Below are 144,179 nucleotides of genomic sequence, written 5' to 3' on the forward strand. Positions count from 1 at the left end.
CAGCAGCTTCAATCATTTGTGACGTGGGGATGTGGAGTAGGAAATTGGCAAGAATGACTCTGGTATCGATCCTTAATTAATACTCATTCCCAACAAAAAGTTACAACTCTGCAACAAACCCTCAGGGTTACTCTCCGTCGTCTTTTATGAGCAGCACAAACAAATGATAAGTCAGGTTTTGAATATAGTTGAATGCAATAAGAATGGGAGGTCACTACTCTGGAGTTAAATAATAATGACAGTAGCTAAGGAATAGAAAATTCATTATTCAGAATACCAATTACAAAAAAGGTAGCCAGATAAAAAAAAATACAAACGATTTATATCACTACTAATAATGTGAGTACGTGATTTGTACATCCATATTTCATTTATCAATAGCCTATTTAGATAATTTAGGTAATATATTGTTTAAATTTAGCAAGTAATCGATTTTTTTCCTTACAAGATTCAGTACTCAAACTGATTGAATTAATCTTTGGAAATCAGATTAGTATTCTCCATGCATTGCCGGGTTAATCGTTAAAAGTTTTTAGCACTTATAGACTAGAATTACTCCGATGTCGATCCTCAATTCTACTGTGAGTCCAATGAGGATTATAACTAGTGATGTCTATCTGTAGCATTTTTGGCATGATCAAAAAATCAACTAGGTAATACTGACAACTTGATTTTTTTTTAGAACAGAGCAGCTTAGCTATTATTACGTATCATTAGATTTTATACAAACAGCTGTGGTGGTGAGGGGGGAGAAGGAAATAAACAGGATGATAAGCAATAATTCATCCAATATCGATCTTCAATTCTAATCTGAATACAACAAGGGCTTACAATTTCAACTCTTCAAGAAATTATAAGGGTTACTCTCCGTCGTTTATGAGCACACGCAAATGTTCAATTTGGTTTTGTATATATTAATGATAGCTTGTATTAGGTAGAAAGGGAAATTTACTCAGCAAGAATTAAATAATAATGGTTGCAGCTTACGAAAGAAAAAAAATTCACACCGTAGGTTGTCAACTCAAAAATAAAACGGGGTGAGTTAAAAAATCCGGCCGATTAGCATCACAGATTATGACTCCTCAACAAATCCTCAGCTTTACTTTACGTCTTGTATGAGCATACGCACTAGTGATTAGTATATACTAAGATGTTCTCTCTTCAAAAATTAAATAATGTTAATAACAACTTTGGAAAATAAAAAATGTTTTTCAGATTGCCAACTGGAAAAATATATAACACAAGTTATGTTTATATTTTATACAACTCTAGGTATTGTTGAATTTAAAACTATATTATACCTAATTGGACAAAAGGTGGCACATGCAAAGCAGTAACTTTGTTAAAAATTGTCACTCTGATGACATAAGACGAGTCTTTTAAAAATCGAAAAATATAATCAAAAACTTTTCATTACTCAACAATTAAAAACCAAACAGTCTTTTGGAAAGTTTTTTAATATTTATTAATGTTTTTGACCCTGACAATCAATGTAAATTAAGGTATGTGATTTTCAACTGTAATAATTTCCATAATTTTTTGAAAATTAATTCTAATAATTAGTCAAAAAATCTAGTTTAAGTTGTTTTAAATCATATTTATGGGTATATCTGACATTAATGTGGATAAAAAGGAATCCATAATAATTTAAAATTATATAATATGATTTGACAAAATCTTCTTTGTAGATCTTCTTGGTAACAGTGGTGAAGAAAATTATTACCGAAATAGGGATGCTTGGGGATTAATTTCATTCATTTTAATAAGATTTAAAAGGTTAGTTTGAGACTTGGCTACTTATGTATTGCAGAAATAAGTGTCATAACAAAACCAACGGATTTTGAGCCTTCCCTCCTCCCCAATTTTTAAGAAGTCATACAGTCATTATTTCAATTAATGTCTCACGAATAAAGATTTTGAAAAAGAATCATCAATAAATAACGATTTTTTGCCTGTTCTACGTGATGGTGACCGGAAGTTTTACCCTGGGAACTTTTGCCCTCATACGTATATAATAGCATAAATGTATCTTGGCGCCTAAAATGGATATCCCTTCACTTGAAGTTCTTAATTCCATAACTCCATAAACCTGTTAGGGAGACAAATGCCACCTCCCTTTTGAAGCTCGTTTGGCTTGTTCAAGGATGTTCCCGTGGTGCAGAACCTGTTCCCATTTCTGTCATGGCCCGCAGCATCATCTCCCCCTCTATTCCTTCTCTCAGAGTCTCAATGTGAATGTGGAGATCTACCAGGAGTTCTACAGGGACGTCATGAATCTCTGTAAAAGGTGGCAAAATATCCTAGAACCCTAACTAAATGATGTAATTTTATCATCTTTAATAACTTTTTTTTTTTGGGAGGGAGGTGGGTATGACATAATCTGACCCTAATATCGAATTTAACTGCCCATGACTTAAATAATTTTTAATTGTCAAGCAAATCTATAATTTCAGTATGAAACTAAAAGTTATTTCAATTATATTTCAGTATCATGTTATAATTTTTTTCCGCTAATTTTGGAACATGTTCATGGAAAAGTTTGTTGCAAGATTTACATTTCCTTTATTATAGAGTTTCTTTACAGAATCCATAATCTGTTCTACTCACACAACCTCTGGTTTTTATATAAAGAATATTTTATATCCTTAGATAGTATCAAAATTTACGACTCAACACTTAAATAGGTGGAAACGACTCTGGTGGATATAAACGTCGCCCTTTATTTTTATAATATCTAAGAAATAACTTCCTTGTTCTTTAAGGCTCAATTATGTTAATAATGAAAATGTGAATAAATTTTTATCATAATAGGTATATAAAGACTTCATCTCGGTTATGGTTTACAATTTTGTCTGTACATTATGTTAAAAATATATTACAAATATATTAAAAATAACAATTCCGATATAGAACTAATAAAAAGAGGTAAGTACCAAGGTTGTGCCCTTATTGCTCTATCGGTTCTAGCAATTTCTGTTCTTCAACTGCTAGAACTAAGACCGTAATATATAGCTTATTGGTCTCGGTTCTTGTGTTTTTGTTCATATTTAGAATATATAAAGAAAATATAATATATATTATAAAGAATAAATTAGCTTTAATAAATAAGTCAATTTTCTGAGTTTTTTTTTTTTTTTCCATACGCTGTAAATAAAAGAGGGAAGGGTTAGGGTAGATTCTGAAAACTATTATCTTAAGCAACCTAAGTTTTCGGGGGCCCTTTTGGAACTTGGGGGCACTACGTATGAGGTAACTGCAGCCCTGTTTATGTCTAATATAATTTCCCGGGCACAAATTTTCTAGTGAAACCCTTGTTTTAAATGCCGGTTACCAAACTGAGCCTGCATATAAAATAAGCGAGGCCGAAGACCAGAACCAAGGCCAAAACCGTTGGAATGAAAGAACCGGAACTGATAGAACAGGGTGAACCTGAACGAGGCACAACCTTCGTATGTACTCTTAGAATTCGGATTCGAACCTAATGGCGTTATTAAAAGAAGAATAATGTTTATATGATCCATGGTTTACAAGCGAATATTATTATTTTCAGGAACCTTGTACAGGAAACTTATCCTGCAAATCCGTTTATCTCAGTCATCAATAATTCGTGTCGCTTCGCCTATTAAAGTGATTTCTTTATTATTTAAAGGTTATTGGTTATTGAATTTCAATATTCTGCTTGCGTTGTCTCCAGTTTCAAGATCGAAAGAGAAATATGACGTAGGGAGGGGGGTGAACTGTTTAACATAACCCTCAGATCTTCCGATTGACTATGGCATTCCCAAATGGAACTTAAATATGGCAAATAATGTTTTCATTTCACAAATTTGGATTTGTTTAACATTTTTTTTACTAATTGGATTTAAATCATTAAATTAAGGTGATTTTTTGAAAGGTTTATATATAAAGAATTTCCTGTTGAAAGAAGGGTCCTTTTTGTCTACTTTTTCTCGTGTTCTACTTCCCCCCTCTGTGATTAATGACTGTCATTTGTTATTTTTTTAACCTACATAGAAGAAAGTGCAATTTTTATTTTATTTTTTGATACAGTAGCTAAATCATTTGTCTATAAAAACTATATTTTATGTATGAAAAATTGTTAAAAGAAAACGAATTTCTGAAAGCTTTTGTGTAGTACAAACATATACAGTATGTCAAGAAATTGATGTCCTCTTTTTTAATTTTGTTCTTCTCTAAAAAGAAATTCAAAAATGAAATAGAGAAAAAATAAAAACAAAAGCACATGTGCTTAAAGACTCTTAAAAGTATGTATCGACCCGAATCTAAGCTAAGGAAGTAACATAATTTACATATGACTATAAAACATATGATGTCACAGAATGATGAAGAAGTACTCCTTAAGCACCCGAAGCAGGTTCGTAGGCCAACTTGAGGTCGGGAAAAGGTAGATTGAGGTTGAAAGGTACCTTGGCATTTTGTCCCGAACCATTCGGAGGTGGTGGAACTGTCACCTTTCCGGGGAGAGCCTCAAAAACAAGAGTGGACGTGGAAGGAACCAAAAAATTTCGAGGGTTGCAAAAATAACAATTGGCGAAAAACTGATGAAAAAAAGTCCAATCCTTAAGAAAATTAGCTACCAGATTGAGGTTTAATGGTCATCTAGTGTCACACAAGACTGTCTGCAAATACATAAAGAAATATCTCAATGTTTCGCCGTACATGCCTCATATGCAACCGAAACTCACAGAGATTCAAAAGAAAAACCAACTTATTTTTTGTCGTGAGACGAAAAATTGGTCTAGAGAAAAGTTTTATTTCTCTTACGAGTCCACCTTTGAACTGTTTCACCATCCCAATCGTCAAACCGATCTCATTTTGGGCTTGCAAAAGGAAAAGGTTGTGGCTACTCCGAAAATGAAGTTTCCCTTGAAATTTCATTCCTGGAGTCTTATGAGCTACCGGGCTCTTAGTGAGCTTCACTTATACCTCTAGGACAAACTGTGACGTCTTCATACTATGTGGAGACCAAACTCAAGAAGTGTCTCAGCACTGCGCAGCCAAGGGAGCCGAGAAAACGGATCGTTTCTGACGGGGACAATGTTACCAGACATGGCGAGAGACATTTTCCAGCAAGACTGCGGTCCTGCTCATTCCTCTCAAGTGGTTCAAGTATGGTTTCAGGTTAACTTGGACTCATTTTGGGAAAGGGATATATGGAATAGTAATAGTCTGGACTTGTCTACGATAAAAAATATATTAACCACTGTCCAAAATAAGATCAATAAATTACCGCCTGTAATCAATGAAGAAACTCTCGTTCAAAATGTAAAATTGGTCGGGTGCAAATTTCAGATGAGATTTTCAATAGTTAAATTCCTTGGATGCTCGAACGGATTAAAGAATGTATAAAACTTAAAGGGGAACATATTGGGAAATAAAATTATACCATAATGCTAAACTTACTTTCATTTATGTGTGTTTGAAAAAGAGGACATCAAATTCTTGATACTTACTTTATATATACAGAGTGAGAAACCAAAACTTGCAATGACGTGACTTAATTATGAAAAACATTATTTTTATGGAATCAAGCAAAGAGAACTGAAAACTAATTTGGGACATGTTTAAACACTATATATAGCTAGTTTTATTCACTACAGTGTGCTATTTAAAATCGTGGGCTTGAATTTAAATCAATCTGGATTACTTTAGGGTGAATATTTTAAAATACTAGGTTTCGTTATTAAAAGAAGGGACTATTTCAGCATATAAACAATAATAATAAAAACATTCAAAAATCAACGGCTGCCAGCATGGTGAAATGAAATCGTTTTGAAAAATAGGAAGGATTATTAACAAAGAAGTCTGTGGTAAAGCCTTATTTTTGTACTCATTTCCGTTCTTGCAAAAGTTTACTCTATTTCTTCCTTATCAAAAAGTCCACAATTTTACCTTACACACTCTAGGTCCTCCTTTACAAGTAGTAATAGCCTACACACGCTGGCAAACAGATTGTCAGCTCATGAATTCTGTGTCCACGGCTTACCACGCTGTCAGGATGGCAGCTTGGAGTGATTCCAAATTTAAATAACAGGTGCGGCAAACATTATTCTCGCCTCAAACAGCAAAGTCCAGGGGATTGAGGTCAGGATTGGAGTAGGGGCACGTGGATGCAGGTCAGAAGTCAGCCATATTGTTGTTGCAAAAGCTTCTATTTTTCTTGGCTCTATGAGGCTCAAATTTACTTTTTTTAATGTTGTAGGCAGTCAAGATAGAAATGCCATCGGTCTCAACAGCCTTCTCAATACTAGCGACGAAGAAATTGCACACACTATTTATTAAAAATAACGGGGATAAAATTGTAATTAAATGCCACTGCAAGTTTTGTGTCCCCATTATATATATTATATTTTATAAATATAAGAGAAATGTATTAGATGATTACAACCTAGAACTTAGGGATTTTGGTTCCTTAAAATACGAGTAATAATAATTCAACCAATTAATAATTGAAAAAGAAATTGGCAAAAAGGAGTTTGGTTGTTATACTTAGTTGTATAAACTATATATATATACATTTATATTTTGGTAATTGATTTATTTCACAACCATAAATAATATACAAATGACACGCCATTTGCTTTTAGAAAGAAGAAGAGAAGGGGGGAGAAGTAATATATGGGTTATTATCACAAAAGAAACCCATCAATTAGGTTATTTTTTTTTTTTTTTTTACTTTTTGGTGTTGTCGTGTAGATATGTACGTAAGATGAGAAAACTGCAAAAAAAAAAAAAAAAAAAAAAGATCTACTCTAGCTACGCCATTTGATCCCTAAATGCTGTTTAAAAACTTAAATATAAAATAAATCTGCCAATCTACAACTATTTTAAATCTAAATAACAAAAACAAACCAAGGGTCCTAGGTACAATTAATTACTAATTAAATTTGTCAAAAAAAAGAAAGATTTCCTATGAGTTAAAAACTATAAATTAAGCTTGTAGTATATGTATGTATAAATAGACTTTGATTTGTAGATAAGGCCTTTTTCTGCAGGAGGAGAAGGAGGAATATACCTACCTTGGTACATACATAGTGCAAAGTGAGTGGTTCTCCTTACCTGTTTGTAATTTTACGGTTGATTTAAGTCAATGGTGGATGGTATCTTTGTATCTTATAAGTAGGTATAAGTAGTATTTTTGTGTAAGGCCGAGTTGGTTGTCATTAATTATATGCCTAGTCCCTAGTACATATACAGGGTCTGCCATAATTCCGATTCCACAACTATTTTCTTTTGTGCTGGAAGTATTGAATATTGAATCATGAAACCTCGCACATAATCAATTAGACAAAAATACTTTACAAAAACAAATTTTGTAACACTACAACATAACATTACTGAGCTAGGGCAGATCAAATTCGACAATCAGGTGTGCTCCTTGGTGAACTTTCGTTACAAAAAAGACGATCTTTTGCAAACATAATTAATTAATTGATCAATAATTAGTTTTCAAGTAAATTCTATTAAGTCTTTACATGACCAAAATTATCGGCGTGGCAAGCATTTTAGTGATTTGGGTAATTTTTAATATGGCACCTGTGACCCTCCAAGAGCAATGAGACTAAAAATATAGACCAACACGTCGATTTCATACGTGAGGCTATTAATGCGACCACCACATATTTCTGTAAAATACTGATATAAATTTTGGCATAATATTAGCCAGCAGAACCAGTCCTCCTCCTAATTGTGTGTGACGTCCCTTCAGGGCATTAATGTAACTATAATCAAACAACAGCTTCTACAATATTTCCTCTTCCCTTAACACTTTTTCAGCCATAGAAGGGACTTTTGAGACTGGGAGTTTAACTTTTGCCAATTGGAGAGGGCAAGGCCGTTGCTCTCCACTCAGTTGTCAAGATTTTTACTTTATTTAAAACTTTGCATTCAACAACCTTCTCATAAGGCCAAGGAAACCATTGACCTATATGGAGAATAGAAGTTTTTCAAGATTAATTTTAAGTCTTGAAATACTTGAGAATTTATCAAAATAGAACAAAAGTATTTCAATTCTTCTTGACAATTGTTTTTCATAATTCTTTTCAACCATTAAATAAACGTCATCCGCCTATAAATTAATTAAGTGTCTTATTTTACCTAGAACGTTTCCAAAGCCTTCATAATTGCGTTTCAAGGAGTAATTGAAATACTCCATCAAAACTTTTTTTGCTGGGAACAATCAAAAAACTGATTTTGGGAAAGTTTGAATCAGGGGGGGGGGGAGGTTTAATATGTGCCAGATATTTTGTGATTTCTCTGTTTAATCAAACATAACAAAATTAAGCACCAGTTGAAGGAAAAGTTGTCGAACAGAAGGAAAGAAATAAAACTTTTTAAAATGTACAAAACTGGTCTGTGAAGCCTCAAACTTTCACAAATTTAGTTTTTTTATTGTCCTCACTAAAAAATGTCTTGGTGTGTGTGAAGGGAGGGATATTGACCAGGCACATTTAGGTCCATTATAACCAATTACTTATTATGTATAATTGTTATCAAACATAGGAAATCCAAATTAGTTGTTTTTTTTAACGGATCGACGTAAACTTTCTCTTCTATTAAAATTAAGATATTGTTTCAGAGACCCATAGGGTTTTTTAAGAAGGAATTTTTGGAAAACTAGTCTCTCAAAAATTTGCAAAAAAGGATCACGCAATGGGTAATTAAGGAGAAAAAAACCTAGTATATAAAATGCAGAAAATTTCACCATGCGAAATTATCTTTTTTTTTTAAGAGGGTTTGAGTAAAAATAAAAATAATCAGTTGTTCGTTATGAACACACATATTTTTGAGCAACAGTTGGGATTTTTTTCTTCGCTGTTCTTCCCTGTAGCCCTCTCATTATCTATTATTTGTGATTTGAAATGGTATTTTTCAGGTCATTTTTAAAAAAAATAATAATGATGCCATGGTAGCTTTAAATCCTTCTCACTAGATGGCGTCTCGTATCATCATCAGCATCTGCATTGCTGTAGGTCTTCATCATCTGATATGAACAAACATTTTCTTTATTTTTATTTTTTTATTATTCCTTTAAAGCATCACCGACATTCACAAAAAAAAAATATAAAAAATTATAATAAACTGATATTTATATTATAACAATAAATAAATAAATTCAAAAATTGTCAAAACATTAATCCGACAGGTTCGATGTTTATTAAAATTCAATATTACTGTATATATATGTATGCATGTGCGTAGTGAGTGATTTACTTTAGGCATGGATTTTTAAGTCACAAGGTAGTACAAAAAAAAAATAACACACCAAAAAAAAGGTGAGAATTATATCTATATTATGTATCTTGTGGTCAAGTTACGATGCCTGTACAAATTGCAAATTGTATAAACAAATTGTACAAGTTGAAATTTATTCATCTTAAAATCTATTATTTTATTACATACTTAGATGGGTAATTCTAATTACCAAGGCGCTCAGTAGAGCACAAAATCTATACTAGATGTTTTGTTATATAAAGCATCTCAAGGGCATCTGCAGGCTTAGGGGCTTGGTTTTTGGATATTTTTTTTCCATAAAAATCCAAAAATTAAAATTTTTGTAAAAAAAATTTGAAAAATATTTTTTTTTTATAATCAAATTTCAAATATTAAAATATTTTCAACAAAATCCACGGCTTTTGACAAAAATTTTCAAAAATTACACTCCAAATAATAATTTTTCCCAAACAAAAATTCCCAAACTTCAATTCACAAAAAATTAAATTTTTTTTTAATTTCAAAAATTAAATTCAAATATTTGATTTTGTAAAAAAAAAAATCAAATATTAAATTTTCTTGTTGAAAATTCTCAAAATTTAATGGCCTCTTACTTTGCCATATATAATCTTACCATACTTGATCAAAAATCGACCAGTAACTTTTCACGTAATCCTGGTGACTAAGAGACAAACTAACTAGAATGGGCACTGGCTAGAGTACAAAATCTCCTTGGGAAATCAAATTGATTTATGTACCTCAATTATGAGTGATAATGACCACTCAAAATTTTGTGACCTGAAACCATATTTAATCTTTGTACAAAGTTTGATCAAAATCAATAAGTTACATTTGCCATAATCCTGGGGATTATCAAACATACAAACAGAGGCAAAAAAACATAACCTCAGTTCAACTTTGTTGAAAAATGTTCATTTTGACAAATTTAAATTACAGGGTTATTATGTATTTATAAGATTGTGGGTATTTGAACTTTATAATGTGCCCCAAAATACTTTTATTTTTGTATGTTTGTGTTCAAATAATGAAAATTGATATATCAATCACCCATGGAATATTCAATCATTGTATTATTCTCATCCAAAACAATGTAAATCCATCATTTAAAAGGATTCATCTCATTTTTTATTTGTAACTTGTACCATTTTCTTATAAACAAGTTACAACTTGTACAAAATCGAAACTTGTACACAACATATATATATATATATATATACAAAGAGATGATCTGTACAAGCTTGAAGCTATCCCTATTTTATTTGTATTCTTCTTTTGAAAAGACGTCGTCATTCTGTGTCATGAAGAAAGACCACACAATGAGAGTGATGGTAAAGTCAGTCAAGTAAGTTATTTCGTAAGACTTTTCTTTAGAAATAATAATAAAAAATAAAAATCCGAATAACAAAAAATAAAAACATTTTTCTTTGAGGATTTTATGTAAGTATGTATGTTATTTAACAAGTCAATCATCAGCACTAGATTGTTGTTATATATGAAGGGAGTGAAAGTAAAATAGAAAACAAGACAAATGAACATTTCCTCAGGTTTCTGTTGCTCCTGTTTGCAGAACAGCGCCCCCTTGTAATGCAAGAAAACGCCCTACTACTACCACACTTTGGGTGTGGTATATGTAACCATGCTGCTCTATACAACCATACTCTCATCAAAAGAAGGATCCAACGTCATCATTATCACGATCCGGTGCTGCGTCTAGCAGAAAGGAAATTTGTTTGGTAAATTTATTATATAGTTGTTATTTACATCAAGTCGAATCCCCGCAGAGAAGGAAGGCTAACAACCTATGTTGTATGTGACAACTCACTATTTATGGAACTATTTTTATTCACATTTCCTTAAAATCATAATTAATTCCCTGACTTACATACATTAAATAATACTCCTAATTAAATTATACACAAACACAAAAATTCAAAAAAAGAATTTCTTTCCGCCAATAAATATACTAAATTAAATTATCATTATTATTTGTTAAAAAAATGTTATTTCGTTTGGGGGAAGAAATAAAAAGACTTACATATTCTTATTATATTGCTGGCTGAGTGAATATATATATGTTTCAAATATGTAAATTTTCCCTTTATCTCATTTAATGTCTGTCTTAAAAGGAAAAGCGTAATCATTTCGTAAAATAATATTAATATACAATAAATAGAAAAGTTTATTCGGTAGTTGTTTTTTTCTGCTACAAATTTCTAATCAATTTATTAAATATCTATGTATGTCGTTGTTTTTATTGTATCACGCAACCGTTCATACAAAAAGAAATAGAGAACAGGTCTAAAATATGTTGTTAGTTAGCAAATTCTTGGCCAGTTATTTTCATCTATAGAATATTATTTTGAAAAGTGTTCACAACTTAAAAGAACTAATTTTAATTTAGCTAATCAACGACCAAAACACTTATTAGGGTGAGGGAAAGTGGAAATATCGACAGCTGATAAAAAAAGTAAACTTTATATTTTTGTGTTTGTGACGTAACACCGTGCATGATGTTCTTAGGCGATTAATTCAGAGTAAAATATAACAAAATTATCCAAAAAGTCACTTTTAAATAATGAAAAACGTAATTTTAGGTACTTATTGGGTAACTATTGCAAACTTGACCTAATGTTCTTGTAAGTATTTTTGTATAAGGCAAAATAAATTAAGAATCCTGTTTCTTTTAATCAGGAAAGATATGAGGAGCTGTTTGATGATTTACGAATAGGGTAAATTAGTGTTGTCCCGATACCAATATTTCTGATCCGTTGACTAAAAATATACTTAAAAAATGGAATTCAAATACGGCCCTGTATTTTAGTTTAGGGTTGGAGGTGAAAGGCTAGCTCAGACAAGTTTCATTCTTTTTTGGTTGTTTGTCTAGGAGGAGGTTACATTATCGGCAGCCCATTTTTTTCTAAGGTGTAATGATGAAGTATGTTCTAATATTCTATCGTACCCGTTTAAATGCACCAGTATCCGGATATACTTATATGTTTATACTCAATTATTGTACCAAATCAAAACTGTCATAATACCGTCAATTAAATATAGAGAGTTTTAGAATGTTTCTATATGTAGTCAGATAAGATATGGTGTCGTCATCAGAATTCCTAATAACTGCTAAAAACTCGATTGTATCTCACTTTCACAAATGTTTATTTTATCCATGAACATTAAGTATTATATTTTTAATTGACAGTATACGTGTCCTTACCTGTATTGTATCACACAACCTTTCCACTGAAAAGAAACAAAAAAAAAGAATGGAACGAAGTGGCCCAATGGGAATGCGCTCCGGTAAAGTGATTCACTTAAACTCAATGTGAGTAGGTACTCGTCTAGATCGCTCCTATAGAAGGAAATATACTCAATGTATATAGACTTCAAAGACAATTACTAGGTCAGATGGATTAATTCTAATATTATAATGTTTACATATATTTAATAAGTGCAATTCCATCTGACCAATGAAAGGAAGACCAAAAACAAGTCCCATATCAGTTGGTGCTAAGCCAATTCCTCCCAGCTATGGAATTATTGGTCAACCTTCCGTAAAAATTATTATTTTCTTCAAATATATATATTCATTCTAAATAATACATTTATAAAACAGCGTAAACATAATTATCATGCTCTGGTTTTAAAGCAACACTTGCATGTTTAATTAAAGGGATAAAAACAAAAAATGAAAACTGGCAAATCCAGAGACCTGATATGTAAATCTATCATGAAGACCTAATTCTGACAAATGATTATAAATAAACATTTTATATTGTGTATTAGTATTCTGTATTTCCCATCGATTGAGAGGGAGATAAAGATTATAATTGCTAGAAAGACGTAATCATGGAGCCACAAAGGGAGATCTCGGTTCTTGTGCTTCACTGCCTATATTACTCAATCTTCTACCAACCCTTATATCGAGAGGACAATACAATAAGCTAATCCAAGGGACTCAGTCTCGTGGCAAAGATCTCTTCTTCTACCATATGAAGGATCGAGAAAAAACATTTCCAATTCTTTATGGCAAAAATAAAAATTTAGTATATTCCCGTGGCTTGTTTTTAAAAATACAGGAAGTTCCTAATCTATACCTCAACCATATTTGACGTGCATCGGCGAATGGATTCTTCAAAATAACGTTTGACTCTCTATGTTCCATGTCATCGCTAATACCAAGCCATTCGAACCTTCGCCTTACAATAAATGAAGGGCCCTTCTCTTCACAACTAATTCGAAGCTTTCTTTATCATATTGTTAGGAATTACTTCTAAGGCAATTAATGCAGGCATTGGAGGACCGAGATAATTACTTTTGACATATTGTCTAGAGAACACCCGCTGTTATATATTGACCTGCAGAAGTAATCCCTACATAACTAAGAAACTAATTCCTATTGTTTAGTCGAGGATTATAATTCAGTGTTTTGTTTGAACCTAGTAAAAGCAGGACATTCTCAATGCTAGAGCTCCATACTCTATACATCTTTGTCCAATGATGACCCGACCTTTTTAGCACTCCAAATATTTCAGGTGGACCCATAGAGATCCCTTCATCAAATTGAGAACCAATCCTTTGTAAGATTTTTTTAATTGCTCAAAAAATCAATAGAGCTTCTGAGTTGTTTTAACTACGAGAGATTCAGCACCTTCCACATACATTCTTTGTGCGTAGAACAAAGACTCCAGGGTTTCGTTGGGGCATTAATCCTCAACCTTGAAGCGTATACTCTTGCATACCCCACACTAAATCTTTCCTTAATTTATATATATATTGATATTCCAGGCCTTCAGTGTTTCATATAAGGTAAGTGTGGTATTACTGACACCCTTCTGTATAGTTGAAATGTGTTTTACCTCATTTCGTCTCTCAACATCGACAATGCAGCTAGAAACTTCAATTCCTAGAAGTGAAAAAAAAAAAACTTAACAAAATCTAATTCGCTAAGACAATCACATGTTTTAAGATAGTCAAAATAGTTTGATAAGATATGAGTCTTCTCGATGTTGATTGAGAGACCCGAATTTTTTTGGAAATCCTTGAATGATTCTTGGGAATTGTTCATAGGTTACAAAGAGCTAATTATAATTCAACCAATCAACAATGAGAAAGCTGATTAGGAGAAAAGAAGCAGAAACCTTGACCGTTAACAACAAAATACACCGTATATTGTATTGTTAGCGAGGTAACGCCGAGTATAAATATTTTGATTGTTTTTGAAAAGTAATGGTTATTGAGTATTTATTGTAATATCTATACAATTTTAGTTGTAAAATATGATATAATATGTATATATGTAGAATTGGTAAATGAATTATTGGATCACTCATATTAAGCTAATTTTTGGAAGAGTTCATTATTTCATAAACTGTTATAAATAAAATACAAATTTGTGTTAACTTTAGACAAAATTTGGCGTACAAATAAATTAATCTTCATCCGACTTTTATAAATACAAGTTTCTATCGTCATGAGGATCTAAAAAGGGAAAAGAGAGGGGTCTCACTCCATCTTCAATTTTCTTCGTGGTTTTTTTACGTTCTCTTCATGTTCCTCTTTTCCCAAAACGATTAAAGAAGTTGATATTTAAATATCACCCGAAGCGTTCAATTTAAAGAAAAATTGGATGTTGCTAATTACTTTCAAAAATAAAAATAAAGGATTACAGAGTGGTTCTTTGCATGGTTACTTTTGTAATCTATTGGATGACGTAGTATGAGATGCTCCTGAATTGTAAGTAAACACATAGAAAGAATAACTTATTAAGAAATGTGTAGGAAAATCTTTTCTTCAACATAAATACATACACAAATATAGCGGAGAAGGGAGATGTACAAAGGTGTTTAATGTATGTCCCAGAAAGCGAGGGTTGCTTTTTTAGTTGGCAATATGAAGAGGGTTTTTCCGAATCTGCTATCAGTATTATTTAATTCTTGAAGACAGAACACCTAAGTATAAGGTGATCAACCTAAAGTACTTTTAGCAATGACGTTTTTCTAAGGAGTTATAATGCTAAGTCCTTGTAGGAATCGAATTAGAGTTGAGGATCAACATCAGAGTAATTTTTGCAGTTGTCATTGGGAAATACGGGTGGGATTTGTGTTTATTTTGTTCCTCCCACGAGTGCTTGCAAATGGTATAATACAACGTCATGACAGTTAAGCTGCTCTCTTTACAACCATTTTTGAAATAGTCAGGATTGCCAGGTTCATTTTAGGTTTCTTGTATTTTTACATACCGGCAGGGCATATGATATGTATTCATCACAGGGGATATACGGTACAGTGTGTCTTACGAAACCAATTTTGACTAATCCAAAATCCGTTTCCACCATGAGTTGAGGTTTAGTATGGGTAAGAATGTCCTGGAATATTTTTTTTCCTGCAGCAAAAATTCGAAGGGCTACTTCCGGTTAGTTCTAAAACTTCTCCAAAAATGATGTTACATGCACAATAATTTTTTTAGTAATGTAATACGAGTGTAAAAAACATTTTTTATTTTATAAAACAAATCGCTTTGTTAATTAAAAAACGAGGTTTTTCACTACACTTGTGGACTTTATCAAAGAAATATAGTGTAGAGTAATTTAAAGCGCGTTGCAATTATTCGTCCTTCGTTTACTTATTTTCAACTAATGATAGTAAACTAAACTATGTACAATACACATATAAGAACATTTGATATATTAGTTATATTCTTATTCTAAGCTTTTAAAAAATAACAAAAACATATAAGATAATATTATTTTTAATGTGTATAAAAATATCGAAAAAGGATAGCAAGAGTAACATTGATAATTAGTTATCACTATCTAAAGCTATAAAATCTGACTTTTGAAAGTTCTTTGATATTTTTGATCTTGAATGATGAATTGTTAATAATCTATGATGTCTATTTCTTTCATCCAGTTTTATTTTAGCTTCTTTAGTAGTTGATGCGACACATCTTTCCCCATTTTGGGAATGGCACGGGATGTCTGGTAAATCCAAAAGTTCTCCTTCAATGCACTTTAGAAATTCTTCTTTTTTAATATCAAAAGTTAATGGAGGTTCCGTTAAAAAACTATTTGGAATCGATGATAAATCAACTAACTCCATGTAACTTTTTGCATTGAAGTTTAAGTAATCAGTTGGGCGAATATATTGCCTAACTGATCCAGTTTTTCTTTTTTTCTCTGTCTTTCATGATTATATTGACTGTTGTCATTCTGGTATTTTTGTCCGAGTCAAATAAAGCGCCTAAATGTATAGCTTCAAGGTGTGCACCAAATGAGTTAACTTTGGATGAATTTGCAACTACATTTCGTTCCTCTTTTGTAAGATGCTGACGTCTTTGATGAAATGCAAAGAAATAGTGCTGAGAAGCATTTCTAACGTGAATATTCTTTTTAATGTTTACGAATGTTGGTCCATAAATATTAAAAATGATCACTACCATTCTTTTAAGTTCTTCTGATGGATTTCTGGTTTGGATATAGAGTCTCAGAAGAGTGGATGCTGTAGTCATCCATCTGGCATTGTAGACAGTTCCTGGATGTTTTTTAGGAAAGGCTTTGTGATTGAATGTGGTCCATTTTGAACATTTGTCCAAATTTCTAAAAAGTACTTTTGATTCCTACTGAGTTTGTTTTTAAAAGAATCATCGACGTTTGGAACACATCTTTTGATGGCTTCATATTTTATTGGATCCGTTAGGCATGAAAAGTTTGATATAAGCATTCCCAATTCTCCTCTAAATGTTTTGGGTCCTGTTGATCTTCCATAATAAAATTCAAATAGTTTTTTAAGGGTAATTCATTAAAATGGAGCATGCAAATAATCTATTGTAAAGGAGTGTCTAATTTTTGCTCAAGAAGCCTAATGATGCCACCCCCTGTGCCCTGTATTTACTGCAGTTCCATCGCATCCAATGGCTCTGATAGAATGAAGACTTTCAGATTCAGAAATTGAAGAAAATAATTATCTTGCAATGTGTTCTGCTTTCCCAGAAATAGGGGGGAAAATGGCTAATATATTTACCTTCTGGTTCTACAATTACTGTGATATGCTCCTCAAATATTTCATCTTTTCTTTCTTGCCTTCGAACAGATTTTGTATAATTATCACCATAGGACTGACTTGCTGCCTTCTCAATGGATGAAGTGATCATGAGTTTCTTAAAAAAGTTTTGATGCATGTAGAAATAAAATTCATTCTATGGTATTTTTTTGAAGGAGTCACATATGTAATTTTTCACTTTAAAATACCTAATTTTCTTATTCTTATAGCAAGAACATAAAGCAATATCGAAAAAGATCTGACATCTTTTTCAAAAACTCACCAATAACTTCATCACTAGATCGGTTTGTACATTCATCTTCTTTACTTGTTCCTTGATGAGAACCAAGAATTTGTCAATTTTTTGCTTAAGGTTTTTGATGTCGTAGGAAGCGATGCTAGCCATCTCCCAAATACTTTTAACATTCATTGACATTGGGATGTTTATTTTTAAGGTAGAGGTAATATCTCATTAAGTCTAGCTTACTTGGTAGAGCATTCAAGGGGAGATCGTGGGGACTTCCAAATAAAAAGTGCTCCTGTGTGCTCCTTGTTCCTGAAGCCATGATAAGTGCAAATAAATAATAGTTGTTTGTAGTTCGATAACTTATAGAATGAAGAGATTGATTTTATAAAACAAAGGATATAATCATAACTATCCAATGCGTAGTTATGTTTTTTGTTTTTCGAAGAACTCAGTAATTAATAATGACACTGGTAAGACTAAACAACCCTACGGCAATACTGTTACTTTCTTTAAAAGTAAAATTGCAATGATTTTATAGGCAATACACATTTTACTACACCAATCCCCATTTCAGGTGCCTAAGAAACGCGAATTCTGTTGTGTTTTGACTAATGTCAAGGTCTCAACCACAAACGCAATTTGATATTTGTTAAAAAAGCCAATAGCTTCTAAATTTTCACAAATAAGATATAAGATTAGATATAAGTCAGGGCTGTGGACATTTAACGGAAAGAAATAAGCCAAATTTCTTGAACACCATTCTTGTTCATTTTTTGAGTGTTGAGCTGGAGCAACACATTGGTGGAAAATTACCTCACATGTGTCAAACACATTTCCACTCATCCAATTTCCAATGTTAACATTCACGGCAGCTTTCCATTGATCTTCCGAAAGTTTGTAATTTTGACACGGATTGTACAGTGAAAAAAACATTGAAAGTTTGTCTCGAAAATAAGTGTGCACAAATGACCTGGATACTGGATGATCCTTTGCAGTCATACTTGCAGCAAATTTCTTTTTGAATTGCTTATGTCTCGTCAAAGATTTTGCAATCATCAGTTTGGCAACTTTGATAAAAACAAAATTCCTACCTCGACCATCTTCATTAACAATTTTCAATGGTGTTGGGATATATCTTTGCACTATCTGCAACGTATCTCTCTTGATCCACCTTCTATCATGCCAACAGCCTTAGACCTTGTCTCTAAGTAATGTTCCTTCACCATGTATGATATTTAATTTCAACTGATGATAATAATTACTTTCTCAACCATTTTATAGTTTAGTATAATGCACACAGAAATTATTTAACATTACCTAATCTCTAAATCAGAAAAAATTCATTATTATATTATATTAATATACGGATATTTTAATCAATATATAGTCCAAAATCTTTAAAGTCCGTGTATAAATCAAAAATTCACATACAGCCCAATGTTAAATTATTAATATTTATGTACATAAATCAAAGGCTGGGATAAATTTGAACTTCAAAGCCTCATTGTGGATATGGAGTATTTTGGTGACCTAAAAAATCAAATTTTATATCAATGAAAAACGTTTTTTTCATTAATATTAAGAAAAATAGTGAACTATTTGATGTCAAAATGGGACCAACAAATAAAAGGATTTAAAACTTACTGTGGTATTAAAATTTTATCTTTCTATAGTTTATGTATAATAGTTTTTTTTATATTCTTAAAGCCATTTGATGAAGTTTCATTAAAATTTATTGGGAATTTGTACATATTATGTCGTAAAAATGTCAGTTTTGAACCCCAAGAATGACATCTCCTTTATTATAATGCAATTTATGATGTCAGTCAAAGTGTTCTTTATGAAGGAATCTATAATTAAAAAAATATTTTATAAAAGAAATTGTCATTAATTATATATTCTCAAAATAATGGTACTAATTTTGATACCAGAACCGCTATACGAATATTAGTGACGTGACAGTATGGATTACCTATGGAATTTAGCTTCTTCAAGCGCCTTCAACAGTTAAGGGTAGTAGTATGACGTGACGAGGAAGAGTGGCCCAGCATATTTGAAAACCAAGTCAGACCCAGAAAGAGGCAAGTAAAAGCGGGGAGGAGACATCAAATTAGTTTTAAATATTTATTTATACCTATAGACATTCTATCCGGCTGTTACTCGCCTGCTAAGATATTTACATGCCACAGTATTACACAGTACACTTTATATATATTACACATTTAAAACGGCAAAAAATACTAGAGGGATTGAGAGGGAGGGACTCACCGACCTGTATATAATAACTGAATGCACAACTTATACAATAAAAAGGAGATTCGCCCTTCAGCTGTCGGCAGCCAGATTATGTATTCCTAAGTTATTCATAGCTAAGCTTTAAATGAAATTGCAAATCATATTTTGTGTTGCGTTTGGGTGCAAGAACAAATGTGTTGCTAAGAGGGAATTTTCATTTCTTCGATTTCCTAAGGATTCAAAGAGGGGCCGGAAATGGGCAAGGACCCTCAAGTTGAAGAACTTACCTCCAAAGGAGCATTCATGGATTTGTTCCCAACATTTTGATCCTGAGTGTTTTAATAGAACTTTGGATGTTATAAGGTTAAGAGAAAACGCTGAACCTACGATATTTAAAGCATTTCCGCCTCATCTTCAAGAAGATATAGCTAGAACTAATTTAAAACGCAAGTCCCCACAAGGAGAGACATTCCTCATCTCCCAAAGTAATCAAAACGTCTCCTGAGCCAGCGCTAGATATAAGGTATAAGCACAAAATAATGTAGAATTGGATTATACCTACTGTCTTTTATCAGCTCAAAACATCAATGGCAAGGAGATATGATTTCCTACCTTTCATCGAGATCTCAAAAGTCCAGATGATGGAAAAAAAAAGTTAGGTAAGATGTTATCAACCAGAGTTGATCCTTCAATCTAAGGCCAATAAAGCCCATGAATCTGGAGAATAAATTCTTGTTCATTTGACCTTAGATGAAATGTCAATATTCAAAAAAAATCAATGGAATGCGAGGAAGAAATTTGTGAAACTATGCCGGCAGCTGAGGTTTTTGTATTTTTGCTTGTTTCTTTAAGCTTGAATTGGAAAGTTCCGGTGGCTCATTTTTTCATTCATAGTTTGACTAGGTCCAAAAAAGCCAATCTTGTAAAAGAATTGTATTAATACATATATAAGGGACTTCATTAACATTCGATTGGCCTAAAAGTCACCAAGCTATGTTGAAAGAATTAGGAGGTAATTTTCAACCAGGAAAGAGATTTCAAACCTATTTCTTTCACACCAGTGATCGCCGCCAAAAAGTATTTATGCTACTAGGCACACGTCGTTGTAGAAAGTTAGTTAAGAATACATTTGCATCGCTCAAAGTTATGGTGGATAAAGACGGTAGAAGAGTTGATTGGAAGTACCTACAAAAATTGGAATAACTTCAAACGTCAGAAGGACTACTAGAAAAAAATAGACTAAGGAAAAAGCAAATTAACTTCCATAATATGAAAATGAAGGTATGTGAAAAATGTTACAATTTTTTAAATGAAAAAAATGGTTACTAATTAATTCGTTTATTTCAACAGGTAAACTTGGCTACTCAACTCATTAGTTCATCTGTAGCAGATCGGATCGAGTTCAGTAAAAGGATCTTCAACTAGCGAAGGTTAGAAACTCTGAAGGAACAGTCAAGTTTCTTAGAAGATTTGATAGACTTTTTCATTTCACCAACAGCAGAAATCCATTGGTAAAGGATTCAAATCTCCTCTGAGAATTGGAAATGAAGACTATTCGAAACCAATCGTTCAAGATATGTTTTATATATTTCTGAATTGAAGGATGAATTTGGTAAACCTTTGGTAAAAACGCGTAAAAGAACTGCTTTTGTTGGATTCATGGCATCAATTACTTCAATTTGCGGCATATTTGACTCTCTAGTTAAATCTGAAAGAATGAAGTATCTTCGATGTGCCTCTTTTCGTCACAAGCCTTTCTCAATTTAAAGAATGTGTTGCTGCTTATATTGGTGGATATGTTATCAAATCAGTGTCCAAGTATCTAGTATGTCATGAGTGCTTGGAATCCCTTTACAGCTATGTAACGGACAGCCATAATAATTCTTTGATAGTAAGAAAATCTAATGGTGGTCTTTTGTATCCATCAAAAAACGTAATAGAAATATGCAAAGAAACAGAGAAATGCCTTTGGAGACTAAAAATGCAAGGAGTTCTAAAAACCATGGCAATATTAATTCATAACGCTATTACAAGCTACGTATTACAAAAATGTAATGACAAGTCATAGATATTTAAGAATTTTGAGCCGCACACTTTCGAATTCACCTTTAAATTACCACGTTCTAAAATTACAAAATAAAATTACATTCATTTACTCTAAAATTCGATTGCATCATGAAGCAAACAACATCTCGAATCAATTCAAAACAGGTCTTATCCGGAGGTCCCTTTCAAAGAAAATCCTATTTAAGAATAAGTGATTCAAAAGCTTTAAATATCCTCTATAAAAGTCATTAAAACAAAATTATAATTATACTTAATAAAAACACTTATGGTCAAAATGACGTTTATATATAATCTTTTTCTAGGTAGATATATTAATATACATAGGTATAGATGTATATATAAAATGGTTGCCGACAGCTGAAGGGCGAGTCTCCGTTTCATTATATCCAGTTATTATATAGGTCGTCGGTGGAGGGACTGTACTTAATCGCAATACACAACAATATGATAGTGTAGCGTTGGTCCTTATTTATTCGGTCCAGTCCAGTCTTAGGATCGGTCTTATTAGTCCTTAGGACTTTTAATCTTTGGGATCGCTCCCTAACTGTCGGTCCTTGGAATTTGGTTCGATAGTTTATCAAGCCAAATAAAAATTAATTAAATAAATTGAATTAAAGCTCGAATACCTTTTAAAAATATAGGAAAACTTCGTTTATATATATGTAAGGATCTAAATTAGTAACAATTATGTCTAGACTTAAACTAGGGTTCTCCCTAGGGGTTTCTTTTGAAGAAAACATTCATATTTTCCTTAGAATACAATATAATACAAACAGATTTTATGTATTTTTACTTAGTTGTATATATTACATACAAAGGTGAAAATCCAATTTGAAATGCGCATGTTAAAATAAGAAGAAATCGAAAATAACCCTAACAATTTGAAGAATGTCATGGAGGAGATAAAAAATAATGATCAAGGCGTTTCATTAGATCAGGTACAATCACTTGGGACAAAAAAGGAAGGAATAAATAATATAAACATTGATATTTGCTAGTATTACTCCGATGTCGATCCATATTCTACTCTGAGTCCAACAAGGACTTACAATTATATCTCCTCAAGAAATCCTCAAAGATATGTTCCGTCCCTTTTATAACTTAATCTATTTAGGAAAGGATGTTTACTACTCAGAAATTAAATAATATTGAAAAATGCTAAGGAAAATAAAATTCGTTCTTTATACTACCTATTACAAATTAACAGGCCAGCTGAAAAACACACCGGATTTACATGTATGCTTATATAGCAAAATAATTAAAAAAGGAACAAACCTGATATAACGTCACGAGGAATCGATTTTACCTTCTTTAAGGACCGACAAATGGGACTGGATATATCCTTGAAATGTAAAATTTATTATACAACTTAACCCGGATAGAAGAGTTTAACGCTGAATTTAAGATTTTTTTTTCCTCCAAAAATGTAATATGTACTAGTAAATGCATTTTATAAATTTGGTATTTATAACAGGTAATAATAATTTCAAAAACTGGCAATCTAGTGACTAGATGATGCTAATGATTATAGGAAAGTTTGAATATCCAGGTTTTAATATTGGGTAAGATATAGGCATCCAAATATTGAAAGTGAAATATCTCAGCTCAAGCTTTTGTGAAGATTGCTTGTTTTCCCTCTGGATCAACAGAACGACAAATTTTGATATTTTGTATGAGGGATTAAAATGTTTAACTCAATGAGGAAACGTTTTCATATAATTTATTTGCATTTTTGTTTCTTGCAGAGGAGAAAAGAGGAAGAAGGCCTCTTTTTGGCAGTCTTGAAAAAACAAAAATTATATATACATACATATAAATAAAAAATTAGAAGGGAGGGGAAGATTCCCCCTATTTTTTTAAGCCCTTTTTACTGCGGCATCATTTTTAGAATACAAATGGCCGAATTAACTTCCTTTCTAACCTTTAATACTCCGTAATATAACTCCCCCCCACCTCCCTTTATTCTTTTCCTTGTAACTTCATTGTTGGTTCAATTTATTTATAAGAAGTATGAAATCATGTGCTATTAGCTCTTTGTATCTATTTTCGCACACCCTGTAATGGTTATTTACTTAAAAGGAAATATTGATGAAAAGCAGTCTCATAACAATAATAGATGTTATATGATCTGTCTCTTCATACCCGGTTGGTTTATACATATACAAGAAATATGCCTGATTAACATATGCACTGGGAGAAGGTTCCGCTCCAACTTTTATACGTCTTCATTATCGAAAAAAGCCATCCAATGCAAAGAAGCAAAGTTTGTACAACAAACATATATGTAACTTATACTCGACCTACCATTATTTTTTTTTTAATAATGCACTAACTCACTCTCAAAATTGAATTGAAAAGTTATAATGAAACAACTTTTTGACAGAATTAATTTAAGTAGTGGAATATATTTTATGTATTAATATCATATTTACATACCAAATAGTGTATGTGCGTCTCGTATGGAGATAGATAACAAACGAAGCAAGGAGAAAGACGTTTATTCTTGAGGGTGATGGGCTTATAAATAAATAAATATTATAAGAAAACTGGGGGGGATGTTGATATGGGTGCTGAGAAATGAAAGCGAGAATGGGAGAAAAGGTAGGCATCTTGGGAGAAGATAACAAAAGGAATCACAAATATTTGATCAACCATTTTGATATTCATTAATTAATTTAATATATTCAAAAAAACAACACAAGTATAAAAAAAATTATCTTAATTAATTTTAAATTTCTTATTGTATCCTTATTTTCCTTTTAAACTTGTTTTGAAATACATATATATATTGAATCATAACATTATATTTAAATGATTTTTTTAAAGATAAGTGCTCGAAGATTTGTGAAAGAAAATGCGTATTCCAAATAATTTCATAATTTATATGGTTAATTCGTCAGGTTGTAAATGAACAAATTTAAGACACAGGTGGTCATACGACTCACTTCTCTTATGATTAATAAGATCGAATTGAAAATTAACTGATAGTAGAGTAATTATGTAATTAATCATTGATTTTGCACTATTTTTTATTTTTTTGATATAGACATTATATTGACTGTTTAGCAAAAAGATTTTAATGGAATAAATTAACCTTAAAAACACTTCTAAGAGACGAAAATAGACATATTAACAGCTGAAAAAAAGGAACACCGCCAACAACTGTTTCCTATAAAATGTATTGCGATGCTTTGGAATTTAATCATTATATTTAGGGATGTGAAAATTATCGAAATCCACATGAGTACATTTTTATTAAAGAATATCTTGTTAACTTTAAGATATTAATCCTCTTATTCTTCCCCAGTTTGAAAATTCAAGCAGATTTGGAAATAAGGTGCACTATAGTTTATAGATGTTGTTGTCTCAGTTATCAAATATGGCGTCTCTCATATTCACCAACAATTTTTTTTTTTTTACTCTAACAAATATTTTGACACTTTTCACATAGATATTCCCTTAATAGGTATTTAGAGTTGTTTAAAATTTGAGCTTTACGAGTACGAGATTTTTATCTAGTTGGCAATCTGAAGAGGTTTTTTTTGTTTGTTTTGTTTCCACAAATGTTATATTTTATAAGACGTCTCAACTTATATTCATGCATATCATAGTATCTCTCAGCCTCGCCCCCCACCGTTTTACAAATCAACATTCCAAAAACTAACTAAGAAAAAGAATTGACTGAAAAAATACAGTTGTATGATAGTGGATTGACCCTAGCTGAAATAATAATTTAAAAAATTGTCAACTAAGTTAATAAATTAGAAGCAAAACAATAGAAAACCCCTTAAAAAAGCGAAGGAGAAATTCATGGAAAAAATATATATGATGGTATTTCTATATTTTTAAATAAAGAAAAAAAAACACTTTTGACAGTTTTATTTAAATATTAAATTTCATGTTCAGTGTGAATTGAGCATTAGGAATCTTTTATTTATTTATTTTCCGGGGGGGATGGGATCATCAAATGTAAGAAGCTGAGACGTCAAATGAGAAGACTGTTTGGACATAAGAAGTAGTGTTGGCTTTCGGTCTGAAAATCCTAGACCGATCTGAGACCGTTATGATTTTTAGTCCTTGAATAAGAATGACGGGTTGGACCGGTTCCAAAGATGAAATCAATTTAGATTGCTCTCAAAGGAAAAATCATAGATGAATAGCTGATGACGTCATGTGTGTTTCAAAAGGGTCAACATACACAAACTATAACGTCAAGTAAACTTAAATATGTTACATAAATCATATTTCTATAACTCAGGCTAGGGAACAAAATCGTTCCACAATTTGAAATTTCGATCTAAGATTACTGTCTGGATTGAAGTATTGGTCCAAATTGTAATTTTTATGTATTATATTGTCAGACCTTTCATAGAAACGGTTATGATCCAAGGAATAGGTATAATATGTCAAACTAGATTATGTTATTTGGTCTTATACGTTAATAGCCCAATGAATAAAGTAGCCATTTTTTTGTGTGAGGGGGAAGGGTACTCGGATAAAACGGAGTATTTACAACTGCAGGTAATTTGTGGCTCTGTAGTTATATTACAAAGAACTTTCAGAAGTGCAGGATGCAACTAAGTAACTGATGACTCATAGGCCCCACAACAGCCGAAGAGGTCTCATTTTTTGAAAGACAAAAACAGTAAAAAATCGACTGATTATTTTGTCATCAATCATTATATTTTTCTAGCCCTGCTAGTGTTGAGTAATTATAATTTGTTATGGATAGATTGAGACTGCAAAATTTCGATCTTTAAAGCATGTTTAACAACGAACTTTGAGTTCATGTTCAGGTAGGATGTTGTTTGTAGCTTTAGTGACTGGCCAGAAGTGTTTGGTCTCAGTTTAAAAAAATGACATCGATGAACAAAGTATTTATTCCACAATCGTGGAAAAGGCAGAGTGTGTTTGTTGCAATCCACAACAGATGAAACAATGTTGAGATTGCAAACTTTTTAAACCTGGACAGGTATTTTGTCTGGAGAGTCAGAAATGATTAAAAGAGTCTGGAGGTGACAGCAAGACTCTACTCTACAGTCTGAGATTACGGTCTGGGCCGAAATTTTGGTTTGAATCCATCTAACAAAATAACATTAGACGGAACATAGGAAAAAAATCGGTTTTGAACTTATTCTCAACACTAATAAGTAGTTTGTCACTTTTATAAAGTGTAGAAAAACGTCTAAAGTTCGTTTACTACATATTTGAATTTTTATAATGATATTTATATGATATTGTGTCTATCCTCTTTTGGGACTGAAGACTTCATTCCCGGTCTATTTCTGGTCTAATCCAGTCCTGTCTAACTTATCAGCCCTAAATACTTATAAAGTTATGTCCTTGATGACCTCACTCAACTTTACTGCTTCTTTTTTTAGAAAGTTCTAATAATGAAAGTCTTGACAAAACTTGCAGTATCATTTAACTACGATTTTATTCCGTTATTTCATTGTGCAACCAAACAAGGGCTGAAAAAAAACAAGTTTGATTGGGTCCCATGTCTCAAAGTGTAAAAATGTTGGAGCAACAACAAAAAAAGGCAACGCGTGTGCGATCTCCTTCAGGTCGATCTCAGTGCTGAGAAGGTTACACGTACTGTCCACAACATCAAGAATCCCATTACAGCCCCATACAGTCAAGAAGGATCAAAAGCTCTGGCGCAAAAATATGGTTGACTTATGTGGCCCTTCTCCAGTCCTTTAGACCTCTCTTAAAACTGGACTGGAACAAATAAATAAGGCCCGACGCAACACTATATTAATATATATTTCGTAAAATCATCTACATATGTAGACGGGTAAAGAAACTAAATAAAATAATAGTCTGTGGACTTAAGAATACTCTCTTTTGTTTGCCACCCTTTCAACTCATCCATGGGTAGAGTTTGGTAATGAATGTTCCCCTCATTAACAACACAGGGGGAAAAAGAAAAAAAACATTTCTTTTTATACGAAGAGAATAAAAATGACATTTAAAATGTCTAAAAAAATTACAACAAAGGAAAGAGGCGATTAAGATGTCTATAATAAGAAAAAGAAAATAATATATTTTTTTTATTATGCACAACTCATAGTAAAGAATATGTTGATAGTCTTCATTTAAAAAAAAATCGAAATTTTAATATACAAAGAATTATGTTTCCATCTACATGATGAACAATTTATGGTCGTATTAAATCATAAATAAATTTGTTAATGGTTAAATACATTTAGGATCAAATGTACATACATAATTACTTTGCTAAGTTTTTATTAGCAGAAAAAGATAACTCTTTCTCCTTAACATCATTGTGGATTGTAAGTCATAGTCCGAGGTGTTTAAAACATGACCTATTTAGCGGGAGTAGGTTTTTCTGGTTGGTAATCTGAACAGCGTGTTTTTATTTTCCAGGCCTACTATGATTATAAATAATTCTGAAAAAAAAGACATCTAAGTAATAACTAGTGTTGTGCCCATCATTTTTTTTCTCGTAAAAAATGTAAAAATCAATGAAATCTTGGAGACGTTTAGATCAATTTATATTAAAAAAAGGAAGTTTATTATATCAAATAAAAAATATTAACTTTAGAGGAGGTTTAGGAACGAATTTTAAAAAAATTAAAAATTAAATTACTCCGTAGCTCATCATGTCATTTAAAAAAAAATATCAAGCTGAGATTATTATTATTTCATCAATGAGGATAGAACATCTACGTATTGAGAAGCTACGTGTTCTATTCTATTAAAGTAGAGTTTGTCTAATCATTTACAACCTAATAACTATTGGCAACGTTGAGTACTACCGCTAGTTATAAATACAGATGGTTTTTTTTTTTGTAAGAGCACGACGAGAAGGCTGGAGCAATACATATGGTATTACTGAATTATGAACATCGTATATATCAGCTGCATGTAATGTCTTTTTATTTCTTTTTCTGTTTGTTTTTTTGGGAGGGGAAGGGGGGAAATGAATACAGTATGTCCAAAAATTGATGGTGGTATTAAAAATATCCGTGTTAAAGTAAAAAAATTATTTTTGGTTGGAACAAAATGAAATTTGGTTGATACAATCATTAGCCAATATTGAATTTTTCTGATGCAATAATTTTTGGTGATTGCAACATACATAAGTATAAAAGGGCTCAGAAAACACAACAGGATGTTAGTTGAAATTCAATTCCGAAATGGTGAGAGAGCACACTTTTGAAGACAAGGCCAAGGCTGTTGGCATGATAGAGGGTGGATCAAGCCAGAGAAACGTTGCTTAAAGGCAACAGATTCCTCTCAGTATCATTGAGAATTGGTGTAAGAAAAGGAAAGATGGGCAAACCCTTGCAAATCAGAAGGGTCGAGTAAGGAAGAAAAAAATTAGCAAAGTTCCTAAACTGTTGATTTCAAAACCTTTAACCAAAGAGAGGCAATCCACAAGGAAACTTGCAGCACGATTGACTTCAAAGGGTTATCCAATATCCAAGTCATCTGTCCACAACTACCTCAGGCACTCTTTGAATGCCTTGCCATACAAACCTCGTCTGCACCCCAAACTTTCAGAAAACCAAAGGAAGGCCCGGCTTCAATTCTGTCGTGAGCGGAAACACTGGACTGCTGATGACTGAAAATATGTCTTCTTCAGTGATGAAAGTCCATTTGAGCTATTACATACACCAAATCCCCAAACAGAACGGATTTGGGCAAGAGATAGGGGAGATGTGGAACACACTCCAACTGAGAAATTTCCTCTGAAATTTCAGGTTTGGGCCGTTATCAGCCACCAGGCAGTGTCAGATCTTCACCTGATTCCACGACACCAAACTGTGACGACCGAGTACTACGTAATGGAGATCCTCAGCAAGTCTCTGATGTTAGCTTTGTCTCGTACTGAAGAAACCCTACCTCCTTTGAAGAAGAAAATGTTGTCTGGCACATTAAGAGCTATTTTCCAGCAGGATAGTGCCCCTGCTCACCAATCCAAAAAGGCACAAAAGGGGTGTTCAGAAGGCACATGGCCTGCCAACAGTCCTGATTTGTCTCACATTGAATATTTGTGAGCCTTGGTCCAGAGGAAACTCAATGAAAATACGTCAGCAACTTCAGAAGATGAATTTTAAAAAAACTTAAAAAGCCCAGGAAAAAATTTCTCTGGATACTTTGAATAATCTGTATGAAGGGATGCCAAAACTAAAAAAAAAATGTATTAAGCTTAAAGGTCGTCATATTGGGAGGTAAATAAGGTTTTTGCCAAAAAAAAAATAACTTTTTTAGGTTATTTCATGATTTTTTTTTAAAACAACCATCAATTTTTGGACATACTATATATGAAATTTATATTAATTGACCTTATTTTAAAATAAAATTAGCTTTGTATTCCAGGTGGAATAATCTCGTTCGTGTGCTTTGCTACGTAGAGCATTTCTTGGACCTTGAAAATAATGTTCTCTATTTCGAGACACTCATCATATGAAGGTGATGTGACGACAAGTCCATCTAACTGTGTGAGTCTCAGTTCGAAGTGGCCCCATATTATGTCATCCACCACTCCCAACAGGGTACAACCATTTGGCAAAAGTCTGTCTGACAAAGTATAATATATATAATATATTGAAAGAAAAATAAAAAAAAGATACTTTAATTTTCAAAAAAGTTGGGTTTTTTTGTTCAGATTAAATCACTGGTTCAGGAGATATGGGTCTTAAAAACTTATTAATAAAGCCAAAACTTGTAAAAGAGCTTTAATGATAAAATTGAAACAAATTATCCATATTTTTACAGTATAGGAGATACCGCCATGATAATATTTGTGATAGGTGTATCGCTTAAAAAACGAATATTAATAGATATAAATGTCTTGGTTCTTTGTTTGATACCTGCTCAAAGTAAATAAACAACAATGTACTTTTTTACTTTTTGAACATAACCTAAGATTTTGCTTAGTTGAAAATTTTAAACGTGTTCAAATTGAGTAACTAAAATAAATATTAATTTAAAAATATTCTTATTATACATTATATATTATATAACATTAGGCTTATATAAGAATGTTTGCCTGTGAAGGAAGGGATATTAATTTATTAAAATTGAGAAAATTATATTTTAGCTGAATTTTTCTACTAACCACATATCTTGGAAGTATTTAGTGGAAGAAAAAAATTAAACACACACCACACCCCCTACCCCGAAAATTACGTATTCAAACAAGAATGCATGTTTTTTAATCTATTTTCAAAGTAATACGAAGTAACTTGTAAATTTCGTGATCATTAAAGCCTTTTTATACTTAAATCAATAGTTATAAAATATTTTTATTTAATTATAATACAGGTTAAAGGTCATATAAAATTGTTTAAAAGCCACAAAAAAGGTCCACTTCTTCTAAATTTTTACTTTAGCTTGTGTCCTAGGGTGTCCTATTGTTAGGGTGACCTGTTAATAGTGTTGTGTCGGTCTTTATTTAGGACCGCAGCCCAGTCTAGTCCAGTCCCATCCAGTCTAGTATAGTCCCATTTGTGGGTCCGTAAAGAAGATAAAATCAATCCCTTGGGACGTCAATGAGGGTGTTTTCCTTTTTTTATTATTATTCTGTTATATAATAGAATAAATTATATAACTAAGTAGCAAAATAATATGAAAATAATGAAAAAATATATATTTATTTCAAGATTTGTGCAATAATCTGAATACATATTTTATATATTTTATTTGGCTTAATAATCCATCGATATTTTTAGGAAAAAATTCAAGGGTCTATGTGAATTACGACTGGACTGGACTGCACTGGACCGAATAAATAAGGACCCACACAACACTACCTATTATTTAGAACTTTTATTGTATTTTAATAAAAAGGATATGTATTTATTTATCTCTTTAGCCATTTGAAAATGACTTTTTTTTAAACATAATTCTTTATTTATAAAGGGATTCAGAAAATTCAATTTTGAAGATATGTTACTGAAGTTCACAAGTTTCAATTAATTATTAAAGTTATGTAATTGAATTTTATAAATTTCATTAAAGTTCCTATTCTCAAGTGACAGATAAGAATATCATACTTATTTTTCATAGCCCTACAAAATACTTTGGATACTTACGCAATCAGAAAAAACCTTACTGACCATCAAATTGCATCAAATAATATCAGAGCTCAATCTTACATTTTATTGCAAGTGGCTAAAGTAATATAAATTACTGTTATGAGGTGTAACAAAATTAAATGTACACATATTTTGACAACGGATAACAAGTGAAACTATTTATGAAGTAAGAGCAAAAAAAAATTAATAGAAAAATAATTCAAGACTGCTGAAGGGTATCAAACTTCCATGCAAATTTTATAACAAGTATTTTTAATATTCGTAATGTATATTTTGGATATTTTTTGGATTGATGTAGCTATAAGTAAATAAATTCATTTCCCAGATGCTGTCCAAAGGAACTATGAGTGAAGGTGTACAATATAAATAACCATGCGGTCAGAAACTCCAATCTTTAGTATAATACAACAAATTCTGACTCATTTAGCTTATAGGTACTTTTCTTTTAAAAGAAATTATTTTAATATTAAGAAGTAAATCGCTGAATTTAATAATTTCGTAAAATATAACACTTCCAGGATGATTCAAATTGATTCATTGGGTCCAGTTAATTTGGAGTCAGCCTTCAATTTCCGTGAGAAAGATAATAATATCTAACAAAAGTTGCAATTTCGTTATAATTTCAACTTTGTATGACAATCACCATCAAGGACCTTTGAAATTGCGTTTCATGTTGCTCTCATTACCTTGTCTAAGAAATCATCTAATCCATTTCTGAACTTCTTTTAGTTAGATATGATCCATTTTCTAATCATATCAAAATCTTCAAATCCAGATAAATATGTATTATGTCGATTGAATCATTTGGTTAGTTTGAGAAGAGCAATTACTTTTGCAAATTTTGTTGGAATTAATTGAAAGGCTGGCTGGCTGGGATATATCTAGGATATCTCAGGGATTTTTTTTTTTTTTTTTTTTTTTTTTTTTTTTAAATCAAGATAAAGTTTCTTAATTTAAGTTCTCATTTATTCTATCAAACATTTTGTGGTTGTTGTTAATCGTAAGAAGCATTATATTTAATGTACGCCTAATAATCACTCATCGATAAATTTAGAAAAAATTGACTCCCTCAAATTGCAATCCAAGCAAAACTTACTCGGTTAATATAAAGATAAAAGTACGTAATTAGGTACAGCACAAGAGTAAACCTTACACTAAATTATCTTCAAATTCATATGAATTGATTCCATGATTTATAGTTCAGGACTAAAATATTGCTGAAATATGAGTGTATGTTTAAGTTGTACTCAAAAGTACATTGAAGGAAATTTTAAATTCACCACAATAGCAAATAAAATGTTGAAGTTAAAATGCAAAAAAAAAAAAAGTATATTTTTGTTATTGATTTTCTTTACCAAATAAAAAAAAAACATTTTGAGACGGGTTTATTAAATTAGAAAAGTGAATTTATGGAAAACTTTTTATCTTTGTTTTTTGTACCACACAAAACTTTTTTTTAAATGGTTGTTAAATATATTGTTTTAAAAAAAAGTCTATTGAAATAGTCTTCAATTGCACAATAAGCTCAATGAATTTTTTTGTCAAAGGCTATTTTTTAAGCTTAAAGGTAGAGTTTTAAATTCGAAGTTTTTGCAGTTGTCAATCTAACGAGTGTTATATTATTAATATTCCATATTAGTTTTCCTTATTATTTTATTCTTGAGGAGATAACATCAAATTATGAAGTAGTCATTAGTGCGAGCATTCGATAAAGACAGAGATTAGCATTAAGAGGGGTAGTTAATTTTTAAACGCTGAATGCGCTCATTTTCCCTTCTCATATCCTAAGTATTAATAAGAGTAGCGTAAGATATATCAACATTCTTAATCAGCTTAGATTAAGCGGATTAATTCCTCCTGTGAACCTGAATAAGAGAAATTGTGAGGAGACTGTTGGCCCGAAACATTTTTCCCAAAGAACCATTTGGTCGAAGAAAGCTATTTAATATATTGATATATGCAATTACATATTTTGATTCAATTTAAAATGTTAGTACTAGTATAATAATTTAGGGGGGGGTCATATAAAGTGTGTGGGGAGTTATTTGTAGGAGCTCAAAGATACTAGATAGATGGTTGAATTTGAAATCAAAAAGTGTCTGGCGTCTCAAAATCAAATAAACGATTAAAAACGTTCCCTAAATGTATTTAAAATCAAAATTGTTATAGGCAAAAAAAAAAATCGGTGAAAATTGCTGTCTCATTGTTTTTGGGTACAAACAAATAGACTTCCAATTAAATGTTGGATTTTAAATTGAAATAAATTTTGTTCAAATTTGTCAGGAAATTAGTTTGCATATAAATTTGACATATAAAAATTGGTACTTAACTAAAATATCTGCCATTTTCTGAATATTTTTTTCATTTTTATTCTTTTTTTTCATCAAATGTCAATTTTTAATTTTTAAGAAGAAATGCCACAAAACGATGCATTTTGTACATAAATTTATTAACCTTACTAACTAGGTATTAATTATAGTTTCCATTACCAGAGCAATTTATTACATATTTATTGCAATATTTGCGAAAATGAATCAGTTATTGGGGGTTATTTTTTTGACGTCATCATTCTGCATAACTTATTTGTTTATACATGTCCAAAAAAAAAGTTAGATTTGTATTCCTCTTTACAATGCTAATACATTCTATAAGATATTTTTTTTTGCAAAATTAGTGCAAAACAGTTTTTTTGTAATATTCTTCACGAATTTTGATTAGCAATTTTTTGATAAAATAAAAGATGAACTTCTACTTTAGACAAATTTTATAACATATATGTTGGTATGTTATCTGAAGTTTATAATACTTTTTTTTAATTCTTAATAATACATTTCATATAATGTACATTTCTACACTATTATGTTTGTAGTACCGAAGGGGTCCAAACAAGAAGAAAAAATTACATTGGCCATTTTCATTGTGATATCCTGCTCTGTGTTTAGCTCGAGCATCACCGGATAACCCTTTGCTAGTACGATATATTGATATACATGTCATATAGGTAAATTAATTAATGTTAATTCACCGAAAAATATTTGTTTTTTTAAATTATATTTATTAATTAATATTTTTTTTAAAACACACACACAACACAGAAATATATTATTCAAATGTAGTTATAATCTTTACTTGAAATTGTTGAGGACCTAAAACCTTGCAAAACCCTGTCTCTCAGCCAATTGCCTATCGGCAAAAATGTTTTCCCTCAATTTTCAATTTTCCTAGAACCAAAAGGAATACATCCTTATGAAAACGTTGCCATGGGGCCAGTGCCTAAGGGTAATTATTACATAATAAAACTGTAGTGTTTTATGACATGACCCTTATAGAATTTGCTCCCATCCTCCTTGTAAAACCTTCAAGTGCTGCTGGTACATATAATGAATCGTTAACACTGCTCTCCTCACAAATATTCATATAAATGTTAGGATTACCATGTGTATTTCAGATTTTTTTTTACTGATACAAAAAAAACTTAGATTTTACATCTCTACTTATGGCTTTTTATTGTTGGTAGGCCATAAAGTAATTCCTCCCCCCTCTTCATCTACTATTCAAGAAGTACAAATTATTTGATTGAATGGGTGAAAGAAAGTTGTGGAAATGGTATTATTGGGCCTGTAATATGTACATAATACTTTCATTTGACGATGCTTTTCCAACCACAAATAGAGAGAGAAAGGGAAAAAGAGAGAAAAAAAGTGATCAAGTAACCATTTATCTTCATTTTTCATTTTTTTTTTTTTTTGAATGACTGTAATTTATTATTTTTATGATTATTATTATTACATATTTTTATATAATGTATATATTCAGATGAATGAATACGAGCAACAACGAACCGTATTGTGATGCCTTATTTCCTGTGGGACTTGAATGATTAATTTCCTGAGAGTAGCTACAAATAAAGAAAGCGCCATCTATCGACAGTTCAGATAGCTACATTACATAATTATATATATAATATAAGAAATTATTTAAGTTGCACATAGTAAATGGGATAATATTGGACAATTTAGAACACCTGTGATGAAGATATATAATAATTAATTACTTCATGGATGAATTGAACCAGAGGTATGTATATAAAATTTGTCATATTGTCAAATTTACATAATTTATAATCCATATAACTAGGAAATTGCTGAACAGTAGTTCAGTTGTCCATTTATAATAAAGCAAATTACTCTTCAAAATTATGGGTATGTATCGTCCGAGGATGTAAAAATAGAACTAAGTAAAACCTTTAATAAAACATTTAATTCTTAAGATTTTTCTTTAAACTTTAAACTATTATTTCTTTGTTAAATAATTTTGTTACCATTCATTATAATTATGTTAACACTCAAATAACAAATTTAATTAAATATATGTGTATATATATATTACTGTTATATTAATATTAATGTTTAGATGGAGTTAGAAAATAATTAGGCAGATATTTAGTACCAATTTTTATGTGTTGCACTCAACTTTACTTAAACTATATTTTACAATATAAAAACGAATAATCTATACGGGAATGTATTAAATGAATAACTGATTCCATCCAGTTACTCACTTTAATAAGGAATATGTTTAAAGGAACCTATTTAAAAGAGAAAGTCTTACCAACTATATTTTTTATTACTATTTACAAGTTATTTATTTTCTAGATGTAACTACTGTTATACTATTTGTTTAATATAATTGATGAGCAAAGGATTACTCGGTGTTGCTCGGGTATAGGAGGGAGAGGGAAATCCCTTTCCAGTTTGGAGCTCAGGTCAGAGTATAATTTGGATGTTCATTCCTGCATTTAGAAATGACTCAACCATTGATATAATTCGGCAAAATACAAATAAAAAGTTCTCTTTTAGAAATTTAAATGATCCCTCAATTTTAGAAGAACACCCAATCACACGAGATATTTTAACTGTTCATAATTTAAATTCGGAAGAATTGCTCAATGATGGTAGAATAAGATTTCCACTTGTTAATTCTTCAAAATATTATTCAATGCCATACCCGTGGCACGTTAAGATGGGCCGCCTAAATTTTGATGCAGCTGTGAATGAACTCTGGGAGCTGCATAGTAAGCGTTTGGGCCTCCCTTTGGGTTGGAAAAAAAAGGTCTTCTCTGAGGTGAATAAATGATGATAAAAAGTTTACCGTGGAGTTACAAATCTCCACAGATTGTATTAAATATACTAGGGCCTGCAATGACTGTGGAAAACTATATAATAACACACTTCATGCGTTTGTGGACTGCCTTGCCATCTATATCCTAAAATATTTTTATCTATAAATATAAAAGGGCTGACGAATGGGGAAGAAAAATATGTTAAAGGTCTTGTTCTTTTTGGAATTTCAAAGAAGAAGGGTGGAACTTCTGAGGTAAAAAGGGCTCTGGAAGTACAATTCTTAATTGTAAAGCCCTCGTTGCCAGCCAACTAACTAACTATTAGCCTATCTGGGAGGATGAGTTGAGAGGTCTCATCTAGGCAGCTTCAGCCCGCTATGTGTCTCTACAATGAAAATTCCTAAATCAGGATGTGAGTCATGGAATTTTGCAGGGGAAGAAATCCGGTACCTTCCATCAACTTCACGGAATCATCGAAGTATTTTAAAATGGGTTTTAAGAAATTTTAACAAATATTTATTATAATTGCTAATTTGTATGTTTACTGTTGTTTTTTTAAAGATTGATATTTAGAATATTAGTTGAAGTTCTACCCCGAGCATTAAGTATAAACTATAATGTTTATTTATGTAATTCTTTTCGCAATTGCTCCGGTTTATCTATACATGTATGTTCTATATAAATTATAAAACAAATGAAGAATGTTGAAAAAAAAAAAAACCTACCAATATTTTTTTCGTACATACAAAAAAGAAAAAGTAACAAAAAATAATGTTGTCGAAAAAATAACATTCGATAACTGGTTCATTTTTGTAAATATTGCAAAAATTATGTAATAAAACGTTCTGGAAATTAAATATAATTCAATTAAGAGATAGCGTCGGCATTTAATTGTATAAAAAGCGTCGTCTTGTGGCATATTTTCTTAAAAATCTAAAATTGACGTTTGATGAAAAAACGGGGGAAAAAAGAAAGAAAAAGTGAAAAAAATTGAAAAACTATTCAGAAAATTACAGATATTTCAGTTTAACATCAATTTTTATTTGGCAAATTTATATGCAAACGAATCTCCAAACAAATTTCTACAAACTTTATTCTATTTACTAAACCCATATTCTATTGGAAGTTCATTTTTTTGCACTTGAAATTGCAATTTTCCCCGTTTTCTTTCTTAGCCCATAACTTTTTTGATTTTGAATAAATTTATAAAACATAGTTATACGTATAGTTGTTTTTTGAAACGCCAATCACTGATTGATAAATAATTCAACCCCCTATCTAGTCTCCTTGAGCTGAAAAAAAAATTTAAGTTCTGGGTATACCATAAGCCCCCTTATATGAGCTCCCAAACGACACCCCCATCTAAGCCTGTCCAATCTCAAAAGAGGGACCCATGCAAAATTTCAGCCTCCCGTGTTCAACGGTGTGGGAACGTATAAAGGGCATCTACTCACACATACACATACTCACAATCTCTTTTATCTGTATATATATGATATTGAATGAATGATTTTTTTTTTCTAAATAAAGAAAATACACTTTCAAAGTACAATTAAGACGAAAAGAAATAGAAAAATCGATAATTGACAAAAAATACATAAATAGTTATGTTAATTGGATAATTTCACCAAACTTTAAAATGATATGCCATTTCTTTGGGTTACCATAATTTGTCATCATTTAAGTCTGTTTTTACTCATCATGGGAGATATGAAAAAGAAACTATTTTCAACGAACACTGAGTTGTCAAAAATAATAACAGTTTACAATCTGCAATAAATAATCCCATTTTTTTTTTTTTTTTTTTCGCCTGAAAAGTATCAATTAATGGCTCTCCATGCTTCCACAAATAATCCGTTTTGTTACTCTAAATAGATGACTTTATCCAAATTCTAAATAAGAATAAGGCCTTACTTTTGATAATAATATGTAGTGGACACGATGTTACCACACTAATGAATAAAAACCCTTTAGCGACAAATATATCTCAATGCTGAAAGATTTATATTTTAACATTATTCCTCATTAATTAAACAATCAATTTACTTTCTAAAACTAAAATATGTAATCATATGAACTAAGTCCCTAAGAGAAGCTTCCTATAAAAACAAAACTACAAATTGGAGGACTCTTGGATAAAGTTATATCATTCTTCAAATAACCCCCTTTTTTGTGTTTATTGTGTTATTAGCTGTCTATTTGTCTACTTCTTTTCGCCTTATCCGAGTTATGAAAGTTAATTGGTTAAATCCGAATTAGCTATTGTTAAACTGTGAACAATAATGACTAACAATTCAAAAGTAATGAAGAATGTACTAATTACAAATTCATTTATGGTCTTTTTTTTATTTATCTTTGAAGAATAGATTTTAAGGTAGAATAAAGGTGTTAGCGAGCTGTACAGTAATTGAATTTTCTCAATAAATAAATCGTGTGATTTTCTGATATATACTCGTATATATCAGAAAATTAATGAGTATTCTGTGACACATTTACCTTTTAGCACAAAGCTACATCACTCATAATTAAATATATACATTAAAATTACTTAATAATTATTTTATTTTAATGGTTCAAATGAAATGATAGCATTTATCAATTGTTTATATATAAAAGGATTGATACTTCCACTATTAAATTACGTTACAAATTTCAACCTCCCAATAAAGTCACAGCTTATACACAATAACTATGGATGGACCTTTTGTGGAGTGCGAGGAGAAAACAGGAGCGAGACTTGTTAAAATCCACGCCTCAGTGAATGTCATAAAAAATATAGTCACTTTGAGAAACGACATATCTGCTGATTTTTAGAATTTTGGGCTGTTAAAAAGGGAAACCAAAAACCAACATGGTAAGCCTGACAATTTGAAGTATGTTTTGAATCAGAGCAGTTTAGCTGTCATGAAGTTTTACTTGATCAGATACAAGCAGCCCGTAACGAGGTGGTAAGGGGAGAAGAAATTATACAAGAATTACAAGGATGTCGATCCTCAATTCTACTCTGAGTCCAACAAGGAATTACACTTATAGCGGGTACATTGCATCAGTTTGCCTGCATTTCTCTCTTTTTCTTTCTATCTCGAAGTTGCAGACAGCGACCGGTGATAGTTGAAGTTCAATTATAGAAGTTTTCACCAAGTTATCAATTCTGTTTATCCTATAATTATACTTTCATGGGGAATGGTAGAGACAAGAAAAAGTCGCAGTGCTTTACTTAATGATCCCTCAGTTCACAGTTCGAATCCAAGTTCCCTTTTCCCGGAATACTTCATAAGAGACAAACTCACAATAATAAACTCCACATAATAATACCTTCTTCCATTTACTTCCATTAATCCCTCAAGTGCTAATAGTATGAATATATCAAAAAGTCAAGATCCCTCTCCTTCTAATCCAATAAGATATTCTTGGCATAGCCAAGTTATTTCTTTAATATTAAAAGGTTGCGATAATTGAATTTCAAATATCTACTGTCGCTGTCTCCAATTTTGAGATCGAAAGGTAAAGCAAACTTATAGAATGCACTAATTATAACTACGCAACAAATACTCAGGGTGACTCTCTATCTTTGATGAGCACACGAAATGTTCAATCCCATTTTTTCCCATATCTATGATAGCTTGTATATGTACATAGTAGAAAAGAATGTTCACTTATCACAAATTAATAATAATGATGGCAGCTTAGGAGAAAAAAAATCACTCTTTAAGTTATAAACAAAAAAAAAACGGACGAGCTAAAAAATACAACCGATTAGCATCACTGAAGATCACTATAAGCTACTATGCTCCTTACTTGCTAATATGTTAACTTTTTCAAAATAAGGCAGAATAACTCGTAAAAGTTCTCATATTTTATAAGTTAACATCAACTATTTTTATATAAAATTTAAGTAAAAAAATACTCTTTAGTTTACAACTACAAACATTTTCGCACTCGTTTTTGCTCATATTTTTCTCAACTATATATAAACATATATGATAAAAATTGAGAAAAAATGATTTGCTTTTTGCTTTTTTTTTTTTTTTTTTTCACGACAAGATCTTTATTCGTATCTGCGTATATATATTTACAATATAATATGTATTACATATAAAATAATAACTAACATTTAATTTAAAATAATGTCTATTTATTTTGTTTTTGTTGTCGTTATTATTATTGTTTATAGAAGTTATCATTTAATAGGACACTTACTATATACATAGTATATATAATATATACTATACATGTTAAAACATACCATCAAAAATAATCATATAAAAAAAGACATCTCATTTTATGAATGCTCTGCTATACATAAAAAAATTGAATTATATTAATATTGTAGAGTCTGGACTCTTGGAGGGATCCATGAAAATTGTTTTATTTTTTGCTGTTTTTTTTATTCCTATAAAGATGTTAGATAGACAACCAACGACTCGTACTAGGGACTGGAGACATAAGTGAGTGTCCGTCCTTATGGCTGGCTGAAATTCTTTATTATTTATCATTTTACAGGGTGCAACAGCTTAACTTCCTTTTTTCAAACAGCAATTAAACAAGTTTGATAAATCAAAAAAGTTTTATTTTTGTTTGATAATATTTGTACTTATTTAAAAAATTTTTAAACAGTTTTGAAAATCATATCAGATAGGCAACGTCCCCCATTGTCCATACACCGTACTTTGGTAGTTTAATACCCAGATTTTTTTTCGTTAATGTATTTCTCTTTAAATAACTTTTCCTTAAAAAGTTATAGAGGGATAGTTAACTTATACAAAAAGATGCAAAATACAATCAACATAGAACAATATTTTATAATTCTGGATGATTAATTGATTAAATAATTAGTTAATTGTGATTTTGTAAAGTTCTTCAAATTGTTGTTTTTTCCTGAATAAATCCTATTTTAATTACCAGATTTGAACAAACTACACCAATTTAGAATTTTTGAATTACAACATATCTAATGGCTTCTATTTTTTACTTTCTATTGACTTATTTACGTTCAAAGAATTTGCAAATTTAAAATATAAAAAAGATTTGAAAAAAATCAGATTTTTTTTGTTGTTATTTTTTATTAGAAATTTTAGATATTAACTGATTTTCATAAATAGTACTAATAACAACTAAGGAGCTAAATTGTAGTTACTTTAATTATATAAGATATTCTGTCAAACTTTGGATTTATGGATATTTATTTGCGACGGCATACCCACATTCTCAGACGCATGATATCAACTGACTGTATTTCCAGCAAAAACTTTCGAGTCTCTCCTCTATAATGAAATCAAACTCACCTGAAGGGATAAATAGAAATGATTTTATTTCTCTGTGTTTCTTATTCCTATAAAGATGTTAGCTATATCATAGATCAGGGATTTTCAACCTTTTTTTAGTGGTGTACCACTTGTAAAATATTTATTATTTAACCCAAGTATCCCTTACCAGCACAAAGCATTTTCAGATTTAGTGAGAGTCTGCAGGACTATATTTAGGAGGGGACCTGGTTTTTGGGATTTTTTGAAAAGAAATCCAAAAACTAAAATTTTTAGAAACAAAAACTAAAAATCCATAGCTTTTTTGTGACCTGAAAAATCAACATACATAAAGATTATACATATATTAGAAGCATTGTGATGAGTCTTTCTTTTGTGTATTTTGCCTAGATTCTCACGATACAGCATCCAACAATAGTCCACCATCATGATTTCATTTCAGAAACATTTGTAGCGATTCAGTCCCATAAGTACTAGATATGGCTTTAAACAGACCATTGATGCCGTGGCAGTAACAGAGAGGACCATCAACTGAAAAGAATGCAATTAAATCGAAATTTTCGCTTTCGTGCATAGCTACCGTGAACATTGTATTGGAATTAATTATTCCTTTTTAAACATGAAGCAAGAAGTTCTCATTTGTCTTAAGACGTGCACAATTTTCAACAAGTTCAATCAACTATTCTTGCAAATTTCTAAATTATTTCTGATGAAAACTATATGTTGACCTATGTTACTATTAATGCTTTATTTTATTAAACAATTATTTACATAGTAGTTCTTAAGAATCATTTATAACTTTTGAGATCCATTAATTAAATAATATTTTTTTTATAAAATTTATATTTCTCAAGAATTTAAGTTATCTTGACATAATTTATCAAGAGTTAAAAATAGAACAAAAATATTTATGATATAATTAGTAAAAATATATTCCTACATAATTCTCACTTATAACATAAAACTCAAAAGATAAATAGGTATAAAATGAAGGGTGTCAAAGAAAGCTTCCTATATTATAAAAGTTGTTTGTGAGCAAAACTTTATAGCTTCTGTTTGAAGAAATTATACTCAAGTTCTGATTGAATCTATTTCAATGTTATAGTAGTAGTTGATAAACGCATACATGGTATATTATATTTAAGCCTCAACGATACCTTCTTTATATTTTTGGCTATAGTAAAACGGTATGTAAAAATAAATAAAGTCTTGTAGGCAAGAACTGGACCTGATTTACTGTGAAATGGAGCCTCAGCTCTGAGTTTTCACCAAAAGTCATAAGCGTAGATACTAGTAAGGCTTGAAAGAGTATATAAAACGACAATTACCTCAAATTTGGCTTCATCTATACGGGGGAGTCCCCCAGTATCTGCCCTCCCTTTGTGGGAGAGACATGTGGCATGAAGTTGTCAAACCAAGGAATGTTTCCAAACAAACTTAAACTTGTTATTTTTTTCCGTTCATATTATGCCTTGTTAATTACTTTCTCGTCTAAATAAAGGTTTAGGCTATGCAGTGTCATTTTTAATTTTGAAAGCTGTTCTGACTTATAAAAAGTTTGAAAAACGCTGCACTAGATTCTTAACTATGTATGATATGGTTAGAGAAGGAAAAATGCGGGTATTTTGAAGGGTACGAGTATACCATTGCATAAGCAAATTGCAAGCTACAATTTGTACAAGTAAGTTGTATAATTGTATCCTCGCACTCTTAAAAATACTTGCATTTTGAATTCTCTAGATATGATTTTTATTATAGACATAGAAAGAGCACTTCAAAATATCAGAAACTTTTGAACTTTTTTTCATAGAAATAGTATATATTTCTCATATAGCAACTTTTTGCATAGAAACAACATTGAACAATAAATTATCCAGACAATAACAACTGCTTGAATTACTGTGCATAAATAATAAAAATATTTAGGTATATTGAAAATTTCATCCAATTTACAAATAAACATAGAATAACTTATCCAATAACAAAAGCTAAATGGTCTCACAGTAATTCAGATTGGAAAACTAATCTTTTATTTGTCTTGACAAGGAAAAGCTACTAAAAAAATTAAGTGGGCACTCAGTAGAGTGCAAACCTCCCTTTAAAATCATTTTTACTCTGATTTATTTATCTCAATTTGTTCCAACGTGTATGGGAAATTATGATTTATTTCTCAAAGATGTAATTGTCTCTTACTGTTAAAATATTTAATTCTCCTACAAAGTTTTTCCAAAATCGATCTGTAATTATTTCTGTAATCCGGCTTACAAACAGTCAAAATGGGGCCATTACATAAATTCTGTTCAACTTCAGACTGATTTTATTTTACAAAATAAATTTTAATTAAGTTTGGATTATGAACTAAGGAATAAAGTATAGAGAGCTATGTATTTCGGTAGCAGTTTTAAAATAGGAAGCACTTCAATAACAATTTGCTTAGAAAATCCTCATATAAAAATGGAACATATATAATATGATTTTTTTAATTATGAATATGAACATTACAAAATATACAAACATCACCTTTAACAAAAAGAAATGGGGAGTTTTAAATGTCAGTAATATTTGGATAAAGCTGTTATTTTTATCTGAATTTGACATTAGATATATTTAAATATTTTTATTTTAGAACAGAATATTCATAAAAAGGGGCATTCCTTGTCAAGTGTAAACACTCTAACGACATCCTCTTCCCAGATTTTGATCATTCTTGGTGAGGGTTTTTATACAAAAAAAGAACACTATGTCTGAAGTGTTAGATATATGCGAGCACGAGACCCTGTTTCGGAGTCGCTCCTTGCTTGGCACTTTTCAAAAGATACTTGAACTTCAGTAGATATAACTCTGCTCAAACATAACCTATTTCCAAAAGTTTCCTTTAAAATTCTAACTTTGAGCAAGTGCTTTAATTTAACTTTTATAAAAAATAATATTTACAAAATACCATTATTGCGAAATATTAAAAATGCTGCCCTAGCTATGATTCAAGTTTGATTTTACCAATTTTTCGGTAAAGCTTTACCTTACTTATACACTATGACTAAGCAAAAAAATAGAATGGGATCTCATTGGAATTATCTTCATTTAGGCCTATATTTGAAAAAGGTCATATTTGCCATATTAGAAAATTTCTTATTTATCTTGAAAAAAAACTAATGATTTTTTTTAGTATATCGAAGGTGAATTTGTGGACATTGAAAATTTTTACTAAAATTACAGCTTTGTAATCCAGGTTATTTTTCAGGGTTGTCATGAGTATTTATAAAAAACGACAATAAACAGCCGGGTGTGCTAGTACAAAAAAAATGAAAAGAAGAACCTTCTACATTTAAAATAGCATCAGTGCAGAGAAAATATTATAATTATATTTAGATTCATATATATATATATATTTAAAGACAATTTAGACGAAAGATGGGCTAGAATTGTTCTTTCAGAAAAAGAAGTTAACAACAAGACGACCTATTAAATAATTAACAAAAAAGAAGAAAGAGCAGAAGCATCAACCGTTTTTCCTTTTCTAATCAGTAAACAAATTGTTTCCTTAACACAGATCCCTTATTTAGACATGAATTACACCGATGTTGATTCTCGATTGTACTCTGAGTCCATGAAGGACTTAGACTAATAACCACTGACTCTAACCTTTAAATGTAAAAAAAAAAAGAAACCGAATATGATCATAGTAGTCTCACAATTTGAGCATGATATTTCATTAAATCAGCTACAAGCAGCTGTGACGAGGACGAGGGCGGAAAGGAACTAAACTAGAACATAGAACAGAATTGCTTCGAAGTCGATCCTCAATTCTACTCTGAGTCCAAGAAGGAATTAATATTATAACTCCTCAACAAATCATCAAGTGTACTCTCCTTATTTTATGACCACTTCCAAATGTTCAATCAATGATAGCTTGTGTACAGTAGAAAAAGAAGTTAACTCTTTAGGAATTTAATAATAATGATAGAAGCTTAGGAAAAGAAAATTTACTCTTTAGTTTCCAACTAAAGACTAAATTGGGCGAGTTAAAAAATAACACTGATTAGCATCCCTCCTTATAACTCCCAGTAACAAACCCTCAATGTTACTCTCCGTCTTTTATGAGCACGCGCATTAGTGATTACATTATACTTAGAAGTTCCCTTCTACAGAATTAAATAATTATGATAACAGCCTAGGAAAAAAAAATCCTCAGATTGCTAACTCGAAAAAATATTGCACGCGTTAAGGGCATATCTTATAAAACTTTACAAATGCTTAAATGAGATTTTTTGTCATAAGTAATTTTTAAGGTATTTCCTTGTTCTTTTTATTCTAGAAGGTCAACTCAACATTACGTGGAAGTCTAATGAAGTCGCCCCATTTCCATAGGAGGAAATTTAGGGTTTATTCAATAAAGTCTGTGAGAGGCAACGGAAGTATTCATGTGTTGTGTATATTTTGTAGCAGGAAGGGAAACAAAAGTGGAAGGAGAAGAAGGGGGGTTGAGTCAACCCATTTAGGATATAATTGATTAATGGCTCCAAAAGTGTTACAATTTATCAAACTGGCGAAAAGGGAAAAAATACTTATTAAAGAGAAAGAAAGAGAAAGAGTAGACTTATAAAGTTGTTATATATTATTATACGTAATTTATATAGTAATAAGCAAGGGAAGAAAAAAACTTACTTTATCATTGATAATTATCCGAGAAAATATACTAATTTTTCACAAAAGGGAAAAAAAAAACACACCACCAAATGAAATAATAAGTACAAATATATTTATTTATATTTTTTTTTTTTTTTTTGATCCAGTTTTTGACTTGAAGATTTAATAAAATATTTAAACGTTTTTCTCGTGAAAGCAGAGTAACTCTTTTATATAAATCAATCTAAAATTTCATGAAACGGAGGATGTCATCAACATATAAATCTTCTCCGACAAGAAGCTTTTCAAGGTTGATCCTACCCATAATCGCCTGAATGATCAGTACCTTACTGAAGAAGTGAAGAGATACCCGGGATCCTTAAGACAAAATTTCCAGCTTCAGTCATGCGATGGGAAAGTGACCCCCCTCTCTTTTCTTACCGGTAAACAATACAAAGATCAATTCGTTGTACTTCCGGATGTCGTTGTTCTTTTAATCCAGAATGCCTTTTCTTGAGAACTTACAAATCTAATTATTTATCTATATTCGTTCATTATAAACTAGGTCCAATCCCCTTTAAGTTTTCAAGCCATAAACAAATATCTACATTATATAAAAGATGTTTTTATATAATTTGATTCAATCCATTTTTACTCATAGAAATCTAACTAAACTATATTTTGTTGCATTCGAACTTGTGAATAACTTTTTCCTTATAGCTTCTACTTCCATTGGACTCTAAAAAGGTGAATTTGAATACCGCTCTACCTATATAAAAACCTATTTTTAAAAAACCAAAAATATACCAAACGATTTTTTAAGAACACAATCATATAGAACCAGTATTTTTGAAAACATTCAAACCATTTAGTATTATGTAAGATCATAAGATCATATATTCTTATTTGGTATAAAACTATATTTATACATTTTTATTGGTAGGCTTGTAAAAATCATCTAGTATTTACAATAGAAGTGGTTCCTTTTTTTTTTTTAATTGTACCCTTACAAATAGCATTTATTTTAGCATTTGTGGGGTAAAAATGCTAAAATAAATATTTATATCCCATATTTAAAAAAAGGGAAATTATTAATCTTTATTTTTTAATAGATTGAGTCTCATGAATGTACATGATTTTTTTAATATGACTTGATGAGATAAAGAGTACTTTAGTCGTCAGAGCACTTTTTGGCTGAGCTTTAAAGTTAAATTCAATATAGAGTTATATAATTTATAGAATATGCATGTGCCTAAACGACTGCAAAATTCCATTCCTTTTTGCTTATTTTTCTTATACACCTCTATAAATATATGATCTTTTTTTAATATGAAGCACCCGCTTGATTTTACATGCAAAACGCCTGCGAGTTTAATTAATGATATTCCATAGATCAAAAATGACTCTACGGGATTGAGTCACTAAATGACTCTTGAGTTGAATAAATGTTACTTTTTAAATACTTTTGTACGACAAATAGCAAGATTTGTATACAAAAGAACAGATGTTTCACTCAATTAAGTCAATTTGTTTCAACTCACTGAATGCTCTTATGGTCACATAATAAAATGCCCTAATTTCCTTAATGGAACATCCTTTAAAATGAAGGAAGCACAAGTTGATATTATTTCATATAAATACCCAAGAGCATATGTACATACAGATAAACATTGCTTTATTCATATAGATAACAGTAAATACTTATTATCAATGTAGCAAGAGGTAATTGGAATTCAAACAATCAATGTTTAGATTATTGAAAAGCTCGGGAAAAGAAGTACACATATCGATAGCTAAAAAATAAAGTGTAAATTTGGGTTCTAAGAATATTGCCCGAAAAAAAAATTGGCTGAAGGAAATTTTAGTAAAGGACGATTTGGAAGATTTAGTTGAAAAATAATATTTAATATATTGCGATTGCATATTTCAATTCAATTTAAAAGAATGATATAGTGATAAATAGGTATTGTTCATTTACTATAATATACGTAAATTAAATAGTGTTATTTTGTAGGATAATATTTTTATTAATGATGATTGAATAAAGAGAATACAGTAACTTGTGGTTTGAATGTAATTCTAATCCTTTACTTGTAGTACTATAAATAAATGAAATAATAAACACGACAATGCCTCTACTTCTGAAACATCTTGGATCATAACAAAGTGAATATTATGCTTGTTCCTCAATCCATCAGTCTTTTCCAATAGGAATAATCCATCATGGCGAATAATAATTAATAACAGAGAAGTGATTGGCACTTCTTCCATTCGAATCGCTGTTGTGTTTGTTTTTTGATAATATTTGACTTAGTATTCAATAGTTGTTAAGAATTGTTAATTGTTATTTTTATTCAACAGATCAACGTTCAGAACATTGATTAGGAGAAAAGAAGTAGAAACATCAACAGCTGAGAACCAAATACAGTGTTATTTTTTGTGTATGAGGTAACCCCGGGCCCCATGCTCCTACACTCACACACAAATTTACAATGTATTTGGTTGTCAGATGTCGATGTGTCTTCTTCTTTTCATTAATCAGTTTTCTTAATATTGATTGGTTGGATTCAAGGAATAACCCAATGTTATTACTATTAGAACATAATTATTATTTTAATAACATAGGACAGCTCGTTAACTTTATAGTATTTCCCAACTTCTATTCCAAAAAGAAATAGAAGAAAGTCCATAAATCATTTGGTTGTTAGCCAATTCTTCCAACTGCGGGATTATTATTAAATACTAGGGATAATGGTTCACAGCCTAATAATTACTAACATTGGGTTATTCCTTGTTTCGGAATTAGTAATCATTAAAAACCTAACTTCATCCGAATCCTATTTTATTAAGGCCCGAGCTTCGGATAAAGTGCTCATAAAATTCGAGACTAATTTTGGTTTCGGTCTGTATCTGAAAGTAAGGGTACCCAAAATTTACCCGAGTATTTACATCTAAGGATTTAAACCCCCCTGCATCTGAGAAAATGAAGAGCCGTCCTATCTTGAAGGGCAACTAAAATAAACAGGTATTGTAATATATTAGTAAATTTTGGTTTCATATTTACACACCTTTTAGTCGGATATCAGTACAAAAACAGCTTTCCAGATGCCCTTACCACCCCTCGTCCACTCATTTTGTAATTATGAGGAAACATTTTAGGAAATTTTTTCATTGTATAAATCGTTGTTAGTCACTGATGTCTTATTAACTATATATATATATATATATATATATACAATATACATATATTTAAATCTCTTTTATTTTTATGAAAGGAAGGAAGGGAAAATTGGTGGGAGAGAAGAAGAAGAAGAAGAAGAAGAGGGGAGTAGAATCCATCAGCCGCGAAATTGAATAAATCCAGAGTAAATTTATATATATATATAGAAAGGCTTACCCTACGTTCATACCCATATAGAAGCACCCATAAAACTCTATGAATGAAGGGTTTATTTTGACCAATGAACTTTCTACTCAATGTTATTCCATGTAACAAAATAGAAAAAAGGAACAAACAGTAATTATGGGAATAATAAGGTTCGTACTCTTATGAACACAGGGTCCATTAAAAAATCTTTTTATTATTATTATATTTTTTTTATGGAAACTTTTTTTTATAATACACATTAAATAAAATGACAAAAAAATTAATATACATTAAAATTAAATTTGTAATTAAAATCAGGAGGTTATGTCTCCTTTTTTTAATATAATATATATATATATAAACATTATATTATGCTATGAGTAAGTTACTAATAATTATAACTTGCGTTTATTAAAGTTAAAAAATATGTATCAGATTTTTTTTCTTGTGTTTCAATAATAATAAGCCTAATATAATTAATATTTATATCAGGGGATATTGAAGGAAAAGTTGCAATTATTATGTATTATACACAGTAACATCTTGACGTACGAGCTTAATACAAGCTCATAAGAGCTCGAAATTTATCCCATAAGAAATAACTTTGTAATTTTAATCTTTTCCGGGCTTAAAATTAACGGAAATCGACTGACACTAATGTATATATATATTATTTTTTTTTTTTTTTACTTTTCCATATGTTATTAATTATGTAACTATTCTTGCCTTTGTTTGTCTCTTTAAACGTAAATATTTGAATAAATTTCGGGTACCCCAAATTTTTACAATTAGACTTGCCTTGAATTTTATGAGCATTCGACCCCAAAGTTCGGAACTTAATCAAATAGGATCCGAATTATGATTATATTTTGATTGATTACTTACGCCAAAACAATGAATAACCCAATATTAATAGTTATTACTATTAATACATAATTTATAGATATTATTGGAATTATTGTTATAATAAAATGTAACCTTTATTGTATCACATAACCTCTCCTACAAAAAGAAATAGAATAAATATCATAAATAAATTCGTAGGTAGGCAATTATTCTGAACTATGGAATTTTTATTCAATAGTTGTTGAAAACTGTTCATATCTTAAAAGGAGCTAATTCTAATATTCAACAAATTATTATAAAGATACTGAGCATCGACAGACTGTCAAATAGAGTCACATTTTTCTATTAGTGAAGTAACAACCAAGGGCCTTGTTAATACAAAAATATATAGTGTATTTTGTTATCAGCTGTCAAAATTTCTACGTCTTATCTCATAATCAATGTTCTTGAAAGTTGATTGGTTGAATTAAAATTAGTTCTGTTGAAGCTGTAAACCATTGTCAATAAATATTTAATACTAATTCTAAAGTTGGGAAGAATTGGCTAACTACTAAGTGATTTTGGCTCATTTTTATCGTTCTTTTGAGGAAAAAAGTTTCAATATACATACAATAAAAGTAACATTGTTACCAGCAAGACTGTATCCCACAACACTGAAAAAATGCCCATAATCAGATGATAGTTAGCCAATTCTTCAATCAATTGAATTATTATTCAATAATAATCGTTAATTGAGCACAGCTTAACAAGAACTAATTTAAATATAACCAATCAATTTTTCGCAAATTGTTCAAATCAACATAGATTTGTTGAATTGGAATTACCTCCGTTTTAACAATTCTCAACAATTATTAAATACAAATTCAATAGTTGGGAAGAATTGGCCCACTACGTGTGCGATGCAACTGTTTATGTGAATGTCGCTTCAAGCTCTAAACAAGAAGAATAGAGATGCTACGTTCGACATAGACAATATATTTTTTTAAACCATTATTAAACAATACTATTAGCTTTTTAAGATCCGAAAAGTCCCTCTTATTTATATATATCTGTAAAAGTGCTAGTCTCCAAAACAAGTTCAGATCTCGGATCGGATTATACAAGTTTACTTATACCGTCCTTCGGTACTTCTAATATGTGCCCACGAACCGGAAATAATTCCAAATTTTATCTTGGAATCCAGTTTGTAGTTGAAAAAACTCGTATCCTCAAGGTATTACTGTTCTACTCTTTAAAAAAAAGGACAAAAAAATAAAGATAATGTTTTTCTGGGGAAAAAAATGGGCGTTTTATTTTATGTAACGTTATAATATATAAATGTATATATTAGGGATGAACCGAAGTTCAAGAATTAATTTGTAATTTCATTATTTATTCATAACATGCCTTCCCTACTAAATAAGCTCTATGAATTGTGTTGTTTTATATTTATTTATATATAGCCATTTTTTTTTTTTTTTTTTTTTTTTTTTGTGCATGGTAGCTGTACAAAGCTATTATTGTTATTAGTGTTTTATTTTATGATTATTTGTACAATGAGGAAAAAAAGTTATAATTTCTATATTTGTGTATATATAATATACATAAAAAAATGAAAATATTTAATGATGAGTATGCCAAGGTTGCGTGAGCTAGCAAATCCCTTAAAATACAATTATAATTGTTTATAGCGGAATTTTTTGTAATCATTAAATCATGTCTTGCGAATATTATGAGCTTGTATTAATCGAAGCTATAGGGACTGTTTGATTAAAAGAATAGCTACTAAGGCGACCTCTATACAATCAAAACATGACAGGATCTCAAATTTTATACACTAAGAAGAAGTCGAATTTGTGAGTAAAAATTTAAATTACTCCGTGGTATCATTTTCTTCTTTTGTACACTTTGCTTTAAGCTTGGATTTTTCACATTTCATGAAAATGAAAATTAACAAGATAACGCTGACAATTTAAAGAATGATGGGGAGGGGAATTGCTTCGCTTTCATCACCTTTTATTTGTGTAACTACAAACAGCTATGAACAGAAGAAAAGTAACATAAGAGCCACTCTGTATCAGCCAGGAACATACTTCTATGTATGCAAAAATTAAACAGTCGTTCATCCTCAATTTTACTCTGAGACCAACACGAAGAGAATAGTCATAATTATCGTTCAAAATTATATTGAGTTTGCCCTGTGTATCTGCAGACAAGTCGTGCCAATTGTTCAACAGTCCCTACATCCAAGCGGTCGTGAATTCGGAATCCTAATTCGAACGTCTCTTAAGATGGATGATCATTGATCAAGTTAGAAGTATTTCCTGTGATTGACTCGACCTTCTTTTTACGAGGTATGACGTCATGAAATTGGCATTGAAAATATGATGGTAATGTTTACTATTTTCAACTACACCCCCATAAAAAATGGGATCACTACAAAATGGAAGAAACATATTTTTTAAATATATCTTTTTTTAAATTATACATTGGATATTTTTCTATAATATTAGCTATAATATTCTTCATCACAATGTATTATGAATAAGTTATGAGAGAGGGTCTTAAGAAGAGTGTCGTTTTTCATGATTTTTTAGCCTCAAAATGGAAATATATCGAGTTCAAAACAAGATGCATAATTATAATATTAAAACTTTTTAATATTAAAATACACTTTTACATAAGTTTTATTAATCCTACTTTTGGTTTGAGGATTGTTTTAAGGGTACAAAATGACTCTGAAAGAAAATATTCCTGAATTACTATAATCTCAGAGAGAAAAATTGAGATCAGTTTTGGATTCTGCCCCCATAGATAAGTTCGATTATTGTCTTGCATTCATTTGTACGAATTTCCCCCCTCCCTCATTGTTCCCCTATGTAGTCAATCCATCTGATCAAATACGAAAAAATACAAATTTCGGAGTCAGACTTATAAAAATCTAAATAGTAATGTTCACTACATATGGATTGGCTTCCTAATGTACACAGATACAATGGGAGAGATCCTCAAATACCAAAAAGGATTTATAAGGGTTCTTTTTTTCTTATTTTGGCGTTACTTCACAATATATAAAAATATACTGTATTTTGTTTTCAGCTGTCTTTTTTTCTACAACCCCGCCCCCCCCCTCCAATCATTGGGTTATGAACGTTAATTGGCTTAATTATAATTAGCTCTTGTTAAATTGTGAACAATTTCCAATAATCAATGATTAATTATTCCATCGTTGGGAAGAATTGGCTTATTACCAACTGATTTTGGAGCATTTGTCTGTCTCTTTTAAGAGTAAAGGTTGCAAGATAAAATAAAAGTAACGACATGCTATAAATAACATCTGTATATCTAAATTTCCCTTCAAAATAGAGAATTATATAGATGTCTCCAATAAGTAGATAGATATAACTCACTGCGTTCCCTGGCTTACACAAAAGTCTACAGTGTATTTTTTGTCAACTGGCGATGGTTCTACTTCTTTTGGACTATTCGTTCTTCTTCACGTATATTGGTTGAATTATAATTACTTTATTTTACAATTGTATTTTTCTAATGTTTTACTACATCTCTTATACATCTTATTTGGCTATACCATCCAAATTTTAAAGAAAAATTTCAGGAACCGATAAGACCGTTTCTAAGACTGGACTGGACCGACACACACTAAGTGTGGGACGAAGGTGAAAGCACTCTACAATAAATATATTTATTTGTAGTTTATTTTTATTTTATGAAAATCATTTATCTTGCACAAATCCCAACAAATTTATAATATGAATCCAGGCATTTCTTCAGATCTTCTTTCTTCTCTTTCTTTCTTTCTTAATTAGTAAATTACTAGATTGAAAATACGATGTGATGGATCACATAGCTATACACATGATAGCAAATATTTAGATCCCATATTTATTTACAGAAATAAAACCTTTTCTATCCGAATAATGAATAAAAACTTTGTTACTTTTGTATGATGAATAAGCGAGAAAGGGTACTCAAATATGACTCCTTGATACTCTCATGTTTGTAGGAACAACAGCATTCATATACCCATTGATGAAAACAACGAATATTGTTCAAATAATATACAAAATAGGATAAAATAATCGAGAAATAAATTCAAACATTCGTATAGTAAGTCTCATAGCTACTACGTTTTTATGGCATTGATAATATATATATATATATATGTATGTATATTATATAAATTTATGGTAGAAGAAACGAATAGAATGAAAAAAAAATTAGCATATTGATTCAAAATTGAAAAAAAGAAAGAAAAAAATATGTTACTGACTAATGGGGTTTAATATCACTAATGGCTTTAAGGTTCTGCAGTAAAAAGTTTCACCTATACACAAAGTACCTACACATATGTACACCCTTGTATCAATAATTATATTGTAGCAATATTGGGTTTATTGTATATTTTTCTTATATTTACATAATATGAGAGTCGTTAAGACCCATTCTCTTATTGGGTTAAAATATTATGTAGCTTTCAAGGAATGAAATAAAAGTTTGTTAAATTCAACGCAATCTCAATGGTCATCTATAAGGAAGATGGTGGATTGATTCATTTAATGAGATCACGTAGTTTCTTTTATTGTATCACGAAACCTTTGACGGAAAAATAAACTTTAAAAAATGTCCACAGTCAAGTGGAACTAGTTAACCAATTCTTCCGAACTATGAATTTTAATTCAATTATTGTTGAGACGTATTCACATATTAAGAAGAACTAATTATAATTCAAACAATCTATGTTCAGAACACCGATTTTGAGAAAGAAGTAGAAACATTGACAGCTGACAACAAAATACAAAGGAGAGGGTGGTCGAAAATAAACCTATATGACTTTGATGCTAATTTACGACATCTAGCAACTTTAATTCAGATTGACAAAAGTAAGCAAATAGAGTACAGCTATTTTTTTTTTTTTTTTTTTGCCAAGTTTCGTTTAAATAGCTTGAAAAATAAATTCACAAGAACAAAATCGGAATGGTGAAAATGACTTAAGGAGATTGCAGTCTTTGCTCGAGTGTCTCGGGTCTATGTCGTAAAAAGAAGATGAAGGATAACCAACCCTTTTAGGTTTAGAAAATTAATGACTTTTTTCAAGAAAAAAAGTCATTAATTCATTACCATTACTTTTTTTATTATTTAATTTTTTTGGTTAAATAAATAAACTTAAAAAATTATAACTACAAGTTTCCTGTAAAATATTCTTGTCATTTTAATGAAGGGATAGTTGAAAGATAAATATATTTTCTGCGTATAACGAGCATTCCTTTTCCCATATGTATTTCATTTCATTTAAGCATAAGTTTCTCAAACCATAACACAATATCATTATCCATATTTTATCTTTAATTTTATACTTATTTCACAGCTTCTCAATCAAAAATATTTTCCCATTTCCCTATAATCAGAATATTATTGAACTATAACGGGATACACATTAGATAATAATCAGATTTGCTTGAAATCTTGCACAATTTTTTAAATTAAAGATGAATCTATCTGGAAAGGAATTGAAGTCCCTTCTGTAGTATTTCTAAAGGTATTTGCATATAGCTTCTGGAAAACTAATATTGGGGAAGAGTCGTCAGATGGGTCTAAAAGGAATTTGTTTTTTTAAAGTCATTTGGATATTTGAATATGGGCAAAAATATGCAATTTTTGAAAAAGAAATTATTTTTAAAGGTTCAATCCTGACAATCATAGTTGTTCGGCTGCATTATACAAATATCTAAAAGGTTTTTTTAAAGGGATCATTTTTTTAGTGCCATGTTATAACTCTTCCCCAGCAAGTATCATTCTAAAAAAATCAAAAAAATACTTAAGGTATCTGCACAATGCACAGCGCTTGACAAATAGAAAGGATTTAAACCTTATATACCACCTCTTTGCTAATAGTCTTGGATACCTAAGCGTAATACCTGGGGAAATCCCCCCTCCAATCTTCCGCAAATCAAATAAGATTCGGGAAATCACTTTTTTTTAAAGAAACATGACTACGGGGATATATGGTCATGGAAAATGTCGTGTTCAAACTATTAATTTTTTTTTTTGTAAAATACATTTGTTGTTGAGAATTTTTTTAATATTCTAACAACAGATCCGAAAAAAAACCATAACTCCATATTTATCTTAAAAAATCCAATATAGTCAAGTAGAAAATATGGCTTTTATATGTAAAAAATATGTTACATTTTAAAGTATGTCAAAAAGTGTCAAATTAATCATAAGTACATATTTTAACTTTTTTTCATGAGCTAGTGATTATCCCTGAAGGAAAATCCTAGTCACGGATCTCCAATCCACGTCATGGATCCCTCCCAAAGAAGTAAGGAGTTTATTTTGCAATAATATGCCAATTGATACTTTTATATACTGGATATCTGATTACCTGGACTTTGAGAAGATGCATTTAAAAAAATGTTAAAAACGTGATTTTTATGGAATCAAGATTAGACAATCCTCAGCCAATTTCTGATATGTTTCAATATTGTCCCTAGCTATATTTTTATGCAATATGTACAACTTCACAACTAATAACAGCTTTGACATGCTGACAAACAGAGTGACAGCTCTTGACGATGAAAGCCATACCCATGGCGTATCACGCTGTCATAAGGGCAGGTCGGAGGTGATCTAAATTTGTATGAGAGGTACGGCAGATGTTAACTTCTAAAACGAACCAAAGTGCGAGGTCCAGAGGTCAGGGCTAGAGGAGGGGCACATGGAGACAGGCCAGAGATCAGATATATTGTTGCTGTACAAATTTTAGATGTTCTTGGCTATATGGGATGTAATTAACTTCTTGATGTTGTAGGCAGTCCGGATGGAGATACCAACGGTCTCTGATACCTTCTTGGCACTGAGCCGTTGCCTTCTTTTGTTGTTCCTCGGACATTTTAACTCTTATAAAGAGTGGACAAGAAAAAAAAAAAATTTATTTCTGTTTGAGTTGTTGTTTGGTTTCGTAATAAAACCATGTAATTAATAATAACGAGGATACAATCGTCAATACATGTTACTAAAAGTTTTGGGTCTCCACTCAATGTTCGGCTTACAAAAATCTCTTTAGCATGATACTCACACACTTACATACATATGTGCATATATACATACATATATATATGAAAATTTGTACCATGTAATTAATCAATGTTTTGCACTCTTAAAAATTCATATCATGTTGTAGAATTAATAACTTTAAAAAACATGATTTCGATTGGGAAATTAAATCCCATTTCAAAGTCAATATAATATGTGTCTATCTTTGTTGTGCTTATTTTGCAAAACGTTTATTAATGGTTAAATCATCAGGACAAAGTCCACGCTTGAAGATAATGCATAGGTGGATAGATGGGTATGTTATATGTCTCTACATACCTGCTATTAATTTCTTGATTAATTGTTCCATTCTTTTAACTTTACAATGATGTATACATCTATATAGTCTAAGTTGAAGGTATAATGTATTTCAAAAAGGTAGAATCTAGGAAATATACGTATTTATCTATGTTTTTATTCTACACACTGATAACTTCATCTCTGAAATCAAAATATTCAATGGCATACATACTACATAGATAAGTACAGATAAAAATGCAAGAAAATTAGTTTTTGACCTCTAAGAATGTCTATATTGTAAAGTAATGTCCCATTTTTCAATAATACATAAGTGAACAAAAATCAAGAACAGGGAAAAATCTTAATTAATTTTTTTACTTTAAACATACAGCTCAATATTTCATAGGCATATTTGACTCAATTATTTCTATGTTTTGAAATTTGTGGTATGATTTAAGATATTGAAGAATTTTAAATATTGTTTAGAATTTGATTTGATTCAAGATACTCATATCGGCCTCGAAGAGGCCTTTCAAGTATAATCTACAGCCTGTCCAGGCGAATCGTGAACAAATTTCGCTAAGCTCAACAGTATCAAATATGACATTTTGTCTTCAAACCACTTTTGAGTTTTTTTTGGTCTTGTGACTTCCTGGCTTGCTCACAAGGCTCTTGTTGTTGTCCTTCAGTTTTAAATCTGGCAAGAGAATTCGTCATAACTTATTCCTGCGTCAAGAAATACTTACAGCAATTTATTTAGGCCTCCGTTGCAGTAGTCCTTAGTCTGATGAAAAAATTTGCTTCAAAATAATTTGTTGTTTTTATTTATCTACCAGTTGATCTCAAGGAAAAAATCGTTAAATAATTTAGTGTGTCAATAAAACATTTCCAATGTTTCATTCATTATTTGCTTGGACACGCTGTATCAATTTATCATTTTTTTATTGTGACGATCAGTTTCGTATACTTTAAGTGCAATTTACAGTACCTCCAAGGGAATTAATCAAAGTTATTTGTTTATAGAAATTGACATAATTCGTCCAAGAATCAAAACGTCATCCATACTCAATTTTGAGGAAAAACGTTCTAGCTTGATTTTATGTTGACCAAACTGATTAATCGGCAAACAACCATTGACAGTGTTTAAAATTTATACAAAATTCGGCAACAAAGCTTCTTCCTTTTTTCAAAAAACCATCAAACAAGTTTTATAAATGAAAAAAGTTCTATTTTTGTTTTATAATGATAGAACACATTTAAAATTTGGTTTTATACAGCTTTTCAACTCATTTTAGATAGATGACGTCCCCATTTTTGAATAAACAAAACTTTGGTATTAAAATAACCAGAGTTATTTGATAAAGAAAGATAAATAATGGCGATTTTACAAAAGTCATAAAATTTATGATTTTTCTGGAATTAATCCGGTTCCAACTACACAGTTTGGACAAACCACACCAGTTAAAAAACTAGTATAACACCAGATCTGATGGCAACAATTTAGCTATTTACCATGTTTTTTCGTGTACTTAGTGCCGTTCAAAGAATTTGGCAAATTTCAAATTATGAAAATGAAGAAAAAAAATTGTTTTTTGTAAATAAGAAATTGAAGCAATGAACAGATTTTCATAAATTGTACCAATAAAAACTCAGTAGCTAAATTGTAATAAGTTTAATTTAAAAAATATATTGTCAAACGATATTTTTTGGCAATGTTTGTTTTCGGCGGCAAACGCACGTTCATCACTACTCCATTGCATGATAGCGACTAACTGTATTTCTAAGAGTACTATAGAATCTTGCATTTATAATGAAACCACCCCACTCCGCTACTACTTCAACAGCTTCTCTGGTTTTATTTACGTACTACATAGGTATATAATACATATTCATATAATAGATCTTGTGGTCAGAGGAACTAGTCTACCCAGCCCCTGACAAACTCTGCCTATGTTGAAAATCATGTTTTTCATCACTATAGCAAAGCAACTCATCTCTTAAGATTTAAAAATTACGTCCTATGATAATTTTGGTTCCTAATAACTTTTAAATTGTGAATTCTTTAGAATACTAATGTACTCATTTTTTTAATAATGCAGCTTTTTGGTTTTTCGACTAAAATGATCAAATAATTTAAAATTTGGTTTCAGCTAAACCTTGGACCAGAGAAAAGTTCGGACACAACTTTGTTTTCACTCGAGACCGAGCTCCGTGTCATCGCTCCGCTAATACCTGGGCCTTCCGGAGAGACCAAATTTCTTGTCTTTTGGGGCCTCAACACGAGTCCATCCTCCTTTCCAAACGCGAATGGATTACGCCCTTGGTATAATCTAGTTAGGCGCGTCTGGAGGAGAGGGCGTGTGCTACACAATTTCAAGTGTGTCCAGTATCTCGAACGTAATCAAGAACGAGTGGACCAACCTCGAATCTAACTATTTAGTCAAGGTCTGCTTGGGTTTTAGGTCTTGTATAGATGCAATTATGTGAGTTGAGGGCTCACATATTGATTAAAGGTTGTGCCGAGCACTGTTGTCAGAAGACTTTGTAAAATAAATGTCTTGACAAAATCTCTCGTTTAAATTTTACTCTTGAAAATTTGAAAAAAATATAATGTGCACCGTTAGATAAGATCCACCCTGTATGAAATTTGTATATTAAATATTCGTTAAATGGTCATCAATTACAGGCTCTGAATACTTCATATACTTATTTATTATGTATGGTTGCTATGAACGAATAAAAAAAAAGTTATAATAATATGTAAAAAGAATGGGTATTAAAAATGAAGTTACGACTTTAAAAAAATGGCCATAAAATAAGAATTAATTTAAATAATTGAGAAGAATACATAAAAGAAAAGAGAGAAAAATATCGTAGTTTTAATTAAACTATTAGTAGAATTTAATTGAGATTTAAAATCTGTAATTACAAAAGAATTTATGTACATTGAGTTGTTTTTGTGTTTTCTTATTTTTTGTTAAGAGAGAAAAAAATATAATGACAGATGCCTTGCAAAATACAGAGGGATTCTTTGAATTCATCATGCCTCAAGAAGGATATTGATTACAGTGTGAGGAAGCGGAACGGAAACTCACTTTGATTACTCGTATCTTTATAGTTTATATTTACCAGCATCTTTTTTATACTATCTCTTGTTAAGTAACACAAGCTTGACAATGTTGAGCATTCAAAAATCTTTTTGTCTACTCCTTAGTTCAAGATGGAGTCCAAGGGACAGTTGTAAGCTTCTGGCTAGTGTCAACATGCTTAAAGAGGATGAAGAAGACTTAAATAAGAAGCTTTGTAAAGTACGCACTGATATGTTCCTGACTGGTTTATAATTAACGACAAGCAACGAAAAGAATGCAAAAAACTTGCTAAGGAGCTCCAAAGACGACTGGATTGGCTGTAAAGGATCTTGGGATGGTCAGTTATGGCACACATTGGAGCAAGAAAAACTGGGCTACTCTGAATGTGGGAAATATGATCTCTTTTATCATTTAACATTTCGCCTCTCGACTATACTCTACGGAGTGAAGTTGAGAGGAAGCCTTGCACTACGCCTCACAAATATGTGGAAGATCTCGAAGGGCCATTTAAGAGGGAATTGCTAATATGCCAAAGATTTCCGCAAAAAAGGTGAGGCATTTTGAAAAGTCAATTTTGTATCTACAGTTAATCTTTTGCAAAAAGAATTATTCTCATAAATTTTGTGATTTATGAGAATCAACGTGTCAACGTTAATAGGGATAAATGCTTCCAATTCGGTTCCCTTCAATGTACTTCTCAGTAATAATGAATGTTGTATTCTATTAAAACAAAAGACTGACCTAATTTATAGGGTAGTATTGGTCCATTGTATTGTACTTAAAATCGGCCAATCTTGTGCCTATTATCCTTACTTGAAAAAAATCCTTTACAAAGGATCATTTTCATTAATATTAAAGTAAAATATAGCATTTGAATTAGTTTAGTAAAAATTTAATTATTTTTAAAGTACATTAATATTTGTAATTTAAACTTAATTAAATTCTAAATTAGGCTTATTAAAATAATAGAAGATTGATATATGATGACGTCAATAGCAGATATCTATAATGAAATAAATTATTAAAAACTATTCTAAGGGACAGCTTTTGCGTTTGCTTTTTGGGACCAACTTCTCAGTAATAATAATCAATGCTGTTTTCTATCAGACTGAGAGACAGCTCTAATTTATAACTTCCTTTCATTTCTGTTTCCTATAATAATCTTTGTAAATGGACAGTGACATAAATTATGAAAGTCTCCTCTAATCCCTGGGATATCCACACACAGTGATCTCAATACACAGTGGCAGATGAAGAAGTATTAAATGCTACTTCACATTCATTGGATCATGTCCTAAATGTATACATAGTTAAGGCGCATTGTTTTACATACGTCAAGGAGTCCACATAACATGGTTGTATAATATAATCAGAGGGCTTTTGAAGAAGGCTATTGTTTGTTGGGGACAAGAAGACTTGAAAAGAGGCGGATAGAATTACCTTCCCCCCGCCCTCTAAAAAAAACAAAAACAATTCAATGGTTTCAAGTTTCAACTCTGGTTTTCACTTCCAAAATAATATGATTACTACTAATTTTATAATAATTGGCTATTGAAAACGTCATTGGTAATCATTTACGAGTAAAATGTGTTCTGTATCTACTCTACCAACATTTCATCCAAAAATGGAAGAGGAAGGAAAGAGCCCTAAAATCCATTCTTAATTTGCTCAATCTTCCCTAATGGGGATTTATTCAATATTTAAGAGTTTGGATTAATACTCAGTCCCCTACAAAGTTTAATTAAAACTAAATCAATCACCATTCAGCACGTTGCCCCTTCCCCGAAAGAAAACGGCCCAAAATAAGTTTGTAGTTAGCAAATTATTCGTAGCTATGAAATTATTATTCAACCAGCCATTACCTAGAGTAATTAATCATCGGCTAAAAAAATTGTTTTAATAACATACAAGATAACTCTCCATTAAATCTTAAGAGTTACACTCCGTTTTTCATCAGCACACTCACACGTAAATACTCAATGCAATAATACTTATATCAATTCATATGACGTGTTATCTTCTCAGGAAAGAAAGAATAATAAGACTTTGAGAAAAAAAAATCATATGTTGGGATGGCTGATAAGTACTTTAGTCCTTAGAGTGCTCACTAACAACAACAAAAAAACAAAATTCATTTTAACATCCCAGCATATATATTTTATTGAAATCTTAACATTCACGCACATGAATCTTACATAAAAAATATTGATATGACTTACATCAGGAAGCACTATATAGAGTACGCCCTGCATACACTATATGCACACGCTGAAAATATCTCATTATGACAACTACATTCCTCTCTCTTAAATCAAAATATGTTTATAATATGAAGCACTATATATAGTGAACCCGGTGACTTTTTTTTGTCATATTTTCATACAGACAGAAAGACAAACCTTACTTTACTAATATAGATTTAGGAGTCAGGATTAGTATTCAATTACTTACAGGGTTTAATTAGAGTTCAAAAATCAACATTCAGAAAATCGTTACCCTTATTATATAATTCAACCTTTCCTTTGGAAAGAAACAGGGGGGAGAAAAGGCTCAAAATCAGTAGGTAGTTAGCCAATTCTTCTCAACTGTGGAATGATTATTCAATAATTGTTTGAAATTATTCACAGCTTAACAAGAGCTAATTATATTTCAACCAATCAAGGTTCAGAATACTAATTAGGAGAAAATAAGAAAGAAACTTCGACATCTTACAACAAACCAACAGCTTAAAAGTGAATAAGTACATAATAAATTTTCAAATTATTGGAATATCCCGTCTCACATAACAGTATTTTTTTAAATCTCAATCTATCTTCCTCCAAAAGAATAAAGAAAATTACACAAACTAAGCTCATGGGTAGCCAATGTTGTCCTTTTTCCCGATTGTTGGATGTTCTACCGTCATAGGTACATAATAAAACGAGAGTGACGCCATGTTGAAAGGCATATACTGGATCTTTTCATTAAATAAAATGAACATATTTCGAAAAATAAAATAAATATTTGGTACAAATTAAAATATTTTTGTTTTGGACCGATTACGAATCATAAAAATAGGATTATAATCTGAAATAAAGTAATAACTAATTATTTATTGCCTACACAATGTAAATGTGAACATTATATTTTTTTTATATAGGACAGGGGTTTGAGATATTATAAAATAAGATAAATAGATTTTTTGATAAGCCGTAATGGGTTCTATTATGACGTCAGAACACACATCAATAATTAATTCACCATTCTCCTTAATGAAAACGAAAGAAAGGGTTTACCCTTTTATGATTTGATTGATGATATCTCCCAGATGGTCGGCTTTCACGTGAAAATAAACTATTCACGGTTAACAAGGTTTAATTTACAAATCAATGCCGCTGCATTCATTGTATCTCGCAACCTTTCCTTTAAAAAAGTTCAAAATCAGTTAATTATTTAATAATTGACAGGAGCTAATTTGAATTCAACCTGTCAACGTTTAGTACATTGAAAAGGAGATAAGAAGCAGAAAAATCAAGGACCGACAACCAAATACAGTGGAAATTTATATATTAATGATGACACACATGGAGGGATGTGTAGACAAATCCACAGCTTATAATCAAATATCTACAGAGTGGTGGTACAAAACTTGGAGTAACATGACTAAATAACAAAATACGGGATTCTGATGGAATAATATCATACCTTTAAGTACTTTTATGATGTCATGGGCCTCCTCCTATTATCCTTGTTGTCTAGTACTTATTTACCTAGTATCAAACGTAAATATAAAATGATATTTTATCTATGAGGAGAACGAGTCAAGGACGCCTCATTTCATAAGAGAGAACGTAAATTACTCCATAAATGATGTAATTATAATGAAATTAAAGTTGTATCATCATCAACATCAAATTAAAGTAACATAATTTAGTGATAAAAACTAAAGACATTTTGTTTATATAAAAAAGAGGGGGAATTATATATAAAATAAAAACTAGGGAGAATTTTTATTTTATTTTTATTTAACATCATTTCTTTGGAAAAAGAAAGGTAATTTTTCTTTTATGAGAAAACTTTTCATGTAATATAAATGATACGTAGTAGTTGTAGTAGCTGTATAAACACATTTAGGAATATGCTAAAAAAAAGATAAAAGAGAGAGAGAGAGAGAGAGATCTTAAGCCAATATATCTCTCAAGAAAAAAGGAAAAGAAAAGTTTCCCAATTACATTATTAGAAAAAAAAATAGCTAAGCATTTAAAGAAAATTAAATAAATATAATGTGTATTATTTGTTTACAAATCAAACGAACAAAAACAAAAATAAAAATAGTTAGTGACTAGGCGGAGTCCTTATGCGTCGATGAATAGGCAGTAAGACTTGCAAAATTTACTTTAGTAATATACAGTGTGCAAGGTAAAGTTGTAGACTTTTTGGAAATGAAAAAATAGGGTAAGCTTTTGCAAGGAGAAGCTCTATCAACGACTTCTGTATTGACATATCTTATTATTTTCAAAAATGATTCCCTTTGGCTGCTACCATGACCTCCAAAATGGGCTTAGAGGGGCCGTAGCATTTCTTGATGAAGGCATTGGACATGGGCGCCCACTACTAATACTCAGAAGCATTGAGATCATTCCAATTTCGGTGAGGGATAGCACTAGCTCTTTTCTCGACTACACTCCCAACGGTATAGATGAAGGGGGAACAGTGTAATGAGAAGGGTGCAAACTTTTGACCCATAATGGTTTAATCATGTCAACAATTTGGGCCTTTCTTGTCCCGTTGGGATTTGGTTGTTGTTGAAAACAGTTGCCGATGTCGTTGTACATAAAAAGCCTTTCCCAAATCATTCACATACTCCCTCACAATCCAATCACTGACATTGAGAGCCTTGGCATGCTACCTCATCGACTTGGCCTTACTTCTGGTGATCATGGTGTCCATGTCCTCCATGATCCCGATTTTCCAGTATCTACCCATGCCAAGGCTCTGACCTAAAGCATTTCTGTTTTAAATCTTGTATACAAGATCTTTTTTAAATTTTCAACTAGATTGGTATATTTGTTTAAAAGCTATGGATGACTTAAACTATTACTGTGTCAAAAAATATGGTTTTATTATAGGGGCCCACCGTTTTTTGTTTTTTTTTCTTGCCGAACTGGTTCTTTTTTACATTCTGTCTGCAACGTCGGGAACTTTTTTTATAAATTCATTAAACGTCTAATGTTTTACGGTTAAAGTCGATCTTCAAGTTGGCTTTAAAAAAGTGAATTTAAAATCTTAGATTTTTAACAAAGTTTTAAAAAAAAATAAACCATAAAAATAGTCGAAAATCAAAATTTATTAACATTTAAGAATAAATGTTAATAAATTCTAAAAATTAACCCTCTTCTTTCTTCTAAACTACTGGTTCCCAAAGTTGATCTATATTTACTCTTGGGCGTTTACAAAATGTCAATGGGGGGGGAATTCATATCACGAAAGGTCACAAAAGGTTACTAAATTACACAAGACGTATATTTTGCGTAAATAGTTTTAATAATAAATTAATATTCTTCATATCTTAACACAAATATAAATAACGTTTAATAAAATTGTTTAAATCCTTATTTATTTGTAATGTGCTACGTAGAAGCCTTTCTTGGAAATTTGTTCATTTTATTTAATAAATTCTAGATCCCCAACATGGTGTCACTTTTATATATCATGCAATGCGTGACCTCAGGTGAAACACTCTGTATATTGTACTTATAGAAGTAAGACGAAGGCCAAGAGTTTGAATTTGAGTTTGTACAAATTTGGATTTGTTTGAATACTCACGTTAGTTTGTTGTTTATTTGAAGAAATATGTCATTGTAGCCCGATATATCACCTAGTTGAATATATTTACCACCGACTATGAAGTTGAACGGAGGTTATCTATTTTTTCCTATTTGTTTGTTTCTTTGTTATTCACCGAAATTACGGCAAAAGTGTATTAATTTTGATCAAACTTGATGGTCACAGTAAGAGACCATTAAATTTGGAGAGGTCCAAATTGAACATAAAGCATAAAAAATGGATAATCGAACATGACTTAGGAACAAGTTGAGAAAAATAACTCAATTTGATTTTAGGCAGAGGGTTTACGCTTTACCGATTGCCCATTCTAGTTATATATAAGTATAACTCATTTTTAAAACAATTTATAACAAAGATAGGGTAAAATACTTACTTCAGAGGGAGGAGTTAACACACCCACGACGATCTATTAAATAATGAACGAAAAAGAAGAAAAAGCAAATGCAGCATCTGTTTTTTTCTTTTCTAATTTTTAAATGTAGTTTTTCCATTACAAATATGTCAACTCTATAGATAATATGATAGCCCTGGATACTGGAAGGAAAACATAAAGGAGAGAGAAAAACGCCACTGCACTTGTATCACTCCTCCAAAAACTTTAAATTTTTTTGCCTGGACTGTTGGAAACATATTTGGTTTTTTTATATCCTGAAACAAATAAAAGACGCGGTAATGGCATTTTTAAGTAAAAAAGTGTTTCATAGGGTTTACGTGGGAGCAAGCAAATTGGTGGAAATTGTATCTCAAAAGCGTGACACAAGAGGGTATATAAACTTGTCCTAACAATATCCTTGGGGTTTTTTTGTGAATTTTTATTTTTGTGATGAAGCTAATGTGGTTGACCAAAAGCTGGGAACTTGCTTCAGATAATTGCTCGCAAAAGTCAGGCGAGCGTCTACATGATTTCCCTGAGTAGCAGTGTCTTCCGTGGCCTACGTCCATTGAGACCTCCTCTGTGCAAGATTTGCTCAATGGTGGACTGTGACATCTTCATCCCTACTCGTCGAGCGTTTCCATTAGTTGTTGTCCGGAGGTTCTTGATGACCTCTCGTAATAATTTTCTGGCAAGTTTAGGGGACACCTTACGCTTCCTGCTCCACTTTCTGAGGTTTTTAATAGTGTAAATTATTAATATACACATAGATTCAATCCCTGCAAAACTTAATACCAATTGGTAAAAATTTAATTGAGTAATGATTCAAATAAAATAACATTATGTTCAATATTCCGGAACACATTTTTAGATTGGTTTTATTAAATTAAAAAGCAAAAAATATGAGATTCTACTATTCAGGAGCGTCCGCAGGGGACGTACTGAAGGAGCTGTAGCACCTCCCCCTACATCCCAAATTAAGGAATTTTTTTATAAAATTTAATTTTTGAAACTTTTTTTCCAAAATAAATAATTTTATGGAGACAGTTATGGATTCATGAAATTATTTGTGAATAACTGCAGATTTTTGGAATTATTTTCGAAAAAACTTAATCTTTAAATTTTTTTTTTTTTAATTATTTTCCTTAAAGTTTTAATTTTTATGAGCAGCTATAGATTTTTCAATTTTTTTTTGCAAAAAAATTAACTTTTTGGGAACATTTGTAGATTTAAAAAAAAATCCAAAAAATTTAATATAGGAAATTAAATTTTCAAACATTTTTTAAGGTGTTAAGAAATGGCTAAGATACCTTCAAGAAAGCAAAGATGTATAATTACCCTTTTGAAATCATAAATACACAAAGTTAGCTACTTTAAATCAGAAAGAGTCAACAGACAAAAATAGTTTTAGAGAAAATACATTGTATTCTTGTTTATTTCAAAAACGAGTCGAGCATAGTGGCCGATTAAACAGTGATCGGTTTTGGCCAAAAAAAAATCGCATTTGTTACAGTATTCTCCAAATCCAGGTAATTTTATGCTATTTTTCTGACCATTTTTACCAAATATGCAAATAATATTTCCTTAATTTGGAGGGGGCTACAGGCCTTTCAGCCCACCCCCAGGGAATACCTCTGTTTGACGGATATTGTATTTTTTTTTAGTTTGCTTTTCCTCTATTTCTTTGACTAGCAAGCTCGTATTCAATTTGTATGTCATGGTATTCCTGTACGAGTATGTACATAGTTGATATTATAAAAAAAAAAGAAGGTTTGAGTTTAATGTTATTTTCTTTGAAAAAAAGGCTTCAAAATAGTTGGTTTAAATCACTTTTTTTAGACAATGAGAGAAGAGGAGGGGACTGAGGCTTGAGAAAGAGAAACAGAGAGAGAGATACTCAAGTAATAATAAAAAAAATAATGTAATAACCCTGATAATTATGATAAATGTGAATATGATTTTATCATAAATCTTATTCTTGTTATGATTATTATTTATTTTTATAGTACTTAGATGATGAAGTAGATTATCATTAGTATAATATTTTGACAGATTTAAATTATCATTATTATATGTAGTTATTATTATTATTAGTTTTTCCAGGCATTAGTCAGATGGAAGACAAAATATGTACTCGTAGAAGGAGGAGACGGGTGGATGATAACCAACCATGGAACAATATATCTACATACATTGAATATGATCCCATGAACCTTAATCACTGGCTCAATATTATTTATATTCTAAGCTCCGTTCCTAAAAAAAAGATGTACCCACGAAAGTTAGTTATAGTTTGTATAATAATATGTAGTTTTGTATACTAACTATTGGGGATTCTCATTTTCTGAGAGTTTATTGCGACTAATTAACCCTTAACTGTGATTATACATATAATAGGTACAGTAAAAGAAAACACATTATCTTTCTAGTAGATTGTTTTAGTAATGTGCATTTTGAATTGCCTAATTGCAATCGGTTGACGCTAGATGGTGTTAAAATGATATTATTTTGTATTAATAAAAACTTTTTAAAAAGTCTTATGATTGTTTGACTCAGTATTGTTTGAGCGGTTGTCAAAGATGGGACTCAGCAAAGAGAAAATGCCCCATATTTTACAGTTTTTCTTCGAGCAAAGCGTAAAGACAAGCCAGGTGGCTGAAAATGTGAATAATCTTTATGGTTCTGATACTATAATAGCCAATCTGTGGTATTTTGGTTTTTTCGATTCAGTTCCCGTAATTTTAATGTCAAAGATGCAAAACTAATAGTCGAAAATGTCGATAAAATCATAGAAATCGTCTAGCCTGACCATCATGTTTTGATTGACATGGAGATAAAAATGAATGGAAAGAAAATACAAATTAAAATTTTTACTGCAAATAATATGATATGTATGTACTATGGTAGTACAGTGTCGTGCACTACAATTGAAACAAGCTTTGACTTCGTCATCATCCCGTATGAATGCATCACGGCCGAGTTTTTTCTCTGGTACCGGAGTGATTGTCCCCAACAGAGGTCATATTTATAAATTCATATTCTAAATATATTTAATAAAACCCAGAAAATCGACACAATACATTTATTCTGGATCAAGATGATGTCAAAGTTCGTTCCAATTGTAGTGCACGAGGATGTAGGTAGATGTTAACAGAAGTGGGGACTTGGCCTCGAGACTTGCGACTCGATTTGGACTCCATAGTTTGTTTATAATAAACTCAGAAAAAGCTTTTACATTATGGACCCTATATTATAATTATGAAATCAAAAGAAACTTACTGAACTCGGTGAAACTAATCAAGGACTTTGGGCTGTGAGCAAAGACTGAGACTCAACTTGTACCTAAAGTATAATCATTTTTCCCACATCTGGTAGATATGCAGAGTTGAGATCCAAAACTTGAATAAAACTCAATTAAAATTTGATAAGTAATGGGTTACGTCCTGATGTTTGTCAGTCCTAATTATGACCTCCGAATACACATCAATAAGACAAAGTTCACCATTTGTCCTTTGGAAAAAGAATCAAGGGTTACATCCTTTCAAAATTTAATTTTTGATGCATCCCAGATGGTCGGCTTTTGCGTGAAAATTAACATCTATATTTTCTACTATTTAAGGTTTTGAATCAATAAATTATATAACTTCTTTTTTTCACATTAAAGGAATGCAAATTGCTTAAAAAGATGGATAAAAATTTCGATAGTAGAATGTTCGATATTTTAATATCCATTTCGTACTAAGAACCTTGTATCAAAGTAATTAACAAATCGAAGGGAGTAGTGGTCTTTTGTCGCTGGTAGACTTTGGGTATTTAAAAAAAAACTATCCTTTGGTTCATAGCAATGGAATCTGTAGTCATAAATGAGAGTCCAAATCGTAGTAAATCTAAAAATGTAATTCCTTATAAAATATGTCTTCTTATGCTAAGCAAAAGCATTTTAAATATTTTTACTTTTTCTAACAATTTATTTATGAAATGGCTGAGTTTTTATGATATAAACAAAATGTCAGCTCTTCACCCTTTGTCGCAGTCTCATATTTGGTAAATATTTCAGATATTCTATCTTTATATACTTAGGAAGTGCTACATTTGTAAGTATATTTAATCAATATATTCATTTTTAACCCTAATAAAGAACGCAATATATATTATGTAACAACTATCAAATAAATATTTTTGGGAGCCTCAATAATTTGTTATTGGTGTGGTCACTGGCCATCTGGAACAACTTAAAACCTTGGAGTGAACCCCTAAAAGCTCGGTAAAAGGAGGCCAAAAAAAGTTAGCCTTAAAACCAGTACTATAAGTCCTCGGAACCGGTTCTTCGGACTGTTAGTAGTAGAACTGATTAAAAAAAGATATGAAGTTGAGTGACGTCATTCATTACCGAAGTTATAGGACTAATATGCAGGACTGAACTGGACCGGATTGAAACTAAACTGGACGGAACTGCAGTCTTGAATCCTAAATAAGGACCGACATAACACTAGTCATAGCTACCACAGAACACTGTTTTGATTGTTAAGGAGATACACATAAAACGAAATCCATTAAAAATAATAGGTTCATTTTTATTATACAATATATTATAAATTTTATATGTAATTTGTTGTTAGTTGAATCCGTATTCGCTCTTTTTAAGCTGTGAATACTTATCAACAATTATTCTATGTATACTGGCCAGTAGAGCCATAACAAGAGCATCAAGTGGAAGTTGTTCTTACCCCTCCCACTTTTAGTATTTGATTTTTTGTCCCATATTAAGGAAAATGTTATTTTCAAATTTTATCTCTTCGTTTAATTTTTTAATTATATTTTTCAAAAAAGTTTTTGTTCCTTATATAAAAAGTTATGCGACAGATTTGGCTTTTATAAAAAAACAAATATTTTCTGTCGAAATTGTAAAAAGATGACCCTCATGAACATTATATAAATTTGTTCAAGTTTGTTTTTATGGTGATGCACCACACGTACAATTTATGAAATTAGAAACGGAAGAATTTTATATTTAGAAGGGTAAACAAAACCTTTCATTTCTATGGATGCATCATATTTATTATATAAAACAGAAAAAGAGAGATTTTTATTCACTGTTCTTTCCTGGTCATATAATAGTAAGATAATAAGTAATCATTCATTATATGAAATGAGGTCTTGTTAAGACCCTTTTAGTACATGGAGTAGACTCATTTCCCTACCTGAAATTTAATTTTGTTTAATGGTATTAAAGTTTGTTTTAATTTATATATAATGTACATAATATCATCTTCCTATAAATTAAGCAAACTGTAATACATAGAACATAAAATCTACTCAGAGAATCCGCTTAATCCCTCCAATAATTTCTATAAAAATTGTCAATATATTATTTTGTGCAATGAAAAAGTTTCTTTTCATTATCTCATTTCTTCTCCTTATAATTAAACTTTGGACTTTTTCATATCATTTTACTTCTTTCTTTCTTTATATTATTTTTTTAATTTTATGTCTAAAATAATAGGGGATCGACGAATTTTATTTTTAATTTATTCATTGTACTTTAGATATTATGTAAGTTTTATTACTTTATACCATGTGTTCTACTTATACACATAAAAAATAAGGCCATTTATTCTTATCCTTAATTTTAATGTAATTTTGTAATGGTATATGAGCCACAACGAAGAAAAGAGAAAGAGAGAACGAAGAGTTATTTGTTGTATGTACTAAAAGCAATAAATAGAAAGAAGATGTACGAACAAAACGACAAGGATCTACGGAACAATTATATAAAGACACAGAACCTCGTGTGTATATATATCTAACTATAATGTTTTAATCATGATTAGTGTTGGATCGGTATAAAAACCCCTGAATAGACTGCAGTTAAGGCAGTCCGGTCCTGATTAGTGTTGTTTCAGTCTTTATTTATTTCGTCCAGTCTAGTTGAGTCTTAGAACCTATCTTTCGGACTGTCAGTACTAGAATTTATTATAAAAAGAAGAATTAAAGTCGAGTTCCGTCACTAAGAACCGAACTTATCGGTTCTAAGACTGATACACAGGACTAAATAATTTTTTTGACCCCTAGGACGGGTCCTTAACGGTCTTCTTCTTCTTTTTTTTTTCTTTTGTAACTAGAACAGCTCAAATGACGTTGTCAGTGACTATGTCATTTCAGTACTTGAAGTTTTATCATATCCACTTTCAAAGAAACGAAATACCCAATTTCATTAAAGCAAGGTTAGGCAACAAGAAAATCGTAAAGCAAACACAGCAGATTTATTAACTAACTATCTCTTTCTGGTGACATCATTAAGTGCATGTGTAAATGTTTGGGTAGTAACTTAAATATTGTTTTTTCATATTGACTCCTTAATTATTCACACTATATTTAGAGTTTTCAATTATTCTTCATTGTTACATTCCTGCATTTGGGGTCCCAATAATGTCATCCGTTATGCTATTAAATTTTTAGTGAGAACAGAAAATTGTTGCTCACTAACCTTCTTATAATAACATTAAAATACCAAAAGATCACTTAATTTACTTGAAAATTGTATAGCTACGCTTTTAATAAAATATGCAAAGATTTCTAGAATTCCGTAGATAATGTCAACTATTTATTTTTAATGGTTGAGAAATAAGTTTAGTGACTATTTCTAACATATTTTTCCGTTCTTTAATATCTTGAAAAATCAAGTAGTTTTCATATTTTAAATGTAAAAAATACCTTGGTGTTTTTGGGAAGTACGAGTTTTGAAACAATTTCCATTTTTTGTTATGAGGAGAGCATAACACTCACAGAGGAGTTATTATAATGTTCAGAGCAATGACGTCACCATTTTCTCTTTATCTGCTCAGACAAAACTCTTGTTATCAGATTTTTGAGTTTCTATTAAAAAAATAGATGGAAAGGTATAAAACGTATAAGGTACTTTATAACATGAAGCGAATATACATTAATTGAAAATTGTATTTAGACATAAATGTATAAATTACTAGTATTTAATGGGGGAATATTAAGAATAAAATATCAACTACCTTATTTCGTACAAACAACCACATTAATGGTTGTCAAAAACGTGTGTTCATTGAGTTCTTAACCATTTTTTATCAACATTTTTTTCATTTTATGATAGATAGAGGATTTCTCGGCCTATGAATATCTAGGGAATACTTTAAGTTGAATAATTTCCTGGCAGATAATTGCAAATTTTTTGGCTACTCTGCTGGATGATTAATTATTCACTGAGCATATCGTCTTTATAGGTGTTTAATGATGAATTCGATTCGTTTGAGAGGTATTTTTAATTAACTCGGTTTAGTCATAATTATCAATGAAATTGATATTTCAGGTCAGATTGTCTATAAGAAATGGATTTAAACGATATAAAAGGACTAACAATCAATGACCACAATATGATTCAAAATAAAAATTATAAGTAATTGAGCAACTTTATGAGACTCATAAGTCCTAAAAGAGATTCATATGATCACTCTATAAATATGCTTTGAATTAGTTGAAAGAAACATTAAGAATTAGCTCAAATTGTCAATAGGATTCTCTTATTGTTAGAAACCCCATATTATTTTAAACAAATTTATTATAATTCTATGATTAATGATGTTTTATTATACTTTAGGATACTAACTGGTAAACTCCTAGAAGTTATTCATTGGATTATTTCTGCCTTTTGATCAAATACTACATATTATGCCGTCGCCTACTCCAAGTTTAAATTTGAGTCATAAGGTAAATATCAACGATTGTGGAAGATGTTTGTTGGATATTCGCTCCAAAACTTATAATAGATATCTTTCGATTAAACATTTACTTAAATTGTAAATCCACGGACTATTTCAAATTTGCATTATATTGACGACTTTTTAAACACTCAAGTATTCAGAGGGATAAAACTTTATCAATGTATCTAGCTATATGACTTTATACTTATGTTCATATAGTGCCGTAGCTACGAAGAGGACACAAGGGGGCCTTCTCAACTAAAATATAAATTTGATTCTACTAAGTTTACAGAATTGTGACCACTTTTTTAAATTATTGGGCTTGTTTTATTTATATTTTTAACTTTTTATTGAGCTTGACAAGAAAAGACATAAATATATCAATCATAATTATGCTAATAATTAGTTAAAAATGATTAGAAATGAAAATTATTTAAAAATTTACTTCTTTTCCGTACTCACATGTTAGTTTATTCCTGGTTGGTTCATATATATTGCTAACACTACTGAATAGACTTTATTTACAATGGATGGACCTAATTTTGTTTTTATACAGGCCTATTATTATTGCACTTATTATATGTTAAAATAAAAGTTAAAGAAAAAATAATTTTATCTGGGACCCCTAAAGGTAAGCACCCCTAATCTTAAACCTAGGTTAGTCTAAATTATTATTCTTCCTTTGATTGGTTGACAATTTGAAATAATTTAATAATATTTTTATTTAATTTTTTGGCTTAATAATGTATACAAATAAGTAAGCACACGTATGGGTGGAATCAAGATTCCAATGCATCGGTACACCCCTAATTTGGATGTATCCATCTGTCATTCTGATGCCTCAATAATTAGACGATAATATAATAATTTGTTTTAACGCATCCCTTGAAAGAAACTTGGCTTGGGCAAAAAAATGTTAACATTTGATCTTGATGATGAAATTTCATGAAAAATTGTTTTTCCATGCAAGTTTGTAGCTACTGTTGGTTGTCTCATAGTCATGGATTGTCAGCCGGGGAAAAAAGTGGAACATTTTAAGGAAAATTGGATCTTAATAATCGGGAAAAAAAGAAAAGTATTTTCTAGTAAAAACCGATTTAAAAAAATTTCATAATAAAATGTAAAAGTTTTTAACACCCTCACACAAATAAAAATCCTAACGAGGGCCCTGACTCAGAGTATTTATCGTTGAAAACTTAGTTAGTTATTATTAAAGAATAGATATATACTTACATTTCAACATAAGAACCTAACGAAATGGAGACCTCTCTACCATGGGATACTCCTTATATCTAACTATTACTTGCATCAGTATAAAATAAATTCTTAGCGTTTTGTTTTTATGCGAGTGCAGTAACTGAGGAGAGAGATCAGTGCAATAGTCCAATGTGAAGTTGCAAAAAATATATACATACATTGAGAGAGAATAATAACTGCACAAAAACTGCAAGATGTGATTAAAGGTAAGCGTTGTCTAGTCATTTTTGTGACTGCGAATTGACTTAAAGTTGCATGTGCTTCCCTGCAGATTTTTTTCCCCCTATAGCCATAGTGATGGGAATTATTTTTAATTAGTTGATCCTTGGAATGGTTTGTGTTAAGACGAAATCTGAAGAAGGGAATTCCTCTTCGTCGCAAAAATATGGATATTTACGCTGTGATTTAAAGAGTTTATTATAACTTTAGTGCTTAGTCATTTAAACGTAACCCTAAAACCGAATGTGATATATAAAGGGTTTTAAATTAGAAAAATTATCCTGAACAAACTTTTAATAATAAAACTCTTTAAATACTTGTAATACTTGTAAAGAGCCAGTTTGTTAAGTAAATAGAGGTTCGGTGATACTGTAAGAGTATTTTCTTTTTCTTTCTGCAAAGCTTTTTTTGGCAAAAAAAAATTATTTGATTATTTCGTAATTACTAATTAAGACACATTTTACAAAACCATGACACATAAGAAATTAATAATTTGTTAAGTAATTAATGAAGTAGTCAAATAACAGAGTTTTGATAACTAATTCCTTTCCTTTCTACGTTTGAATAAAATTACCGTGTACTTCTATTACTAGCTACTATTTATGTTGTCGTCCATCTTGTGTTTGGGAGTCATTTTTTTGGATAGATGGATTTACAAATTTTGTCCAAAACATTCATCCATCCTATTTGGAAGTTGAAACAAAGCAAGAGCTTTTATTATAACTCATTCAGAAGGAGGGAGTTACTTATATTCTCAGAAATGACGTCATAGTTTATCTGTCATGTTTTCTTTATAACGATAATATATTCAACAAAGAATAAACTAAGAATTGGAATACTCGGATCATTCATATGGTATGAGATTTAGATTTTGGATAGGATTAGGAAGAGTTGCACTTTACGAGGAATAATGAATAAAATTTTAATGCGTTGTACATTAAAGTTGGACTAGATTTTGATCCTTTTTTGATGTTCAGAGACTCAAGATGCTAATAATTTAGTTATAGATTGGCTTTAGATCATGAACTACTTAATTTTTCTCCGTTTATCTTTTCTCTATTGTGTTGTTTACAAATATCTACTATGAGAGTAACAAACCCGTCCTCTTTTCCTCGGGCATGTCCTCTTTTAACATCCTGTCCTGCTGGAATTTTTGACCCATTTCCTTCCGGTTTTTTGTGGGACAAATATTACAATACCGTAAATTTAAAAAAAGACCAAAAAAAATGTATACCATAAAAGCAAAATTCAAGATATATTTTCAAAAATCAATCAGAATTTATTAATATTTTATTTTTAAACTTTCGAAATAATGCTTGAACTGATCGAACAATATGTTTATTTTTTATTTATTTAAAACAAAATACATTACTGCTTGATAAGTTTTTTATAATAAAATTTCGCAAAGCATTGAACAACATGAAAAAAAATCTAGAAAATATAAAGAGCGTAATAAAATAAGCTCATATTATACAGAAGAAATGACAGTACAAACACTCCAATATTCGGAAGCTGTAGTGATTTAATTCCTTGAATACATCAAATATTTAATCCTCATAAATACTCTGCTATTAACCAGAACGAATACAAATCTGATTTGAACACTCACATAATATATGAATTATGATGTCAAAGTGCAGTCCAATTAACTTTTACTTCTAAAGAAATTTTGTGTTCATTTAAAAATGTCGCATTAGGGCAACACTAATATAATTTTCCAGATAAGATCCACTTTTAACACTTTACCACATATTCATTCTAAAAAATACATACATACGTATGCAAATGAATGATACTTTTTCGCTAGATATGCCTAAAAATTAATTAGGAACAAACTATGTAGGCTTGTACATATTACTCCTTTACAAAATCGAGTTTTAGACCCTTGGAGTAGGAACAAAATCTGTATAATAGCAACATTTTTATTGATGAAATAGAAAAGGGTTGCTTTATTCTGGAAGTGACTGTTATCAAGCATTAATTTTATATTTTATATTATAAATGATTCTTGGTTTTATGGAGGGAAGAGAATTGAGAGTCGTTGTCCTATATCCCACACAATTTATGTATTGTGAATAAAAGGGCCCTCCATTTGTGTGTACAAGTTACAAAGTCTATAATCAATTGTTTGTAAATATACTGTGAAAAAAATATATTTCTTATTATCAACGATGATTATATGCATTAAGAGCTGCGAACATTCTTTAATTGAACAAATATGTCTATTTTAAGTTGAGATAGGTTTTTTAGAAAAGTAATAATATTGTTCCGAAATTTTAAGCTGACAAGTGATATTGATTACATATAAAATAGTAAATTGCATTATGATTTAAGGAAACACCATGTTGGGGGCTTTTAATTGATTTTTTTAGTACATAGTTCATACAAAGGGCAAATTTCCCCTAAATTTTGATCTTTAAATACTAAAATAATATATGCCAATGTTAAACGGTGATATTTAAATTAAATCAAATTAACATCTACTGAAACTCCCTAAAATACTTAGATTTGTAAAATTATTACTATTTCTAAGAAAAGAAGAATAGTTAGAGAAAAATATCTTATTCTTTTCATTTGAATTGTTAATTTTTATTGATATATATGGAAATAAGATGGTATAACGATGAAATAATATATTTCTAATACATATATAAAAAATTAGACTTTAGAGGGATACAAGTCCTTTTATTTGTGAATTCCATTTTGTCATCGACTATTTCCCTTAATATTAATGAAAAGAGGGTTCCAATTGTTATAAAAGTAATTCATGCTCAAATATAACTCTAACCTTCATTATTTAGAGCATGTACACTGAACAATTTGATCAAGAAAATTTGATTTTAATTAAAAATATACGATATCATGCCTTTTACTTAGATTCATAGTATATAATATCGTATAAGCCTTTATTATGTAATATTTTATTTATAATAATATATATGAAAGACCTAGTTTTTATCAAGAAACTAGGCCAACATAGCCATCATAACAACACTTTATTGTTCGTTTCTCTTTTTTTCCTCTCTATTTTCTTCATGACTCTCTTTCTGTTATAGTATCCTGTTCAAAAATTAAAAGGAAGTTAATGCACTGCCTGAAAAAATAAAGCAATCAAATAAAAAAAAAAGGCTCAATAATAAAATTATTATTATAAAAAGAGGTTTTTAACGGTTATAAAATAAACTTTTTATTCAGTCTAAAAATATACACTAATAAAAAAGAAATTAAAATAAAATATTTTTTACGAAAATACTATTATTATTATGATTAAATGACGTGTGTATGCGATGCTATTTTTAATTTGAAAAAAGAGCGGGAACTTGGGTTTATTTTTATATTTTAAGTAAAAGAAGATTTTAAATAAATTATATAGAGATAAGATGTGCATGTACATGATAAGAAGCACGGACCACAACCTCTCTCGATGGTAAAAATCAATATTTTTTTTATTCGTCACATCACGAAAAGAAAATGAGGAGAAACTTTCTTTTTTTATTACTGCACCAACCATTGTTTCTCTATTACTGTTCTGATTTTCTGTTACCAAACTAAGATGAAAATTAAAAAATATACTCAAACATTTCAAAGACCCTGCTCCAAATAAGAAAATGATGATGATAAATTAAGTATTATATATATATTTATAATATAATAAATATTTTATGGAATAATAAAAAGTAAAAACTCATAATTTTTCATTTAGTAGGATATTTTTAAACTAGATGTCGCTTTGCTTCTTCTTTTTAAATAAAATACAATACAATTTATATAATATATTATATATATATATATATATCCGTTGCTGAGGAAGAGAGAGAGAGAGAGGTTTTATACTTCTTTATCTCTTTTTATGTTATGTAATCCTGTTCCTTCCTGCACCAAAAATTTCCATCTCCTTGATTAAAAATTAAAAAAAAAGTATATCAACTAATAAATACACTAATGCACTTTCGATGAGCATCATTCTACTTGCAGTATGATCCGTTGACAAGGAGCCTACATCACCGGTGGCGCAAAAGTATCATATAAGCTCTTGTTTCTTTTCACAACTCCTAATGTGTTAGCTTTCATTTTGACGTAAATTATCCATTTTTCTTATTTTATTTTATTCTAATTTATTATTATGTTGTATTTTTGAACTGTTTTCTTTCCCCTCCCATTAAGAAGAGGAAGCCGTAGAGAAAAAAAAGAATCTTTGATCAAAAGATATTTTATAGAAATGAGAGGTTGCGTAGGTTGAGTATTATAATAATAATTTAACTTGGAGGCGTTTAGAATTTAAGTATGGAACGACACCATTATTAAGAGTAATTACGTGCAAATACTACTTATTCTTCTATTTAAAAAAAGTGATATTGTATGTATATATAAAAATAAAGAAGACACAAAGACAATAGTAGAAATCAAACACAGACAATGATTTGCGTAAGAACTCATTATCACGTTCTGATGAATAAATAATATCCATAGTCTTCACTTAATTGGCAACACAAGCAAGGAAAAGGCTCCACGAATTAATCAAACATCAACTCCTTCTCAGAATCATATTCAATCATGGATTTGAATACTAATGAACAACAATGGAGGAGGACCATAAAAGAAGAAAATATAGAGTGTGACAAGGTCTCTGAAAGTCTTCAGCTGTTAACTTTAGTGTGATGAATGTATTGTTGAAATAACCATAACTTTAATAGGCTGAGTTTTCCCTTCCGGATTTTAACATAATATGGAGCGTTTGATGGACGAAAATGTTTACTAGGACGCCGTCTATCCAGTCAAAACCTGAAATGAACTCAGATTTCAACTACTAAAACGAAGTCAAATTTCTGTCAAAATTCAAACCACGCCGTGGCGTCATTTTTTAGATGATATAAACTTTGCTTTGAGCTGGAATTTTTTACATTTCATGATGTTTTCAGTCATTATTATTGTTTAAAATCCTATTGAGTTTTTTTTGCCATACTAGCGCTTTGCATCAAGGGGCATTAAGTGGCATAGCTAGTTGACCAAAAATAGGAGCTGCATTAAACTTCTCAGATCCGAATATTTCTTTTTTCTTTGTCTAAAAAGTAGTCTCGGATCGGTTAAAAAAAACTGCAGTTCTTTCAGTCCGGTCCTAATAAAAATCTCGTTTTTCATACAAATGTTTGACTTTCACCACGCAGTATAACTGTAACAAAGAGTAGCTATATATCGACTTCCTTCACTCTTATGTTAGAGTACTGCTGTTATACTCTATGACGTCATATCTGTTTTTTTGTTTTTTACTGCAAAGCAGTTGGTACGGTACAACAAATTTAAAATTCCAACTAGCCTAATAACTTGATGAAATAACCTTGTATTTCTATTAAACTTGGTAGTTACTAACTATGTCCTTTCAGCTGTTCAATATAACCTCTTTCAAGAAATAATATACCGGAGGGTTAAAGAAGGAGGTGTGTGACTAGAATGTATTACAATACGTTCTAGCTATCATTCATTATTTCCTTCGTATTTATATTATTCAATCCTACCATGAGTGAAAAATATCTATAAAGATAGGTAGGACTGAAACACCGATGTATCGGTCCTTAGAACTAATAAATATTAAAAAAGATTGCCCTGATAAAAAAAAACTGAAGGGGGGAGGGACGGGGACTGATTAGTAAATCAGTCCTAGAACTGATCCAACACTACAAATGAGCCATGTAACCCAGTAAAAATCCTTGTCACCTCTATATTATTATTAATCTATGTGAAGAACTCACTCAACCCAACTTTAAAAGTTCAACGACCCATTTATGTATGTACATAATATATTCTGAGAAACCTTCCTCGAATTTTTAATTGATATAATATTGTATTGTATAAAAGCGTGTATGATAAAACTATAGGAAATAAGTCTGGATTGTTTTATAGGTAGGTAGTCGTAGGTACATACACAAGCTTCCCCATAGGAAATGTTCCTGTAGATTTTAAGTTATAGTCGTATATGTAGTATAAACGTACTTCGCTTTTTTTTTCTTTTTTTGAGTGGGTGGCTTTCATAAGTCCAAAAAACACTTTCCTTTAACCTAATGAGATTTTTTTCAGAGTGAACAGATGTTCATTTATATATTTTTGTACATATGCTATACATACATACACACGTATATTTAAATGTTTACCTTATTATATAGCTCCAAGGTAGGTAAATGAGCAGTTCCTCAAAAAATATACATATATCTATTTTATTTATGAAAGTAGTTACTTAATAAGTCTTTTGTCTAGAGAGCTAGAGACGGCATCTGATTGAAAGGATTTTCTCCCTTCTCATTTTTTAAAAATGATAATGATTTTAAAAACCAATCACGGTCTTTTACTTTAGGTATTATAAATATTTCCACACAATACTTATATTATTTAAAAAAACAAAAAACAGATCTGGAACCGTTCACTTTTGTTCCTTAAATTCGTTCACCCATTCTTTTTTGAAAAATTTCCGTTCATGTATTCATTTTTTAAGTAAAATGACAAACAATTCTTGTTCAAATTTAGTTGCCAACTAAAAAAATTGACTTGGGAGATCATTGATTTCGATGTACTGCAGATGACGTGTTCGTCTATTGCAACTTAGTTTTAGCTTTCGCCATGTGATAAATTATGTATTTGGAGGCCAATAAAAAAGGAGTTATGAAATGAACGCTGTTCAAAAATTGCTTACGTTAGTCGTTCATTTTTTTCACGCTCAAGCATTCAAAAAGGAACGGAAAGCATGAACAACGAGCTCAATATATAAGCCTGTAAAAAGCTAATCCTTAAATCATTGAAGAAAAGTATCCAAGTCATTCAAATTTTGAAATGAGATTAGAAATTGACCAAAGGTCCAAAAATATTATCCAATCAGAAATGTGTTTATTATATATAATGTCATGGTGACTCAAATATACTTTATATTATTTAAAGATGATTATATCATCACTTTCCTTCAATTTTCTTTTGTTAAAGAGATGCGTACGCTACGCCCTATATTGATGCTAATAAACTTCAAAAATTTAGTATGATGTCATCTTCTACAAATTAGTAATAACAAGTCCCTTAATTTAATCACTAATGTGGAATGCCTGTTTCTGGGGAAGAATGTTTGTCACTCATTTGTGTGATATTCTTTATTTTTTAAATGAAAATAATCTTGCAATTTGGACTCTTTGTTTTATAACAAACGGATTTTCTTCATTATTATATACTAGAGTAGGTTTGCCCGCCTTTGCCCGGGACATTTAGAAATTAAAATTTATTCTGAACTCCTCTCCTTCATATAAAACACAATTTTAATAATTATTCTCATTGCATATTGGTACGTGTCTTTGCACACCGTACCGACCACTAGTCAACTTAAATATAGGGATTATTTTTGTGACGTCAGATTCGATAATAATATATTGTTTAGTCGTCGTTCTAATAGTAATTAGTAATAAATTACTATTATATTAAATTCATAAATTTACATTTTGACTGACGATGGAGTCTCGCTATAAAACTAGGGTTTGTGCAGTTGTCATTTGTGGCTCACCTAATAATGTGGTTTACTACGATTTCCTTAAGGATTGCTTAAGGAGAAAGATTTGGGAAAGAGCCTGCCATCGAAAGGGTCGCATTGGAAAGACACCCAGAATTTGTGAAAATCCTTTTGAGGAAAACAAACTATGGGAGATATTTAAGGAATGAACTATTAGGCTTGCCCTTAAAAAGAAAATTAAAATTGGATGTTATTCCTTCCAAAAATATTGCTCTATGAGAAAAACCTCTGTCAGCCCCAAGCGAAAGAGAAGCAAAGAAGAAAAGAATTGATTTGGTCGATTCCGTTTTGAAGGCAAACGAAGAAACAGTTCAATTATTTTGCAACAGCTGCTGTTCCTGATGTTGTTGAGCTTAAATTTGTTGAAGCCTCCGTTCAAACGCCCTTGGAACTAGCTTACACATCGTCTTGTAGCAAAGTAAAAATAAACCACTCGTCCACTCAAACTTATACAGCGAAAACGACAGATTCATACAGCCAATCGTGCGGATCCCTGACTTAAAAAATAACTAGATCAACCATGACAAAAGAAGATCTCGTGACTCAAGAGCTCAAGTACCTTAGGAAAAAAAATCAGCAACTTCAGGAAACTGTTAAGATCCTCAAATCAGAGAACAAGAAGATAAAATCTATATCATATTTTCAAGAGTCAAGGGATTCATTTTGTACCGGTGTGATTCAATCATCAACTCTTGAACATTTACATAACCAACAAAACAGTTTCTTACTTTTAGATTTATAATGATTTATTTAGTATATATGATATTCCAATCAGTTAGGTACATGTATAATATTGAAGGTCTTGGAACCGAGCTAATAAATTCGTATGTCTTAGCATTATATTGAATTACAAAATTATTCCATATCGTGGCTTCATATTGGAACACAAATTGAGCTAACAAATTCAACATTTAGAGATTGAGTCCAAAAAGTTGTTAAGTTTGTGGTTATTTTTTCATTTTGCTGTCGTGTATATTTAATTAAAGTAATCCATGACCTAACTATAAGTTACAATATATAAATATGTACTAGTATTTGTTTTTTAAAACATTTGCTTCAATGACGTTCAGTAACAATCAATTAAAAAATTATAGTCAAGTAGTACAATATATTTGCTGATATTACGATAATTTAAAAAATAAATTATTTTTAACATAACTAATTATAAATTCAATCGTCTATTCATTAAAAAAAATCCAATGATTTTTCCAGATATCATGAAAATTTATATGGATTTTAATTCGATACAATATTTTATTCTAGCAGATAAATAATATTACTCCTGTTTTATTCCTCGAATTCAAGTTATATTCATTCGAGGATTGATAAGTACTTAGAAGCAGCACGTTTTCTTCAACTATGATTGTCCGGTAACAAAAGAGCTACTTTTCATTGTTATTTTAGAATGGTAAAATAATGGGATTCATATTATTGGAATGGTTTCTGATATGGGCCACAAAAATATCCACCCTTGAACTGAAATAGGATTATCTACTGATAAAACATATTTTTCTAATCCATTCAACAAGGACAAACGTTTTTATATGCGTTTGCAGATGCCCCTTACTCAAGGATCATTTCATTGATCAGGGCTAATTATTTCAACCAAGTCGATGATGGCGTTGTATAAAGATTTTAAAAATGAAATTCAGCTTCTCTATGTATTGATATCTCCCCTAAATCAGGATTGCCTTGAAAACTTTTTTTCCAGAATTAGATATATTGGTCGAACTAACTTTCATCCTAATGTTGTAGAATCAATGGATCGATTTCGCATTATTGTAATCAGTGGCTCTGAAAATATTATTGTTGAAAATGCTCCAGTTATTTTTCAAAATGACAATCACTCTCATTTTATGATTCAACAAGTCAAAGGGAGTATATTGGATAAAAAAGATTTAATAGAAAATCATGAATCTATAACAGAGGAAATGTTCTAAGACATTGAAATTTTGATTTGATTTTTTTGATTTTTTTAAATTATTAATTCAGTCCAGTCTCAGGATCGGTCCTTAACAACGTCAGTGCTTCGTCCTGTCAGTACAAGAACTGATTAAAAAGAAGAAGAATTAAAGTTGAGTTACATCATCAAGGACCAAACTTTATGAGGACTGAACTGGACGGGACGGGACTGCAGGCTTCAGTCCTAAACTTGACTGACACAACACATGTTTTTTTTACTCGTAAATAGGTACATAAAAAGTTTTTTTCTTTCTATTTTGAAAAATCTAACAAAATTAGCGAGCAAGAAACACGAAAATTTATACAGGACTTAGCTTTTTTATCCACTCTCAATTTCGACTGTCAAAAGGGAAATAAAAGATTTGGAAAAACATATAGTATCCAGTCGTCGGTATTTTTCATGTTGCCAACTTTTAATTATCCTTTAGAAAATAGTTATTAACAATAATATACACTGAATTGATAATTTTATCAAAATAAAGATCAATGACAGAGTATGACATGACACAATAACGAAGGCCCATGATCGATAAAAATTAATATAAAAATCAAAATCCTATTAATACCTTTTTTGTGCTCATAATTTGTAAAGTTATCTGCTTTAAATCATACAAGAGTCAACTTACATGAAATTTAATTAAAACAGCTGAGAGGCAAATAGACCACATCTTTGTTTATTTCAAAAAGCTAGTAGGGAAAGTTACCATCATTTTATGACATTATCGTAGGCGTGGTTTTTACGTGGGAGAGGGTGTTCAAGAGTTTGAAATTTGTTCAAGGGGGAGGGGGACAATTTGTATTTATTTACATACACTAAGTTTATAATAAATCTTGAGGATCAGAATGAGTGGCGTTGCTGCAAACCCTGCCTATGATGATAACCAAGTACTTTAAATAGACAGTGATTCTTTATCGAAATAACAAATTTTACAAAAAATTTATAACAATGAATATTGTTCATTTCAAACTGTGATAAAAAAAACACCTAATTTTAACAGCATACATTTATTTTTGACAAATTGGGTAACACGATTTTAGTCAAGGGGTGTAGTTCCCCTCCAACCTCTTACCGTAGTCACAGGACTGTGATGATGCAATCAAATAAAACGTATAGAGCATTATGACTGACGTCATAAATTGTATCACAATTGAAGGAGACAACATTTTGAGGGCTCGAAGTTGATATTTTTACTACATAAAATCTTGATTAAACTGCATCAAATAGCTTTAAGAATAAAGAAAAACTCAATCCATGCGTTGAATATAACTTGATGCCAATGATAAATACGGATATGTGAATTAAATCAAAGTAACATATTATAAAAATCCATAGAAATGGCTCGATTTGTAAATAATAATAAAAAGTTTGCTCGATTGAGGGAGGATAAAAAAGGATAATTATAGTAGAATATCTTTTTCTTCCCATTCTAATAGTTCATTTTTATCTACAACACTGAAATAAGAATATGTAACGATATTATTACATATTTTCAATAACTTTAGGGTCAGATATATTACAGAACTAGGCCAATAGAAGGATAATAATTTCATAGACAGAACGGTTTAAGTCCTTTTATTTGTTGATCTCATTTTGACATCGAATAGTTCACTAGTCTTCTTAATATTAATGAAAAAATAGTTTTCATTGTTATAATACTTGCTTGTTTAGGGCCCCCAAAATAGACGACCTACTAATATAGACTATTACTCGAACAAGCATGTAAATGAATATATAATGACAGGATTATAATTAAATATATATTTTTTAAATGGATTTAAATCTGCAAAGAACAAACAGCAAGGACTTGAAGCTTGATTCTTGGCAAGGAGTACTGCAACACAATTTGCTTCATTTTTCTTTCTTCTTGTGAGATTGATGGAACACAAATGGACGTGTAATTGTTGAAATTAAATATTATAATATTTCATTAAGCTCATTCATTCCAAGTTTAACGCCGTTATGACTAACTCATAAAAAAACCTATCCTACTATGCAAAATTGGGGTGTACTTATTCGATTTATGTAGATGTATCGTGATATTTTTGTTGGGTCTTGACGAGGTTAAAGAGACACAAACTATTAAATAAGGGAATCTAGGACGACTGAGAGAAATGAGGAGAGAAGAAACGTGGAGGAATAAGACAACGATGTAATTTAATAGGAACACGTATATATTCTTATTAATACATAATCATTAGTCCTCTGACAAACATACACAATGCAAGGCTATTTATAAAAAGAATAATGAGGGTAGTACTTTATACATATATTAAATAATAACAATAACTAAAAAATGAGAAGGAGTCACGAATACATAACAATTTTTATCCATTGTAGATGACAAAAATCGAAAGAACAAGCAAGCAATCGATCCGTGTGTATCAAGATTAATAGAAATACAAGGTTATACCGTAACGTTTTTTTGACTGATGAGCGATGTTTGACTTCCACCATGGGTTTTAATAGTGACGTCATAGAGTACAACTCTTATTAAGAGTAGCTATATATTGCATTCCTTGACTGTTACTGTTAGAGTACCGCTGTTATAATAGATGTTGTCAAAATCTGTCTATCTTGCCTATTTGTGGTACGGTACATCAAATTGAAAATTCAAGCAAGTCCGATTACATGACAGTCTAACCTTGTATCTATAGTAACCTTGGTGTGTATGTATTTAATACTTGTTTTTCTTTTATAAAACTATACTTGATATGGAGGATGGAGATGATGGAGGAAGATGACGGGAAACATCCCTCATTGACAGTGTTGATGTCTCATTTAATTTTGCTTATAATATCATTACGTACATAATATTTATGGAAGGATTACTTATTAATTAACAAAGTTGAGTCAATGTCTTCATAGGAACTTTTGAATGAAGTTACATTCATAAACAAATATTAAAAATAAATAAACTCCAAATATGTACTACAATCCCTGGACAATACTCAATTCTAATTCTCCTTTCGAAAAAATGACGTAAGTTACATCTATATATTATGTAGGCCCACGCCTTCTTCACTTTGGGCTCGAACAGATGTTTCGTTTGCTCTAGAAAACGACTGAAATTGTTTCGTATAAAAAGGACTACCTGTTATACAGGGATTTCATGCATATTCTCCATTCTTTGACTAAATATGAATGATTATTTGATGTATACTAATGGGTCGGGAGATGCCAGCAATGTCATGAGGAACATATTTATGGTATTTATTTGGGAACAGAGTCACATATGTTTTCCCAGTGATAACAGTTAATAATTTCTCTTTCTTTCTTCTCGCCGCTGCTGCTGAAAAGAAACAACTGTGTATATTCGAGAATAGTCCCCCTATTCCAAGGATATTGTCTGCACTCCAAAACTCTATATTCTAAGGTTATCATGGTACACAATAATAATACATTCATTCTCTTCATCTTTCTTACTCTATGAGGGAGCATGACGCATGGTTGTAGTATATATTTGATATTATGGCATACTTAAGCTGTATATACAATATAAGTTATAACGTAGAAAATTATTAATATAGTCTATAGACACCCCCACGACGTGTATGGTATTTTTTACGAACATAGTAAGTACATGCATGATTACGAGTACCCGTACTCTGTACAAAAAAAAATCTTTATTTATAGAATGACGTCATTTTCCCCTTTCATCGCGTCTTATTCTCTGATACTGGCCCATTCAGTAAAGTCGTCAAATCCACGCACGCCCTTTACCTTGAGTTTAGTCTACAGTCAATAATAAGGAGAGTGGAGTAGAGAACAACTCCTCTAATCCCTGGAAGAAAAAGACACCCTCGTCGTCCCCATAAATTGAGCAGCAGTACTCAAAATATAAAAATAAGCATTTCTTGTGTTTTCAAAATTTCGAATCTCGTAGTCTCATTCAAGAGTCGCTCGAGAAACCTTACGGTTTCATCAGCCTGGGGGTTGAGGGATCCCAACAAATACACATCATGTCGTCATCTAAGATCATCAAAAAGACGCTTGAAGAGGCAAAGGACATCCCCCATGCCGAAATTGACTTCAGTGATAAGAATCTCATCCATCTAGAAGCGGATCTATCCCGAATATGGACGATGAAAAACATCACTCGGCTCACTCTGAGTCACAACAAAATTGTTGAGGTTCCAGCCACAATGGCAAATTTGGATAACTTGGAAATTCTCAATTTATTTAATAATGACTTAGAAGAAATTCCGACATCAATCTCAAAATTAAGTAAATTGAGGTATGTAGTAATAGTATGATCTAGCTAGAGTCGAATTAACGAGGAGAAGAGAGCGTAGAGGAGCAAGTACTTTTTCACACCTACATGCATAATAATTATCTATTATGTACTTTGATAAACACTCAAACACCTGGTTGGTTCTTTCCTCCAGGGATTTGCCTTTATATGGTCATCTACTAAGTTTTAAAAATAACAATATTTATTATTAAAGTCCTTCAACTTCACAGATACATATCTTGTGGTGAGTGCCAAATTGTCGTAACTCAAATATTTATTTTACAGATTGAAGCTAAGAAATTCCATTCTTTCATTATGAATAATGGTGTTCTCTAATTTTTACAATAAAATGGATCTGAGAAATTCATTTCAATGGTCTGAATTTCTCAGTTTTTAACTTAATGTTAAATATTAGACTTCCAGGATGACAGATATGCAATAACACAAATATTTATAAATTTTGAGCTACGTCAATTTGGCTCTCAACCCTAGATATGCAGAAATATATGTAATCTCTAATTCACCAATAGTAATCCTCTTCTTTTCTAAGATTCTGGACTTACATATGATGATTATGTCAATTATAAAAATGTACTTATATCTTTTAAATCATGATTATTTTCTTAATGTGTTATAGAATATTGAATCTGGCCATGAACAAATTGAACAGTCTTCCTCGAGGTTTTGGTTCTTTCCCTAATTTGGAAGTTTTGGATTTATCCTACAACAATCTGAATGAGGGTGTGCTCCCTGGCAATTTTTTCATAATGAATAGTCTTCGAGCACTCTATTTGAGTGACAACGACTTTGAATACATGCCACCTGAACTTGGAAAACTCGTGAATCTACGCATTCTCGCTCTGAGAGACAATGGTCTAATCGAACTTCCCCACGAAATAGGTTCCCTTGTCAATCTCCGTGAATTGCATTTGCAAGGCAATCGACTGACTGTACTCCCTCCATCGTTAGGCAGTTTGGACTTCCTTAGCTCTAGAGCGATTATTAAGTTGGACAATAACCCCTGGGTTCAACCTATAGAAGAAAGCCTCCAACTTGGAATCAGTCATGTTGTTGAGTATCTGCGTTCTGAGACATATCGATACCTCTACAAGAGGCATGTTCAAGCCGGGATCCCTCCCCCTGAAAAACAAGAAAATAAGAAAAAGGCTTCCTTGTCTCGAAAAAACTCACGTGCCTCACTCAATGGTTAAGACTCAAGAGTTCCAAGTCATCCAAATTAATAAATACTCTTACTTTTTACTATAATTACTCTTCCTATCGGTCTTTTTTAATTTTATTTCTTACAATTAGTGTTTTGATCGAAACATCTTGTTTATTTTAGCTCCACTTCTGAGTATCATTACTGTTTTCTTTTTTCCTTCCCCACCAATTAGAAAAAAGAAAACAGTTATGGTTAGACACAAATTTTATGTAGTTTTTACTGTATTTCTGGTGCTAAAAGTATCGTCTTTATTTTTATTCAAATACACCATCATCCACAAAAACCATATTTAGTTAGTTTGTAAGGCTTTTGAAATAAGGAAATATGGAGTAATTGTGCAGCTCGTTTTGTACTCCTGAGTGTAATAATTTTTTATAGGTATTATTTTCAACAACCATTTTATATTATTTTGTGCCATTTTATGTCCGTAACGTACTAATTAACTTATAACCAAACATAACTTGTGTATTTTTAAGTTCATAAATATAGTATCAAAAATCTCAAAACACACTCAAGTTATTTCATTAGAATGATGTACAGTAAATTATATACTTATATAAACAGAAAAAACGAATGGAGATAGATTCGAATCTGGAATGTACGTTAGCACATTTTATTTCATTCATAGTAATTATAAGTAGTTGCTGTTACAATGCTTAGAGTGGGAGGAAGCAAGGTATTTATACTACATACGCAACAAAAAGGTGCAATACAGAGTGAAATTCAATACTTGTCATGTAATGGATATCCAAAAATTGAAAGGGTTTAGTTGAGTGTTTGTTTCATCCTATTCATAGGCTTGTATGTATATGTAAATTATGATGTGTAGTCATTGAATTTTATGACATACTTATCCTCGTTTCTAAGTTCGCTAAGCATGAATAAGAATTATAGCTCAATAATCATGTGTCAGTTTCTTTATTTGACTGAAATAGGCATCCATGCATCAATTATCTCTAAACAATTGTTTTAATGGAAGCAGCCTACTAAATATGCAATTATGATTTCAATTAATATAAAGCCAACACTTTATAATATATTCCAGTTTAAAGAGAGATACCTTAACATGACAGGGCCTCCAAGCATGTAATTATGGGACTCCGTATCTAGCAATGATTTAAGTAGGGATGACTCTCATCTCGACCCTCAATTCTACTCCGAGTCCAACAAGGACTTACACTTTTAACTCCGCAACAAATCATTAGTGTTATTTTTCGTCTTTCATGCTGATTACATTATACTTATATGTTCTATCTTCAAGATTAATCATAACAGCTTTGGAAATTAAAATAAAATCTATTAAAGTAGCATCTACAAAAAGCCGCTCCTCTTCCATTATCATATTAATTTCAGTCACCTATTAATAATTATTTTGAAGCTTATTTTATGAAAGGACATATGTTTTATATTATTTATAATTGTTGAATCATTTTTTTACAATAAATTAATTGGCTCGAAATAAATAAGTTTTCCATATGTATACATGCTTATGACCGGGTTATATGAGTGATAATTTATTTGTACATGGAATTATCATTTTTTTTCATCGGGTGCGTTGTTTTACTACAAATTTAATATAATCTAAATTCTGTTGTTGCATGGTCATTGACATCCTTATAAATAAATGGTTTGAAAAAAAAATCGTTTATATATTTTGTTGATTGATTAGAATTAGAAAAGTTAAGTAACTCAGAATTTAAATAACCTAGCTAATAATATTACTACATAGTTATAGCATAAAATTGAGGGTATATATTTATTTGATTACTTCAACATTAAGAGTTGCGTAACATTTTGTAACAAAATAGAACCAGGACGGAGGAAGGATTTTTAGATTAAGGGGCTACTTATTTTTGGCCAATTTCATACGATGGTGTTATTGTTGGTTGTAGGGCTCTTACCCTATGATCAATTACCTCCTTTTATCCCCCCCCCCTCAAGCCATCTATCCCCAGCATTTCAGCTCCTATTACAATAAATAGCAACTATACGACCAAACATTCGACACTTTAATAACCATACAAACATAATTATTAATTTAACTAAGGAGTCCTTGATTTAACTTAATGACATAAATATTAGTGATACGTACTATTATTAATTAATATATCTTATCAAATACGAGATAATAATTTTATGCATCTAAGTCAGTAGTTTGAATCTTTCTATTACAAATATGCCGTTGATATTACTTGAGAAGATTTTGGAGGATTCGTTTTGATTTTTGTGATGTTGAAACACATATATTAAAAGTTAAATATGATTAAACTATTTATTTTGGTTATACAAACCTTTATTTCACCGTATTTAAGGAGTTATCCGGAAATCCTTCTCAGACAATTATTATAACAACATGTTTGAACAAATTCAATATTATCAATCCCTAAATTCCTCGTATAAATAACCGACTAAAACTCAATGTTTACCAACTTTTTGTCATAGGGTTAAGGAAATTAGATTAAGTATTATTATAAATATTTATCGTATCTTATAAATCATGCCTATGGTTAAACAATTCGGCTAAGTATTTATTTTAATTGAAATTTTTACTTATTTTAATATTAAAATTTTGATGATTTATAGAACTCATAATTACTTTCCGATTCGAACTCGAAAGTTTTATAGCTCAACAACCGCTCCAGACAACAATTACTTTGGCTCTCTATCATTTACTAACTGTACTTCTCAATAATAGAATAGTAAAGGATGAGGGGGGTTAGGTGGCCTGTTCCCATTATTGTTAGCCCCGGCAAACTACCCCCCCGTCCTTTAACCCCCGATCAATTACCTCACTTTGAGAAGTTGTTATTTGAAAAAATATTGGAAGGACACGTATTTATCTCTATCTCACTTCTGGGAACATGAAATTTATTCCCGTCCAGTTCCTTCTCAGTCCGGTTCAGTCCTATAAGTTATAACTTATAAATTTTCATCCTTACAGAGTCGCTCAACTTTATTTCTTCTTATTTTAATCAGCTTTAACTTTTACTGATGGGATCGGTCCTAAGACTACACTGGACTGGACCGAATAAATAAGGACTGACACAAACTTTATAGATTAATAAATAACTATAGTTATTTGAGATAATATTTGCACAACTCAATTTGTAAGGCCCCATTAGCATACTGTTAATGATATATGATTAATTATTATATTCGAGAGTGTAACTCGTAATTATGAAGTAATACTGTCTATAAAAAATGTTGACTCATATACTTGCATTTTCCGGATAAGATGCAGATTAAATTAAGGAATTTTAGATTCCAAGAACATGGCTATTTTTAATCCTTAGTCATTTTAGTTATCCATGATATTTACTTAGTTGTTTAAACTGAAAGGTATTAAGTATCGACTCCTTTATTAAAGAGAATCTATTCTAATCAATGGATATAATGTAATATACGGCTTCATTGCATTTACATTTTATCCCAAATAATATTTTTTCTCCAATTGAAGTTATCATTGAGGTCTCTTCTCTGCTCTAAGTAAGTAGATTGCCTCACATTAAGAAAAATGTATAATAATTTGGATGACAAGCGCCGACCTTTTAAGTATATTATTTAATTTACAAAGATGTATTTATTGGTAGCACGACTGTCATAATTAAAAAATACGCGTAGAATAAAGAAGTAATATGTATTTTTAAATATTCTTCTCTAGTTAGGTAGGTATGAACAATAAAGGCTCATTAATATTGTTAATATCTATTCACAGTGTTATAGTCGTGTAATGTTCTAAAAATGTCGATGATTACTTTTATAAATGCTAAGATAAAGGGCGCAGCGTCGTTCTACATACCTGGACATACTGAGTACAAACAATTATTGATAATTCCCATATTAGTTAATAACTACTGTCTATACAATATCTGAAACGGCCATATTGATTTTTTAAAGGCGCGCTATTTGAAATATAATTCTAGCATCCTTACTACTTTGGTGTTTTTCTTCTTATTAGTAATTTAATGATATAGATTTCGAGCTTTAGGAGAAATGTATAAACTGGTTGAGATGAAATGGAAGGATTTGAATACTAAAGTACTCCATTTTCTTTTTTCTTGAATTCTTTTTGCAGGGTGAGGCAACGGCATTTCCTGTTTCTCTCATCTCCCCCAGTCCACCTCGATCCAGAGAATATCTCAACGCTTTTTATTATTAGTTAATTCGTTTTATTTTTAGATTGTTCGGATTAAAACTTGGTGAATCCATCCTCTCCCTACTTCTATTCCTCCTCATCTAAGAAGTCCTTTCCTTCAGATCTTATCCAATCCTATTTTTTTATAACCCCTTTTTTTAGTAAATTTGATAACCGACGAACGGGAGGAAATTTTTTTTAGTCTCTCTTTTTAGACTTTTATTTGTGTATTGTAATTAATTTAAGGAATTAATTAATTATTGAATAATCTTCTTGAATTGAATCATTATCATCATCATTACTACTGTGCTTCAACTATTTATTACGTACACGCGCGACATTGCATACTGATGATGAACGGGATCCAAGACAAGGAATCCGTGAGCGACAAACACTTGATTACACTTCCTACTCTTTCTCCATTCTCAATTATTTACATTATAGGGCCTCAATGAGAGCAACGGAGACATTCTCTTCAAGATCAACTCTATTCTCCATAACAAGTTGGATCTGGGGGACTTTTTCGGTCCTGATAGCAATAACAATCATCCTTCTCAGCGAAACGGAGTCTGCTCGGACCTGGAGAAAGGAGAATCCCTCTTAGATGACGACAAAGGACATTTAGATAGGAAAAGGCCAGCGCCTCTCTCGCTTGGGGATGCGTCGCGCCTATCAGATATTTTGGGCCTCTCTTCAGCCTCTCCCAAGCAGTATCCGCACAGCCACTCCGCCAACACGATTCGTACCTTCAAGGTGAGTCCTTGCGATAGTAGGAGGGATGAAAGAATTGACCCCTTGTTTTTTCAGTCTGGAGAGTTCAAGTTTCCGGACGTGTCCTCTCCGTTGAACAAGATCCTCTCCCGCGACTACGATGACATGATGACCTCTTCTCCCAATAGTTTAGCACGTCTCCGCTACGGAGGCGGCGGCGGTGGAGGAGATGGGGCAGGCGTTGCTTCCTCTTCCGCCAATCACTTCAACTTCAATAATAGCGCTAGTAGCAGCAATCGCCTCTCAACGGATGCGGGGAGTCCCACTTTTGATGAAGCTATTCTTATGGGAGTCTCTGACAAATGGGACATTGTGGGTCGACAATCGCCAGGGTCTGATGGTGCTTATGGCACAAGTTACTCAAGTAATCTAACTGGGAGTGTTCCAATAAGAGGAACGACCAGTAGGGAGCACGATAGTGGCATATCCGATATATTCAAAGGATTGGGGTTGAATGAGTCCTCTTGTTCTCGTGTTGGTAGTTATTGCGGAAGTACAAGTTCTGTTGGGGCTGGAAGCTCACTTCTGGACTCTCCTCCTCCCCCTCCCACGTCAAGCAGCTATTTCACTTCCAACCGAACAACTTCTTCCCCTCCTATGCCAAGCATTTCGGAAATGGATCCTGCTGTGGCCCAGGCCGTCAAGAATATTCAAAATCTCCAGAATCTTCAATCTCTATGTAATTATAATAATGAAAATGAAGGCGGTGCTGGGACTTCCTCCTCTCTGGAGAGAGCGGCTCGTATTCATAGGAATGGTACAGCTATCTATGATGCATCCTGTACTTGGCACGGAACATTTCCTCAGAGAAAGGATAAGAATATTCAACTCTCTTGCAAGGTCTTTCTCGGTGGAGTTCCGTGGGACATTACAGAGGGTGCACTCCTCTCTACATTTAAGCCATTTGGTCCTATTAAAATTGAGTGGCCTGGAAAGGAAAACTCGTCTGTGCCCAGGGGTTACTTATATATAATTTTTGAAAATGAAAAGCAGGTTAGTTTAAGGAAATCACTTTTGAGGCGTCAATTTTTATGTATGTTGCATAGGTTAAAGATTTATTAAATGCCTGTACTCATGATTATGGAAATGGAGGTAGCTGGTACTACAAGATATCCAGCCGAAGAATGCGTAATAAAGAAGTTCAAGTCATTCCATGGGTCATAAGTGACTCTAACTTCGTTAGATGTCCTTCACAAAGGTTAGACCCCAAGAAAACTGTGTTTGTTGGTGCACTTCACGGAATGCTCACAGCCGAAGGCCTTTGTAGCATATTCCAAGATTTATTCGGGGGTGTTGTCTACGCAGGTAAGATGAACTTGTTGACATTTATTTGTTCAGGTATAATCTTGTGAATTATTTTTTATAGGTGTTGATACGGATAAATATAAATATCCTCAAGGATCTGGTAGAGTTACTTTTAACAATCATCGTTCTTATATGAAGGCCGTCTCTGCTGCATTTATTGAAATTAAAGCTCCGAAGTTCACTAAAAAGGTTACTCTTGTAATATTTTTTTTCTTTCTTTTATAACTTATGTTCAAATAGGTCCAAGTTGATCCGTACTTAGAAGACGAACTATGTTCGACTTGTGGACTTCGCCAGGGACCATACTTTTGTCGTGATCAAGCTTGTTTCAAATACTTCTGTCGTTATTGTTGGGAGCTGTATCATGGAATCGAAATGAGCCATCACAATCCTCTAATGAGAAATAGTAAACCCAATAATCCCATGCGAACTGTACCTGTGAATCTACCATTCACCGATTAACGTAGATTTACCAATGGACACATTCACATGTATATCTTAATTTTTTTTTAGAATTTACGTCTACTATTTCTAGTAATCCACAGTTTATAACCTTCGATTTTTCTCAGTAATTTAATGAAATCCTTCTTTTACGTTCAATTAACGTTTTTATAGCTCTGTATTCCTTAAAAAGGAAAGTGAGTAGCGTAATTTGGATTTTACAAAAAAGGAAAAAAATGTTTAAAAAAAATGAAAAATTCTAATTATAAAAATATTACTAATTTGCCTTATATTAGATTATTATTGGCCTTTAAGACCGTTCTCTTTTTTTGCGGCAGGCCTAATGAAATTTCGTGGTTATTTAAACAAGAAACTCTGGGTTTTGCTTAAGTTTTTTGTACATTAATAACTTTGTTTTCTTGCTAAAAAAACTCAACTTTGTTTATATTTTTTTTGTATATTCTTTATTTTCAAGTTAAATGTTTAAAAAGAGAAAAAAAAATTCCCAAAATTATTTTAGCCAAATGCCTAAATATCTCAATTCTTGGCAAAGTGCTTTTGGCATTGTTTTTGTTATTAAATGTGTATAATATTCATATAGTATACTCAAGAAAATTTATATGTTACAAGGGCTATTTTAAAATAACCCCTCTATCTCTCTACTTTCTTCTCCTATGTCAGAAGAAGACTTCTTTTTTTTTTCTATTAGCTGAATATTTCTTAGAACAATTGATGTAATTATCTTTTAAATAATTGTTCCTAATTCAAAATCATTTTCTATTATTTTTTGTGGCTCTTAAAGTTTGTAATTACTTTTGTTTATTTCCCATATACTTTAAAAGAAATTAATTTTTATGGAGAATCCCTCATTGGCTCTAATTTTTTGTTTATACAATTTTTCCCCCTATGTATGTATATTTTTCAATTTTCAATGTTCGGGTGTCCCATGTTATGTTCTATGTTGTTCCTCCACGAGATTGAATCATTTTTGAATGACATTCTCCAGTATAATTCGTAAAATCAATCTCTTAAAAAATTGTATTTTGAAAGTTAAAAACTTACCAAACTTAAAAAGGAAAATAAATAAAATCTAATTTCGGTTGTCTAATCATTTTGTTCAATGTTTTTCTCTTTATCAAGAGTGTATTAACTCTTATTTTCTTTTCTCATAACTAATACATTTTGTACTTTATTGTTTTTGAGATTTGGAGATAGTCCAGATATAGCAATACTTCTTTTATAATAGGTCATGCGGAAATATTTGAATTGAGCAGGGGGGGAAGTATGCTTTAAATATTATATTTCTTTATTTTTATTTAACATATTAAATGTTATGAAGTATGTACTTATATTTTATCTCAAAAAGGAGGGAAAATTTATTATTTAAAAAAAAAGGAAAGGTTTCGTAGTTCTCATATCTACATATGTTGCGATGATTCAAATAATTGTAAATAAAATACTATTGTTTAAGGATGGGTGTTGGGTAAAGGTAATAGATCAACAACAAAAAATCCTAAAAAGGTAATTAGTTTAATGCCAAATGTTTGTCTAATATAAAAGCTTTGTTGTTTATGGAAGAAGGTTGATAATTATGATTCTTAAATATTTTTGGAGTCGCTTTATTATATGGTTATTTCCAACATATAATTATTATCAAAGAAATACTTTTTTGTTGGTCGGATTCGAGATCTTTGAATAGCCCAAAAAATATTTAATGCTGTTATTAGTGTCGTCAGTCCTTATTTATTCGGTCCAATCAGTCCTAAAGACTGTCGGTCCTTTGGACTGTCAATAATTCAACTGATTAAAAAAAAAAGAAATAAAGTTGATTGACGTCATCAAAAACCGACCTTAATAGGTTTTAGGACTGATCAGGACGGGGCATTAGTCTTAAATAAGGACGGACACAATACAAGTATTTGATGCAATTAAAGTTTAATTCCTTTGGATACATATGTTCCACTACTACTTGGAGTTTCTACGCATTTGACTCTCGTTCCTTTCTTTTGGTTTTGATTCAAAGAACTTTCACGAAATAATGCTTTACAGCCACCACCTGTAATCTAATAAGTTAGTTTCTCCTGATTGGAAGAAAACAAAAAGGGCGCTCAATTTTTATGAGGTGCATACAATACTCCACATGACATAATATATACCTATGAACATGAACAGAAAAACTCTACATTTTCAGTGCAGTTTCGAGTTTCTAGGAAGACGTAATAGATATACACCATGAAAGTACTCTTGATCTTATCCTTGATTTGTTTACTGATTTCTCTACTGGAAGTTCAGGGGTTTCCACAAGGAGGTAAATAATATTTTTCTAATTCATTTTGTATTTAAACATTATTTATTTTGCCAAATATTTAGGACAAGTTGATGGAGGGTTTTGTACCAAGGACAGTGATTGTTTGGAGGATCAGTACTGTTTTGACTTTTACAAAAGCAGACGAGGCAATTCTAAACTTAGATGCAAGAATAAGAAAGGGAAAAAAGAGCAGTGTCTTGGAAATAAGGAATGCCATTCTAATAATTGTAAACGTGTTAATTTAAAAAAGAGGTGCATTATACCATGAGTATATTATTTTAATCGACTGTTTTATTAAATACAAATCATATTATATTATATTAATTTAGGATTTATTAACAGATTGAATACAACTTTTTATGTTTTAATTTCAACATATGTAACCGTATTTTTATTCCTGCAATGCAACCAAAAGTGAAACTATCTTGCCTCCATCATTTTTTAAGTGACGGCTTCACCTGCTCTGATCCTGATCACTCACCTCTCCCTCTCTGATTTCATCATCCCCTTGTTTCCCCTATTATTTTGTTGAGAAAATTGGGAAGTTTGTTGTATGTTTTTGATCTACCTCCGACTTGATAGTATTTTTTTTGTCATCAACTCCCCTTATGATAATGTATTATATAACTTACATAAGGGGATAAAATGTGTCTATTTTTTAATATAATATTACGGACATGGCATTAAAATAATAATAGGTACATAAATTATGAACTTAGTTATTATTAGGTCAAGGATGGGACTCTATTTCACACTTCTGTAATGTTAGGATGATTATAAGCATGAATAAGTATAAAAGAACCAAACAATCTTTTAACAAAAAAAACCCAAAAATATAATAATAATTTTGCACCCAATCTTCCCCTTCTTTCAAAGATCTCCCCTCTTATTGTTATGAATAAGAAGAAAAGGGGAACCCCTTTTCTCCCCTACTCTCTCGACATTTCGTTACATCCGTAAAATATTTCCCCTCTTCCTCCTCCCCTATAAATAGACCTTCCCTTCCCTACTACCTTCCTCCCCCTAATAAATAAATCGCTCCTCCCTTCCTATCTTGAAATGGGCGTTCGAGGCTGGAAGAGGGGGAAGGGAGGGAAGCATGGGATAAGGAGGGTTACTCTATGATCCCTGCAATGCGGACAATAGGGTTTTGCAGTGAACCCCTGTTTTTATACATCATGTTGCACAATGCAGGGATTGTTACTCAAATAACATGGAGGGAATCTTAGGAATTGTGATAATAATATATACCATTATACAAAAAATGAACTCGTCCAAAATAAATAAAATGGAGGATTGAACCTTCCTTCCCTTTTTTTTCTTTTCCTTTATTCTTCCTTCTTCTCCTTTTCTGATCTCTCTTTGCTTCTAGCTTGTTTTAAAGCTTTATAATTATACTGCTCTCCTTTTTTCATGTATGTGCGTTTGTATACGTACATAATAAAAAGATAAGAAAATTATTATGGACTCGCTTAAAAAAGGGGGAGGAAGGTAAGAGTGTACTATTCTCAATTACAATTAAGAAGAAGACTTTAAATAATAATATTATAAGATTACTGTCATGAAAGAAAAAAAAAAAAGGATTAATAAGAAGTATTTGCTTTTAAAAGATAAGAGTTAGGAGATTTATTTCTGCTTATTCCTTCTTATGAAAAATCCTATTAGGTCTTTAACAAGGATTAAAGCGATTTTTTTAAAATCCGTTATGTTTGAATAATAAGATTTTCTTTCAGTTTTGTTTGTGAAGAAGACTTAATTTATAAGTAAGGGATAATTCAAGCGAGATTTGTGGGGATGAACATATAATTTTATTTATTCTTTTTAGGCTTCTACTTTATCCATGAAGGATTTGCTTGAGTATAAGATGGATTTAAAGCTTTTAAAGATTCTTTATCTCCTCTAAGTTCTTTTCATCCTATTTATTATTATTATTGTTGATGTTATCTTGCTCCAATGTCTCCTATCCTTCCCTCCCCATTTTCTAATTAATAAACACTCCGTTGAATACATGATAAATCATTCATAATAATTGATCCATTGGGGTTAGTGTGCTATCGGTCCTTATTTAGGACTGAAGACTACACTTCCGTCCTGTTCACCCTTGGTCCGGTCCAGTTCAAATAAATGAGGACTGACACAATACTAAATTCATTCATAATAAGGGATACATTAGGATCATTGGCCAAGGATGATTAAAATTCAAAATTTACATTCAATTCCTCTGAACCAAATAATACTATAAACCTGTAAACGAAGGCTTAAGCATGCCCCCTACAAATGCGGTAGAAAAACGGTATAATGACTGCAATGACATAAAATAAGTTCATAAGGCCATTTATCAACCCCTTTGTCATATTTTTATGGAAAAAAAACACACATTCATTAGATTTTAATAGTTGAATGTATACCTATACCTAATAAAGAGAGGCCTTTGATATGCTTGATATTGAACTTAAAAAGTTTAATAAAAACTGCGATTTATTAATTTCACAGACCTGAATTTTTTATATAGGTATACGATTGACAATTTAAATTTAATAAACACTTTTTAACGACACAACACATTATTTGTTCGATCCAGTCCATTCTTAGGACCTGTCCTATCTGTCTTTGGGAGTTAGATAATTGGTTCATTAGCCATGACGTCAGGATTAGTGACTTGATTACCGATTCTATCAGTAGAAGTAAATCAATGTTAGTCTAGGAGTACTTACGATATAAATATCAGTGGTTATGATGGAGTTATTTGGCTAACAACCGTATGGTTTCGAGCCTTTTGTTGGTTTCTTTTTGGAAGAAAGGTTCCGTGATGCAATAAAGGTGCAAAAAATCTAATGAATGTGTGTTTTTTTTCCATAAAAATATGACAAAGGGGTTGATAAATGGCCTTATGAACTTATTTTATGTCATTGCAGTCATTATACCGTTTTTCTACCGCATTTGTAGGGGGCATGCTTAAGCCTTCGTTTACAGGTTTGATAGTATTATTTGGTATTATATACAAGTTGTACACAAGTTGAGATGCTTGTACACGTTGCAACTTGTATTCATAAATTGTACATGGGTAATGTACCTGTAGGCATTTGAACCTTCATAATGTGCCTCAGAATACTTATACTTTGGTAATGTGTATTAAAAGAGTCAAATAATGACACTATTAATATCATCCATGAAATATTCAATTATTGCATTATTCTTATCCCGAGTACTGTAAATCCTTCATTTAAAATTGTTAGTTTCATTTTTGGGTTGCAACTTGTACACAACATCGAACATTTTATAATATTCCCGAAAAAAGTATTCCAATACCTAATTGACCTCAAAAAAAACTTTTAGACATTTTCTTAGAATATTTTTTTGGAATAGAGTAAATTTGATCGAATAACCTCTTCTTAGAGAATACAAATTGAATTTTGTTAGTACAAAACGATGTAATGGTCACGATAAAAAAAATGTTTTGTGACTCATCAAACCCTTCTCTGCAGACGTCCCTGATTAGTAAAAAAGGATACATGCATAATGGATTTCATGGAGCAGATGGTACATTCAATTTCCCTGGTTTACAAAAATATAGTTGACTGGAAAATGAATATAAGGTCTATAATTGGTTCATTAGACGTGACGTCAAGATGATACTTCGAGGTTCAGAGAATTGAATACCAGTTCAACATCCTTGATATTTTTATTTATGTGTGTACTGTTAGGTGTTTATTATACTATTATTTATTAAAAAATGTAGATCCAAAACAAACGATGGAAAGGAGGGCGCCAGGGAATGGATTCTGTGTTGTAAATGATGTAGACAGTGGAGTAAATTTTTCAAAATATAATGGAGTGTCCTCTTTTTTATACAGTTTCAGGGTTAAAGGCACAGGTTTGTCAAGGTCATACCTTCCATTCGCTCCTACCAAGGTCGCTATCCTCTTTTTCCCTTGTTATCCACCTTCTCTGTCTATGAGTTATGAAATAGTTGAACTTGAATTCTACAATTTAAAAGAGGAAGTGATTTAACCTTCAAATGAGTGGAAGTCATGTTGGAAGAGTTGACTAAGTAGGAACAGACTTGCAACAGCAGTAAATAGCTATTGCTCAATCCATCTATGGATTTGTAATCAACAGAATTTGATCAACAGAACAGGCCACAATATGTTCCACTGAAGCTAATTATCAATCGAAGAGTTCATTCCTCTTTTCTTCCCTTCTTTTCCATGGCATTCCTTCCTTTCCTTTATTATCAAGAAATGGACTCGTCCGTTTGGTTTTTCCCTTCTTCTTTTTTCTTCTCGTAATATAAGCGCGCCGCGTCTTTTAACTCAAAATGTTGTAGGCCGGCATTTATTATGTCCTGGTATTTATAAATATTATATTAATAACTATTATAAAAACAATAAACTTTACTTTTGAGTAGGGAATAAATATTCCATTTCGTCAAGTAGATAAATTGTTATTGATACTTAATCATTCTTAGTATAAAATATTTTAGTTAAAAAATGTGGATACAATATGATGGATGGACTCGTCCAAAAAATAAAAGGAAGAAGGAATCTTATTAGTATTTTATCATTTTGGCATTAATACTTTAAGTCGGAGATTTACAGGTCTTTAAAAAAACAATAGCATCATAATTGAATTAAACAGAATATACTTTGTGAAGATTAGTGGTGGTATCGTATATTTTTTATTTATCTGAAAATTAGACTCTGTAGACGTAATCACTAATCGGCATTAGGAAACTTTAAATCCTCTTAAATACATGGATTGTTGGTTAAGCCTGTGCTGAGAATATCTCTCCCTTGATAATAATCCTTTTTGTGTGTGGATTGTTTGTTTAATGAATATAATATATATGTATAACACTGGTATGAAGGAATTGACGACCTCATTTAAATAATCTTTATTCTTGAGTGGAGACAAAGTGGGATCACGTGATATATCGTTTTAACATTTACATTATTATATTACTAAGAGACCTTAATAGCAGCAGAGGAAAGAGAGACTACAACCTTCAAAAGATGTAATTCGACCTTGGAGAGTTTGACCTCCAAGAATCGTTTTTTGTAGTACATATTATAGAATATATAAATGTGGATCCCGGTGCTGTGAGTTGTGTTGTAACTTATCGTCATAGCATTGAATAAAGGGGGCCCTACTCTGTTCCTGCAGGTGAGAAGGAGAGGAGAGGAGGGGGACTGAGAATTCAAGGATAAGGCATGAAGGGGAATGATGCTTTTCCTCTTATTTTTTTTTTTAGAGGCCTTTTCCTCCTACTTCCTAAAGTCCCCCTTCTTTCTTCATCTTTCAAGGAGACTCTCCTTTCCTTTACTCCTCTTCTTTTCTCAAGATTCCTCATGCAAGTCATGGCCTTGTGTCTCAATGAAAAAGGTGTCAAGGAGAAATTGCAAAGGGGAAATGAAAAGGGTAATTCGCCGACAGCGCTGTTCCTCTTTGAGGCCTATTGTCTACTCTTCTCCCCACCCCTTTTTCTCCTTATTATTGAAAGGCTTGGAAATAATTCCCCATTTCTCTCTTCTATAGCCCCATACCCACCCACCCTGTTCTCCATAATAAATTGCTCAAACAAGCAGGGAAAATCGCTTCCCTTCCCAAATTTTGAATCACTTATACCTCTCCAAGGACACTCACTTTGCTAAAAAGTTGTTTTCTATGTATTCCAAGGACTCGTCTCTCTGCTTTTACTCCTTTACTTCCCTTTCTTTCACATCTAAGACCTTGAAAACGTGGGGAGAGCTAGAGAGAGGTCGTGGAAAAGAAAGACAAACTTACTTATACTTATCTCTTTTCTCTATATATTATACGTATAATTACCTATGATAATACGTAATAATAACTTAGTATTACACAGAATATTCTATTTTATCATCCATCTTCCTATGTTCTTATAAAACTCGAAACTTATATCACCTCCTTTCGATATAATAAATATTTTTATCATATATGAGTAGATACCAGATACCAAGGCATCATTGGTTTTTGTCATAGTATTTAATGTACATATCTATACGTTAGAGCAAGGTTAATAGAAATATGTATTTCTATTAAGCTTGCGTTGGAGTATTTCCCGATACAACTAGTTAGTATCTCATTAATACATAGGTTATCTTTTTGCCTCTGTCTGTTTGTCAAAAGAGTTACGGCAAAAATTACAAATCCATTAACTTGTTACTAAGATTATATATGGTGAAAGTAAAAGGGACATTAAATTTTGAGAGTTCCAGGGGCAACCGCAAGGGGAGGGCTGTAACCTCACCCCAAATTAAGAAATTTTTGTTTTTACTAGAAAATTTAATATTTGATTTTTTTGTCAAAAATTTTAATATTTTAAATTTAATTTAATTTTTCAATTTTGTTTTCCTAAAAAATTAATTTTTCAAATTTTTTTTTCAAAAAATTTAATTTATATGAACAGCTATGGATTTTTTAATTTTTTATCCAGAATATTTAATATTTGAAATTTAATTTTATAATTTTTTTTCTAAGAAATTTAATATATATGAATAGCTAAATTCCAAAAAAATTAATTTTCTGTGAATAACTGGATTTTTGAAATTTTTTTCCAAAAAATTTAATATTTGAAATTTAATTTTCTGTGAGTAACAATAGATTTATGAAATTTTTTCCATAAAAATTTAACATTTTGTGAATAGAATTTTTTAGAAAAAAAAAACAACAACTAAAAAAACCAAGCCTTCCCCAAAATTTAATCCAGCGGACGCCCCTGAGTTCTAAGGTCAAAGTAGCACAAAATGTTCAAAATACATAATCGACCATAACTTTAACATATTAAGGTAAAGTGGTTAATATCAAAAAATACAATTAAGAAAAAATGACCATACGGATTCTAGTTGATTAGTGTCAAAGTATTTATTAGATCTATACTTGAGAGGCAAATAGCCTTTGATTTGATTGTCTTTCCTGATTTAAAAAGTTATTACCTCCAACATCGAAGTCGAACGGGTTATATTTCAGTTCAGTTTTGAGAGATAAAGATGTAGGTCATCTATGTAATCTAGCACAAAATCTTAAAAATACATAACCGACCACAACTTTCGAACATATTGAGGTACAGAACTCAAATTGATGCCATTATGTAGGTTTAATAAAAATGCTACATATAGCAAAAAATACAAGGTCAAGATTCAGGGTCAGTCACACAAAAGATCAAAAACGGAGAGTCCACCATCACTTCTTAACAAATTGATATATAGAGCTGAAATCATCTCTTTGAGGGACACAATACATATGCTAAGTAATAATACATATTTAAATATCAAGGCAATAGATATTAACTTCAACATCGCACTTTTTTTAATTTAATATAGAGAAGAAATCATATTTCATTTATAAAAAATGAGCATAGACGGAAGTTTGCACTCTTCCGAGAACCCATTCTAGATATTTATTAAAATAAGATAACTTAATAATTAATAAGATTGAAAATACGTAATTTATATACTATGTAACTACGCTTATAAAATTAAAAATATGTACTTTTAAATTGCATAAATGGGGTTTACTTGAGAGTAGAGACGCTAGATGACTCTAACAACAAGGGAAGAAATGTTGCTATGACGTCATTTTGCTATTTCAATAAATAAAGTCTAACTCAACTGGATATTATTATTAATATTATATTATTATATCATCGACTCGTCCATAAATCAAAAGAAGCTGGCGCAAATATTAATTCCTGGTCAACGTCAAAGTAGAAATGGAGGATTTGAGGAGGAAGGATTAGTAACTACAAAATAGAGATTTACTATCCAAAGAGGAAGATGTCTTTGTCCTCGGCTCTCGTAGAAGACGACTGGCTCAAGCCTCTGGTAGAGGATTTAGGACTCAGTGGGGATGATTACTTAAAGTGGGATGATTTGGCATTTTTGGATCTTGCCACGCCTCAAAGCAAGTCCAAGGTGCATCCAGACCTCTTTTTCGACTCCACGGGGTTATTTGATGGGGACTACTTTGAGAAGGGAGCGGCAGGAGCTCTCTTGGATCTGTTCCCATCATCCAGCACTCATGCTGAGGAAGGGGCTGAAAAGCTCCTTGAAGATCTTATTGAGCCCTCGCCCGCAACACAACCCCCACCACTTGTAGTTCCTCCTCTTGTCTCTTCCGTACATGACACTGCGTCGAATGAACCGGCGTCAACACTGCCAGAACAACCTCCACCTGTCGTGACCTCTGTTGCCAAAGGAGCAGATGAAGCAGGAGGGAGAATCACACTGGGTGGCATCAAGACCCTACCTGTAGACTCCATACCCAAGGATGCCCTTGCCAAAATATCGATTCAAAGAAATGCAAGAGAAAAAACTACAACCATCTCCGTTCTTACTCCAGATGGAACCTCCGGGAACTCTTATCAAGTCAATACTCTCAACGTCTTAGAAGCCATTGAGGCTCTCAAACCCCTCAACTTAGACAAATTGATTTTTTCTCAAACCAAGCTACACAAAACAATGCCGCCGCCGCCTTCTACTATCCAACAACATCAGCAACAACAAATGTCGTCCTTGTTGTTGTCGTCCTCATCATTTTCATCGTCACGTCAATCCAGCAAATCCATGACCAAAAAAGACTCCGATAGAATAGAGCTTCATGTTAATGAGTCCGAGTCCTCCTCTGTCCTTGTAGAAAAAGTACAAGACTCATCCACTGCAGCCTTTATTAAACATTTTCATTATCGGGGAATCTCAATTAATGCTCTTTTTAGGATCAAGTCATCCCCTCGATATTGGATCTGTCCCACTCAGGATTGTAAAAAAGGATTTTCGAAACTTAGTTTGCTCAAAGTTCATTTATATGAGCACTACGGAATTAGACCCTTCGAGTGTCCTATCCCTGGGTGTAAATGGAGCTTTAAAACTCCTTTTAAATTGAAGCGTCATCAAAGAACACACAATACTAAGGATAGTCTATGCAAAAAAAGATTTATATGCAACTATTGTAATGCTGGATTTAACACGGCTCGTAATCTAGGAGTGCACTTGAAATCACACGAGTCAAGCTTTTCTTCCTCTTTAACCACGCTTTTGACAGAAAGACAAGATGACCATTTTTTATACGATCTTTAAATTTTAACCAGGAAGTACTACTTCTTCTCAATTCATTCGAGTCTAAGTGTTTTAACACCCATTTATGTCCCTCATTCTTCACGTAAAAAAAAAAAAAAAAAAGGGAAGAGTTTGAAGCTTTTAAAATATTCATCTCTTTCGTCCAAGTTACTACTATTAATTATTCATGTATAAAAATTGTGATATTATGTTTCTATGTAGATCCTGTTTTATAGATATGAGTCCTCAAATCACAAAACATCACCTTCTCACGTCATTATTCTTATTCATTCTTCGAAAGAAAATTATTCTACATAATATATATATATATGTTGCTAAATATTTTTCGAAATTCATAGTCAATGTATAATAATATGTATTTAATTATATATATATTCATCCTTTTTAATTGATTATATCAAAATTTCACTTATTTATTTACGAGCAACCCTTTACCTTCCTTGTTACTAACTGTGTATATTTTTTGTGATTAGTGTTTAAATAGTAATACAAACATAAAATAATTATTTAACATTTATGGCCATGAAAATCGAATATATATTTATACTTGTAATCTTCTCATCTTGTATTTTCGTCTAAATTAACTTATGATGATAATAATTGGTTTTTACACCTCATTCTAATCGATTATGTTCCTAAATTATGCAAATTTATGTATTACAAATAAAAATTTAGTATTTGTGGTTCACAAAAAACATATCATTCATTTAATAAATAGGTTAATGACACTAAGTGTATTAATATGACATTAATGTTGATTTAATAGTACTAATATAATATCTGATTCTCAAAAGTATAGTGAGTTATTATAAAGTATTTGAACACCGAGGAAATATTATTACATTGACATGTTTCTTTGAAAAACCTATTTTTAGATAACCAAAATATTTCAAACGTCAAATTTTCCTACTCAAATATCCAAGGGAGGGGACACTCCACTGCCGTGTTGATTTCGGCTTGTTTCGTCATATTTCGTCAGGGATAGAAAATGTTTCCTTTACTCAGTTGAAACATTTATAAAAATTATTTCGTCTTCGTCTCATTATCATAATGCAAAAAATCTTCGTTAACAAATACATTTAGTCTAGTCATAGCTGACGAAATGAAGAATGCTCCCGTGGTGACACCTATTACATACTGGAAGCCACAACTCTGATTCGTGCACTAACTCTTTTTCGAAAGCCATTTTACGGAATGATCACTTTGCCAAAAAAATAATTAATATATTTGATGATGATTCATGTTGGTTGCTATAAATATGTAATTATGATTCCCATTCATGTTACACAAATTTAAAAAGATAAAATGTTTAATTATTTGCCATGCATTTCAATTATTAAGTGCTGATTAATTAATAATTACAAATATTTAAAGAAGAGGAGTCAATAAATCAATCAATGATTGAGATTCATTGATAATATGAATGTGTTGGAGCTACTATGAACCTGATCAAGTCTTCATAGACACTTATCTATCCTGAGGTTGTTTCTGACTATATAATTATCAAGATGGGCAATGTAGTAGTCTAGTAGATAATTACATAATGTGCGCGGAAAACTACCCACGGGGAAATTCCCCATATTTTCTTCAAACTTTATGTTGAATAATAACAAATTATAAATTTGTTTTATTAATTAATTAAGACTAAACATATTTGTTTGTTACATCCCCTAATCCCCCAAGGGAGTACCTTCAAGTGTGAGTGATATTATCGCAATATAGGAGGAGAAGGGGGGAAGATAAATATCTGAGGGTCCCTTAAAATATGTTTAAATACTCTCTGCTCTTGGATTGGCCAGTATCCCGGGGGACATAGTTTTGGCTTATACTTTTTTTTGGCATTACAAGGGTTCCTTGGATGTATTGACGATGGTTTTTAACAATCCTACAGTACCCCCAGACCAATCCGAGAGTGGGGAGTATTCAAACATATTTTAAGAGGCCCTAATCTGTTTATTCCCCTACTCCTCCTTACTAATCCTCTGTATCCATTTCTTCGAAGATTGGATAGAATATAAAAATTTGCAAGGAAAAGGTATAGTAATAATATTACTCATACTTGAAGGTACTCTTGGGGGATGGAACAAACAAATTCGTTTAGATATTTTTCATATATAATACTAAGCGAATTTATAATATGTTATTACTCACCATGAAGTTTGGACAAAATTTTCAATTTTCTCCATGGCAATCTTCCACAAGCAATTTTCCTAATACCGTACATAGTATTGCAGCATAAATCATCATCAATTATAATTATTATACTTTTTGGCAATAAAGTTTTCGGCTAATGTCCTAGAATCACTTTGATCAATACTGCATTAAATTAAATTTTAAATTGAATATGACATAGCGGTAGGTTTATATTTTAATAAACTAGAATGTATATCTCTTATTTTAAAAATTAAATTTTTTAAGTTGAGGAGGAGTTAGACCAAATTATAAATACACTCAATAATTTTAATACAATAATGACTTTTTTATGGAATCCATTTTCTGCTATAATGAAAAACTCTTCAGTAGTTCTTCATTCCTATTATTTTTGAGTTCTTACATTGATGATGTAAAACTTCTCATGGAAGAAGTATAAATTATCATTGATGTCATAAATTGCATTATAATTGAAAGAGACGTAATTTTGGGGTCTCTAAGTTCATATTTTTACAACTTAAAATGTGCAAATTTCCAATAAACCTTGATAAAACTCCATCATTCCGTGACCTTGGAGTGGCTGTGACGTTGCATATACTTTAGGGGTAAGAATGGAAAAAAATACTATTCGAACTTTGCCTCCCTATAAAATTTTATCATGTTAATCTGACGTTTTTAGCGAAAAATTGGGTACACATTTATTTTGAAAATATATAAATTCAAATTTTACCATCAATCAATATATGTAACGGGAGAGAAAAAAAATGTAACGTTAAATTAAATATAGAAAGAAAGACATACGACAGCTGCTGACTGATAAATAAATGGTTCAGACAGAACAAAGAATACACTTAATATTAATTTCATATAATTAACATTCTATAATCTTCAGTTTATCAAGGAAAGTCTATAAGGTAATTCGGATCACAATTTTTTTTTCTTTCTATTACTTATATAATTAATATTATAGTTATTTATGCACTTTTGGATTAATTTCCTTCAGTTTCTATAGAATTTCAGGAGATTGATAAAATACCTTTGTTTTGGAAAGTAGGGAAGACTCTTCTTAGTTATCATAAGGATTGATTATTTCACAAACACCTTATATAAAGGATCATTGCTGTAAAATATACCTGCAGCCCATGTGAATACATAGAAATTATCTCTCTGTGTTAATCGCAATTGAGAAAAATCATATTTTTTTTTAACCCAACAATACTCTTTTTCAACTTTTTGTTTACATAAAATTCAAGACACTAACGATATTTTATCTTGTTTAAAAGCTTAAATCCCTATGAAATGTGTAATATAATTATTTTTTTGTAATTTTTTGGAAAAGTTGGTATTCATTTAAAATAAGCCGACTCCGCTCAAGTTTGACAATCTGCTCCCGTCTTCCCTATCCTTAGGAAAGAGAGAAAGAGAAATAAAGACTTTGAGTCGAGAAATAACTGTGCGCAATGTTATTACTTATTAGAACAATGTTGGTTATCAAGAAAATCTTAGGGCAGACACAACAGATTTATTAAGTCTCTTTCTCTCTATAGTGACGTCATTGGGGTCATTTGTTAAAGTAAAATTGTATTAATTTAAATTATTTTTTTCCATTGACACCTTAATTATTAACGCTATATTTAGGTTTTTCAATCATTCTCTTTATTTATTCTTCTGTATTTGGGGTTCGAATGACGTGATCCGTTATGTTAGTAAATTTTCAGTGATCATTAGTGACTAACTTTGTGAATTACTGTGGGCGCTCGCAACCTCTTGTATCACTTCATGACGCTATGGCTTCACGGTTGTGGAATTTGAGTTTCAAAATCAAATCAAAGCAAAATAACTAATAACTAATAAGTAGTAAAATATTCAAATAATACAAATGAAAGCAAGGCCGTTTGATAAAGGATTGCTACTCTAATTACGAGAAGGTGTGAATGGGAAGTTGAATTTGCTAAGGATTTATTGGACCCTGCTCTTTATTTGATTTGTAAAGCAGAATGGATTTGGTAGTGGATGCCTCTGTTATTCAACTCAAGTACCTCTTTCGACTACGAGACGACGTAAAATCTCTCTTAGAAGAAGTTTCCGCACATGAAATGGACTTTTCCTCTCTCCTTGCCGTTTCTTTAGAGTTTTTTATTCAACACCTGGATTCGAATGCAGTAAGCATTTCAAGCATGAAGCTGGACGAGGACCTTTGTCTTTATCCCATCCTATCCACGGACAAGGACTATCAAGATAAAATATGCTCCATCCAAATTTCTCTGGACTCCTCTGAAACGGTTGATGACAAGCTGAATAACACCCAAGGTCTTTCTCTAGTAAATGACGCACTCCAAAAGCTCTATGCCACCCATCATATCGAAGTCAACAATTATTTTGTTCTTCTTTGCACCTTTAAATTCATTCTGTCCAAGAGAATGGAAATCATTGATTATTTTACTCTTGATAATCTAGGGTCTGAAGAGGAGAGCTTTAATGATGAATTGGAGAATGAAAAGCGATTGGAAAGACATGGTGCTGTATGTGAGATATGTGGAGATATGGATTTGGATCCAAAGTCGTTTTGTGAGGTCCTTGCTTGTGGGAAATGCATTACCTTTTTCATCGCCCATTTGGATAAAAGACTGGAACTAACTTGTTCAAAACTCGGAAACTGCCGTATCAATGATAAGATTTTGGACATATCCTGTAAAAAGTGTAGAATGAAACGGTGTATCGCTCTCTCTATGATTGAACATTATGATTTCAAATATAGGAGGATAGTCCAAATGATGGATTCTGCTTGTGATGCTTGTGATACTGTAGGGATTACTCGAGTAGTCAAGGGAGTATCCTTGTGTAGCGATTGTGAAAGTTTTTTGAAAAGCTGCTTAAAGAATAAAGATTTCGATGGGGAATCTGTTACCCAAGACGTTTCAGATGAGGGTACTAATTATGATAAGGAAGACAAGTCTGTTTTATTAAAGAGATTCAAGGCGCTGGGTATTCTACTTTCCGCTGAAGAACGGAAAGAAGAGGATCTAAAGCGATGTATTGGATGTGACGCATGTATTGAGAATAATAACCTAATAAAAAACGAACTCAAATGGAATGGATCTCTTTGTAAAACATGTGAAACCTTTATGTTTATGAGCATGACAACATCCGCCCGTCATTATTATACATGCTCTTCTGGGGAGCTGGGAAGGTTATGCGAGATACTTCCAAATAGTGATAATTCATGGTCTCAAAAATGTAATTACTGCTGGTTTCGAATCTTGGAAATGGGCGGTGTTGTTGAGCTTTGGAAAAACAATGGAAGTATTGAATCCCTAATGAGTAATTAAGTGACATACCATCATGAAAGTTAATTTTTTTATCAGTCCTGTATGTTATGAATCTTCTTGAAAACATATTTTAAAATAATTTTTATATCAAATGTATCATTTAGAAAATGGGGACTTCATACTTTTATATATATCATTTTGTGTTGTCTTGAATTATTTATTTTGTTTTTCGAATAAACCCGATACATCTGATGGGTCATCTAAGTTTTTTGTTTATTTTCTCTCATTATTAATCTTACACATGGAAAAATATGAAATAGTTACCAATTCAATGCATTTCTATTTATCTATGCTTAGTATTTAGGGGGGCTCAAACCTTTCCAAAAGTTTATGAAGGCCCCCCCCCCCAATTTTTAATTTATTACATATATATTAGACTCCACCGAAATGACAAAAGTTGGGAATTTGGTATCACCGGATATTTTTTATTTTACATTTTATTCCTCTAAACAAGAAAAGGATCATCAAAAGTGCAAAAAAAAATGGTCCTTCATGGACGCGTTTTGATTTGAAAATCTGTAAACTGTCAAAAAAGAAGAAGAAATTTTAGTATTGTTTTATTGAAATTATGGATTTGAATCCAGTTACATAATTTTTTATTTATTAAGTAAGATGAAACATATATTTTGCAACAATATTTCAATAATGTTTCTCTAACTTGCCTCATGTTATACTTATTTTAGTTCAAATATGTTGCCAAAGAATATATATTCTCTTTTGGTACCGCGTATTCCCCACATGTGTTACGATGTTTCTCATCATTTTTATTACTAATTTCTCATTTTTTGATACAAAATTTAAAAAATATTATTATTAAATATACTTTGGTTGTTCATTTATGCCGAATAAGACACTCTATTTCTGCAATTTATAATTTTGGACTGCAAAAACTGTCAATTAAGCTCTTAAAAATAAGATTATTTATTTACTATTCCTTAATTTCTAGTGTTGATTTATTTTTATTTCATCATATTTAAATTTTTTAAGTTTGATATTTTTCATTTATTATGAATATTTAATTCCTTTTTTCGATAACCTTTCAAAAAAGAAACTATGGATAAAAAATTTATTCTAATTACTTGTTTTTTTTGTTAATAGGGAAAATTAACCACAATTTTAATTTTGCTCGATGTATCCCTTGTCCACAAATTTGAGCTGAAGCTTTGGTTACTTCTTCTACTGCACGTTCACAACTTTGAGTGTGGGATGGTATTTTTAGAAGTCGAAGCGGTGAAGAGACTAAACTAATCAGTTGACTTTGAGGAATGACTACTGTGATAAAAGGTCAAGTGGCGTTGTCCCAATCTTGGATATTAACAATTGAAGTAGCATTGAAGTTAGGTGAACGGTATGGCAGTACACTGATATCTCTCAAATCACTTCTATCTCTTATGTCTCTTATTTTTGATATCCTGAATTTTCTATCATCTTGCTAAGAGCTGATAGTATAGATAGTAGAACATGGTCAGAGTGAGCATGCCACACATCTTTCTCCAAAAATTTCATGGAGATACTTTTTACTTTTTTTGAAAGTGTATCTTTTTTGTATTCATGTTCTGAATTAATTGTATTTGATGTAACGTATGTGATGGAACTGTTAAAATATTTAAATCAACTTTGATTTAGAAGCACATATGGAAGTAAAAATTTACTATGAACTCGACTATAAGGCGCAACTTTTTTGTTTTATCTCCAGCTTTGAGATACATAGTTGTACAAAACGACTTTGCAATATGGCCCATATTGAATGTGAAGCAATGCCGATTTAAATTTTAAGAAGTTATTTATATGCAATTCCTAATATAATCATTTTTGTAATGCGATAAGCATAAAATTGATCATTAGACAAATCATCAACCGTACTTTCAGACATTTCACGGAGTGGGGAACTTATGCTTATTTTTCTGAATTTATAATTAAACTCGAAGTCGTGATACCAAAAAAAAGAGACAAAAGAGATGGAAGTGAGTTGGGGGATATCAATGTAAGGTCATACTATTCACCTTTTCTCAATCGGGAGGATACTTCATTTATTAATATCCAGTATTGGAACAACTCCACTTGACCTTTTATCACAGTAGTCATTCCTCAAAGTCAACTAATTCATTTTATCGAAAAAAAGAATAAATTAAGTATTCATAATCATTGAAAAATATCAAACTTATAGAATATCAAAATAAAAATATGCTTAAATAACAAATCAACCTTAGAAATTAAGGAATAATAAATGAAAGGTAATATTTTTAAGAGTTTAATTGACAGTTTTTGTAGTCCCAAATTATAAATTGGTAAAATTGATAGTCTTATTATGGATAAATGAACAAATACGTGCGCGTAATACGCGGTACCAAAAGATAATATTTATTTGTTGGAAGCTTGTTCGGAACTAAAATACTCATACCATGAGGCAAGTTAGAGAAAGATTGGAGAATGCAAAATGAATGTTTGATCTACAATATTTAATAAAATAAAAATCATATAACTGGATTTAAATTGATAACTTTCAAGAAGCAACATCAAAATTTCCTTTTTTTCGACATTTTACAGATTTTCAAATCATAATGCGTCCATGAAGGACCATTTTTTTTGGACGTTTGAGGGTTATTTTCTTCTTTAAAGAAATAAAATGGAGAATAAAAAATATCCGGCGATACCAAATTCCCAACTTTTGTCATCAAGGCACACTAATAAGTAATAATAAATATACAGAATGGTCTAGATAAATTTGGAAAATCTTTTAAGGCTTACAACGAACGAACTAGATGGGGTAGAACTATAATTTTGTTATTATTTGAAAGCTATATTTAATTATATTCAATTATTTGTAAAGAGATACGCCTTTCTTGATAAGCTCGGCCAGACGACGCTGGAAGCTTTTGCATGGCCGGTGCGACCTCGTGTTGATCCAGCTTTGTCATTGCAATTGTTCTGGTTTTGCACCTTTAAATATCCTCACTTTTGGAGTCCGGATTTTTGGCCTGCAAACAGCCCGGACCTAAAATTATGCGGCTTCTATTTCTGGAGTAGGATCGAGCATGAGGCCTGTACCAAGTATCATTCGTCTGTGAAGGCCCTGAAGAAGTCCATTACTTGTACAATGACAAGGCTAGATTTGCACGAGGTCTCCCGCACCTGCCAATGCTCCTGGTGCCGTGTGGTTGAGATTATCAAGAAAAATGGACCTCATTATAAATTATTGAATTTAATTAAATGTAGCCAATAAAAAAATATGGTTCTACCCTATCTAGTTCGTTCGTTATATACCTTTAAATAATTTCCAATTTATCTGGACCACTCTGTATATATTTAAAAAATAAACCTATTCATATAAGTGACTATATTACGGTGTTTTTTTAATTTTTGGGGCTAAGCCCACTAACATCAAATGGTTAAAGTTAACAACACCCCTGGTAGTCTATAAATACAATCATATACATACTCATACTCATAAGTCGGTTTGAAGTTTTTTTTCCCTAAGGGGGTATTTTACGTTATTAATTTTCATGCACCAAGAAATTCTTGTATTTAATTAAATAGACTTCTGGAAATGATTCATAAAATATTCGTCATTTTCTTTTCTTTTATTATAAAATAAATTCCATTTTTGTTACGATAATCTTATTTATTTATATTAACATAGATAGTTTTAATATATTCTATTTAACAATGTGTATTTTAATATTCGTAAGAGTAAAGTTTATAAACTTAATCTTATTTATTTATATTAACTAGATAGAAGAGTAAAGTAAATTTACTCTTCAGGATATTTTGAGATATTGACAGCCATATATATTTTCTAAACCAATTAATACTAAAACAATAGTTGTTAGGATATAATTGCCTCAACATATATCTGTTGAAATTTGTTGATAAATAATGTATTTTAAGTTAAAGTTGGTAATATTTTGATTTCCAAAAAGTGAACGTTTGGCATATAGAGAAAGGTGTTAATATTTAAAATTAATACATTTAAGAAAAAAATTGATTCTTGTGTTAGTATTCTTCAAAAAAAAAAAATATATATTTTTTTGTTTTTCGAAGAAAATATTTTGGAGTTTTGTCTTTCTTTCATTTTAACTTTATTTTCTATTTATGACTTAATTTTTAAATTCTTGCATTTCTTCTTCACAAAATCGGACATTTCATACATTTATTTAAGAAGTCCTTGAACTGGTTTTAAAAATAGGACATACACTGGGAATAGACTCCTCTAGGAGTTATAAAACAATCAATAAGTAAACCTTCAGCAAGAGGTACATCGTAACTTCAGTATCACTGATAACTAATTACTTTTACGCTTAAATCAAAAATTCACCAATATTTCATCATATTTATGCTGTGTACTAATTGCAATTTCTTTGTCTTAAAATGTGTCATTTTATTACAAAATTGGCCCTTCTAATTAAAAACTATTAATTAATAGTATAATTATATTTTAATCTATTAAAATTACATGGTTAATGTATTTATTAGTAATATAACTTTGGAGATCTGAACTTGTTATGTACCACATAATACTTATATTTTAATATTTTGTATAAAAATAGCCAAAATTTACACCATTAATGTATTGATCATCTATGAAATATTTAATTATTGCATTATCCTCATCCGAAGTACTGTTAATCTTTCATTTAAGATTATTCATCCCATTTTTTTGGTTATAACTTGTACAGTTTCCTTATACAAGTTGCAACATGTACACAATATATATATGGTAAAGATAAAGAAAATATATTGATACCAAATAAAACTAATCTAGGCAAGGCTGTTCAAATTTATTCTAATCATTGCCCATCCATTGACACTCCGACACAAGGCCTTTTAATAAATACAGTTTTTAATATACTAAAATAAGACCTAACAAATTATAAAAATATCATGGAATAATATAAATTCTCTATGGTTGGAGAAGAAAGATCTTGAAGGCTAATCTTTGATCAAGTCAAATTTTAGGAATCATAAGGATTTCTTTAGGTTTATTATTATTTTTTATGGCTTGAACTACAAGGGCTCTCAGTTACCTTTTAGGTACCAGATGCATTGGCTTCTCCAACTTCAGTTTCTTTACTAGTTTGATCACCTTATCTTAAGTCCCCTAGTACAAAATTTTTAATGAACCATTTTCTTTTGAATAATTTAAAATGTGATCTTATATATAGCTAACTATTTTATTTTTTAACATTCTCATTTTAGGCGTCATGATCAATTTCATCAGCAAGTCTCGGTTAGCTACAACTGCTGGTATCGTTGGAATGTTCTTTTTCCACGAAAATAATCGCCGTGAAATACTTGCAGACTCTTTTCTGGAAACCAAATTGTATGTATTAACTTGGGATTAAATATCTACTCTCTTGCTCAATATTTCAGCTTCTAATTTGAATTATAGATTTTTCTTCTTCTCAAAATGAGTCATTATTCATTCAGTCACTTAGGTCATTATTGTAGAATGTGCAGAAAGGCTCAATATACTTAATGCTATAAATAAATCAATATACGTGTACCTTAATGTGTTTATATTAATTTAATGTTGGTTAAAGTTATTGATTTATGTATCAAGAATGTTTTTACGATTTCTATTCGATGTATTTTATTTGTAGTTCTACAAAAACGAGATTTTTTGAGTAAAATGATAGAAAAAGTTTAATAATTAATCTAAATAAATTAATGCAAATCAACTTTCAATTATAGGAAGGGAAGCATATCTTCCAAGAAGATTGAGGATACAAAAAAATTAATGGGCAAATGTAAACATGCTTGTAGATCAGTAATGCATGAAAATGGTCTTCCAGGCTTATTTATTGCTGTTCACAAGGATGGAAAACTCATTTGGGAACAAGGTAAAGCTCTGTACTAAACTTTGTACCTAATATAAGACAACTTTGATTGAAAATTAATCATTATTAATTATTATCAACGGGAGGAATGGGATATAGTGATGTGGAGAATCATGTTGTGGCTTCATCCAACTCCGTGCTCCGTATTGCATCAATTTCTAAATCACTTACTTCTATTCTTGTTGGAAAATTCATCGATGAAGGAAAGCTACATTTGGAGGATAAGGTATCTGATTATATTCCTGACTATCCATATCCACAGATATCCATCCGACAACTCTTGAGTCATACTTCTGGGATTCGGCACTATGAAAAGAAAAAGAATGAGATTGACAAGCAGGATAAGTTGAAGAATAATAAGGAGGATGAAGAAGAGTCAGATATCAAGGAATTCCTTTTAAATAAGAAATTTAAGACTGTTTCCGAATCGTTGGAATTGTTTAAGAATGATGAGCTTTTGTGTGAGCCTGGTGAGCTAATTGTTTTTTTATATATAATAAATCATTATATACGTGACCCGCCGGTTATAATAAAACAAGATAGAATGGTTTTTCTCAAAATTGAAATTTGATTAAATTTGTGTTGCTTTACTAATTATTGTTCAGATTAATCCTTGAACGATTGTTAATTGCACTTAAAGTACAAAAAAATCATTGTCACTATGTGAGAATTATAAATGTTATTAGAAACGCCATATCGTTACCAAATTAAGTCTTATAAATCAAATAAAGTATCTAAACTATACATAACATTCCTGAGTAACTCTCAACTTATCCCAGAAATTTGAATTCAAAAGCAATAATTGACCAAAATAAGTTCATTAAATATTAGTTTGGATGTATATATGATGTAAAAAATATACGTGTGTAAATTGGGAATTTTTACACACTTTTTTATATTTTTTTCAAGATTTTTTTTTGTGTTGACGCACCACAAACATATGTGCAGAGTACAGTGAATATCAATATTTTTGTATTGAATATGTCATACATAATTTTGGAACACCTCTACAGGCGTAAGTTATGTCGATTATTGAGGAATTAAAAAGACATTAAAACAATAATGATTTGATAAAATGATATATAATTTCTATAAATAATTTACTATTATTATTTTGCTTCATGAAGTTTTCAATGATTTCATTGAAAATATTCAGCCATTAAAGTCATTTATCATAATTTTAATATGTAATCTATTACATTTAAAAATGGAAAATAATACACTGAACAGTGTTTTATGTACAAATAAAAATAAAATTGAAAAATGATACCATATTGCAAAAAATAATAGGATTCGATTATAATTACAGGTGATAAATACTCATATACAACACATGGATTCACTCTTTTATCCGCAATTATCGAGGAGGCTGAAAAAAAGCATTTGAAAAAATTAAAAAAAGATGAACAACAAAAAAATGTCAAATTTGCAACTTTGATGAAGAGAATGTTCAAGGATTTGGGCCTCAAAAATACATATTTGGATGAGAATGACCCTATCATATATAATCGTACAAGGTTCTTTAGAAAGCGCCTTCTTTTAAGTACTTTACTAATGATGTATGCCTCCACAGGTTCTACGTTCGAGATAAAAACCACAAACTCAAAAACTCTCCACACGTTGATAACTCGTACAAATGGGCTGGAGGTGGCTTTCTTTCCTCTGTCAGGGATCTGTGTAAATTTGGAGATATTGTTCTGTATTCTTTTCAACATGAGGATGGGTATATTACACAAAGCACAGCAAATAAATTGTGGTCAGGTGTTGTTAAAACAAATCCGGATCGTTCTCAAAATGAATATGGATTGGGATGGGCTGTAACACCTGAACATGAAGTTTGCAAAATGTGCAGAAAAGATTATTTTTCTGTGGAGCACACTGGAGGAGCAGTGGGTGCTTCTTCCATTCTCTTTATTCGTCCTTTCAAGAATAGTAGTGATTCAAGGGATAAAAAGGGAGAAGGAATCAATGGAATGGTGATTGCAATCATCACAAATATGGAAAATGTTGGACTAAGGGAACTTGCAAGAGAAATAGCGCAATTATTTGAGGATAACCAAGACGTGGTCTACGAAGAAAAACCAAGCCTCTCTTAATATTTTTCCATGGCTTGCAAACATAAATCTTGATATACCTCAAAAAGGATTCAATGTACATAGAATATATTCACATGTTATATATATTTATCGTTGTTAAGTGAAGGATTGTTATTTTTTGATTATCTTCTATTTTTAGATTTAATGAAGACATGCGTATCTTTAATTAAAAAAGCCAATCATTTATTAATTAATTGTAATTATATCTTAATATTTAATATCTCACATGGGCTGAAAAGTATCGGGCTTGATTTTTGTAAATTAACCTCACTTTCAGTTAGCTGTCGATTTCCTCGTCTCATTTGATCACGTCGTTACCTTTATTGTATCAGACAACCTTTTCTTTAAAAATAGTAGAAACAAGCCTCGAAATCATTTTTTAGTTAGCCAAATCAGTCAATAATCACTGTAATTGATATTTATCCCATAAGTACTCACAGACTATCATTTGTCATATTATTTATCCACAATTTAAAAAAAAAGTTAGGTACATAAATATACTTTATAGTAACATTAATATCCTACATAGTATTATATTCGATACTGTATATTTTATTAAAAGCGTAGCTATACACTGGTATTTCTATTAGATAGTCAAAATTTCTTCATATAAACAATAAGATACCCAGTTTATATATATACGAGGGTTGTTTGAAAAGTCCGTGAGTGTTCTTTCATGAGATGCTACCAACTAAACATAACCTCGATACGCACACGTAGTCCCATCTCTCGGACTTTGCACGACTTTTCAAACGACCCTCGTATATAGAGGGGCAGGAATAAAGGAATTTTTGCTTTGTATTTAAATATTTTTTCGTAAGGATGAAAATTTCTCTCGGAGAAATAGTGATAAAAAAGAAGAAATTGTATTCCTGTCTTTTTGAGCATAACTCATAGGTATATCAACTTATTACTTAGTTTATTGATCAAAATAAATAAATTATGAAATAACCATGACGTATCAAGTGAGACAAAGGAATCGACAGCTGACAACAAAATATATGTGGTATTTTTGTGTTAGCGAGGTCAGCATTGTTACGCTACTACTATTTCATAATTTATTCTTTTTGATAATAAACGGTGTAATAAGCTACAAAGGACAACTTTATTATACAGATATAACTTGTACTATAGATATGCTCGTATATATACGAGGGTGTTCTGAAAAGTTTCCGAGATCGATGTGAAGTTTCACCAAAGTTTCAGCCATTTTGGACTATCAGTTGTTATGTAACAGTCGTTTGAGTGAGGCACATATGGGACGGGTCAAAGAGACTATAAGGGAAAGAGGAGTCATGTATATCAATCAAAAATGTTTTTCTTTACTTTTTATTTCAACCATCTTGTCTCTTATTTCCTTATTAGTCTCTTTTGGACAGGTTACAGAGATGGGAACATCGCTGAGAGAAGTTTGTTGAGTAACAAGGAAATTTTTGTTGAAAAAGAAGAAAAAAGTCAGAATTTTTTTTTCACAAAAAACTCTCAAATCAACTCAAACAACTGCTACATTAACATAACAACTGCAAATCCAAAATGGCTGAAACTTTGATGAGTAGTTGTCAATAGATGCTAGATAGACAGTGTTGTAAATTTTTTACCTAGCCCGTTTTTTTGGAATTGATAATCTGAAGAATTTTGTTTAATTTCCCTTAGTATTATTTAATTTCTGAGTAGTGAACATCCTTTCTTAAATATATTCAAAACCTGATTGAACATTATTGTGTGTGTTCCTAAAGATGGAGCGTGACCCTGAGGGTTATTGTGGAGTTATAATTGTAGGTCCTTATTGGACATTAATATTAAGCTAATTAAAAAACAAACAAACCTTTAGAAGTTAAATAAAACAAAAGAAAAAAGTTAGTGTGTGCATAGAGTATTCCTTGATTTAGATATACATATATATATAACTAAAGAAGGAATCTGTGTCAAGAAAAAACTAAGTATACCGATTACAAAAAGTAAAACCGATTTATACGTGTGCTCTTTCTTCTTTTTTTGTTCTTTATTTAATAGGTCGTTGAGTGAACGACAGTTCAACGGTCGGCCTTTGAATATTTTTCTTCTCTAAACCTTATAATCTCATTTTAAAAAAAGTGTGCAAAGATAGAAACCAACATGCATCAAGGATAATTATTAAAATTTTATGGTCTTTATTTTTTGTTTTATATAAATTAGGTAACTTCAGAATGAATTTGAGAGTTATATGTTGCAGACAACGCCGGGACACTAACTCTTGTAAGACAATGAATTTTGACTTATTTAGCCTATACTTTTTTTTTAAAATGAAGCCTTATTTAACATTGAAAATAAATCATTCAACATAAATAATTTCAAAAAGTGGGGTATTATTTGGAATGATTTATTGGTTCCAGTTGATTTATATTCAACTTTCAATATCCAGGAGAAAGATAGTTTCGAACAAAGGTTTTCATTTCTTGATAGTTTCAAATTTTTATGACATTACCATCCAAGACCTAAAAAATTGTATTTAATGATGCTCCAATTGTTTTGAATCAGACGTAATCTGATACACTTCTGAACTTCTTTTAGTTAGATGTGATCTATCTTCTGATCACATCAAAATCTTCAAATCCAAAGATATCTGTCTACTGTAGATGGAATCCATCGGCTAGTTTGGGATGAACAATGAATTTTATAATTATGTTTGAATTAATTGAAAGGCTAGAAAATATCTAAGATATCTTTAGGATTTATAGTTTTCAAATCAAGATAAAGTTCCTTCATTTTAAGTATCAATTTATTCAATAAAATATTTGTGGATATTGCTATTCGTAGAAAATATTCAATTTAATAGAGGTCTAATAATACATGTCACTGCTAAATAAATTTAGAGTAAATTGACCTCTACATAGGACAATGCAAGCAAGACTTTTAGGTCAAGCCCATATTTTGAGTGAAATGATCAAATATAAAGGTACATAATTGTGGCACAACAGTAAACACCCACATAAAAATCCGTTCAAACTCATATACATAAATTGATTCTATGATTTATAGCTGGAAATATTGGTAATACAATAGCGAAACTGCTTTATAATGCTACAGTTTTGCCCTGTGGTGGTCGTATTACCATAAAATATTTAAAGAAAGATATATATGAATCGCAAGGAAGTGAAGGGTCATATACCCCCCCCGTAGTACAAAATAGTTTTGATTTGATTCATGACATACACATTATACATATAAAATTTATCATCGACAGTATAAATGCATGATAAATATGTTGAAAAAAAGAAAAAAGAAAATTCGAATTAAATTTGTTTAAATGACCATCCACATGAATGAAGATAAGGAAAAGTAATTTTTGGGGTAGAAGGGGGGCTACAGTGCTAAGAATATGCTCTTGACTAATACTATGTAAATTAATCATTACTTGTTATTTCTACATAATATGTGTTATTATACCTATTTCTTTCATGAATTAATCATGTCTAAAAAACGATATTGATTGTCCAATACGTATTATTTGATATAGGGTGCGTATGAGTATTGTATTTAAAAAAACCACTTTCATCCCACGTATAATTACACACAAAATTTACATCTTATATATATTTATAAGCCTTTTTTGGTATTATTACACATGGAATTCAAAACAGTCGAACAAATCAGTTTGAAATTTAGCAAGTAGGCATTTAAAATAAAAAAAAAAACATATTCCTTTGATTTGAGGCTATTATGAGGCTGTTTTTGACCGAAATAAACCTCATTTCCCTTATCTCTTTCTATATCTCACTACTTCTTTTCTTTCTGTTTCTTTCTACATCCTTTTTTCTGTCTATTTTCTTCCACCTTCATTCTCTGTTTCTAGTCTTTTGTATTCAACCCTGTAACGCAGGCACCCTCTGCCTTTATTCGTGTTGGGTCAGTCCATTATCGGTCTGAGTCGATCACGTGATAGTCTCACTCGGTCGGTCAAAAAAACAACAACAACCCATTAATAAAACTCTTGTCACTTGACTTTTTCCTAAATGGGTCCGCAGACTGAAGACGTAGACCACAAAAGAAAGAAGCTTTTAAATTATACAACTGGCCTGTGGAGACACAGGAATGCCCTATTTGGAAATAGCAACGAAATGAATTATCATAATCTATATATGTTATTTTAAAAAAGGTGTGTGACGTCACATGTTTTCTTTTTCTAATTTATATTGGTACAGACCCCGGTCCATCGACTCACTCAATTTAGACCGATGGAATGTCGATCCGGTTCATTCAGTCTTGACCGGCCCAACACTAGCTTGTATTAATAACAATTCCTTGCTCTACATAAAAAAACACACACACACGTATTGTCGTAGACATTCAAAGATGAGGTACACTACTACACTATCGATTTACAAAAGTCTCCTTATAATAAATTAGTTCTTTCTGAGGGGAATTTCTGATCTTAGATTATTACCCCCCTTCAAAATATTTATTGACGCCTCTTTCAATGACTTTTAACATTTTATAAATTTTATTGTCATATTAAAATTAAAGGCAATGTTTAATTGTTGTGGCAGGAATGACTGCAATGTCGATCCTCAATTCTACTCCTAGTCCAACAAAGACTTACAATAATAACTTCAGAACAAATCTTTTCACATTTATCTTTTCCCTAGACCCCACTCACGATAAAACCGGCCTTGCTGGGCCTTTAGATCTAGAAGGAAACAAAAGGAACTTTTGCTTGCCGCTCTAATAGAATACTATAATCAAAATAGTCCTCTTTCTAAGATAAACATGTTTTAATTTTTATAAGCTTATTGGAATTTCCTCTCATTCCCTTCCTATCCGTTTTTTTTTACAAAAACCAAATTGAAGAAATTTGTACTCTATGTAACAAGATGCTGAATTCTAATTACAAAACATAATTCGAACCATTTCTTCAACCTATTAATTCTAAATACTAACTATTATATAACTATTTGAAGGCATTGAGCTTCTGAGAGAATATCACTAAATATACACTGGTCTCAGGTGCAGAAATTTTTAGAATGGATACACCCATGGCCGTCACTAGAACTTTTGTGCAGGAGGAGGGGTGTTGAATTTTTCTTCTTCAAATTTTCCGACTCATATTTGAAAAGATTTTTTTTTTAGATTTTTTCCAAGTCATTAATTAAATAATTTTCCCATTCAAATAATCCATGTGTAGTCTGCGTGACACCCTCCCGTGTTGACAGCCCTGGATACATCCATTGGGGATATTCTTGATTACACTTTCTTTTTAAAAAATTTCTGTTGTTTCTAAAATAGAATTCGATTCCATATTACAAGCGTGCCTTTCCAGAAATTAAAATGCGTATTCCCAGAGGTTAAAAAAATATGAAATTTGAAGATTCTGCTCTTTGTATAATTGCTATCCCAAAGGAATTTTTTATTCAGCAAGGCTGAGAAAGACGAAAAGTAATTCAGTATTCAAGCAGTTGGGCATCTCTAAGACGTCTGTCTATGCCGTCAGGAAGTCCGAAATGATGGGGAGGAAGAATGAGGATGTCAAAAAGGCCAAATTGGATCCAGAGGAGATAAAGAAAACAGCCCAGGAGAATCCCTTCAGGTCCATGAGGGTCCATGCAAAAGATATCGGGGGTTCACATCAGAATGTCTAGAGAGCTATAAAAAAGTGAGTGGAAAGAACCTTGTGAGGGTCGGGAAGTCACTTTTGACAAGAGTAATGAAAGAGACCCATCTCCTCAGTCGCAAAACTCTTCTGAATGAGTCTTTTAACACTTTTAGCCTCCTACAGCCCTGATTCCAAACCCCCTCGAGAACAGTTTTTGGGTTCATGTCGAGGGGAAGGCTTGCAGTATCCTTCCTCCAAACACCGATGCCTCAAAGCCACTGTCATCCAGCACTGGGACGTCATAACAGTGAACTACATCCAAAGGGGGTGCCAGGCCTTCCGCCGGTGCCTCAAAGCCATCATTGCCGCTAAAGACGGATACATTAATGATTAAGAGAGCTCAGACGCACATCTATTTATAGTATTAATTTTGTCGAAATTATATCTTTCTGAAGTTTAAAATTCAAAGTGTTAAGATTTTAATGGACCAATCGATATAAGAAGTTATTGCTCTGTGTATGTACATATATCAATGTTCTGAAATAATTGTGAAAAGGCACAAAAGGTATGTTGTAGTTAATCATTGTACGCGTCTATGACAAATGATTGATTATACTACTAAATAAATACCTTATTCTAGTTAGTTGATTTGTTGTTTGTTAATTAAGAACATGCAATTACATACTTAGTTCTTATCTAGTCATACTTATGATCAGAGGAGTTATTAGCTTTCATCATTTTATTTTTATTTTTGGGAGAGGGGGCTAAGCCCTAAAAATTATGAACACTATAATATGTAGATATATTGATAGCGAAGTATTACTCGGCATTGCTCGGGCCAAGGAAGTATATTATGTATTACTATGAATTAAAAAATGAAAGTGTTATAAACTTCAACTAACATAAGGAACCCAAAGAAGCCAACGACGCCACTACTTGTGATTTATAATTGACTTTCATTTTGATATTGTTTATATTATACAGCTTCTGCAATACTAAGATTCGCTAATGAATGAAACTTCATTTTTTCATTTTTCAAAGAAGAAAAGGAACTCATTTAAAAGATGAACAACTTTTGTTGAGTAAATCATAGTTTAAGAGAATTACCAAACGAATTATTTACCAATATAATGCAGAAGAACATTTACATATACATATATTTATATAGAAATTCAATTAAATAGATCTTAAATAAACAATTCTTATGCTTAATTTGGACATTCAAAGCACAATAAATAAATTTATAGTTCTTTTATTTATTATTACCATCAGTAAATATTTTTACAGCATGAATAAAGATATCACAGTCGCTATTTCCAAACATAAATTACCAATTTATTATTTATAATAATTGGTCGATGAGTTCTCTTAGAGGCATTAAGGTTTAAGTCTTGTTTCGTCAAGGGACGCATGGTAGTCTGGGTGCTGTCAAATTCACAACCAATGCCTTGACGGTCAACTTGCTTCTTTTTCCTTCAATGGTACCTTTAACTATTTGAACCAATTCTTTTGGCCTTGATCTGGATCATGTGAAAGCCTTTGGTGTGCTTTTCACTTTAACCTAGTACACAGTAGTGTTTATAGCCTAGCACTTTAGATATCTCTAATGGTGATTTTTCACATGTGGATAGCTCCAATTTTTCCGAACTATTCGTAATCGAAATTCAAAAAAAGTTGAAAAATAAACCACTCCTTCAAAAAACGATCCTTGAATTTATCGTATAGAATAATCTGCTCAAATTCATTGTTTTGCCATTTTTTTGTTATGATATTGTGTAGAAATCTTTATTGAAGATTATATGTATATCATACATAGGTCTAAACAATCAATTTAAGTATCTATTTTAATTTTAAAATGTTCTCATTTTATTGACTTATAAACATTCGAAAGACTCAGAATCTGCCACTTTATTTTTTTTCTTAAAATGTTACGAAACCCAGTGGTTCCAGGGTTTTATTTTAAAATGAATTTATTCCTCTCACACACGTGCCCAAATGTAAGCTATGTAGAAAATGAGTAAAAAATAGATGGTAAGATCTAATTGCAAGGATCAATAGGTTCAGGGCTCCTATTGATTTAGCGTTTCAGACAGTTTTTGATGTTATAATAGGGTTATATTGTTGGAGCAATGTGTTATCAAAGTTCCATATGAGTACACAGTGGATTCAATTTTATTATTATTTTATTTCACCCCTCCCCCTGTTCTCCAGTAAAACTGTCAAGGTTTAACCAGTTCAAAGTTAGAAAAAGGTTGGGGACCACTCATCTTCCCCACCAATGAGGTTGTACAGTTGAGCGGATGTATCTCCAAATATTTGTAGAACTCATTGGAATTGTTAACAATTTAAAAAAGGTAATTCTGATTCAACCAATCAACGCTCAGAACACTGACGACGTAAAAAGAATCAGAAATATTGACAATTGACAGTAAAATAAAGTGTGAATGTAATTGTTAGTGAGTGAACGTCGTGAATATTGTTCATGTGATGCATGGGAGTTGTTCTCAGCTTAACTATATTTAACTCGATATCAACAGACTAATAAGGGAACAGTTGATAAAAAATACATACTAAATATTCATGCTAGTGGGATAATGCAGTGATATAAAAATTCAATAGCTTGTCTTTTAATATTTTCTAAATTTTTGATCGTATTGAAAATACTTTAAGATTAGTTTTCCATCTGCAAATATTTAACTGAGGAAAAAATATGATTAAATAATAATAATTACATTTGTTATTATTCTCCATTCGCTATAAAGAAAATCAATTTTAAACACTATATTACATGTTTATATATAAAGGGTGTGCGGCACTGTGCATGTAACTCACTGATATGAGGGAAATGTTTGACTATAATAATATAAATTTATATTTAATTATGTACTAGCATATATATTTTTATCTATTTATTGAAACACTTATATAATATTGGCTGGTCTCCAATGGATAGAAAGAGAAAAATATGTATGAAATGCATGTAGCCTGAATCGAAACTTGATCGTGCAACAAAACAGATTCCGCATTCCTTCCTCGTCAAACGAATAGAATATAAAAAACAATTTGGCTGTTAATATTTCCTCTTCTTAAAGTAGAACATATATTATTTGCATATTTTGCAATAAGGGATAGAAAACAGTAAGATAAATTTGTTGCGGGACTCATTGCTCTATAGTAATGAAAATCGTTAGCATTTTGTGTATGTAAAACTAAAAAAAACAACAAAAATCAACATTGTAACACCGAAAATTTGAAAAAGGTTTTAGAGAAAACAAGCTTAGCTGTCATGAAGTTTCATTAGATCAGCTACAAGTAGCTGTGACGAAAGAGAGAGGGGAAAAACAAAAATACTTCTAAAGCTGTTCTCATCGTTCTTTTTTCTTGAGGAGAGAACATATTATGCGTATAAACGATAAAGTTTACAGCGAATATGTTTGTTCATGAAGGACGGAAAGTAACGATGATGATTTTAGAATTATAGGTCCTTGTTAGAATTGAGGATCGACATCGGAGAAGAATTAAAGATTGACGTCTGAGTAATTCTTTTATATATCTTTGCTAGATACGGAGTGGGCGTTGTGTTTATTCCCTTCATCTCATAGATACTTGCCACTGATTTAATGAAACGTCGTGACAGCTAAACTACTCTTGGTAAAAACATTCTTCAAATTATTAGGTTAACCCCTTAATTTTTTGTTTCTTTTTTTTTAACATACCAGTGGATAGTATTATTTTTATATACGTCGATCATCAATTATACTTTGAGTCCAACTATGACTTACAATGATAAATCTGCAACAAATCCTTAGGATTCTTCTTTGTCTGTTATAGACTTATTTAGATCGGTTATGGGTTTTATAATTATATTTCTGGGAATACTTAAGATACCCAAGATTTGAGCTATAGTTTAAAATCTTTGGTTGATTTAAAAAACTTATATTGGGCCCGAAATGGCCTTTCTAGTAAAATTTATAATTGTTTCATTGTGGTGATGAAGTTTAATAGAACTTAAACTTGATAGTTTAAGTTCAATTTGTGGGACCCTAAAGGATTGATCAAGATAATTGGATAATAGTTTGTTGAAAAATACAACTGTTATACGACTTAATTTTTAGAAAATGATTCTTAATTGTGACAGGCCTCATATTTACGCTCTACTAGAATACAACATACATCAACGATAGAGTATGCACTTAAATGAAGTCAACTTTAGTAATCATCAATAGTGATCTATCATCTATAATAAATTAGAGATGAAAGGAATATAACCTACTGGTGTGTAGAAAAATAGGAAGCGCAAATTAACATAACATCCCTTGACAGTTTGACTTATGTTTAAGAGGAGAATAGGTTAGCTTTCATGACCAGTGGCGTCCACAGGGGATGAGTTATAGCCCTCCAAACTTATAATTTATTGTTTTTTACCAGAAAATTTAATATTTCTTCAAAAAATTTAATAGTTGAAATTTAATTTAATTTTTTCCAAAAATTTTATTTTCTTTCAACATCTATGGCTTTTTGACATTTTTCACGCCAAAAAATTAATATTTGAAATTTTTTTTCTAAAAATTTGAAATTGGAAAATTAAATTTTCCAATTTTTTTTCCAAATATTTAATTTTCTTTTAAATAGCTATTGATTTTTGACATTTTTCACGAAAAAATTTAATATTTGAAAATATTTTTTTAAATATATTTCGCCAAAAAATAGAATTTTTTGCAAACAGCTATGAATTTTTTGAAGTTTTTGCGAACAGCTATGTATTTTTAAAATTTTTTCCAAAATGTTATTTTTTGAAAATAGCTATGGACTATTGATTTTTTTTTCCAAAATTTTTTTTTCCCTCAAAATAGCCATGTACTTATGAAATTTTCTTTCTAAAAAAATTATTTTTTTTTGTGAATAACTGATGATTTTAGAGAAAAAATTTCAAATAATTTTAATTTTTGGATTTAAAAAAAAAAATCCAAATACCGAGCTTCCCCCCCCCCCTAAAAAAAAAAGAATAAAAAAAATATATATAATTATAATCTTGCGGATACCCCTAATGATGTTTCTAATAGCTAATAAAAACACTATTTCTTTGTCTTCGACGTTTTGCGCCAAAAATGACTCCTCTAATTAATAGAAATTTTTTCTTAAACCTAAGGAAACTGGAACATTTTACCATTCATTAGTGAAAAAAATAGATAAATTGATAAAAAAAATCAGTTTTTATGCGATAAAGAAATTTGTAGGCGCTAAAAAGTTCTGCGAGGAGTGTCATGCTCATTCCCTTCCGGTCGCTGAACCTCGTACAATTCACAGCTAGGAAAGCGTAGGTTCCGTAATACTAACTAAGACAGTCCTAAATGTAGAATGCCATAATTTGAGTGAGATAATAATTAAGAAACTCCGTGCATCATATTTAATACGCCAGTCTTAAGAAACCAAAAAAAATAAATGATTGTTTTGGGATATTCATCTTTTTCTTCAACATAAAAACAATTTTAAACAAACATCAGGAAAATAAAAAAAATTGCAGTTTATTTTTTACTTCATTTACAATATACATTGTAAAGGGTGTACAGAAATGAGGGTAATCGTAAATATATTTGTCACTAGCTCGTCGAGGTTTTGTGATTTCAGGTTCATCCTCTGTGTAGGAATTCTTAATAAACCTTTTGATGTTTTTACACTCCGCCAAGATCACACAGGTCAAATTTTCCAAACTATTTGTCAAAGGAATAATGACATCCAAGTTCCCAAGATTGAAAATCCTATGAAGTACACTTTGTTGGCTATTGTTGAGGCAAAGGCATGTGCTAGGGTTGATAAGAATTTTGAGAACCTGAAGGATTTCCTGGTTAAGGCATGGGACCAAATCGGTCATGAAGTTGTCTGTGTAGCTATCAAGGACTTTTGTGTCCGTCTGATGGATTGGAGATTGGAGGAAAGTCAATTGTCTGATATGATTTTCAAAACTTTTTAAAACAAAGCTTTAAATGTGTATTATCATTATAAATAAAAAAAAAAAATAAAAAAAATCTGGTTCATAATTATAATTATTGAATTTTGGGATAAGGGAGTTTTTTGCTGTTCCCTATATACGCTTGAATAGTATAAATTTAAAACCATTTTATGCGTGATGTTCTTTGTTCCAATTACTACATAAACTCAATTTTGTTCAAATTCTTTGTAATTTCTATCTTAAAATAGTGCAGAAACGAAATTATGAAAAAGTCATAACCCTAATACAAATGTATGTATATCAACATAGGTAGATAGTAGATATTTGTTGTAGTCGTTATAAAAAATGACAGTCATATATTAACTTAATGATTCCATTTCATCAAGAGCTCAAGAGCAGCAACATTGGAAAAGTCAATTAAATGGGAAAAAGAGAATATCTATGGAGGAAAAGAGGACAAGAAAGAGAGAGAGAAGTAAGATATGCATCATCTTTATTGTTTTTTGCTTTTTGCGTTGTGTTAGTTATCATTACAAAGCTCTTTGTATTTTTTTATTTAAAAAAAAGTGGATATTTTAAAAGAGATTCATACGTGTTAGAATTGCTACACAAAAAGACAAAGGAATACATAAATAGAACGTGTATTCACATATTATAGATTGTAGATAAATTCGAACCAAAGTTATATCAATGTATACTATCATCATGAAATTAAGTATTTTTCAATGTTTCAAAATCCCTATAATGTCTTTGAAGTTACACTTTTGCTTCATCTTCACTTATGTAATCAATTATTTTCCTCATAAAAATATAATAGATTTCTATTAAAGTTTGTTTGACAGATCATCAAGTATCCCATCTGAAATTCTTGAACGACTTCGAGTAAAGACGTAAATCTCAAAGTGGCCATCTTTTACCCTCACTATGGCCTCGATCCTAGGCCTGAACGCATTGCAGGTCTTTTTAGATATTCTTCCGACATGACATCCCAATCCTTCTCCACTGCAAACTTTAGGGCATTCACATGGGAGGTAGCACAGATCTTCCTCTTGATGCCCCCTAGATCCAATAGACAAGAGAGTTGCAGTCTGGTGAGGACACATTGACCGAGGCTAAAAATTTGCCAAATCGTCTTTACACAAATTTTGAGTTTAACACTTACAGGTTTCTTCTCAAGGCTCATATTGTTGTCATTTAGCAATTTCATCTTGGTAATGATGCCCTTGGAGTAGGAAACGATGTAGGAGAGCCGTCATCACTCCTTCCTGTGTCATACGATTTATTTTAGCCTCCATCTCTATTGTCCTAGGTCTGATGAATTGCTTGTTTTTATTGGTCTATCAGCTAATATTACGGTAAAAATCTGTAAATTATTTAGTAAGTCAATGACACCTTTCCAAAAGTTTCATTCACGATTCACCTGTACACGCTGTAGACATTAACCAGTATCTGATGATGCTAGCGTGTCGTCTCCTGAAAAAGGAAGTAACCGAGTGTAGACATCAGTAAACCACCTATTGTCGGTTATCAATAGCCTACCCTCTGGACGGTTGTCCCCTATCATTTTACCACCGAGCGAGTACCCCTCGTCCTTTTACAACCTAAGATTTCATTCTCCGAGCCATTTTGCCTCTGAATCCTCTACCTTACATTTAAAATTCATAGCAACCATACTAACAAACATTCAATCTTTTAATAACCATACAAGCGTTATTATTAATTTAACTTTATGAGGTGGGTATCATTATTATTATTTTTTTTTTGATAATGATATTTATAGTATATTTTTTCCTGATTTTTATTAAAATAATCATTATTTAACTAAATCTCTAAAACTGTAGAATGGGGGAATAAAACTTGTAGCATCATTCAAATCGTGATTTTTATGGAGTTAAGAAAAAAAGAAACCCAAAACCAATTTTTGATATGTTTAAATGCTATATCTTGTAATTTTTTTAATGAATATGCCATTGTGTACAATTACAAGCAATAACAGCCTCGACATTCCAGCAAACAGATTAGCCGGCTCATGACGATGATGAAAGTTGGTAAGCCAGAAGTAAGTCATATTGTTACTGCCGAAGTTTTTGTTCTCCTTGGGAGTATGGGGCTTTATGTACCATTCCTATGCCAACACCAACTCCTATACCAACAGTCTTTGTAGCCTTCTAGGTACCGACAATGGAGCGGAGGAGATCGCACACGCGTTACCTTTTTGGTCATCCCTCCTATTGAGAACATTCCGGTTGATCGTAAAGAGACTATGTAAACATAAGAATAAAAAAACTATCATTTTAAAATCAAAAATTATTTTAAAGTAGAAAAATAAATATGTGTGGCGATAACATAAAAGAAGGTTGGAATTTTTTAGATGAACCAGAGAAAAACGCAATATAAGCTTTGTACTTCAATGAAAAACCAAAGAGGAATTTTTAAAGAGCCAAATAGAAAATTAAAGCAGTGAAAAACTGTCCAAAAAAGTTATTAATATGAATTATATTTGTTTAAATTTTTACATCAACATATTATATACAAATTCAGTCAATTTGATCGTGCGGTATTTGAACTATAAATCGAATTTTGATATCATCAATATAATTGATTTCAGTTGGTGAGGCATGTTCTTAACCAGATAATCTCTTTCTTCTTTTCGTTATTCTCGCAACGTGAATACTTATACACTCTTCTTTAAAAATAATTTTCACGTCATGACGAATCAGTAGTACCAAATAACCGATTTTTAGCAGGTTTTGTTAACTTTAAAAACAGGGGCTCCTAAGGACTTTGTCATTTTTTTGAATCAATATAAACTAGTGTACTCATATCAACAGATCATACTGTCGCAATATTAAGAAAATTATTTGTGTTATCGCCACCCATATATACATAACACACTTTTAACCTTTTAACCGCACACAACCTTTCCTATAGACATCCCTCCGTCCATTCTCCCAATCATTGTCGGGCTTCCCTATCTTTGAAGTATCCAAGAATACGGATCGATTGCTCTATATACTTTTGGAAGAAGCCTGGGATCCCCTTCTCTCTATCTCGAATCACGTAGAGGATTTAGAGGACGCTCACAACCAAACTCTCAATTTTTCTGCAGTTCACATACCGGCTCGACATCGTTATAAGCCTGTCGAGGACGTCTAGTTTCAGCCCGTATTTCTCAAGAATATTCCTCTCTACGGCCTCCCTAATGCCTTGAGCACTTTTAGATCTTGCTCCTGCTTGTCTCAGTTTCTAATCTACAGAAGGAACAACTCCTCTTCATTGCATCTGAGAGTGACTTATTTAGAAATAATGAGTCCGCTCAACGACATTGTAAAGAAAGGGATTTGATTGGTTGTCCCATAAAGTCCGGCTACCGTTCCCATTCCTATGGTTGACAGAGGGAGAGTTACGCAATAATTGGGATTATAATTGACTGAAATAAAAATGGGATGTGCAGAAATGTAGTGAAAGCTAGAGTTTCAAAATACCAAGTATTCCATGAATCAATTTAACCTTTGACCTCAGTAATTAATAAATAATTATGATGTTAATATAAACTGTACTTTCACAATATGTTATCAGGTGACAGGGAAAAAACTGGAGCATTTATTTAATATCTTCATAAAATCCCTTGATACTTTATTAACTTGGCAAAGTTCCTTAGTGAAACAGTTATTTCACGAACTCCCTTTGTGTATCTGAAATTTCATGACACTCTAGTTTCAAAGTTTTAATGAACCATACGTACAGTGAACTATCTTTTTACAACAGTCATCATTCCTATGTCATTTTTTATCCTGACCAATGTCTATAGGCCCTGAAAAAAAGGAAAAGAAAAAATAAGTACTACCTGACTTGTCCCTTGGGTCATAAATTCAAATATAAAAGGGTTTTTTATTATTTCAAAATACATTTTTTGAAAAAAGATACATTAGTTCAGAAAGCTTTCACAGAGTGCTGTTAAAATGAAGAACATATTTTAATATACACAGAACATCTTTTTCAACAATTTAACTTTTTTTTTTTGATAATGACGGATTTCAAATTTATTTTGTGCATTCTTTTGAAAGATTCATGTCACGTGTTTTGTTATTTAAAAGTTTTTGTAAACATTATTTTTTTACTCTTAATATTTTGAATCCATGATTTCTTTTTTTAAATAGGAGATTATAAGAAGAATTAAAAATATTAATTAAATTTATGGAAAGTATTGCTTAAAGAAGAAATTTGTGGTCAGTCACAGACATTTTTTAAAAATCTGATTGTGTTCTTACTAGAGGTGGGAAAATTCCTTATACTGGTAGTTTATGTCGAATCTCAAGTCTTTGTTCACAAGTCCAGATCTAGCCAAAGTCCAAGTTTAAATCGAGTCTAGTCCGAGTTCTCAGATTTATTTTGTGAACATAAAATGTCCACAATTATAATATAGGCTTAATTGTTTTAATGTTATTCTTGGCTGAAGTAATGATAGCTTTTTAGTCCAAGTCGAGTCGAGTGTCTTATGGATCGAGTCCTAGTCAAGTATCGAGACTTTGATTGTGAGATCAAGTCGAATTGCAAGTCCCCACTCAAACAGAATCTTCTATTTTTTGAAAGGATTCTGATTTTGCAGATCAAAGTAAGTAAAATTATATTTTTATGATCGTTTATACTTTTTTTATGTAACGCATAAGGAGATAAAAACTTTTAAGAAAATTTTGTGTCACGGAAAATCAACACATCTAAATAAGGAGTTACAAATCCATCTTAAGCTTTGACATAACTAAAAATGCAAGTTATGTTTTGAATTTTATAAGGAGAGCCAAATGTTAATTTATAGTCCTAAATTACAGATTCACAAAAATTGTCGTTCCTTTGTATTTTTTTTTATTACGGCTGATAAACATTTATATCCACAATAATATAATATTATATATGTGTTTAGCTGTCCGTCCGCTAATAAAAACCCATAACCAGGGTATTTATTTCAAAATTTCATTATTTCATTCTGATCAGACCAGATTCCTGGGCTCTGGAGGGCAAAATTCAAATATTTTAGCCAGGAAGGAGCACTATAGTTTTTATAGTGATCTCTATCAGCAAATATGTTGTCTATCAAAGTTACAAAGAAATAAATTTAATTTTGACTTACACTCCCAAGGATTCAAACAATTTTCATATCCTTAATCCTTTTTCTATGGCTCTTACCCTTAAGAAGACCACCCTTAATCATTTTAGCCGCAAGTGAGTACCACCCAGGATTTCACTCCCGACCCATTTACGCATTGAACCATATTTTACCCTTATTAAAATTAATAACAACCAAACATTCTATCTTTTAACAACCATACAAAAATTTAACTTAATGACGTAGGTATTAGTGATTTATCGTACTTCTCTTGACAATATCACTTGTAATTGCAATTCATTTAAACTTTATTATTATTTTATCTGGAATGTCTTCAAACCCATTCATGTTAGAAGCAATACTTTTTCTTTCAAAAATCCTTTTTTCTTCCTCTTTTAATCTATTTGAGCATGGATAAGCTCGTTTCTCTGGAGGCAAAGTAACGGAGAGCTAAACAAAGATTTAGGTAAAGCTTAAATATTAACTCATTTGTATAAATAAGTAGTAAAGAGGGAGTGAAGATTTGATTGGTCTCTAATCCTCGACTATAGATTACTTAATTAAGTAGAAATGCCCACTACTTATCTTGGAATATACCTTAATAGAAAAGTGACCCCTTAGAATCAAGGGTTCAAGTCGCTTGATATGTTTTACCTGAGCCTCTCTAGAGAAAGGTGTCCCGGAAACAAACGATTTCACTTTACACTAAAATATTTATTAATCTTTTTTTGTAACCCTTAATTAGTAATTACTTTCTGATTCGAACTCAAAAGTAGTACTTCCCTCCAACCACTCATAACAAATATAATAAGCATTTATTATTTTGGCCCTCTATCGTTTACTAGCTGCACTTCTCAATAATAGTTATAAAAAAGATGGAGGTTAAGGATTTAGAGGATAGATGGCTCAGGGATCGAAAGCCTAAGGAGAGGGGTGCTGGATTTAGTGTAAACGTACATTGGTAGGTGTCATGTTCCCATTAGTTATAGTGTATTATCGAAATAAATTTAATAATTGGGAAATTGTCGTCTCAATTAACAGAGAATCGTAGCAGAGATGTCAGGAAATGATGCAGCCTTATAAATTTAGTACTTGTTTATTTTACCTGTGTAATGAAAATAGAAATATTGAAAAGGATTTGCCCACCGGCAAATAAAAAATGTTTAGACCTGCAGTATAAACAAATGTTACATAATTGAATTTAAAGATATAAAATACATATTCCAAGTAAAAGAAATCAAAACCAAAAGTAAAATATATATATAAAAAAATGTTTTGGGGAGTTCAAAAATTAGTAACATTAGTAAATGTCAAAAAATAAATTAGTAGACCAAGACCAGAGTGATGAAACCCGTTTCATAGATGAAGGAAACTTTCTTGGCTACAAAAAAACTTCCCACCGGAACATGACGTTGGAGATACCAGAGATGAAGTTGTTTTATCATTTCCTCTAGTGACGTATGAAATTGTTTCTTCCTTTTGCAAAATTCACATTGTTGCTTCAATTTAAGCGCCTTCTATCTTTTATCGTAGTCAACTAACTTTGGAGGGAAAAAAATGGTGGGACTATTGTTTTGCTACTTGGTTTATAGCTTTGACTATAGCCATTCTAATACTAGCCTTTAAAAAAACCTTTAGATATTTATATCTCTGGATCAAGAATTGTATGGAAGGAGCTTGAATATATTCAGGCCTCAAAAGCCACGCCAGCTCGTGGCTAGTAAAAATCCAGTCGGCTAGTTAAGGGGGTCTGAACATAGCCTGTTTGGCTACGTAATACCATTTTAACCAGTTAGTGCCGATGGTGTGTTTAAACACCTCTGTCTTCAGAACTAGTTTAAATATTTAAATCTATATGAAAATATTTTTTAATAATTACTTTTAATGTTGACGACGCTCACGATTAGTGGTGTAAATCGTGTTATTTTTCAGCTGGTCTGTTTGTTTAAAATTGGCAATCGGAAGAATGAATTTTATTTACCTCAGCAGTTGTCAGATTTCTTGAATAGATTCAATTATATTCCTTGATTACTTGATTAAACTTTCAGGTAGTTTTTATAAAGGGATTTGTTGTAGAATTATGATTGTAAGTCCTTTTTGGACTCAGAGTAGAATTGAGGATCAACATCGGAAACATTTGCCAATGTCTTTTTTATTTCTTTCTCTCTCCTTCCTTGTCATAGATGATTGTAGCTACTTCCCACCAAAAACATTCTTCAAATTGTCAGGGTTAACATTCAAATTTTGAGATTCTTTTTTTTAACATGTCCAAAATACACTGGATTTTCATATCCTTATTTATTCCTTTTTAGATATAAAATATTTTTATCATTGATATTTGTCGCTTTATTTACAATAACTTGAACTAAAAACTTGAAAAATCCTATTGAAGAACCAATTGTGCCATCTGAACCTGTTTTAAAGAATTCAAATTAATATTCTGATGAGACAAACAGAGCAGCTTAATTACTTCGAAATGATGCTGGTTTTTAGACAGGCCTTGATTCTATACAACATGAATTATAATAATTGTTATACTACGGTTATAATTTTTAGGTGTACTTTTTATTATAAAGTTGTACTTGACAGAAAATATATACCCCCAAAACTTTATTTTATTTTAAAACAAAAGTACCTCTATACTAGTGTTTAAAGTCTAAAAACGCTTTAATATTTTTGGTATTCGGAGGTATTAAAAAAATATTGGGTGAGACCTGAATATATGATGCTTCTAACACAATATTCAAAAACTTAATAAAAGAAATATAAAGGCTTAAAATAGAAAAGCAACACAAAATTAGAAATACATATCTATCAAATTTCTCAATAAGAAATGAAAGCCTTTTAATATACGAGTATCCCACATAGTTTATTTTGGACGTTTTTCTTACTTTGTTTATCAAGTAAGGGCACAGAGCAAGGATATTCCTTTATGAATGTATTGCTTAAAAAAAGAGATATTGAAGCCTTGCAAAAGTTAATAAACCAAAATTAGATTTCATATTTAATTTGAGTAGTATTCAAGCCTTTGAATCTTTCTATAAATAATATATGATATAATATATATTTGAATCAACTTATAAATTGGGGAAAAAAATACTTTTGTGGATAAATAAAATCTTAATTTTTTATTAGACCTCATTTAAAGGCTAAGTAGGATTTGCCCACGACAAGGAAAATATAAAGCATTGATTCCATTTTCAAATTTTACTTTTAAAATATAATCCATTCAAAAAACCAAATGTTAGAAAATTCAAAAAAACTATCTGTTATTTATATTCAGAGCCTATTTTTTTAAATACCATTGCATTGATTTTCCAAAAACCTTCCTAAACATACAAAGGTACATCAACGTTTCTACATAGTCTCCAAATCCTTTCACAAGGACTTATCATTTTTTTGTTACAATAAATATGCATTGAGGAAAAATATAAATAAATACTTTCAAAAAAAAATTTAAACGCAGAAACATAAGTTATGTGGACTTTTGAGGAAAAAAAATATTTAAGCTCCAGGAATATTGAGATTAGTTTTTTTTATTCTACGCATTTTTTTAAGAAACCATAAAATAATGATGAAACTTGTATCCTTTAAGAATTTGTGAATGAAATGTTTAAAAAAAAAAGAAGATAAATATGAGTTTTAACTATATTGCTTTATTTTCAATCAAACGCTATTCAAAAGGGCAAACAAATAATGCAGTTAGAAGCCCAATGCTGTAAATTAAGCCATTTAATAATAAAAATAAATTTAAAAAAAAGTAAAATGTATTTAAGACAAAATTTTGTTGATTTCAAGTAATTTTAAGAGTTTCAGAGATATATTTATAGGTAACTTTGTATGTTTAAGACTAACTAAAAAATATACTTTTTGTTGACAATATTTCGTTAAACAATGTTTAATCTTTAAACAAATATAGTTTAAAAAAGTTATGTGTACAGATCAGAAACATGCCTTGTTACTCCTCGATAATAATCCAAGTGAACCATTGTTGCGCTGTCTCACATAGTATAGAATTGAATAAGGAACGTATTTAGAAGATATTTGAAAAAAGTAAAATTATCCTGGCTTTTGTACATCAACTATATTTTTAATTAAGCCTTCAAAGTTATTTTTATATCCATAACCTAAAAAGATTCAATGTATTAAATGTAGCTCCCCCTTCAAC

At 31.0% G+C, this 144,179-nt stretch overlaps 5 protein-coding genes and 4 long non-coding RNA genes across 16 annotated transcripts; 8 read left to right on the forward strand and 1 right to left on the reverse strand.

Annotated features, from left to right (window-relative positions):
- Positions 1-25,209: 25,209 nt before the first annotated feature.
- LOC121120309 (uncharacterized) lies at positions 25,210-77,284 on the reverse strand. 7 transcript variants are annotated; one of them, XR_011780523.1, is made up of 3 exons: positions 76,728-77,284; positions 74,479-74,640; positions 25,210-28,259 (listed from the first exon to the last, which is right to left on the reverse strand). It is a non-coding gene; the product is annotated as an uncharacterized lncRNA (long non-coding RNA). The 7 variants fall into 7 exon arrangements; XR_011780526.1 differs by lacking the exon at positions 25,210-28,259 and adding an exon at positions 28,876-30,396; XR_005865004.2 differs by lacking the exon at positions 25,210-28,259 and adding an exon at positions 42,333-42,833.
- Positions 61,642-70,300, forward strand: LOC121120326 (uncharacterized). Its single transcript, XR_005865018.2, has 2 exons — positions 61,642-62,115; positions 69,859-70,300. It is a non-coding gene; the product is annotated as an uncharacterized lncRNA (long non-coding RNA).
- Positions 74,634-76,689, forward strand: LOC121120302 (uncharacterized). The gene is made up of 4 exons (XR_005865000.2): positions 74,634-74,830; positions 74,888-75,049; positions 75,104-75,190; positions 75,392-76,689. It is a non-coding gene; the product is annotated as an uncharacterized lncRNA (long non-coding RNA).
- A 9,533-nt stretch (positions 77,285-86,817) lies between the features above and the next one.
- ics (ras suppressor protein 1) lies at positions 86,818-92,429 on the forward strand. Its single transcript, XM_040715185.2, has 3 exons — positions 86,818-90,042; positions 90,104-90,704; positions 91,339-92,429. The coding sequence occupies exons 2-3, from the start codon at positions 90,430-90,432 to the stop codon at positions 91,910-91,912; spliced, it is 849 nt and encodes a 282-aa protein (XP_040571119.1). The 5' UTR covers positions 86,818-90,042; positions 90,104-90,429; the 3' UTR covers positions 91,913-92,429.
- A 1,385-nt stretch (positions 92,430-93,814) lies between these two features.
- Positions 93,815-99,683, forward strand: orb (polyadenylation element binding protein orb). Its single transcript, XM_040715197.2, has 6 exons — positions 93,815-96,438; positions 96,503-96,811; positions 96,866-97,822; positions 97,876-98,134; positions 98,196-98,323; positions 98,375-99,683. Exons 1-6 carry the CDS (start codon positions 96,409-96,411, stop codon positions 98,594-98,596), a joined length of 1,905 nt encoding a protein of 634 aa, XP_040571131.1. The 5' UTR covers positions 93,815-96,408; the 3' UTR covers positions 98,597-99,683.
- Positions 99,684-100,744: 1,061 nt separating this feature from the next.
- Positions 100,745-101,257, forward strand: LOC121125118 (uncharacterized). The gene is made up of 2 exons (XR_005866557.2): positions 100,745-100,883; positions 100,946-101,257. It is a non-coding gene; the product is annotated as an uncharacterized lncRNA (long non-coding RNA).
- A 7,175-nt stretch (positions 101,258-108,432) lies between these two features.
- On the forward strand, positions 108,433-110,670 carry LOC121120355 (uncharacterized). The gene has a single exon (XM_040715204.2). It carries the CDS (start codon positions 108,677-108,679, stop codon positions 109,973-109,975), a length of 1,299 nt encoding a protein of 432 aa, XP_040571138.1. The 5' UTR covers positions 108,433-108,676; the 3' UTR covers positions 109,976-110,670.
- A 2,235-nt stretch (positions 110,671-112,905) lies between these two features.
- Positions 112,906-124,485, forward strand: LOC121120365 (serine beta-lactamase-like protein LACTB, mitochondrial). Its single transcript, XM_040715213.2, has 6 exons — positions 112,906-113,040; positions 120,652-120,775; positions 121,147-121,295; positions 121,379-121,762; positions 122,602-122,809; positions 122,866-124,485. The coding sequence occupies exons 2-6, from the start codon at positions 120,657-120,659 to the stop codon at positions 123,386-123,388; spliced, it is 1,383 nt and encodes a 460-aa protein (XP_040571147.1). The 5' UTR covers positions 112,906-113,040; positions 120,652-120,656; the 3' UTR covers positions 123,389-124,485.
- Positions 113,569-115,659, forward strand: LOC121120373 (uncharacterized). 2 transcript variants are annotated; one of them, XM_040715236.2, is made up of 2 exons: positions 113,569-113,699; positions 113,765-115,659. In XM_040715236.2, the coding sequence occupies exon 2, from the start codon at positions 114,124-114,126 to the stop codon at positions 115,453-115,455; it is 1,332 nt and encodes a 443-aa protein (XP_040571170.1). In that variant the 5' UTR covers positions 113,569-113,699; positions 113,765-114,123; the 3' UTR covers positions 115,456-115,659. The 2 variants fall into 2 exon arrangements, with proteins under 2 accessions (XP_040571170.1, XP_040571161.1); XM_040715227.2 differs by having other exon boundaries at positions 113,583-113,707.
- Positions 124,486-144,179: the final 19,694 nt, after the last annotated feature.

This window comes from Lepeophtheirus salmonis, chromosome 1 (genome assembly GCF_016086655.4).
Source record: "Lepeophtheirus salmonis chromosome 1, UVic_Lsal_1.4, whole genome shotgun sequence".
NCBI classification, from domain to species: domain Eukaryota; kingdom Metazoa; phylum Arthropoda; class Copepoda; order Siphonostomatoida; family Caligidae; genus Lepeophtheirus; species Lepeophtheirus salmonis.

Bases quoted from the DNA above. Each gene is read 5' to 3' on its own strand.
- LOC121120355 (XM_040715204.2), top strand. From the start codon at position 108,677: ATGTCTTTGTCCTCGGCTCTCGTAGAAGACGACTGGCTCAAGCCTCTG.
- ics (XM_040715185.2), top strand. From the start codon at position 90,430: ATGTCGTCATCTAAGATCATCAAAAAGACGCTTGAAGAGGCAAAGGAC. The intron at 90,705-91,338 runs GTATGTAGTAAT...AATGTGTTATAG, and splicing joins TCAAAATTAAGTAAATTGAG to AATATTGAATCTGGCCATGA.
- LOC121120373 (XM_040715236.2), top strand. From the start codon at position 114,124: ATGGATTTGGTAGTGGATGCCTCTGTTATTCAACTCAAGTACCTCTTT.
- orb (XM_040715197.2), top strand. From the start codon at position 96,409: ATGATGAACGGGATCCAAGACAAGGAATCC. The intron at 96,439-96,502 runs GTGAGCGACAAA...TTTACATTATAG, and splicing joins GGATCCAAGACAAGGAATCC to GGCCTCAATGAGAGCAACGG. The intron at 98,324-98,374 runs GTTACTCTTGTA...ATGTTCAAATAG, and splicing joins CTCCGAAGTTCACTAAAAAG to GTCCAAGTTGATCCGTACTT.
- LOC121120365 (XM_040715213.2), top strand. From the start codon at position 120,657: ATGATCAATTTCATCAGCAAGTCTCGGTTAGCTACAACTGCTGGTATC. The intron at 120,776-121,146 runs GTATGTATTAAC...TTTCAATTATAG, and splicing joins TCTTTTCTGGAAACCAAATT to GAAGGGAAGCATATCTTCCA. The intron at 121,296-121,378 runs GTAAAGCTCTGT...TATCAACGGGAG, and splicing joins AAAACTCATTTGGGAACAAG to GAATGGGATATAGTGATGTG.